The sequence below is a fragment of the Falco biarmicus genome, chromosome 12 (genome assembly GCF_023638135.1).
Source record: "Falco biarmicus isolate bFalBia1 chromosome 12, bFalBia1.pri, whole genome shotgun sequence".
Classification (NCBI taxonomy): domain Eukaryota; kingdom Metazoa; phylum Chordata; class Aves; order Falconiformes; family Falconidae; genus Falco; species Falco biarmicus.
Genome location: NC_079299.1, coordinates 27,565,235 through 27,687,130, shown reverse-complemented (window position 1 = coordinate 27,687,130; position 121,896 = coordinate 27,565,235). Strand labels below are relative to the sequence as shown.

Below are 121,896 nucleotides of genomic sequence, written 5' to 3'. Positions count from 1 at the left end.
GCTGCCTGGTTTTGCCACACTCCCATAGCTCATCATAGGTGTTTATGCAGTGATTGTGCTGTCAACCAGGAGAAAATACTATTGACACTGAGACGCTCTTTTTTTGAGGTCTTATTCCTACTTTTGTAATTTGGGAAATGACAGCTGGACAGCTCTATCTTCCAGTATCTTAAACTAATAAATACAATCAAAAAGTACAGAACAACCTGCTTTTTCCTGCCCATACAGGCATGACACCTGAAATCAGCTTCCCATGGCTGGTGGGCTGGCACAGGTTTTATTTTTGATCCAGTGGCTTTCCTAACCCCAAGCCCTCAGGGGGCTGGTGCTCATCCCCTGCGACCTCCGCTGGGGCTGGGCTTTCCCAGCCGCTCCCCACCCAGAGTCAGGGCACGGCTGTGATGAGCAGGAAGGAACCAGGGCTGAGCCGCTGCCTTTCAACGCAGACATGGCCACTGACTTTTAAATCAATATATATATGTGTGTATATATATATATATGTTTTTGTATGTGTGTTTATAGCGCACATTCTAGACAAAGACCCTTTTTTTCTTTTTATTTGCTTGGTCCAATACTGTACGACTCAATCAAATAGAAAATAAAAGCAAGGCATGGGGGAAAAAAACACACTGAGAATTAAAGAGTTTATTAATTAATTTATTTAACTTGCATGTGCATTTGTCTCACCAGTAGTTGGTGTTCACAAAAAAACCCTTTGAAATTGACAAAACTTTCAGTAAACTTGATGAATACAGTTTAAAGTATCTAATGATAAGAAAGTTGCAGAAAATTCTTCACTTGTACAGCCTAAAATGTGCTGAATCTTGAAGAAAAAACCCCACCAACCCCAACCCCTTTTTTATTCAAAGATGGTTAAAAAAGTTTCCTTTATTTAGTGGCTAGTATTACAGCTTTGCCTGTGTGTCATTGCCTTTACTGGTGCAGCCTGTTTTCCTGAGTTGTCAAGACTACAAAATAGAAACACCTTAGGACACGGTGGGTGCTGCCAGGTTTCAGCGGGTGGGTACCGGGAGAGTGTTCGTGGTGGGGCGGCAGGAGCAAACGTATTTGCTTTAGTGTCTTCTCAGTATGTGCAAACAGAGTTAAGAAGAGAAAGCAGTGGGGAGTAAGACACACAGATGTAAGAACATTTATTCTATTCTGAGTTTGTATTTATCTCCTCTTTCCTTTCTGTGAGTTTCCCTCCCTTCAAATATTCTTTAACTTTTTTTAAGGGCAGTACTAAAGGAGCTTCTTTCCTATTGGCAACTCTTTTTGTCCTGGAGGAAGATCTACAAGAAACAGCTCCTGCCAGATTTAGATGTTTGTTTATAATTTACTACAATAAATAAAAATTAATTTATTCACTATGAAATTCCATAGTAAGAAAGAAACTGTGTTTTCACAAAATTGGCTTTGCATTTCTTAATAATATTGTAAAATGAGGTCAGTAAGAAAAAAACCAAACCCTTGAAAAACATGGCTTTTGTATTATACATAATTAAAAAGAACTAATCATTAATAAATAATAGCCATTTATAATTGAAATAATTATGAAGCACTTCTAAAAATTTTAAAGGCAAATCTATTTAGGCCTACAGTTAACATGCAGAGTCATCCAACAAAGAACACAAAATTGCACCGTAGTAGTCAACTGTTGCATCAACATTCAAAAAGGTCTAGACAGCAGCACGACTTCTTCTCTATGGCAAACATCTCGTAACGCGTCACAACGGTCTGTCTGAGCCCTGGAGGAACCCGCCGGGCGGGCGGGCGGGCAGACGGACTCCTGCCCTTCCTTTCCACTTCCAGAGCGTGACAGAAATAACGGAGGTTTCTGTGATAACAAACGGGCCTGGTGGTGTCATAAAGCGATGGGACCACCATGGCACGAGAGGGTGACCCTTGCGCAAAGGTACGCCAGGTGCGTTAGCTCCCACCGCTGGAGAGACGGGCAGGGAGACCCTGATGACCGCCACCATTCAGCAGCAGCTCTGATTGCCACCGCGCCACCGGTAGCGGCGAGAGGGCGAGTGCCCACGGCCAGAGGGCCCGTGCTCCCACAGACAGGCAGCGATGGCTCCTCGGGCTGCTGTGACGGTGGGATGAGTGCTCTCCTCACCCCCGATGGAAAATCTGCAACACCTTCTAACTCACTCAAGGTGTGTTGGTTTTTTTTTTCTCTTTTCAAAAGGGTTAAAAAAGTAGGAAAATTTAGCTTCTCAAATTCTTGCTAAGTTACACTTATTACTTCAACTAACACAACAGTTACATGACAAAGTACTGCAAATTATCAAAATGTACTGTACAGAAAATTACAAATTTGTTGCAAAATACATTGCGCTGCTATGACTGAGATAAAAAGTGCTTTTTTTTTGTCAGAAAAGTGTTCTGAAACAGAAGTGCTGTAGCCTGCAATAAAATTCTGGTGTTTCACTCTGGTTGTGCTATCCTCTACTAATTATCTTTCCAACCTTGTTTGCATTTGGCGCCTTCTGCCTAGATGGCTGAGAAGACAACAGCACTGGGGAGCGACGGCCCACGGCGGAGCATGGCCACCGAGCTGTGGCCAGGATCGCTCCCCGGTCCCTCGCAGCCCCCGAGGGCACCTCCGTGGGTTTTTATACACCGCATTATTTCCGCAGGGCTGGGTTTCCTCTGCAACTCTGCCTGCGGTTCCCACGCAGCTGCTGGGATTCCTGCGTGGCCGTTATCCAGACTCTGCACTGACATCCTCCGAGAAGTCACCGGCTTCAGCGATGCCTGTGCTGCCTCATGAGGGGCACGATGCAAGAAGGGGGCCCAGCCAGTTTAAGAAACGGGTGTCTCAACAGTTCTGGTGCTGTGGCTCTTTGTGAGGGCTCCCGCACCAGCATCGAGTCCAAGAAGCCCCGGAGGACCGAGGAGACCTGCAACATCGCACTGGCATTAGGGGCGGACAAAGACACCCTTTTCCAGCCTACGCTGGGTCTGTGCACGCTGCTTTTCTTGGGAAGACAAGGGACACACCGAGCTTTCCTACGGCAACGGAGGTACTGAGCTGAAGGGCTGCGTGTCTTCTATGTGCCATTTGGGCATCGGCGGGGTGCAGAACAGCACACGCTCCCCAGCTCTGCATGCGGCGGGTGAGAAAAGCACTATCAGATGCTGAGGGCTCGGGTCCGGCGTGCAGAGGCTCACCCAAAACGGGGGTCACCCAAACACTCTGGCACTGGGCGTGGGTGAACCAGCCCACTGGCAGCAGGGCCCGTGTGCCAGTTTGCTCGGGCCCTCGGGCAGGGTGGGAAGCGGAGGGAGCACGAGGCTCTGCCCAGCTCCCTTCAGGAGCAAAGCCAGGGCTGGGCACAAAAAGGCTGCGGCTCGCTGGTGGCTTTGGCCTTGGATCCTCCCCACACCTATGTGGGACCCACAGGTGGTACCTTAAAAATGCATTTATCTGTGGGGCATGGATGCGTGTGGCTATGGGGTTGTTACTAAACATTTGCACGTGCAAGACCCTCATCAACTATGGAAAGTCTGACCTTGTGCATGTCCTTCACGCGGGGTGGCAAGTTGTCCCGGATTCGGCGCATGGCCTGCAGCGGCGGCTCGTTGAAGTAGGGAGGCTCCCCGTCTATCATCTCTATCACCATGATGCCCAGGGACCAGATATCCACCTGCAAAACACAGCCTGTGCAGAAACACCACCGGCAGCGCCGCGAGGGGCAAACGGGCTCAACACTGGGCTTCAGGCAAACCGCTGAGCTGGCTCACGCTGTTGTACCTGCTGTCTGCGGCCAGTCTAAGCCAACGGTCTGGTGAGACATCTCTGTAAATCTTCCTTTTTTTAACCAGCCAACAACAATTATTTCCTTCTGAGCAGTAAGTGCACTGACGAAATAAACTAGCAACAACTTACAAACGCAGGTCTGCAACTGGTTTAGGTGATGCCCATGGAAGCACTGCTAAGGCATGCTCCTTTGAGAGGCTGGCTGCACCCTCCTGTGCTGCACTGATTTGCACCCACTGGCTATTTACCCCAGGATGGCTCTGCGATGCTGCAGAAAGGTGCAGCTCACGGGAGAGGAGAGTATGATGCAGCTGCTGTGCCAACCTTAAAGACTGCAGGAACTCCTTTTGAGACCCCAAGGCAAACACACAAGCACTTACTACACCCAGGCCCATTTCCAGGGAGCACAGGTAACACCTCAATGTAATTCCTTTGGAAAGTGATTCAGCTACAACTGAAAAAAAAAAAACCCACACCTTTTCCCCCCCCCCCCCCTCAGTCCCGGCCTGCTGCAGAGCTGCTCCAGAATCCCCAGCCTCTGACAACTGTAATTCCTGTCATTTGCCAGCCCAAATACAGCCAAGGCCTGTTCAGGCGGCTTTTGCTCTTTTGCCAACGCTATCCTTCAGCTTAAAGCTCTTTTTTTCTTCTTTCCCTTCTGGTAGGGAAGCCTAAATTAGTCGTTAAGTTCAGCTACTTTATAATCCCTTCAGTGTAATTAATGGGCTAATAATAGCTGATGTTATTATCCCTGAACAGCCTTGTACAATGCCACATGTCCCGGGTGAGCATCAGTGCCTGCAGGGTGCTCTCACCCTCGGGCCCACGCTCCCCTGCTTGCACCAGATCGGTCCCTGCAGCGCCGTCTGAAGACTCAGCATCTCCCATCTCATTCCCCCTTCTCTGCGTGTGTGGTATATATATGTATGTGTGCATATATATATCTCTCTATGTATATCTGCATGTAAATATATATCTATATATATTTGTCTTGGAGGTTCGCGCTCTGCAGCTGTTACTACAGGCACTACCAAGCAGCAGCTGAGTCCCCTCACCACGCAGTGGAGAAAATGCAGCCGTGTCTCTGGCAGGGGAGGCATGAGTCACTGTCACAGCTGAGCGCGGGAGAGGGGATCGCTCTTCCCAGGCTGGCAGCGGTGAAGTGCCGTGACTCAGGGCTTCCTAACGGACGGGGTACGGCACGGCAGAGTAGCCAGGTCCCCTCCTTGCTGGTCTCATCTGAAGGGTTCCAATAAAAACATGCAAATTGCTTTTTTCAGACCATTTGGCAGTGCTTAAAATAGTTCTCGCAGACAGGCTTCCCCCCCCCCCTGTGTCTCAACTAATGAGAGCAATGACTGCAAGGAATGAGCTGATGTGGAGACAAACGCTACAACAGAGGGTGGCAACCCAACCCACCCAGCCAGCTCCTGTGTTTGGGACCCTTGTGCCTTTGCTGGCAGCCTCTGGAGGAAGGGGATGGAAGCAGAGCGGATCTCTGCCTGCAGGTCTGTGCAAATACCAGCGGGACCTGGCTGTGCCGTACGGGCACGCGACTGAGCTGCTGGTTTGGCATATGCAGGTGTAGGCACCTGTAACTGTGGCTCCAGCTTGCAGGTTTGATATTAAAGATCATCAAATGGTCTTTCACGATGTGAAATGATGCCGTTTCCTTTCATACAGGCACCCTAAACTAAAATATGTAAAGACATTACATTTAGTGCGCTATTATTTAATGACTTCATCTCGGAGAAATGCTTTAAAACAAGGCAGATGTGGCACTCTGGGGCAAACACGACCGCTGCTATTCAGCGTATCTGCGTAAATGCGTTTGAACTGCACGGGTCTGACAGGGCTTAGTGGGGCCAACCAAGGCAGCACACGGAGGGAAAACAGCCGCTCGGGGCCCACACGGACGTGCGGAGCTGCGCCGGACTCACCTCGGTGCCGTAGGGCAGGCGGGATATCACCTCTGGTGCCATCCAGTACGGCGTCCCAACGAGCGACTTCCTCCTGGGGACCTCCTTGGACACTTGGGCACAGAATCCAAAGTCGGACAATTTTATCTGGGGGGGGGAAATAAAAAGTAAAAAAAAAAAAAAAAAAAAGAAAAAAGAGAAAGCCCCTCTTGACTAACAAAGCAAACTCCTCTGGGACACCGGTCTGCAGCTGCAGCGGGGGGGGACAGGGCTGAGTGGCAGCGTTGGCCTGGGACGGGACAGCAGCACAGCTCTGGAAGCGCGGCTGGAGACAGCACCGCAGCCTGGGGAAGGTGCAGCTCGCTGAAATGAAGGCGAGGGAAAGGAGCAGGGAAGAGCAGCAGCGGTGCTCGTTATTAAGATCTCCTGTCATAGCTCATTGCCTCTCCAGCAGCAGAAGATGCAGAGGTGATAAATAGCTTATAATATTTAAAAAAATAGAAGGAAAGCAAAACATTCTGAAGTAACAGCGTTTTATAATGAATCTATTATTGCATATATATATATATACACACCCCACATTTACAGTCTATGTATGTACAGTGATATCCAGTAATATACGTACTTCAAGTGATACACCACTCCTATTATTTCTATCAGGTACATGATCTGTGAGTTCGCCAGAAAACAGATAAACCAAGTTGCATTCATGTCGTTTTCTTTTACCACAGCGAGCGTGATCTAACACTCATAGAAAGCGAGCCCCCTGCCAATGGTTTCTCAAGACTAGGACCTCACACTGCTGACAGTCACTAAAGGAACTGCCGTCTTTATGTAGCAGGGGAGCTAATTTGGGGAAGGCAGGCAAGGGTACTTCCAAAGGCTCTTCCAAAATGGCTGTAAGAGATAAGGAGACCTGCTCCCTTTGCTTGGGAACTCGGGAATTAAAGTGGTACTGTCCTTGAGTAGCTGTGGCAGTGACCTGAAATAGAAATAATGGGATACACAAGCACTCCAGAGAGCAGCTCTTGCTGCATCATGTGCCTGCTCATACTTCTATGCCAGGGGTTTTTTTACAACGAAAATTATGGAAAATTATCACCTCCCCCTCCCCGTTGCTGTACAATGCCAAGGTGAAAACTCCGCGAACTCCCAATCAAAACAGGCTGGGCTGAGTGCTGGTGGCATCACCCCCTTCCACAAACAGTTTGTTCCTTAAACCTAAAGTCTGTTTTTTCTCCCTCCCCCAAGTATTTATTTGGAGGCCGAGAAGCTATTATAAGGGTTTTCCAGGACATCAGCCTAACCCCCATCACCCCCAGCTATACACCACACGGTGCAGCCATGACCCATGGCCAAGGTCCATGTGCCACGTATCCACTGACGTACTCGGCCCCTGGGGATAGGAAGGGAGCCCAAACAGTCCCAGGACAACCGAAGCGGGAAACTGCATAAACCCCCGGGTTGTGCAGACCACCATTTAATTATCGACACTGATTTTTCTTTTGGATTCAGTACAGACATCACTTTTTTTAAAACTAATGGTATTATTTTTAACAGAATTACAAAGTGATTGTTGGTATTTCTAAAACAAAGCCAATAATAGCCCAGTTCTCCATGATAAATCTATTTTTCAGTTTACAGGATGAAGAATCAAAGAAATAATACGTATTTTGGAAGCAGAGCCCAATTTTCTTTTGTAGGAGCACAAGAGGTTTTGCATATCTATTGCTCATTCAAGTACATAAAAGAAGACAATTTTTCTCAAAAAAAGATAATTGCACAACACAGCCATGAAGAAATCTGCAATGCAGATAATAAGTACTGGAGTAATGAGCATAATGAGGCACTGTATGCAGATCCCGGGAGCAGATCAGATGCTATTTCAGCAACATGGATTGAAATCGCAACTGAAAAACTCCTACACGTGTGGTATTTTCTCCCCCCAGCAGGACTAACAGGAGCAGCCTGTGACTGCTGCAGGAAGAAAATCCCTCTCCCTTGCTGAAGCGGGAATCAAGTCATGAAGGCGAGCCTTTGATTAGGGAATCGGACCGGGCCTGGGAAGCCAAGAGTTTTACCTGCTGAAGATCCGGGTTTGGTTCCAGACCGACTGGGTGCTCCTGGCTCTGTCTAGCCTGCTAAGTCGTGCTTTAGACAGGTGTGTAACACTGGTGGAGCAATCCTTATCGCCCTGCTTACGGGACTCACTGGCCAGAAGCACATTAGTTACTGTTAAACTGTCCCAAGGGGGCCACAAGGTGAGATGCAACGTAGTGCCTAATTCAAGCAGAAGTTAGGATCTTCTATTTAAGAATGATTTGCCTCCCTCCACCTAAGCCCTTGGGTGCCCAGGTTTTAGGTGCCTCAAGTTGTACAGCTCTGTATGCCCAAACCACTTTTCTCCTTGTAAGGAAGTAATTTCTTAGGGACCAAACACTGCTGAAGTAGTATTTTTTTGCGTGCAGACTTTAAGCACGTCATCTGCAGCATTTTGTCTCCTTCTCTTCCCACTCACTAACAACACAAAACGAGACCAACTCATTGACAGCAGCATCCCATCCAAGTAAATGGAAGTGCGGGGCAGGCATTATCAAGCATCTTGTAAGTGTGCCTATGGTAAAAGCTACTCTCACCATCAAGGAAGTGTTTCAGCAGTAATGCTGAGTATTCCTGTTCACATAGATTGATGTTAGCCTCCTAACTAGCTTGAGAAAACAGAGCAAGTGTATAGAAGCTTGCTAACTTGCTAACTAAAGGATGTATTAAATATAGAAAAAAGAAAGTTTTTTTCTGAGGCGCATGGGAGCAGGAGTGGCGCAGCGTAAAGGAAGGTCTCCTGTCACCTAAACATCACCCGCGTGGCACAGTTTCTCCTGCCACTGCCTTCTGATGGCTCCGATCCCCCCCAGGGACTCTGCATGCAGCGCAGATGTCAATTACCAGGCAGGCCAGGCCTGTGTTTTTCTGATTCAGCTCTCTAACAAGTTATTCACAGGTCACAGCCCTTGGTTTCACATGCCTGGCTTATTTTTTTTAAGTTAGTATCACTATGAATGTGTACAACTATTTTCATGCCACCCCAAGAGACAACAGGCAAAACAGTGGGTGCTCACCCTCCCGTCGCTCGTGAGAAGGATGGAGTCGCTTTTGATGTCGCGGTGGATGACGCCTTGGTTGTGCAGGTAGGACAGGGCTCTCAGGACGGACAGGCAGACGGTCGCTATCTGCTCCTCGTTCATCCTGAAACAACAAGGTGGAAAAACAGTTGAGCATTAACAAAGACTGTGGAAAAGGGGAGCTGGAGCGAAGAGGCACCAGTCCCCCTTCACACCAGTATACAGCCAGGCAGGAACTCTGTGGGGCAACTCTGGTCCTATTTCTGTCAAAAAAGGGGAAATGAGGGATAAGGAACAACTCTGCAACGAGGTCTGGGTAAGTGTCCCTGCAGCACTGAAAAAGCAGAGTGCACTACGTGATGTACAGAGACTGCTTCCCTCTGGGAAATAACAGAAATGCCTTATTTACAGTAAACTCACTGCCTGCCAAGGAGGGCAAATCACTACTGGGATGGAAACAAGCATGGAATAAATATGAGAAAACACACCCTTAACTGTGCAGACAAAACATCAGGCCCTGGGTGTAGCTCTTCCAGAGTGTTTATCTGCTTTTATGCCTTCTATAAAAATATTCAGGGTACTTCAGTAGAAAAAAAAAACAACAAAACCAAAAAACCAAACCAGCAGGAGTCCTCATTTCTGCGCACACTTGCAAAACCCCTCTGGAAGAAGCCACCAGCCACAGCACAACAGCGACGGCCGGGATGGGTTGTGCACCCTGGTACTGCTGCCCCATCACTGGGTGTCTCCAGCGTCTCTACTACATGGCCAGAAAAAGACCCGTGAAGATTTCTGCTTTAACTTTGTGTACCATTTGCAGTATTCTAGCAAAATCTTTGAGAGAAGGTCATGCAATATAAAAAAAACCCAAACCAAAACCCACAAAAACTCAGAAGATTAAGGAAAGACTATTTTGAGTTAAAAAATAGATGACAGCTCTCAAGAAGTGGTGTACTGGGAACATCTGTTTGCCATTAAACTCCTGTCAGAAATATCTAAGATAGAGCTCTTAATGTTTTGGGGAGCAGTAGTTAATAAATGACTTGCAATACAGTGATTTATTTCAGCACATCAGCTAAGGCAACACTAAAAAATAAAATACCTGTGTTACAACTCTGCTTTTGATAGGAGCTAAGAGCATCGTTAAACCATGAGAGAAGACAAATTTTCTAACTGATTATTCCTTGCTTTTCTTATTGCTCACCTAAATACTCTCCCACTGGTTTGGTGTGGAAATTTTGATTTTTTTTTTCAAAGGGAAAAAATGAAATAAAGGATCCCTCTTTCCTATCTCATTTTATCGTGCCTTTATGAGGAAAAGGTGAGTGAAAGGCAGATGTAAAGAGGGCTGTAAAACCTAATGTGTCCACTCAGACAAGGATGACCAGTTCTATACACTACAGCTTTTGTGCTGGCAAATTGCCTTCTTTAAAGGTACAACGTTACCCGAAATATGCGAACAAGCTCTACCGTAAGCACAAATATTCTGATAGAAAAATGCTTTCCCATTATGTTTTAGGCTTGGTTTGCAGTTAACGCTTCCGACAGTGTGGTTACATGGGTTATGAGTATGGAGAGAAATCACCCTCAGAACTGATGTAATTATGACAGCAAAACCAATACAGATCATCAAATAGGGAAAAGATATTTTTTTTTGCCGTGCTAGGAAGTAATGCATAAAAGTCGTGTGGCTGCTAAATTACCTCCTAAAGTGCTAGCAAATCCCCATCTACCAGCAAGCTGTTTCAGATCCTTCTTTCCTGTCCATTTAAAAAATATTGGTACCAACAGGAATTCATCTGCATGAGCCACTTATTTATGCTGGTAAAGTGAGCGTGCTACAGTATGTGTGTAAATAGATATACATACACACACAGAGGCATATATAGCTATGCACACACAAGTATTTATGTGTATATATATTTTTCCATGTATGTATGTACCTTTATGTTTGTATATATGTATTGTGTATGTATATACAAATAATATTTGTATTATGCAATAAATATACAGATACACACTCACATACAGAGCCAGGCGGTACCCAGCTTCCCTCAGCAGGGGGTGAGGTGCGGAGGCACCCACAAAGGACAGCCGCGGCACCTCCCTCCCGCTGAGGGCTTCACGCAGCTGGTGGCCAGCGCGGCACAGCCAACCCACCTTGTGTGAGTCACGATATCTGTCAAAGCGCCGCCCTCCAGAAACTCCATCACAACCCACAGCTCGTCACCAACAAGGTAACTGTTGTACATGTCAACCACGTTTTCATGATGGTAATCTCTCATGATTACAACCTGTGAGGAAGAAAAAGATGATACGTGAATTGCTACAAGCATTATCTGACACTTGTTCTGACCTTCTTTTTCATTGTACATTTCTCTTTGTGCTTAGTAAAGGTTCTGCTATGAATCACATCCTCCCTAATCCTTACGCCAACACATAAACAAAATCAATATATTTACATAAAAATAACAGTCATTGTAAATACATTAGGAAGAAGGAAGAATCTTCAGTTGCTGAAGTGTAAGTGGTAGATAATTGGGTTCTTTTCAGACTGCAGGAACAGGACCGTTTATTTCATTGCTTTTTATTGCCAGTTGCTTTCAGTGCAACAGAGATTTTTTTTTCTTTTGACCTGATCCATCGCTCAACCCATCAAAGTCATCTTCATCACATACCAAACAGTACTTTGCACAGAATTTCAAGTGAATGCTGGTAATACAGGGGTTATTCGTGACAACTCAAATCCCACATCTAAAAGAGACTGTGCAGAATTGGGACCGCAGTAACAGCAGCCCAGCCAAGGCTACATGACAGCATGGTACTGGGGGGTGTCAGAAAGGCAATCAGGAGAGAAAGCACCAGCCAGTGAAGGCGGCACTACGGACAGAGGAACTTCAGCATTGCTGAAAACAAATTTTCAGACACGAGTGACCGGAGCGTGTCAGGGAAGCAGCTTGGTTCTGCACAGCACGCAGGACCTGCTTCAAGATGCTACCACTCAAGAGATGCCCAGTTAGAGCCACCACAATCCAATCCAGTGCAGTAATCCGGCACGGGCAAAACAAAGCCAAAATACCCAATACAGTACAGACCGTGCAAAGGAGAATTGTGTGCCAAGTTTGTTAGAAGCTAATATTTAAACTAAAAAATGCAAAGTTTTTAAAGGTTCTAAAGAAACTAGTCTGTCATGTGCTGAGGAAAGATCCTCTTATAGTTAAAACACAGGAAGCAAATGACAGAATCAAAAGGTTAGTTCTCCCAAAAGGTTTCGCTCGGAACCTGCAGTGGTTTTGGTGCTGGTTAGCATATTCACAAGTGGTCCCAAACACGTACCACTAACTTATTTAAGCGAGTAAGGAGTAAAAAAGGTGAAACTCTTTGAGTTGCAGAAGGAAGTCTCAGCACCAAACTGGGTGAAAAACCGGCAAATGAAAACCAGTCTTCTTAAATTTAAAATAATATACATGAGGAAAACAATCTACCATAAGCAGCTGGCTGCTGCCACTCAGGAAGGGAGATGCGGGAATTAACACAGATGGTTCCATGAAAAAGGGACTGTCAGCTCCTTGATTAGTGACCATCAAGACAAGAAAGCAAAGGGACTGCTCATGTTTAGGAGAGGAAGAAGGGAGGAACAGAAAGCATGTATGGACATATATACACGTGTATATATGTATATACATTTATAGACATATATATACAAGCATATATATAGAATATGATGATTCATGTAGTTTCATATTCAAGTTTCTTGAATAGTCTGGTTATTTTTGACCCTTCATCTCAGAAGAAAGAACTATACCAGCAAATGGTCAGATAAAGGCAGCTGGGCTTTACAACCTGACAGCCGCAGGGACCAGCTGATACGATTTCTTAGCTGCTTATTGTGACTTCCCAGTGCCTTACGGGTTTGAAGCCGGGAGACGTACCTCATTCGAAACTGCTCTTGTTACGTAATACCTACGCAGCGTAGATGTGTGTGGGACTCACCGCCTCTTTTAGAAAAATATTAATTTGGCTCTTTAGGTTGCCATTTGGCCCACGTCTCCTGCTGAAGCTACCACCCAAAACAACGTACCTCATTAAAAAGCAGCTCCCTTCTCTGCTGTTTCCTGAGATCCATCTTCTTCACGGCGACTTGCTTCCCTGTGTGCTTCTCGGTGGCGATGCAGACAATCCCCGTAGAGCCCTCCCCGATCTTGATGAAGTTGTCCAAGTACTCCCGGGGGTCACCAGGGCTGACCACAAGCTGCAGGGCAGCTCTGAACTGTTCATGGGACACCCTGGAGGGCTGCTGGTCCGAGGAGGATCCCCAGCTGGGTGGAGGATAAGCACTTGACGTGATACTTGGAGAGCTGGGGTAGGAGGCGGTGGAAATGTAGGGAGAGCTGGGCTGGAGAGACGGCTGGTGATAGTGGGACGCTTTGTGGTAGACCAGAGGGTACTGGTAGCTGCTGCTTGAATAGCTGACTTTGCTCTGACTTTGAGGTAGCTTCACAGGGCCCCTGGGGTAGGTGTCTGATCCAGAGAGCGGTGGGCTGACAACCAGCTGTGCTCGATCATAATCCACCTGCAACCCAAAAAACAGACGAGTGAACAGGGGTGCACAGACAGCTTTCTCGCTGCCCATCCACCCGGTTTGTTTTCAGCACCCTCGGAGGTCCCTGGGCCTGCACGTACCCATTCTTCTGAACATGGCGCTGCTGCCCTGTATCTGAAAAGAGATTTTTTTGAGCATTTGGTTGCTGTGGCCTGATCAACACTAAAATGAGGCCAGGAAAGACCGTGACGTCTTTTGCACATCTCAGGTCCATTTCTCTGTACAGGTACCTGTTTGTAGATACAATAATCGCTGTTTAATGAAAGCGTATGCTCCAAAATGTGTTATTTGCAGTGCCCTGCAGGCTCTCTGGGCCACTTCCTCCAAGAATTCATCCCTTTTACAACCAGCAGCCCTTTGGAAAAATCCAATTTGAGTCTTTCTTTTCAAATCCCAGTTCCTGGGTTTTGACTCTCAGCCCTTACTCTTTTCTTATGCTTTTCTCCAGCAGTTCAGGGATGACCCAGCATCTTCATGGTGGTGGTACCCTGAAATCCCAGTCATCTCCTGCCTTGCCCTGCTACCAGCTGCTGTTTGAGTGACTGCATACTTGAGTATGACGAGGAGCCTAATTCAATTTACCAATTCTTAAATCATTTTCCAGAATGACACACTACTTAACTGCAGTGTCACAAAACTGCTAATTTTCATCTGAAATCAGAGACAATCGCAGAGGAAATTATCCCAATGGGAAGCCTTGTTCATTTGCAGGTTCCTTTCTTTATTTTCCAAGCTGTTCTAAGCTTCTTACACTGAAAGCAAATGAATATTTCACATTTGCAAACATAACAGTTTGCTTCTATTATAAAAAATAATAAATACGTAAGACACAAAACCCACCCAAAACAAAAATACTTTTTTCCCCTGGAAAGGAGCATCTCCACATTTATGATTACAACATACGTGACTCCTGCCGACGTGTGGAGCTTCTCAGGGCAGGGGGGTGGTTCAACACAGGCTCATGATGTAGCACAATTACAAATAATTATGGCAACGAGTTCATTTAATCAATCAATTTCTGTGGCAGTGCACAGGGGTGGACAGAGCAGCAAACTCTACACAGCTCAGAGTTGCTACTATTACTGCTGGCTGCCAGCCAGGAGTCCCTGATCCATGTTAGTTAAATGCACATTAATCTGAATTTGGCAGTGTAATCAAGGACCCAACTGAACTGTGAAATTGAATTCTGCGGTGGAACATCATTTGACCATTTTATGCTGACTGCAAAAAAAAAAAAAAAAAAAAAAATCTGCCGCAGCATCAATTTATCACTGTAGGCTGCTGCACAGCGAGGAGGAGTTTCTAGCTGGAGTCGCCTCGGTGTGGGGAGAAAAGCCTGCGAGTGCAATACTGTATCAGCGCTTTCCTACCTCATGTGTGAGCTGGGCATGCCTGTGTTTTTATTCCGCGTGAGGTTTAGCAGGGAAGAGGGAATGCCCCTCCAGAGGGGCTGCTCAGATTTCCTTCAGAAACGTGAAGCTGGAGTCTGCTGCCGTCTGAGACTCTCACGCTGACAGCTACCAGCCACATGGAGCATCCAGCGAGCATGTACCGGTGTTGTACAGCCACCTCCTAGGATGCTGGTTTTGTTTAAGCAAAACATCCGCATGACTACAGCCATGATTTCATTTACTCTATCAGACAGCGCTAGCCATAAAATAGAAGAGGGTCAGAGATATCATGAACTTCATAAAGGACATGACATCTGCCAAAATAATTAACATGGAAAACTGCTCAGATGGTTTGGTGGAGGGAAAACTCAGTCTAGCCTTGTCCTATGTATGCAGGGACAGATAAATTATCGCTTTGGCCGCAAATCCACCGTTTTCTTTTAAGTATTGAGATGGGGAAAGCCTTGTCTACAAATTCAAGCTGGACAAATCCACACTAACGCGTTATTTGAGCCTTCACCCATGCCTGGCATTTCTGAGCATGTCCTAAGCTTAACACATTGGCAAAAGTAAATTCCGCAGAGAAATTTTAAAATGAAAGCTCAGGGATTCAGTGTGCTTGCTAAGAATGTTTGAAACCTCTTTGAGGTTAGCATTGCAGTACAACGTAAACCCATTCACATCCTGAACCCCACGAAACCTTGCAAAGAATCGGGAGCTACAGTGAGTAAATCAGCTAAGCCTCTTCTCCAAGGCTGTGTCCTGACGCAGTGCTTCACATCACGGTAAAATCGAACACGCTTTATTCCGCCAGTAATTCTGTTTCTGCTACTGAACGCAGTTACCTACTGAAAGGAAATTCTTTAACTACTACAAAGGGAAGAAGAAACCAGCCCTGCGCTCATTCAAGATCAGGTCAAAGGAGCAGCTGAAGCTCTGACACGACATCCATCACAGCGCTGCAGTGCAAGGCGATACCCTGCTGCGGCTGGCTGGGCTGCTTCACCCGTTCACGGCATTACTAGCATCCACACGCGGCCACATCGACAGCCGGGTCTTTTGGTTGTTAAAAGGTGGATGTAGCACTGTTTAAACTCATTTCAGTTTCCTCTGTGACGACAGCAATGCCAGTCGTGTAGCGCACGCGGAGGAAACGCCTGCCTGTTTGTAAGGGGTGCACTCCCCGCAGGGCAGGCTGCTTGGCCAGCCTTGCAGCCGAGCGGGTGGCCCCACACACAGCGCAGCGGGACTGCGGCAGAGGTGGCAGCCACAGCCTGCAGCCGGAGCCCATACCCTCCCAGAGGAGCCGCAGGCCCTTGGTGAGACGGCGTCACCTTTCAGGAAACATGAAATGGACTTCTGTTCAATTGGGTTTCCGTTTGCTGAAGTCAAAGGTGTGGAAGGGATGGTCCGTACATCACAGAGACTGCAAGGGGAAAGGTCACCCTCCGGTGCTTTGCTGTGGAAATCTCCGAGACTCCCTGATCCACGCGCAGAGTTGACAGGCAGCGCTCGCAGAAAGCTACTGGCACGTGAATGAGAAAACAGGGGAAAAAGGAGAAGGTTTGTGACAGTAAAGGCTTGGGGGTCTGTCTTCACTGGGCTGGAAAAGTCCTCCTGGCGCAGAATGTCTGCAAAACTGGCAGCAGGAAAATGGTGGTGCTGAGCAGCGGCCCGATTAGAGAGAGACCTCTGCTACGTTACAGCAGTACAGGGCAGCAAAGCAGAGAGCAGCAATCACGGACCCTTGGAGGAGGGACAGGAGTGGGTCACGGAGAGCTGCTACCAATAGATGACAGGAAAAGGAGCTTTGAAATAACAGGATCTGGTGCAAAAAGCTGAGAGGGCTGCCTGCCACGAAGAGGAGGGCAAAACCAAAACATGCAGTACAGAGTGTCCAAAGATAAGCTGACCTGGCAGGACGAGTCTGATGTTGTGTGACAGCACTGAGAAGACCCCACTGAACAAAGCGGGACATAATCTCTGTGTCATGAGGGTAACACGGCAGACGTGTGACCCCATGCAAGCGTTACTGGAGTTAGTCTGCAGGAGTAGGAGACCAGGTGGGTAACGTGGGGGTGGGACTGGAGCGAACCAGATCTGAGCCTCTGGCTCCCTACACCTCCACGGTCCCACCGCGTGCAGTGCCCAAGCCCAGCACCGTGGAAGTCTTCTGATGTAATGCCTCTGAAATCACTGATGACGGAACAGGGCAGGCATTTGATTTACCTGGCATCTATCACCTGCAAATAACACTGAAGTCTGCTCTTCACATTTACAAGCCAAAATGAACATCTTTGTTAAGCGCATTTTGAAGCTACGCATTTGTGCCTGCAGACTTTCTCACTGCTTGCTTTCCCCCCCTTTTAACTATACTTTAAAGCCAATCTCATTTGTAAAATATCTGATTTGAGACCTGATTCTCATTTAGTAAGCCCATTTGATGAACCATTATCTTACTAATGCCTCCTTGAAAAGAAGACTCTTCAGCAATCATCCAAGACAAGAAGCTGCTATTCACTTCTAGAAGCTGTGGACCAGTTTGGGAATTGAAACTGCTGCACTTAACAGTGAATCATCAAGTTTCAATACACCAAGGCTGTAGGAGTGTTTTGATGCACTCAGGAGATGAACAGTTCACAATGAGTCTTGCATGGAAACAGATATTTTTTTTTAATAAAAGTTGTTACTGCATTTTAATGGGATATTTTTCAAAGTGTCTGGAGTGCGTCAAGTCCTGTAAACCTCTGTCTTCTACCCTATTGAATGCTGTACAACTGGCAAGACCAGGCACAAGAGGTCTATTAATTACTGGATTTGTCCTTCTCCTTTCTAAACTCTGTGATTGTTTTCAATGAAGGAAATGGCAGATAGCCCATCCCACACTTTCCTCAAAACTTCCAGAATCCCTATTTAATGCCACACTCTGGCACAGAGTTGACTACCCCAACACATCCCTCCCGCCACACCCTGAGCTCAGGAAAGGCACACAAAGAGACCTGGTAACTTTTCTATCCCCCCTGCAGCTTATCCTCAACTTCCAAAGCCCAGCTCCGTGCTTTATCGCAATATGGAATAAAAATGCATTGCTCTGCCTTTACCGCAGGACACTGATTATTCATTCTGCACCCCAGGACCAGCAAAGCAGCCACAACCTGAGCAAGCAAGACAGAGGTGTGCCTCCGGCATAGGGATATCACGGATTTGCAGAGAGCTGGACTTCTGGGTCTGCAACTGGACAGGACCATGTTCTTAGTGCACAGAGTCAGTGAAGAAAACGCACCGTTCAGATCATCATTAAACAGCAGAGTGGATCTCACCACCTAACAAGCTACCTACCTCAGCAGATTTGGTAAGTCACAGCAACCCAAGACTGCTTCAGCCCTGGAAAAATGAGCTACCAGCCTGGTGCCCGTTGCTAGGGGAGCTCAGTAATGTTCAATGCAAGCTACACCAAAGAAAAAACCATCTCTTGCAGAATATTAGCTGTTTAAGCAGATCATCATTATAGCTATGTGCCTAGACACGTGAGAAAAGCACTGTTCTCTTAACTGAACAAACAGTTACAGCAAACTACTGCAAGAAAGGACAGCTTATATGGACAGTATTCCTCATGTGACTTAGAAAAGGCAGAGCAGGACACAAATTTGTGCAGAGGAGATGCCTGTAGATGACATGTTTGAAATGCTTTTTTGCACCATAACTTTTTTTTAAAAAAAACCTACATTTAAAATTTCTTGGGTGAGATAAGCTGCTTTGATTTAACTTCATTGCTTAAAAACAGAGTGGGGTAAACCCTTACTCTCATTAGCAGCAAAGGGTTAATGAATCTCCTAATATAAATAAATACAACATAAATACTAAAACACAGAGGTTTCAGCCTTGCACGGTAACAGCTCAAATATGAAAGCATCTGATATACAAACCAGACCAGCATCCCACCTCCTGCTGAGATCTGCACAGGCGTATGAACTCCTAATGCTACAAAAGCTGCCAAAGGTCTTAAGGTTACTGGGAAGCCCAAGCAAAACTCCTGGACGCTGGGCATCTCCAAACCTGTCTTTCAATAAATATCTTAAACCCACTGATCCCTGACATCCATTTTCAGATACCCAGGTTAAAGCAGGTGAGTTTTCACGCCCTCCAACAGCAGCCGTGCAGCTCCTGGGGTCATTACTAGCCACGTTCGGCACTGCATACCCAAGCATGGCTCCTTGCCCTTAATTTTTTGCACATGCTTAATATTTTGCAACCCCCTTCTGGAGAGGTCACTGTCACCAGGGATGTCACGTTACCTTGGGGATGCCTGCTGCAGTTTCAGACAGGCGGGGGTAGGTGTAAGAGCTGTAGGAATGTCCTTGCTGGTGTGCTTTAAACGCGCTTGCTCCGTAGGGCATGGCCGGCTCCTGCAGACCGGAGCCTGACCTGGACCTCTGCCTCATCGCTGGCTGAGGGCTCGCTGGGTCCACGTAGGATGACTTCGGCCGCTTGTCGTAGTCATCCCTGCCCAGGCCGTGTCCCCAGTCGCTGTACTCCAGCCTCTCCTTGGGGCATTCGCTCTGCACCGATGCTCGGGACGGGGTGTAAGGAAAGGGATCTCTATAGTCCAGGGAGGATCCGCTGGGGATCCGCTGATACTCCAGCTTTAGGCCACCATATTCCAGCGGTTTGGGCTTTGTTTCCAGGTGTGCGTGATAATCTGGGAGGAACCTGGAAAGGTCTGACTGCAGGGGCGTCACTTCAGAATAATACACATCCCGCGAAGCCACCTTCATCATGTGCCCGTTCTGCTTGGCAGCGTAACTCCCTTTGTAGTACCTGTCCAGCTCTTCCCCGTAAAGAGTCTTGTCTCGGTATTTTTCCACGACATAGTCCGTTGTAGTGTCTGACTCGCTGGAGTACTGGGAATACGTGATATAACCATTTTCCTCCTGGTGTCTCGGCACATGGTTTGCGTTTCCTTGGTGGTGGGTGGGAGGACTTTCCTTCCGCAGGGAATTGGATCGTGTCACTGAGATATTGTCAAACTCTTCCAGCAGGCCATTGATCGAAGTATCCTTTCGAGGCTTATTTCCTCTAACAATAGTCTAGGAATAAAAAATTGTTTTGATTAAATACTGGTTTTCATTTAATATCTGACAAAGAAACCCCACTGAAACGAAATACCGATTCACCCAGAAATACCTGTGGCGATATGTTATGTTCTTCAGTCATTTACCTCAGAATAATCCATTGCTAAAAAAAAAATACCTCCGTAACTACTTACAATAGGACATGCAGAAATGAATGAAGAAAGAGGGGTTAAATTTGGTGTACATCGTAAGCTGACGTGTGGCATGTAAAGACACTGTTAAAAAGCTCGGTTTAAGAGGTGGGTGTTCAGAAGCCAAAGGCAGAGATGTTTAAAGCCACTACTTAGTTTTTATTTGATACTATTCAGCTGCCCACACCAAGCAAAACTTGTGGGCTGAATCTGATTTGCAGGGTATGGATAAGCCAAACGAAAATCATTCAGTGGTCACGTCTACATGTTATTTTAACAAACTGTTGGAATGGAAAGTCATGTATAGGTCAATATGCGCCGGGTTCTGGTTTTTCTACAAAGCTGTATGTTCCTGGGAAGCAAAATTACCACCAGGGATTGCCTCTTGGTTAACTTAGGATAAGAGACACTTGGGGAAGAGGGAAAAATACTTAACTACACCTTTTTCTCACAACACATGGCATCCAGCAAACCCCTGTGCACAACCATGGCTTTGGGACACCCGCATCGTGGATGCCATGTGGTGGTAGCAGTGGTGGCCCTGTCTGTGTCCTAATATTGCAAAGTCCTCTACAGATCCCCCAGCCATGGAGGGTAAGTGTGCAGGAGCACCACAGCCATGAACTTACTCCCAGACTGCCCACAACCCCCTGCCCACTCCTACTCCTTTCTGTGGTGCTCCTGGTAGCTTGGGAGGTGAACTGCGCTTGGTTACAGCTCTCCTTCAAGAAAGATTCGATTATTTTTAGCTAGTACCATCTGAAGACTGTAACACACGGTCACATCCATTTGTCAGCAGTTGGCTCCCGTTGAGCGCCGCTTCACGTTTATAAACACCCCGCAAGAATAAGATGCAAAGATTAAGGGCCAGGGCCATAAATCAGCGCAGCTCTACTCAAAAAACATTTGCTTTGCTGATTCACTTTGGCTGAGTATCTACGGCTGTATCTTATTTGACTTGATGAATTTTTAAACAGAGTCCCCGTGGTCACCTCAAGGAGACGTCCCTCTGCTGACAGAGGGGGCTCTGCTCCACGCCTGGTGAGGCTGCTCAACCCCTGCTTGAAAGCACGCCACAGCTCAAACTTTGCCAAAACATGCATTTCATCACTAATAAAATAACTTTTTTTTTTTTTTTTTCACATTAACAGCAACATACTTCTCTGATATTCAACAAAAGGCAGCTGAGAAAAGCTGGGTTATAAGCAAAGCAGTCCTGACCTCACGCTGATCCCTGCTCTGATTTATGTCTGTAATTACTTGCCTAGTTTGCTATTTTGAAGCTGGTGATACTGAAACAATAGGACAGCAAAAATAAGGCACAGCAAATGGATCACTCCTTCCGCCTCCGAAGCCATTCAGCAAGATGAGAGAAATTGGTTTCACTCAGCTACAGCCTCTTTGGCAGGATGACTGCATGATCATTCATATTTAATTATCACATAATAAACCAGCAACACTCGACAATGAAATGTTTGTAATTGAAAACAAGATTGAAATACCCAACTGGCACCTCACTTCCCCTGTGCAAATGCGCGCCGAGGAGTAAAACGCCAACGTGACGCTCTGCACGGGACTGGCCTTCACCAAGGAGAGGTTTCCTGGAGCAACCTGCGTTGTGTCTCTGCAAAAGCACCTCGAAGCCAGAGGGAGCTCCTGGGAGCCGAGCAGCCTCTTCAGCTACAGAGAGTTTCCCTTCTGCTCCTCCAAGCAGATGCTCTCTGGAAGCAGGATTTTTAGATAGCTTCAGAAAACAGACTTAGAAGAATGCTGCTGAGGCTTTGTGCGCTAGGGAATTCACTGGTGACAAAACCCTGCAGAATGTAGGGATTTTCTGCAGACAGGTGCATGCTCGGGAGCCACCTTTTCCATTGTGAGGATTTAAAAAGAAGCACTAATAGTAAAATGATCTTGTAGGAAACCGATTTTCCAAAAAAAAACATTTGCCACCAAAGCCCCAGTCTGATGAAGCAGCCTTGTTTAGCTCTGGGACCTCAGTCTTGTCTCATCCCGACTGATGAAGTTCAGGGGATTAAGAACTAAAACCCTTTTCTCCCAGCACTTTGAGGACAACCACTGGCAAACACTGACTTGCAGGACTGATGGCAGAAATTCCTATTCGCTTCAGGCTCCACTCTGTGAGTAAATTAAAAGGGCCAGCGCAAAGGAAGGATAAAACTTAGCTATTCCAGAGGCACGTTTTCTACAGAATAGTCAGTGCTTTATCAATTCATCAAATTATCAATTATGATAATTATTACTAACAACAACAACAACATTTCTATTTCCTTTGACTTGTTTTTAAATTTAGCACTTCCCTTACGTGAAAGGACATACATCTTGGTGAGATGCCCCTTTGGCTAAATCAGACAGCCTATACAAGCTTGATTTTTTCCAGGGAAACATCTAGTATCATTTCTAGTAAAAGAACAGCAGTGTCCCTAGAAGGGATAATTTAGGAAGTGTTTCACTGAGACCCTGTGAAATATGCTATATTGCCAAGTGTTTTGCTATTTGGATAGAACTTAAGATGTTTATACGCAAATCTGAAACACAATGGGTGCCTCTGTAGTGGGCAAAACAATTTACTAGGCTTAAAAAACAAATTAATATCCCAAACCAGGTATCATTCCACAAGAGTATCAAAAATTAAAAAACAAAAATCAAAGATGATGCTATAAAGAATAAAACATATGTTGTGCCATGTTAACCTGCCCTGAAATCATACTACAGAGAAAGCGTGTGCTGGGGGCTCACCAGCACCTGCAGCTTTCCCGCGAAGTTTTTGCAGAAAGTAGCCAGAGATTGAGAAATGCCATAACCGTCACCCAAATTCCCAAACCTGAAAGCCTAATGTTAGTGCCACAGCCAGAATTACCCAGGTTCAACGGTACGACTTCAGTGGAAAGACCGAACTGCTGATGTTGGGGTCTCAGTTTGGAAATGCAAACTCCGGTTACTGCATTCACCAGGCTGTGTGCTGCATCTGCGAGCAGAGGGAAGACCTCCTGGGACTGAAATACAATGGCAGGAATCACAAAAGATGGGAAATTCTAGCTCTAACTTCAAAAGCAAAAAAAAAAACCTTGAAAGAAAATCTAACAGAAAAAGGCAATATCAAAAGTGATATAAACACGGTTATCCTGGTAATTAGTTTCATAGGAACTAGACTGTTTTTTGTATTTTAAAGCCTTTATAAACTTAAAAAAAAAATAAAAAAAATAATTATGTTTCCATATAATGAGAGAATTCTATTTTTATGCATATTCTCTCTACATATTTTTTTTCACAGTATTTTTTCAACCACTTACTGGTCTCTGAATTTTTAAGCTTAAGGAATTTTCAAAGTTACTGCAGGTAGATAGCTAAAAACAAAGCGTTATTCGCAAAGGTTGGTGGGCGAAGATTTATGAGGGCTTGGTTTCTGATCGTTGCGATCAGGTAATGGAAACCTGTACAACACCCTGGCATGCATGAAAAACAGAGATCAAGCCCCATGGCGGGTGCAGCTTTCACTGGGTTCACCACAGAAAGCTGCCATTTGCTGTAGTTGATACCCCACGTTTATTAAAGGACGCTTTTCAGCACACTGTGCAGTTTAGGAGGGATCAATGTTACAATTGATGAAGGAGTGCCGGTGAATTTTATGCTACCATTACCGTCATACATTAAAATCAATGGGGCGCAATCTCCGTGAATTAAAGCACAGCACTTTGAAGCTGTAGCTCTCATTTCATTTCCATTGCTCTCTGGACAGGTTTGGCGTTTGCTCTGGAGCCTGGTGACAGTAGACATCCTTCATGGTGTTTCTGTAGCAGTCTGTCCTCCGGTGATAAGCTATAATGGATCTGTCTGTGAGAAGTGCTGTCTTGCCTTGTTTCCAAAAGGAGATGAAAAACAGCTTCCGCGCTCAAATACTGTATTAACCTTGACAATAATGAAGTGGGTAATTAACTGTTTTGCCCTAATACGACCTTGCATTTATTGTCTTTAAAACTGCTATACTCTACACACTCGTTAAGAATATATCATCCTTTGTCCTCCCGGAGTTGTGTTTTCAGAAGTTGATGAGGATTTAAAATCTCTGTGATGTGCAGGGTGAAATAAAAGAAAAGGTCTTTTAAGGAAATGTCACCTTTATAAACAGCCTATCTAAACTCTGATTTTGCCTCTAGCTAGCTTCTCCCCTCATTTGCATTATACTTAAACTAAAAGCACAGCCTATGCATATCTAAAAATCAATTTTTTTCTTAAGAAAAAGTGCATGAAGCACAGCTGGTCAAAGTAATCTAAATGTAAGTGATGGACACGTCAGTAATGTATCTGCTGTTGCAAGACACTCGAAGTATGTGAAGCTTGTGCTCACGACACCACATTTTACTCCTCAGCATAAGCAAATGTGAACAGCACTACCTTGAGGAGAAAAAATGATCCTTGTCATCATGTCAGAAGGAAAACTCTGGCCTTCCCCATAAGTAACAGAGTTCTGTAGCTGCAGCCAAGGGTGTAAGGCAAGTCAGATGTCTGCATTTTATATGCATTCTCACCAGGAGAAGACTCTGTAAGATCTCAGACCAAGCACAGTCCTTGGAAGACCTCAAAATAGCTGGAGACACTCAAAACTTCTGGAGATGGGTTCAAGCATGCAGCAAATCCAGCAGCCCAGGGCCAGCATGAGGTGGACTCCCTTCCCTTGCTTTTGAGGCTAAATTTTAAGTCTGAGTTACCATCTTGAGGGCTGACACAAGGACCAGGCTCAAAGGGGAAAACGGGAGATGACAGAGAAAGACCCATCTGTGGTCTCCAATGGCAGACTTTACTCGGACAAGTAAATATGCTGCCAGGGAGAAAAAGCAAGTGGCTGAAAGCCCAGTGACTGGGGAGCTCAGCTGGGATCCTGGGCAGCTGTTTTCAAGTAAGTGGGCCCATTGTTTTGTTTAAGGGTTTTCTCCATTGAATATTCACTTGAAGACAGCTTCTGACCTCTGAGTTGCCTTTCCAAAGGACGGTGTCAGAGCCATCATCGCAACCCCACTGCGCTCCGCTGAGGGCTTAATTACACCTGAACAGTGAAGCTTCATAAGGAAAGACTGAAAAACATCTCTCTACCTCCATCCTCTCTTTCTCCTACCTGATGACGGCATCATGGCAGGGTGGCTTCCCACGCTCATGGCAGAAGTGCCCAAGCAATGCTGCATTGCCATCTGCAGGAGACAAGCTTGTGCATCAGCCTTGGACATTAAAGATCATATTTAAAAGAAAGCACATGAGTCCCGTCCATTTTTTGGACACGAGGAGTGTGGAGACAGAATTAAGGGCTGGGTCTGTGCTGAAGTCCCATCTCTCTCTGCATTTCTTCCCACCTAATGTGGGTGCAAGTGTCTTGGGGAACTCGTTCATAGATTGCACTTCCCAGAAGTCCCAGGGTTAGGAAGCTGGTGACTTGTCCCCTAGGTTTTGGCACAGTGGCCTTAGTGTTGGGTGACCTCTCCATGCAGGCAGCAGACCTGCTCCTCACCAGCAGCCACCCCAGGGCTCTCTCCTTTTCGATGCCATCTGCTCCCACCACTGGTGCATGGTCCTCTTCATAACCACATCTACGCTACGCCTGTACGGTTGTGCCGCAAGAGAGGTAATGGGTATATTTGCAGCTTTCTGGCTGTGGGACCACATCCTCAGGCAGAACTGGAGATGATACAGATTGTGCAAGTTAGAAGTGCTGCATCTGGGCAGCTGTCTCCTGACCTCGGCAGGGAACGAGCAGATACAGACAGATGGGCCAGCACCAGCGGCCTGCACCTACCAAACACCTCATTTCTCCGTGGTAATACAAAACATCAACCTAAGTGGGAAGTTCACGGTGCTCAGGCCATACAACATTACCCTGGAAACGTGCCTTTTGCAACAGGAACTCAGCAGATACACAGAGAGAAATAGTGCTGGGTGAGAAGAGACGTCATTTATCACTCTGCACCCTCCAGTAGTGTCCTACGGGATCTGCTCCAGTTTTGATCTACAGCCTGTCTACAAAATGGCTATTACTCAGAGTTAGTCACAAGGAATACACAACAGACAGGAAAGTATGTCAGAACATTTCTTCCTGAAGCCTGTAATTTAGAGCTTGGTTTACACCTGAAAGCCGCAGAGTTTATATAATTTCTGTTATTAATTCCTTCCCAATGCTATATATTCTCATACTCCCCATAAAAATAGTAATAAAAAAATATTAATTGCTTCTAGTATCCCACACTTCCCTCCTAGGGGAAGAAATTCTGCATATTTCTGCAATAATATCAGATGCCTCAGCTGGGTGAGGAGGTATGGGTCTCTGCTTCCTGGACCAACGACTTTTTTTGGTTTTGTATGTTTGGTTTTGTATGTTTGGGACCAAACCAATACACTTCACACCACAGAGTCACCCGGCAAAACCAGACGCACAAGATCGTGTCAGCTGCCCCTTGTGTGAAGTGTCTAAGCACATGAGACATGATTCCATCTCATTAATTTTTCTAATCCCTTTCAGAAATTCCCGTTTGGGATAGTTCTTAAGACAGAACCTTTCCCATGCACAGGAGAAATTAAATACAAATTAAAACCTCCAAAGTAAAACGCAGCCAGGTCCACATCTCTGGGGCTTTACTAGTTGGGAGGGCAGGAGCCCCAGCCATGAGCCCAGGGCTGTTGCAGGATGTACCATGTCTGGGATGCGCTCATCACCAGAGCTGACTCAACATCACTAGATACGAAAGCCAAGTTTTACTCTGTCCACCCACAATCATTTGACAAGTGTTTCATCTCCTGACAGATGCCAACAGCAGCAGGGCGTACAGTCACTTTTTCGTGTTATGACAGAAGAGGCAACTGATACCTGTACCAACACCTCACCGCAGGTAACACCGCACTTTCCAAGAGGAGAAGGTCACTGTGGGTAACATCAGGTCGGAAACACTTTCCTCAGAGGCCGATTTACCTCTTCTGTATGAAGTCCCCCCCACCATTCTGGTTTCCTTAACATCAGACTAGAGATGCTGAGCTTGGGCAAGCATAATGCTGGGCTATCCAACAGCTGTGTTACCCCAGGACTGCACCCTTGTCTCTCTCCTGAATTCAAAGGAGTAAAAAACCAAATTATTCTCACAATTTCTCTTTTGGAGGAGGGACGGGTCCCAGAGACTCCTTCCCAGCATTCACCTGTACAAAAAAATATCTCCTGCTTGCTTCTGCAAACACTACCTGAGAGAACGCTGTGGCTGCCCTGGGCTGAGCTCTGCAGCGTCTTTTGGTGGGGCTTGTCCACAGGGGCTGGGCTGAACAGGCCAGATGAGCTGTACTCAGCAGGTTCCTGCTGCTGCAAAACAGCTAGGCAGAAACCCGTGAAATACAGCTGTCTATGCTGCAGCCACGTTTCTGAGCACACACTGGCATCGCTGAATTTTTTTTTTGCTGCCACACAGCAAAGCCACTACAGAGCAGAGAGTTGAGCTTGGTAATATGCAGCCTTCAGGTGCACACATCCAATGCTATCACATTAATTAACCTGATACTGGCAACAGCACAGGGTAAGAGAGAAGCTGGGAAAACACTGGCATACACACATTAATTATTGAAAGATGTAGGTGATGATGGTGATGATCTAGAAATGAAATTTACTCAGCCTGAAAAATACATATTACTCAATAGATCGAAATAAAGGTATAGCTAAAGGTTTGAGAGAAGTGCTTAACAACAACACTGATGCCAGCTGTTTAAAATTCTTCAGAAGTAAAAATGACGGAAAACTATAAAAAAAGGCTAACCAAAATGGTACTGTGTAATTTGTCACCCTTCACAGCAGTTTTAAAAGTTAGTTGCCATAACAACAAGAGCAACATTTCATTATGATCATATTCACTAATTCTTTTGACATTTTGAAATATAGTAACTTTAGCAAAACATTTAGTTTTAAAATTCCACTGAAATATCTACATTCTGGTAATTTTTTTTTTTTTTTTTTTTAAATACATAAACATGGTTGTTATATATCATTTGAAACACTGTTAGACAATATTAAATGTCAAAAGTAATTATTCTGGCTCTACTTAAAATGCATCAGGTATGTGCAATTTTATATGTAATATGTATACACAGTTCTCTCAGACACACAACAAATGAATGACTTCAAAGTTTTAGTTTCAGTGAGCAAGTTAGTGTACTTATTACTGACGAGTTATACAAGCACTTCACAGGGAGAGGAATGGAGAAATCTCAAACCCACAGAATTTCTATTTCATAGGACTTAAGACACTTCAAAATTTTCTTTTATCCCAAGACGGAGTGTAAAAGCAAAATGTTCCACAAGATGAAATCCCTCAAAAACATAACTGCAGGAATTTTAACTGCCCTCTTAATAGTCGCTACATTTTCCTAAGGTTGATGGCAGTCGTTTCAGCACAACTGTGCGCAGAGTGGGCCTGCTAAACCAAAAAGCTCTATCAAGCCACACCAAAGACTGTAGGTTTTTTGGCCACATTCTGGATAAAATCTGTCCGTCAGACTTTCCTACTTTGTCAAATCTGTGGAGAAAGAAAAAGATCACTGCCTCAGAAAGACTGCAGCCAGCCCTGCTGATGAATACCAGCAGGACCAGGTATCTTATCCTCCCCCTTTCAAAGCCACATCACCTGCCAGTGCCCCTGTGGTAGTGGAGTTTTCTTTTATTCCCTCAAGGAAGTTGCAAAGCAAATTCAGGAAGTTTTACTGAGGTGTAGCTGTGGCCCAGCGACAGCTGGTGTGGCTTCTACACCATGCAACGCCCCATGGCCATTACAGGGGAACCCTGCAGCAGCAGCACCCCAGAGCTTTCCAGCTGGGCCGACTTCAGAGGCAGCTGAGAAACACCAAGTGAAGTTAGGGCCACGTGGGCTAGGTGACAGAAATCTTTCCCTCCAAGAAACACAACTCCGTTTTTCAGTCTTGTAACCCCAGGACAGGAGCAGACTGGAAACGTGTGACATGTCACAGCTCCAGTACCAAGCTTGCCATAGGCAGGGCTGCATGTGACTTGAACAGGTTTATGTCCAAATATAAATGACATAATTAAGGGCAGTTAATACAAAGCAATGAAGCTCCAGAGTCTCTAACCGGTACCTCAGAAATCTGGGCTTGGGAACTGATATGTGCCTGGATTACCGCTGTGCTATGGGAGAGGCTTAGGAACGACTCCTTCTGCACTACAGATCTCCATCCTCAGCCACAAGGTAGGTGCAGGGAACAGGAGATGAAACAAGGGGTGGTGACAATCCTGCTGCCTCTTTCAGTTCTGGCATCATCACTTTCCAAGCAAAATGCATTGCAAAAATGCTTCCTAAACAGGCGTGAACTGACCCTGCCAGGGACGTGAGATAACCAGAGAACCCTACAGCAGCTCGGGGCTAGCCCAAATGGCTGTAGATTTTCTGAAGCCCTCTCTGCATCACAAGACAATCATCACCAACTTCAACGTTGTATCAGCCAGTTGTCCTTACATCTGATATTTGCAGCCTAGACTGTTATTTTTTCTGGGGTTTTGTGTGGGGGAGGTGTGAGGAAAACAAAAACCCACTTTTCTCAACAAAGGCACAAGAAATGGCAACAATTAAATGCTCAGCCACCACCTCCCTGAATACTTCAGCTTTCATAACCTACTGCTACACTTCACGGGAGCTGAGGGTCTCCCACGTGGTGCTGACACCAAGGCACCCAACAACACTGCTTCTGTGGCACAGAGTCAGTATTTTACAGCTACGCATGATCAGCGCTGGGAACTGGTGGGGCACAACACCACGCGAGTCTTCCCAGGGCTGACATGCATTAAAAAAAAAAAAAAAAAAAAAAAATGTCCTTCTACAACCACGGCGCATGACAACGTCACAGGTTTTATTCTAGGGGCCAGAAAGGAATCGGTGTCGGATTTTCATGGGGAGAGGAGCCCTGCAGCTGGGTGGGTGATGTAAAAGACAGTGCCCTGTCGTTTCAGTCGCGCTCACCACCCTGTACGTCTTTGTACTCCGATGACACTTCCCACAATGAGGTTTCCTTCGTGCCCTAAACATGCCCATTAACAAATGCAAGGTTGACGGTGCATTAACCCAATTAATGATCCCTGCACTTTTCTCTCAGTGCAAGATTTCTGGCTGTGGTTTGATTGAGCCTTCTGAAATACTTAAGTCAATTCCAGTGCGATAAAATTTTACACTAGGGAAATAATTGCCTTCATCTGACAGCTCTGGCAGTGGGGCACTTGCTTAGGAGGGCAGAGGCTCTTGGGTCACTCCACAGTGGTCACAGTCATCTCCCTGCTTTTAATTAAAATGAGGATTTTGACAGTGACAATTCAGAAGGAACAATTTAAACTATTATTTTTTGCTGTGATTTACCAGAGCAAATATGGCAGATGCTTGAAGACAAAGTCAACATTTCTGTTTCAGCGTGTATGGAGGCCAGCTTCAGAAGCTCCTTCAGCTCTGCAAGCCATGGCACAGGGTTGTGAATTACCTTCCCACTTCACAAATCACCAGGCAAAGGCAGCGAGCAGAAGATGCTGATGAGTGCCTCAGTCCCAAGCGGCACGCAGCTGGTGTTTTGCAGATCGATGGGCTTCGCCTCCCACGAGTCCAGCAAAGCGCTGCTCAGGGTGGAGGCAGTTACTGCAATCACAGCCCTGCGTATTTGGGATTAGCACACCAGGAAAGGGCAGGGTGATGTGGATGATGTGTGCAGCGAGCTGGCCGTGCTGGCAGGGAAGGGACTGGCAAGGCACAGCAAACGAAACCACCCTGCAGCCAGCACCATGCTGAAAAATGTCTCAGTCCCATGGCCTTGAAAACAGTGAGGAAGTGTCAAGGTACTTCACTAAAACTGTGTGCTCCTGACCACCCACACACATGTAAGGTGTGCTTTTTTAATATGATTTACGTCTAAGTACTATGGGCTCCACCTTCTTGTGAAAACTCCTTCTTTGATTTCAGGGAATTCAGGAATTTGTATTAGCAAATTCAAAAAAACAAAATAATTTCACGCGTATGGGAAGTGCGGCAATAGGAATGCCCTCAGTGGTGCTAACTCCCGCTGAGCGATTTTCACCTGCAAACACGGACACAGAGCAGTGTCCCTGTGCAGACATCTAATGGTTAGGTCAAATTTACAGAAAGACATGAGGAGCTGCCTGAGCTGATGCTTTAATTACTCTCATAAATGAGAAGTGCAAGTCAAACACCTTCTTGACAGCAACAAACCGAGGCAAAAGATTTCAGAGGATGCTCCACAACAGAGTAACTTGCAGGGGGCAGTGCCCAGCACAGCACCGCAGTATGTCATTTACAAGAAACTGCTGAAACATTTCTAGGGTAATCTCGATTTGATTCGATTTGCTGGGCTACGTCGCCACCAAGCGCACTCTGTCCCCAGCAGCAGATTGGCCCTGACAAATTTAATAAATTAATCTGCCTGACAAAGTGCTGCTCCCTCCCCTTCCTCCAACCCTCCCCTGACAACACAGAAAATCAGGAAGAAGGGTAAGGGCCATGGAGCTGCTGCTGCTAAGAGAGAAACGGGGCTGCTCCCTCCCACGGAGTGTGAGATCCGAGTCAGACCCAGTCTCCTGCCCCACCGCATTTTCCCAGGGCTGTTCATAAAAGCCAGTGTGCTGAAACCAGTTTTCTATACCTATATATCCCAACACTCCCAGAAAGTGCTACTTCACACATGGAAGCGTAAGCCTTAGCAGTAAGGATCTTCACTTGTGCTGTGCTCAGTGTGGATTATTAAATGCAAACTAGGACACAGATAGTAAATACTGTTTTGTTTAGACTACAAAAATGTGAAATTCAGTAAAACTCACAATCTCTTGCTATTTTTTTAACTGTGTGATCCTTATAGCTAAAGCCTGTTGGATCTGATCTTGGCAATTAAAAAGCAGAAATGCTCATCCTAAATGCTTCTCTTTTGTTCACTTTTCTCTCTCCAAAGACCTATATCAGAAACGCCCTTTTTTTCCCCAGCCCTCACAGTTCATCCCACAGACAACAGAAAAGGCATTCAAAAGTCCCTGTGGGCAAGTCAGTGTTGTTGCCCTGTAATACACAGCACTTGGCTAGTGTAATTGGATCCTGTGCGAAGGAGAAGACAAGAAAGAAAGATCAGCAGAGCACTTCCAAATTCCTAGAGAGCCACCAAAGCCCAAATATAATCATGTCAAAGCAGGAGACAGAAAAAAAACCCCCACATTTACACCTGGAGCTTTTGCCTCTACAGGTAAGCACGCTGCTTGACAACACTATTTCCCCCCCGATACTATTACTCTTTTTGAGCTAAACTCTGCTAGGGTTGAATAAACTTGGCTGTTTGGTAATAACATGCAATATAATTTAATGGTACTATAACCAGTACGGTTTCTGTTCTGGACTACAATGGACCAAAAGAAATTCATTAGTAGACCTAGAACAAATATATCATGGTAACATGCAGAACGTGTAGTTACTGAATGATTATTGGCATTGCAGGGTTAACTGGAAATGGAAGTAGCAAACACCGCCCCAGCACCAACATGGAGTGCAAGTGCTGCGTGACAGATTTTATATGGAAATCCCCTCCACCGACCTGTTATGAAGCAGGCTGAAACGCCTACCTCGAACAAATGCCATCAGGATGCCCAAGCAGATTTCTCATTACTTCTGCTGTCTGGGTCGGCTTTTGACGTGCAGGGAGATGAGCTTCCAGAGATTTCTTGCTGCCACCTAGTGCTTCCCACTGCAGGCCACTGACAAAATGAGCAGTTTTTCTAACATCAACACAGCTTCATACCTGAGTCACTTCTGCAGCACTATTGGAAGTTCAGCCAGTCCGTGGAAGCAAGAAATCTGCCGGCATGTTTTACTCCATCAGCTTTCTCAGCTGAGCCAACAAGAGCTCACTGAACTATTTGACTGAAGCTAGGTAAAACACATTCAGCCTTTCCACATGTTCACTGGGGAAAGCATTTCCAGCTTACACTTCACCATTTATTTTCCAGGCTTTACCCTGGAGGATCACTACCATGGTACAGAAACCAGAAGGACCCCTACGGCTGCAGCAGCTGCCTCAAGGCATCCCCTCCACCTGCCTACTCCTTTACAGCCCGATCTGGCCCCAGAAATCTTATAGGTCGGTGCAGGGAAAGTTTTGGAGGCAAAAAGCCTGGTTAAATGAATGAAAAGGAAACAACAGCCATGTTAGCAGTGATGGAGCCAGAGCCCTCCACCTCCAGGCACAAGCTGGGAGCATGGCTCATCTATCAGGGCAGACAAGCCAGCCAGAGGAGCTACTGAACAGTTTCCTATAGATTTGTCTTCAGGGACTAACTTCCATGTTAAAAAAAAGATCCTGATTACAAGTGTCCTTGGTCAGGTTGTTTCATACAAAGCTACCTGGAGAGTATTCCCAGTCTGGTATTCCCAGAGGAGACCAGATCCAATTTCTGAAACGCTAACACCCAAGAGTTTGCCCCTTTTATGTGTAGACCTCCAGGTTAACGTGGTTCTGACCTCTAAAGCAGGCTAGTCTGCCTCAGCAGATGCAGACTGTGAACTCTAAATTTACTTTCCATCTTTACTTAGCATAGTATTTACTTTACTTAATATTGTGACGTTCTACTCACCCACATAAGCGCTCATTAACAGAACTAAATCTTGCCCTTGCAAGATGCCTCCAGTGCTAATATTACTTAAATTCACAATGCTGATGCAAACAGCATCTAAAAACATGTTAAAAAACATCTAAAAATTACTGTTACCCCAGAAGCCTGTGACCTATATTATTGTCTATTGCTGCAGGCCCAGGTAAACTAACTCCTTTCTCATGTGAGCAGACCAATTCACATCTATGCCAACTACTGCGCGAACACAGCTTACCCAGATGACGAAGGATTTCTGCAACAGCCTCCTTAGATCTCCACCCTGCAGACAGCAAACCCGTTATCACCCCTCCAAAAGAGAGGGGTAAAATTATGCACTTAAAGCCTTAGCGCAATGCTGAACTTGTCTACATGGTCCAATGTGGACCAAAGCATCATTCCCTGCCCAGCGCTATCTGTGTTAGCTAGGACCACCTCTGAAAACCACATTTCTGCAGGCACCACTCCTGGGTCATCTGAGCACATTTGAAGGATAAGAGTAAGGCAGAATGTGAAAAACTTGTTTTGTCACTTACAGTATTTATTCTGTGTGCTAGCAGAGGTTTTTTTTACTGGCAACCTTAGCGTTTCTCTAGGATGGCCAGGTCATGCTCGTAAACCCTGATGCTGGTGTTCACAGTTCAGCTGCAGTCAGACCCTTTAAACATACCTGGCTGAACCTGAGAGCTTTGTTATGAAGGACAAGTATCTTGGTCAGAAGAATTATGTGAATAATTGATTTTTCTGGTTCATTAGTTGAATTGAAAAACTGAGGAATGTTTTGTGTTTTCAGGCAATCTGAAATTATAATAGCGCTGTTTTTTCTTCTCAAAATAAGGCTCTAGAAAAACAATTTCAAGTCAGGCTGGATGAAATGCTTCAATATTGTGAAAGGCAATGGTATGAAAATGAAAGAACTGCTGCTAAAAAGCTGATCAGGAACTTTGCTGTTCAGAAAGCCAGAAACTCAAAATTATAAAGAACTGAGAATGCATCAGTTAAAAGCACCATGGGAAGAAGTGCTTCCTTAAAATAGAACAGGCTATTTCAGTTGGAAGGGACTTGCACCGATCATCTAGTCCAACTGCCTGAAGAATTCAGGGCTGACCAAGTTAAAGCATGTTAATTAAGGGCATTGTCCAAATGCCTCTTAAACTCTGACAGGCTTGGCTTCATTTCATGATGACTCCAGGTTGCAAGTGACACTGTAGTAAAAAAATCCACACGCACCAGTTAACATATTTTTGACAGACATGAAAATGTATTAATGTCACTGAATATGTGTGGATATGGGTATGGAGAAGACCCAAGGAGGGTGCAAGGAAAGGAGAAACTAGTATTGCTGGAGCAATAGCATTCCTCTCCCTTACCTCTTGTCCTCAGGCAGTTTTCACCTGACCTCCCTGCCCAGGGTCCATGGATGGAGAGGGACAGGCAGCTCCTGCTACGGTAATGCCAGAAGACAAATTGCTCTAACAGCCCTGCTCTGGGCTGCTTCCTGGAGTACCTCACATCCAAGTCTGCTTTGATCTTTAAAAGCAAAATATTTAAATATTTTGACAGAAAAGCCTGAAACAAACAATTTCTAATCTCCAAAATGTATCCCCTTCCAGCTGACAGTCTTTACAGTGAAACTGCATTTTCCATAAAATGAACTACTCGTCTGAAAAAATTCTGCCTATTCCTTTATTTAGGCATTTTCTCTTTTGTCGAACTCGACTTCACAGGCAGCAGCAATATTCTTCTAAAGGACTTATGTAAAAACCTATAATTTCCTGAAATCAGACGATCAGAAATAAAACCAAACCCCTCCTCTGTACAATGTAGTACATATAAGAATGTATTAGCCTAGTGATGTAAATTATAAAAAAAAATTATAAAAAATCTGAGCTGTGTACTTCCTGCATTTATTCATACTGTGGCTGATTTTTCATTTGTACAGTGATAGGTTTCCAGTGAGATTACACGAAATTGGCAACTTGGCTCTTCTCACACCAAGTAAATGTGACGGTAACGGACACTAGGTGGCACGTTCGTATTACAGCTGCACAGCAGGCTCTGGGGGTGAACTGCAGTAGTACCACGCTTAAAAACGTGGCAAACCACATAGCCCTCAAGAGTGAAGCATTAACCCCTTTGAAAAAAAGGCTTGGACTTAAGATATGTTGCCATAGTTTCTTCTGGCACCACGTAGCATCAAACACGTTCCTGTTTAGTGATCAAAATAAACTGAAAGCAGGGCTGTATTACAGGACAACTGCAAATCTGACTGTAATCACTTGTAGATGAAGATAATCACAGAAGAACTTAGGGAAGGGACCTCTGCAGGTCACCCAGTCCAACCTCCCGCTCAGAGCAGGGCTAACATCAAAGCCCAGTCAGGCTGCTAAGGGCACTGGCCATCACATTTTGCCCTCTCCAAAGGCTGAGATTCCACAGGCCCCCCAGGCTGCTGTCCCACTGCCTAACCACACGTGCTGGCAAAATATTTTCCTTCCACCAAAATTTCCTATGCTGCAAGGTGTCGGCTCTTGCCCTTTTTGGGGACACCCCATCCACCTTCTCCTGGCTGAGCATGCATCATGCCCAATGTGCGACTGCAACGTGTGTAATTAGGGGACGTGGGTTATTAGGCATGAATTTTCATGATGTGGTTACAAGGAAGGCCCACGAGATGTCAGCAGCCTTCCAGGTCCTGTCCTGGCAAGAGCAGTGCCGTGGGTCCACAGCACCCTGGTGGGATGGGAGCAAACCTCCTTCAAGCAAGAACTTCAGCCTGTCCCATCTGCAGAGGTACCATGGGAGAAATAAGCAAAAAGAAGGAGCTATCGACAAGGAGGGAGAGGTAAAAATTCAGGAGGGCAAGGAAGAGAGGTCAGGACAACCACCGCTTTATCCATCTGCCCCCAAGCAGTGGGCAAAGCCTTTGAACAGCTCTTATTTCTAAGTCCCCCTTTACCTGGCCAGGCATTTCCCCTGGGCAACTCCACACGGGAGGAGAGGGCTGGGGTTACCTACTGAGCGCTGGACACTTCTGACTGCTCAAGCCCAGACAAGGACCCTTGCTCATCTCCTCTCTTTGAGGTCTCTGGCCACAGCACCGCTGTGCACAGCTCTGTGCAAATGCTCGGTGTTCTTCATCTAAGCGAGGAGAGCATGTAAATGTAGGGAAAAAATGACACCTTAAACGAGGCTTCAATTGTTGGAAATACTTCAAGAGGCCATATACGATGGGGAATAGAAATGTCTTCTTTTCCTTCTGTCAACATGCACAGTAAACAGAAGCTTTGATTTTCATGTCAGAGCTATTAAAAGGGCCACTACCAATACCTCGTTTTCTGATTATTTTTACCCTGTGTGGTACAGAGGCTGAATTATAGCAGTAGAAGCTTAGAGAAGTTTTAAAAATTACAGTTAACTTGCCAGGATCAGGGTCAAGGTTTGAGAGGTAGAAGTTAGAAAAACTAAAACTAGTAAGACAAAACATTGGCCATTGAAAAATTAGCATGAAAGAGAGAAAAGCCAGTGACCCTGTGGTCTGTCCCCTACAGAAATTCTCTGCCCTGCGACACACACTAGGTAAATGAACTGCCACAGGTTAATGGCACAACTGATGTGCACCTCAAATTAACGTGCATCTCAGCCCAGTTGTGGGGCATTCGAGGGCGTTTTGGTGAAGCGACGGAAAGGATGATGTTTCATCTACTTTGAAGGCAGCTCAACCCACACGGCACAGAAAAGGCTCCTCCCATTTTGCTGACAATACAGCATCAATGTCAAGCTGAGGATCTCACTCTCCTTTGCTGGCTGAACACTGACCCCTCTGCATCGCCAAGCTGTACTAACGCTCATCTCAGTGTATGCCAGATACCACAGGGCAGTGAAAGCCCTTGTCCCCTTACACCTTGTGTTTTCAAAGGAAGAAAATGGGGGAGAAAGTTCAGGAAACATGAAAATTCCAACACATGAGCACAGTTAGATTTACTGCAACGTGCTCAGGGGAGAAGGACATGCAGAGGTCCCAGCAGGAAGGATGCAGTCCTCTTGATGCCTCTTATCTATTTGGCCACTCAAATACTCACAGCCACCTCCCTCCTTACTCAAGGACAATCCTACCACCATGGCATCCTCGGGTTGGGCACCTTAATCTTGTTGATGATGTGGATGGGTGAGACTACCCAAAGCATCAACAAAACCAAAGCCATGGAGGCTTCATGTATGTACCTGCACAAACAACTGAAGAATAACCCCAGAATGGTGTTTTTCAGAAACAAACGGCATTTTTTCCTCCAACAACTTGACAGAAGTGAGAACACTCAGCTGTTCACTGCATTGGGAAGGGATTTTAACAAGGCTTCAGTGCTGTCCCACTCCCACTGACAGCATCAGACATTCAAGCATCTTAACGGAGCATCTTTATAAAGCCAACGCTAACCTCTTCTGGCAAAAATTCCCCAAATATGGGTTCTGGTGTTTGTTTACCTAATATTTTGAGCAGAGTGCAGAAACCATGAAGAATGAGTTTTGCTATCTGAAGACAACGCATTTACTTAGTTACCAATTCTGAGGCTTTCCAAAAATCAAAGGGTGGCAACAAACGGAAGCTCCTGTGCAGCATAACAGTGATGGCAAACCAGGCATACTGTGTGCTGAGGGCAAATATGCAAACCATGAGGCTCCAGGTACACGTGGGAAAACCACAAAGTACTGAACCAAGAGGTCTGAGAGGCCTGGCATCAGGATCTCAGACTTCACGAAGCCTATTTTAAATAAAAGAAGACACAGACTGTTCACACTCCTCACACAGAGATGTTTTCAGTGAAAACTCAGCCTTTTTTCAAAAGCCTTGCCTCCACACACCAAACCTATCAAGATCACTACCGCTTTCTACTTTTCATGAAATTTTCTACCTCGTTTTAGCATCTGAAATACACAATACTCTGCTGGTATCTGGGTCATCCACACCACAAAGGGGAATCCCATTATTGTCCCTCCTTGTGCTTGAAATGAATGAATTTGTACAGTCAGCTCAGGCTTGGATTCTAACACTGATATTACCACGACAAGCCACCACCACCCGTATGCAAAAGCATTACAAGCCTTTCATCCCAGCCAACGCAGAGGCAAGGCAATGACATCCCCCAGGATATTTGGGAGCCCAGGGCGCTGCCTCTTCATCGCTGCTGCTGCAGCCTTTGAGTACAGATGGAGCAGTGAGAATATTTAACATTTATTTTTTTTTTTTTTTTTTTACCCAAAGGAATACACTATGTACCATCAGACCCTATCTACTTTGCAGACTGAGAAACAAGCAAGCACTGCTAACCAGGGAAGCTGCAAAACCTACCGAAGTCCCTTCCTCTGCTTCAGTTCTGGGTGAAGTCCAAAAGAAGCAGATACCAGTTGTGTCTCAAAAACAAGAAATTGTGCCCCCAAAGTCTACCTCTACAAGCTCTGCTACTCTTCAGTCACAAAGGAACACTTCTGCCTCACACCATACAGGTAGTCAATACTGAAGTAATTAAGCAGAGAATAAATCCAGGACTGCAGAACAGCGGAGTTACAGAGCTGCAGTGTGACCTGAAACCACAGCACGAACCAACTCTGGCCAAATGCCTCGGTCTGACTTAATACCGTGACTCAGGGCACAACTGAGAATCTTCTGCTACACCTCAGTGCGCTCACAAGTGCGTTAATTAAACTATCAACTGCTGGATGGAAAAGAGAAAAGTTGAATCTAAATTAAATTATTATGCTGAACTACTTTAGCAACATTAAATATTCTTAGTTTTAATGTGGCCACAACTCAGTTTCTCTCTGTAAGTTGAGTTACATTGAAACAAGGCATGTTAATTCTTAATAAATACACAGTAAAACGGTATCTTGCAATAGAGGTAAAAGCAAATTCTCAGATGACCATCAAAGCCTCTCAGTTGCTGTTAAAACTAACCTGTTTTTGCTAGCACTGTTATGGAGACCCACTTCAACAGGCTGTAACTGAGTCCTGAATCCGGAAAGCAAGTGGAGGATGAAGGCACAATTTCCTGAATCCTTCAGTCTTAACCCCATTTCCTCATTTAACTGTACCTTCGGAGCAGTGACATGGAATTAACTGCAACGTGGGTAATCTGCTTCCAAATTCACATCTTCCGTCTATGCAGAAACCCCTTCCTGCTGGTGCCTCCACAGATGGGCTTGTTTGTGCTCAGCCCCACGGCTGCTGCTGAGATGGGTACCAGGTTGCAGGCATCCTGTCCCCAAGACACGCATCCTGGAAAGATGTCACGGGATGCATGGCTGCACTGAGGACCACCATGGCCCCAAGGCTACACTGAGCTTGGCTTGGGAGCTGCATTTTGGCTCCTGGTCCCAGCCCTTTCCTGGCACAGCAGGGTTTAGGTCAGAAGCACATCCCTGGTATACACAGATATACAGACCTCTGATATGCAGACACGTGTAGACCTTTGATATACAGACAGAAAAGCAATCGACAACTGACAGTGATTTTCTCCACTTCAAAATGCAGCAATTACTCACGTAAGGCTTGACCCTTGAACCAAGCTACGAATATGTCCATTTGCAGGCAACAATCACAGTTGTATTGCCTATATGGTGCTGAGAAAGGTAGTATGTTTTAAAACTTTTTAAGTTTACGGATTTAAGGCTCTGAAACTGCAGAAAAGAGATGGTACTGCTGCAAGATAGTAAAGTGATTTTTTTTTCCTTTTTAAAACATCTTTATGCATTCATGTCAAAACACCCAGGGATATTTTTGGTGTTAAGAAAGGCTGCAGAACGAAGTTGCTCTCCTCCCCTTGCAGGAAAAGGTTTGCTTACTTTTTTCTCCTCATTATTCTGGGCCTCTATTATACAGTAAGATATTTTATTACAGCAAAAAATCAAGACTTTGGTTTTATCCTCCTTGTCCTGTAGCAACACCCAGCAGTCCTGATCGGCAAGTGATGAGTGCCCTTCAGGAGCAGGCAGTAAATATAAATTTAGCAAAGAGCACTTATCAAATATAAATGCAGGGCCTGTGTTCCTGGGATTATCTGATTTTTCCCTTGCTGCAGAAAAATTCACATGAAAATGAAATCTTGAATTTATTTTGCAGCTGCGTGACGGCAAGAAGTACACAGCTGGTGGGGTATAGGCTATCACCAGCACACAGGTATGATTTACTGGGACATTGGGATGTGCAATCCCAGAAACGCTGCTAAATCACGGCAAATCTGTCTACCAGAATCCTGAGCCCCTGAGAATGGGGATCCCAGAGCTACACTGGTGCCCTGTCCAGCGCTGCTCTACCCTCCAAGCCAAGTTTTCTCCCCAACTGTTCAGCCTGAACCTCCCAAGCCACAACCTGGGGCTGTTTCCCCTCATTTTACCACCCGGCGAGAAGCTCAGCTCCTTTACCTGTGTTATCCCCTCCAGGCAGTAGCAGGTGGCAATGAGATCCCTCCCTGAGCTCCTTGCCTGGCTGAACAAGCAATTTAATTTTTTTCCTTTGGTGTACTTTTCCCTCTCTCCCTTGCTCCAAAGTAACTGCCTTTGCCTAAAGCACTGTTCTTAAATTAATTATCAAGGAGCTTTATGCTGCAGAAGAGCATCGTTTTGGGCCTCCACCGGGACTTGTGGCTTTTTCTCCTGCAGCCCAAGAATGTGAAGGCACAGCCCCTGCAAGACTCATGACTCACACTCTTCTGGGACATTCGTACAAGTTTTAAACATGTAACTCCTTTTCCTTGCAGCTCTACTATTAAATATTTGGATTTCCAACACTCTCTCTGTAGTCGCACACTCCCCAGCTGTGCCTGCCTCCCACGACAGCCACTACTGGTATTCCTTCATTGAGGTTACATGCAATTAAAGGTAGGTTAGGAAATTCAAAAGTGACTTTGCACGATACCTTCATAGGCGCGAGCTGGATAGGAGTGATGCATGAGGGATCCACCATAGGCTTCGGCCTGTTGGCCGTGTCCGCCAGCAAGCTATGCCACTGCTGAGGCAGTCCCGTGAACTTCTGCTCCCGGTGGTCAAAGCCAGTGTGAACTCGATGCTCAAAGTTAGAGGGCCCAGAAATTTCAAGCCTTTTCTTCTTCTTTCCGAACATGGTGGAAAAATCTGGAGACATCGTAGGGAAACAGGAAAGAAAAACAATAATTTAAAAAACATCTTTATGCTTTGTTGCAAGCTGCAGCCATTCCCTCTGCTGCATAGATCATTTTAGTAGATGTTATTAGCCAAATAGCTATAAGAACTTCACTCCACACATACTGCCTTTGAGATCTTTGCAAGGAAAGCACTTATCTGACCTCCTCTCACAGGGACTGAAATTTGAAAAAATGAACCCAGTCTCAAATCTATAGATGCTCATAACACCCTATGGAAGAAGGAAATGCTTCTACTCCCAGGAGACAAAGCCCCAGGCCCTACTTCCTGCTCCTCGCTCTGCTATCTGCTCATGCTCCAAGCTGTGTCCTGTGAAAGCTCACAGCCCTGAGGAACACCAGCCAGCAGAGCATGGCTTTGCTCCGAGGACAGCACGCAGTGGAAGTGGCAAGCCATAGCCCGACACACCATGAGAAAAAATGCACACACAGCTCTGCATCTTAAATCTATATGCCAGATCTCTGAGAAAAGACAGTCCACCCCAGATGAGTGCCTGGCCCCATTACATTCATATCTACATCTCACCTAGTAGCAGACAACGGGGGTTTTACTCCTACGCCATTTCAACAACGCAAATAAGACAGTGAGCGCAGATCTACTTCCAACCTGATCTAAGGGCCTTCATCTGCATTCGTAAAGGGTCCTGCTCAAAACCAGTATCATATTAGCTGCTGCAGTCATCACATTTACATGGCATGACTTCCCCTTCAGGAGAGAAATGAGTTGCTGTGAGAGCCACATGCCTGAAGCACCTGGGTTTACGCTTGGGGGGGGGGTGTGCACCTCGCTCAGCAGACTTGCTGGTATTCATTACAGCAAGGGTCCTACTCCTTTTAAGGTCCAGAAGAAAGGATTAGTTCCTTCGGTCTTTGTGCAGGTGGTGGGGAGAAGAGACGAGTCCCTCCAACACCGTGCAAGAAAGGACCTGGAGGCTGCTGGAGGAACTGTGACCTTCCCAGCTGGTGCATTGCTAGAGAGACCTGGGTTGATCCGGCTGCCAGATAAAGCTAATTGTTACAGCACTTACTCTACAACAAGTATTTTTTGTCAACTATTCAGTTTTGTTATTTCCTGACAAGAGAGTGTTGGTTTGACACCCTCCTCTCTGTTTGGCCCCTCCTAAGAAGCCTGGGGAAGGCTGCGGGAGGATCTGCAGGGCGCACAGGGAGCACGGGCAGGCAGCTGGGACAATGGAGGTTTCAGAGGCAAAGCGGAAGGAGGCGTGAACTGCAAACTGAAAGGGATAAAGATATTTGCTCTACTCATTGGCACCAGAAATAGCCAATATACTCACACCTGGATTAACCCTTGTGTTTGGCGGCTCACACCTTACATCAAAGTGGACCTAATGGTTATACTGACGCAAGTTCAGAACTGGCTTTCTGAAGGACTCCAGAAACCTGCCGTGTAAGGCAAGGACAAATTCCTGGTCCCAGGGAAACAGACAGAGGTCCTGTTGTTTTTCCACGAAATACTGTCCTGTCCTAGAAAAGTCCTCTGTCTGCTTTCTGCTGTCTCAAAATAGTCCTCCACCTTGATCTCACGACCATTTCAAGCACGGCTTGGTAAGCCCTTGAGCAGCATCTGTCTAAAACAGCAGCTGGGCAAGGAGGCTGCCAGCTCTATAAAACCTCTTGTATCACAGCAGCTGTAAAGGTGCTGCCCTGACTTCATGATTGAGGACGTGGAGAGGAGAAGCTCAGGGAAAAAAAAAATAAAATACAGTTGTGTTGCTGCTGTTGCAAAAAAGATGGGATGATAAATCAGGTATTTATTCCACCCTCATTCCCTTTTACGAGTTTACTTAAAGATCAGGTCCATTATTTGAAAATTGATTGCTGGCTGCCTTGTAAGTCCCTCCCGTGTATTTGCAGGTGATTGTCTCCTTTGTGCATATTTTCTTTAAATTGAGTGGATTTACCCCTGTTGGCCTTTCTTCACAGGTCTCATCTTCCAGCCCCCATCTGGCTTTCTCCCCTTCTCTGAACTCCCTCCAGATCTCCTGCCCTTTTGACAGTCTCCCTCCATCTCTGTTAATGTGGGTATTTTCCCCACCTTCCTCTCCTGAAACCTCTTATGATCACCATAGTATCTGGCCCTTTTCCCACCTCCAGCATCACAATCTTTTTATTTTTTCCAGCCTAACCCAAAGCCATCATGGTTGGTCTGTCTTCACAGACTGTTTTCAAGGCTCAAACAGAAGCAGCTGGCAGTTCAAGTAGTAGCAGCTTGTATTCACTGCTCATCCGTGGGGCTCACAAATCAGAGCCGGCTGCAGATCAATGGCACTGGATTGATTTCATTCACCCTCTAGGGTGTGAATCTATGAGACCTATTGGAGTCACATTTTAAACCATCAGCTCTAGACATGTACTTCTTCATCTGATCAATGCCAGTACTTGCACAGTTTCCCACTGGACTTGCATCCTAAAGCAGCTGTCAGATGCTTGAAGTCCTCCAGAGCTCCAAACAACATCAGATAAATAAAAGCACATCAGCTGGCATACTGCATATTGCCTTTTTAAAGTATACAGCAGTCATTCAACAAGACGCCACTCTTCTTGTTTTTAAAATTGCTCTTTGATACATTGCTCTCTCTTGTTTCAGTACCATTGCAGCTAGAAGCAAATGTGAAATTGGAGCAGCAGGACCTTTACTTTCTCAAGAGAATATTTTAGTCTAAAAACTGATGCCAGGGCCACATTTTTGCACAGGGATGGCGTCTTGAGGTCTGTGCATCAGACTTAGCCCCGTTTTGTCTGCAGCTCAGGCTTAGATCAGATGAAATTGACCATGAAGCTCTAACAGGAGAGACAAGGATACTGGCACCTCGCACAACAAGGGATGGATTCAGTCACGCAGGCAAACGCAGAAATGCTATGCATCTCGGTGGCCAGAGAACATCTCCCATGGGGCTGTGCCTGTGAAAGGTCACCAGGAAACCTGGCAGACAGCAGCCCCGTCCCTGTGGGAGCAGGGCAGGAGCCCTCCTGGGCCACGTTGCCTCTCCACCAGCTCTGCTAACAGCTGCCTGGTGCTACGAAAAGGAGTGGAGCATCAACCAGCTCTGAAGGGTATCAATAATAAACGCAGTGCGCTGTTGCTTTGCTTCATCAGCCAGCAAGGTTTGTCCATCCTGCTGCAAAGCAAAGTCAACCTCTACTGCGGTCCCTCTAAGTAAGTAACATGCACAGTAGTCACAAAGAAATTTTGTTGCCCCGAGTTCTCCCAAAGAGTAAGAATGATGCTACTTGTTTTCCTTGGCTCTCTGAGGATGTCAGTTTGGGGCAGCCAAGCCTGAGACCTCTTGTTCCTGGCCTGTAAAAGCCCTAATTCAGTCCCCACTAATGTGCTTGGTGATCAGGCCTCAGAAAGGAAAGCTTATTTAATTTTTGCCATAGCTTTATTGCTATGACACAAGAAATAAAGCATTTACTCATTTAATCAGGTGTGGAAGCAGAAAACATCCTGGACAAGTGAATAAATGAGAAAGCTCTCCAAGGTTTATTGAATTAGGAGTAAGAGGTGGACCTTTCGAGGATGCTGGATAACGTGTGTACAACACAAATGTTACAGAATTTCTAACGAGCACAAAACATAGGAAGTCAAGGTTCATTCAGGCACCTATCCATTCTCTGGCGTGCAAAACAGCAATCCTCTCTGTTGTTAAGAAACCCTATTTTCCTAACGGGATTAGTTTGGAAAACCCACAGACAACAGGACCATCACCTGCATTTAGGGAGCAAAGTGGCTGCAAGGCAGCTCTGCAGAGCTGCCTGTGTGGCACCCTCACCCAATCCTCCCCATGCCGGAGCACTCATCCTGAACTTAATTCCTCCTGACAGCCTCCAACGTACTCCTGGTTGTGCCAGGTCTCTCAGCAAATGCCACCTTCTCTGTCCAGCTCCTCCTGCGCTTACCCCCACAGAACAAGAGGAAATGAGAGGTATCATACTAATATTTGTTGCTATTTTTGTGGGGATGAGCACAGCCAGGATGTCTGTCCTCTACTTGTATGTGCTTTGCCAAAGAGTAGTCTGGCTGACTTCAACATCACATACGTGCTGCAAGGTGGTACGACACAAGGGGGCTGGGGAGCCTGTCCTAACAGCAGCTACTATTGATGGTAGTGGGCTTGAGCTATCTTCAGGGGGGGGTGTGTGGGGGGGTGTGGGTGTGTGTGTGTAAGAAAAAACAGGACTCATCATTACATGGCTTTGATGGAGTATTTCGACACATTTACCCTTATGCTGAAACAATGCAGTATATTAATTCCGTGTTTGTAAATGGGAGGTTTGAAGGAGGCAGTCTTTCAGTTACAGCTAACAAAATTTATAAGCATGACACCAAACGTAAGTCTGTTCTTAAGCAGGGCAGCCAGGAGGTAAGTCTGCATTCAGCTCAGAGCTGAGATGCTCCAACCCATGCTCCAACTGTGGCACAAGGATAAAAACAAGGGACTTCCCTTTACCAAAAGCCATGATGGAAAAAACCTATGGACAGGGCACTTACTGGAGGAAAACACAATACTGGTGGGGAAAATCAGCCTATTGCACCACCTCTCCTGCTGACAATGGCCAAGTAACCCACAGCAGCGCTGGTCCCAGCTGCACCACTGGGGAATGGGGAAGGAGTAAGGGATCGCAGGAGAGATGTGTGAGCTGTGCTCTGTAGACACAGCTATCCAAACCCATTTCTAATGGCAGTATTTGTTACCCAGGCTTCTGCCCAGGATAGGAGTACTGCCAGCTCTGCTGGTGCCTGCTGAACAGTCGTAACACAGCTCCATCCAAGTGCTGCAGGAACCGAGGTAATGCTGAAGGGGTGCTATCAGGAGCAATCACTGCATTCTGCACTTAATGCTGTTTACTGTAGTGCCTAACAAATCGAATTACACGCTAATCAGCACACCCTGCCTGTTAAATCTATGCCAGACTTGGCTTCTTTTCACTTCACTCCTTTCTATGCTCAGAAATAATTCACTGAGCATCACAGTGCCATGGACTCCTGGACTGATCCGAACTTCACGCGTGACCTTCAGTGACAGATCAGGTCTCCGCGTGCGGAGAAAATTCCCCATGTCTGAGACACTGCCTGTGCAAGGTCCGCCACATGGACCAGTAAAGCAAATCACTCTGTCAGCTACTGCACCGTCATCGTGCTGCCTTCCAGCCACAAATGAAGGTATTTTTCCATCAAGAAGTATCCTATAGCCCTACCCTGGAGAAAGAGGGTGGCAGCATTTTGGATGCCAGGGGAGTCCATTCAGGTCCTCATATGAAGATGTCTGTGCTTAGGGCAGGATTTCCAGCACTAGCCTTCTCACAAAAAGTTAAAAAAAGAAGTGAGCCTTGCCCAGCTCACACCCCTGAGGTCATGTTCAGAGGTGGCAGGTTGCTCCGTTGGTTCAGTCTCATACACTTGGCCCATTCTGGGGTTTTGGTGGGTTGTGCCTCTCCTGTTTACAAACTGAGAAGCTGCAAGTCCAGATTTATGTAAACAGCCACAATAACAACTTTTTGCATTTAACAGCATGTGAAACCTGAGGCAGTTGGAAGTAAAAGGAGAAAATCCTAAGGTTATATTCTGGATCTTTTATCATATCCTAAGTAAGAGGAATCCAGTCATCCCACCAACTGAGAAGTCTCCTCAACTCTGCCTCACTTAAAATACCAGACTCTGTTCCCAATGTCAGAGCTACTTTCTTCTTCCCCTCTCAGTAGCTATTCTTTTAGATTAAGTCTTCCCAACTTCCCTGATTTTTATTGCCTTGTATCTTGAGAACTACCAGAGTCCCCAGTGCATTCACTCCGCACTGACAACGGCACTTGCCATCCCCGATGACCCCACAGACTGAGACAGAGCAAAGGTTTGCAATTCTGCCATACATAAAAATATAAAATAACCTTATAAAGTTAGTAACTAGAGTAACAAAGTGAGATGGATATTTTTACATTAAAATCTCAATTTTTAAGATTGTGCACAATAGCTACATAACCCCCTTTTTTTTTTTTTTTTTTTTTTTTAATTACAGTATTTCAGCAGCCAGGTGCTGTGTCCCACTAACTCAAGGAAATCATCTGTGTCCAGCAGCAGAATAACCTGAGCCACCCTGGGAATCACACAAGGATTTCTTATGCCCACCTTGCTGCTGCTCAAGCACATGACAGTGCTGTATATACTGCCTCAGGAGGGGCTCTGTGTTTACTGTCTGCTTCAGCCCAGCAACACATTTGCTTTTTAAACAACCAGCAATTAGTTCATTTTCAATTAGGCAGTGCACACCATGTTAAGACAGTCAGCCTGTATTTTTTCTGCAGGGAATCCCTGTGGTTCCTCTGCTGAGCAAGCAGCTGCAGAGCCCTTTTCCCTCAGGGATGAGCATGCTATTAACATCTGAAAATTGCCTTCATGCACACCGAGTAGTATCATCTGAAAGCCCAGAGTGGGGGGCAGCAGTGAGGGCTCAAACCCCACAATGCCCCATGAAAAGGCATATTTTCCCCCAACACAGCCACACAGCCAAAAAAAACTGACTAAAGCCAGGAAAGTTAATCAAATGCTTCATTTTTAAGAACTTAACACTTAAGAAAACTGTTAGAAACAGCTTGGGAAACGGGAGATGGGTGTGGTCCTCTTTCCTTTGATAATTTTTACTTACTAATAATAGTTTTCTGTAGCACAAGGACCTCAATTATTCCCCTCCAGAGCAACCAAAATACAGTAATACATCATTAGTTTTGCCAGCTTCTGTTCTGGCACTCTGATTAATTGTAACCTTTCCCAATATTTGATCGTAAATGAAAGAGTATGAATTGAGAAGCACAAATTAAATTAATGTGTCAAGCCAGCTTGCATAGCCAGTACTCCAGATAAATGTGAGCTGGGCTGATACTCAATCTCAAGGAGAAAGCAGATGTCTGGTACAGACTGATGGCAGCATAAATCGCTAAGAAATACTCCATAAGTGAGAAGTAAAAATTATGTTGGTTCTACTTCAGCTCACACTGGTGCAATTCCCTGCCACTGAGGTGAACAGAAGGAGACCAACACATATCTGTGTATCTATACAGCTAAAAATGAGGAAAATCCTTATTTTTTTAAAATAAGGAATAGCAATGAATAGTTTTGCATTTCCTTTTTGTTTGCTTTAAGGATAGTACTAACCTTCTCGGTGGGGACCTTCTGCTGCTGGCTGCAATCAGAGCATAAGTTTCCTTGGGGGGGGGGGGGGGGGGGGGGGGGGGCGTGGAAGGAAAAAAGAAAAAGTGTGAAAAGTGTGCCTTGATTGCAGGCATACTTTATTTCTTTAGAAGATTTTTACCTCTTTTTTTTTTAATTTTTAACCGAATACAGTGAATGCTACCCTGTTTTTCAGAAGATGAAACAAGAGGCAATACCTGGAAAGGCAAAGTGGACTGAATGAGAAACCAGTAAAGTTAACGGAAAGGCTCTTAAAAAACCACACTGGTTTCAGGTCAGGCCTGACACACCACTGTGACTCTGGGACAGAGGAGAAACCCTATTTGACTGCCCAGATAAGATACTCCTAAATGCTTCCCTAACTCCCAGAGGATCTTTCTGGATGTACAGGACTGAGATGAATAGGGGGCACCTAGAAGCCAGCAGGCAACTGCCTGCAACACACGCTCAAACCACAGGTAGGTGGGTTCTCGATTTCTTCATTTACTTACTGGTCTTACCTAGCGGCAGATCTCATTACCAGTTTAGATACAAGGTAGTTTCAGACCTTGTGAACAGATACTGTTTTGTCACGTTGGATGGACAACACCCCATGCAGGATAATACCAGGTCGGTTTATCTGTCTAATTAAAGACCCTGTTTCCTGAGGTCCCTTCTTAACCTCCTGCTCACCTCAATTATGATTTGAGCATTTCAATTTGGGAACAATAAAATAAACTCTCGGAAAATGTTCTGAGATCCCTACTAATGAATCAAGATGATGACTGTAAACACTGATTCTCTGGCAGCCACAAAAAGGATCTAGAAATCCCAAATGAGCTAAATCAGCCCACACAGCCCAAATTTTGAGAGTCTTTTACCTCTACCATCCTGCTAAGCTCTTCCGCATGTAAATTGTGTCACTGCTGAAAAATTAATCACCTGTGACCACAGTGTTTTTCCAGACCAACTCTCTCTTTTTAATTCAAAGAAAGTACAGAAATACCATTTCCCATGCATGCCCACAAGAGTTTTAGGAACAAAAAAGCTTGACTGTCAATAGGACTTAACTTATTAGGTAGATTTTCAAGGTGCCTTGTATTTTTTGAGATGGGACTCATAAGTCATTTCAACACTATTAAAATACATGCTTTAATCATGGAAAAATATATACTGATGGAGTAGACCACATGGGACAAGTACAAAAATGCCATCTTTCCCAAGGCCCCTCATTTACCCTATGGCATTCTACCCATTTCAACTTTAGGTCAAATCAGCCAATTTTTCAGAGTTCCTGTGTCACTGCACAATATAATAAAAATACATTTAAACAATTACAAGCTGTCCAGGACTTGTCATTGTCCACATTTCTTTTCAATCCCACAATACCTTGTTTATGGTTGAAAACGCCTTCATTCGTCACAGCGCAGCAGGGTGTCTCTTGATAGCTGGCCCATGAGACATGTCTAATAGAAATGCACAATGGAACAAAAGACAGGAAAAAAAAATAATAACAAAAGGCAATGCATGCTTCCAGAGAAATAGTAAAAGCTGGTACAGAGTGGCCAAACTAGGATTGATGTACTCCAGGGAACAATACTCTTTCTTCTTATTGAAAGACACTCTTGTGGGCTCATTTCCACACACTGACTGACATGTGCTTGCCTAATTTAGAAGTCTTGTGATTCCCAGTGGATTTTAATGCTTAGTAATTTTCAGTTGAGTGTTTTAAACGCATGTATTGTAGCCAGTCACTCTCCATTATCTTACACACATGCACACATATATAGCTATGTACAGACAGAGGTTTCTACAGTGAATTAGTCTGCAACCGCTCTGGGCAGATTAAAGAGGGGGGGAAAAAAACCCAAACCCCACCAACCCTGGAGGTGACTCTAATAATTTCTATCCCTAGCAAATGAAAACATTCCAGATTAGCAGAAGCAAATAGTCCTCTGGGTGCTCAGCTTGAGATAATTAATGATATTAACCTTGTAGGAAATGCTGGACACCTAGAGGGAGGGGGTACTAAATAAAGTATGTATTAAATGAGACACCCCAGATCTCAAGCTATTTCTGAAACTTCAAAGCAGCTGTAATATTTTTTCTGAATTGATATCATTAGTAGTATTTTTAAATAGAGTTCTATCATAAAGGAAGTAGGTACTCTATGACTGAAACAGCTACTCTATGTTTTGAATTAGGAAAAACAATCAGTAAAAGGAAATACTATCAAGATGAAACTGATGCTATATCAGTAGAAAAGACAAGAGTGAGCAGAGATCAGGAGAGCCTGCAGGAAGTATCAAAACTAGAGTTGTGAAACAATATTACTTAATTATTAATATTAGTAATAGTAAATATCAATGTTCTTACAGGTTGGGGTGACTGTAGGACAAGAACTGCAAGGATATGAAATCCTACATCTGTCAAGAGAAAGGACTGAGCTAAGTGCTTGAAACGCACCTAGAAAATTGCTCTGATCAATCCTGTGGACCAAGTTACACCTTTGCATTTTGGGCCACACTCTCAGTGCTGGCAAAGTCTCTGCAAAATAAACAGATTGGCACCGACTTGTAGCACAACAAAGGGGACATTAAAATGCCTTGGTTTTGTTTTGCATGTAAAGCATTAGTTTTAACCCTTTCAAAACCAGAGCTTCCTCCTCAACACTTGATGGTAGTTGCAAAGCTGGCATTACGAACATACCAATGACCAAACTGCGGTAGGCAGTGGTACAGCTTTTTTACAGTTCCCAGGAAAGAACAATCACAAGACCATGCTGTTCCTCATAAGTGCCCCATATTTGTTATTGATACATCCTGATAATTTGTAGAAAAAAAAACCCAAACAACCAGCTTTAACAAAAAGGATGCAAAATGCTTTCTAGGTCTCAAAACAATACATCTTGTGCTGGTGTCATCCACGAACATACCAAAACTGCATCAAGGATGGGCTTTAGGGGGATGCCTGCCCCAGCACAGGTTATTTTACAGCACCCAGTGAATGCCACAGGGCAAGCAGTGACAAGCACAAGCAGGACCAGAGGGGGCCACATGCCTGCAACAGCATCATGTGCCACTGAGACACATTCACAAGAACAGGGCTTTGGAGCCAGTCTCCTGCCATAAATCCTCACTGGTATGTTTGCATTCCACATGCTGATTTTTTTCTAAAGTAATATTAATTCATTTCTTATTTGACTTCTAAAACTGTACAGGCTGTGCTAGCTCTCAGGAATTGCTGTGTTACCATAACATTTGTAATAAAGATTGCTTTCCAACGAATGATCAACAGAAACAAATGCTTCCTAATGCATTATTAATGCCAAGCCTCTGATAAGAATGGATGAAACGCATCTTCTGACCTGTAAGTGTTTACCAAGAAAAAAAAAATCATATTTGATATGTCAAAATATCTTTAAAATGCAAAGTAACATGTCTATAGATTAACATATCTACAGCACGTGCCTGGAAGATGAAAACCACACCTACTGTTATCGCTATCCATATCCTACCTTTGCATCAAGTTTTGCTCTGTATCACTCTTACATAACTGAAGGAAAAATATTTCTGTATTCTGCAATAAATTGCAAATGTATAGATTCTACTTTAAATTATTATTCCTTACACATTTTCTTGTCCTTTTCTCACTCTGCCTTGTGCTGCTGAAAAACTAGTTTGAAAGTCAATTCTTATCCTATTATCTATTGAGTTGCCGTCATGCAATGCTGTTTCCATATTAAAAACAGGAACTGGTCCCTTGAAGGCTTTGCTAGAGCTTACTATTTATTGCCTCCTTCAGAAAGTTTACCATAAGCTCTTTATAAAGAACATTGAATGTTTATCAAGGGGCACCTGCTCAGTCCTGCTTTCTTTTGATTGTTGGAGATGATCCAAGTAACTGCAACTAAGTAATTCCTCAACACTGATTTTTCTCAGAGCTAAGTGACCTTGCCCTGCAGACTTTGTATTTTGCCATCTCCAGACATCAGTTTGGAAGCGATGGTCTTACCTGTTCGCTGTTTAACTGGAAGAGAAAGGTTGTATGGAGAAACAGAGACCCTTTATGCTGTATCTCTGAAACAGATGTGAAAGTTTTGAGACCAGCCAGAGAAAATCCATAATATAATGTAAACTGAATGAAAAACCCACACATTTTTATCTCCAGGCAATGAGTGCAAATCCAGAAAGATGAACACTACTGTGAATTTTTCATTGTTTTCCATCTTAAATGACAAAGATAGAAATGGTTTTGGACCATTTTGGTTTGGAAACGCCAAGAGAAACTGCGTATATCCTGGTTCAGATTCCAAACTTTCAGACAGTTACATCAAAATGCCACCCCTCCCCCAGAAGAAATGTTCCTGCTTAAACAACGCAGCATCGTCCCTCTGCAGCCCAGACAGACCGATTCTACACGCAGCTCCGAAGGAGGCCGCTTCTTGTTGAGAAAATGCCATTGTAACAAGGAGTCTGTGAGAGAAAGCAAGACCTTCTCCAAGTGTTTTCTGAGAAATGTTATTTACCAGAGGGGGATGCTGAGCCTACACAGAGGTGAAGAACTTGGCCATCACCTCTCAGGAATCAACTGCTCATGGCTCCCATCCTGCTCAGTGAAATGGTGCCAGCAGCCCACCAGGTCCTGAACCCTCTGTTTATATCCCAGGAAAACAGAAATATAGCGTATTTGCATCTGGGATTGCAGGTCCTTCTCAGAGTCTCAGCAGCAGAAATACATCATCAATTAGAAAACAATAATTAAAAAAAGAGGACTGACATCTCTGCACACTGACTGTGATTGCATTCACCGCTGTTTCCAGAGGCAGGGAGATTCATTAATTCAGTCATTCCTCACTTCGTTACGGAACGACTCCAACAAAGCTGCTGATACAACTGGGAAATCAAAGGATGAGCTGGGAAAGTGACTGCAAAAAAAAGCATTAAGGAAACATGTGCAGCTATGGCGGGTGGCGGAGGCCAGAGGCAAAGTTTCCTGGCTGAGACAGAATTAAGTGTGCAGGAGTTCACACACTAAGGGAAATACTATTTTTTATCTGAACAAAATTACTGTTTCTGGACAAATTACATATGTTGTCCTAGAATACCTTGCATTTCATTTCCACCATTTTACTTTTATTCTTAAATACAGAATCACATAAAACTCAAAAGCTATTTAAGATAAAATTAACACTCCCAGATGTAAACTTTGGGTTTTCCTCCATTTTTTGACATATGATGCAATAGATTCCTTGGTATTTTTTTGTTTCAGCTGATCTGAAAAGCATCTGTGCTCTGAGTGGGCATCAGAGATTACTTACTGTGTGCTTCGTGGGGCAATACAAAGGTTTTGGAAACATGATTTCATGACAGCCATGATACTCAAATTATTTGAAACATCACAAATGAATGATGATAACATCTTTACAATATAGCCCCATAAGTCAGTCTGCACACCTTATGCACACCACTGACTCAGCCTTTGGCTGCACCCTGTGCACCCACCCTAGCGTGTGTAATCGTGTGCAGTGCCCAGCCTTGAGTTCAGCTGTATGGACAACCTTGGTTTTCTAAATTAGTTTCAGCTTATTCAGGATAAAGGCAGGAAGATGTCCTGAACAGGTTTTAAAATTATTATGCAAAGCAGTGGGCTGTGTTATACCTTTTCCAGTAAAATTCCCTTTTAGTACTCTGATGGTAATCAACCATGTTATTATAACTATCCTTTCTTATTACATACAGGCTGAGTGTTTTAAATGGAAATAACATCATCCTGTCCTCCCGTGTTTCTTACTTGTGGCGTGTCCTTGAAAGTAACCAATGCTCAGGACGCCACAAGCTGAAGGCTCAGATCGCCCACATACGAGCTGTGATATGAATAAATCAGCGCAAAGTCCATGTGAGCTGCTCCTCTCCTGCTAGTGGGGGCTCAGGCTAGAAAAGCTGTATCCTGCAGTGGAGCTGCCATGCAGCCTTTAACTACCCATGGTGCCATTTAAAAACCGCAGTTCATTCAGCATACAGATCCCTTTTTTTAAATGCAAATATGCAGCTGGGTATTTCTGGAGAAAGGAAAAAAAAAATGTATATTTACTAGGGTGGCATGACTGTTTCTTTTACAGAGTTGACTTATGGGTGAGGAGCTTCAAAACTCAAAGGAAACTCCAAAATTCAAAGAGCTTCAGACTTCATCCGAAGCATCACTATCAGACTCATCAGGGCAAATTTTGTTCCTGCGTACCTGCTGAGAGCAGAGTTAGGTATCTGCAGCTGTGTGTTTTGTACCTCCCTGAAAGTCATCTTCAAATGCCATTTATCTTTTCCCTGGTGTACAGCTGTGTCATCACAGTCGGGCTTTCTAGAGCATCATTTGGGCCCATATTCAAGGTTGTTGGCTTCAGTGGGAGGACTCTGGCCCTAGAAATAGTCACTCTCTTCTCTATTTCCCTCTATCGATAGCAGGATGGGAAAAATAACCCTATATGGTGAGAGTACAAGCAAAAGCAGGGGAGAGGGGGAGCATGGCTGACTTATTTGAGAAAGCATATTTCCTATTCCCTTTCTTTGTAACACAGGCTAGAGGAGACATTGCTTCCCTCCCTTTTGCTGCCACTATCTCCCAGGTCTCAGTGGAAACCAAAGCCTCAGAAACATAAACCATGCCCCTTTATCAGTGTTTTCTGAGCCAATGTTTTGTAAAGCTGGACAAAGGCTGACCTGCACATTATCTGCTCTGAACCCAGCAAAATTTTATGTTCATCAGAAAAAGAGACAGAAATGCCCAACTTGGAAAATCTCTGATCCATTATTTTAAATAAAATCTATTTTAATTACTAATATATGTATTTTTCAGCTGTCCACCCCGAAAGAGTACAACCTCACTGGGATGAAGCAATCACACTATTTAACATGCAAAATCACTGCTTGCCTACCAGCTTGTAAGTAGTTTTCTAATTCAGAGGAAAAGACGAGTTACAGGCAAAGCAGAAGAGCGATAATGCAAACGTGCTCCAGGAAACATAAGAAGAGCTTTTTCTCTTTCCCCCACTTCCGATGACAGCTTTCCAGTGCCGCTGGCATTCATCACATGTGCAGGGGCAAATGCTTCCACACTTGGTAATAATCAGAGCAAGGAAATTACAGATCGGGGGGAGGAGGAACTACGGGTTGGTTTTTTTTCTCTTGGCTAAAGCCATACTTAAATCTGAAGAGTGCATGAAGAGAACTCAGTAGTACCTTCTTCCTCCATTTCCACTTTCCAAGCAGAGCCAGGACTCCCTGTAGCTCCTCCACATCACCCGTTTTTCCTGGACTCCCAGTTTTACCATGCTCCTGCTCCCCATGCTGAGCCACAGCTGCCTCCCGAAGGACTACCTCTATTAGCTCCTACCTTTCCCCACACCACTCCTATATTACCTACTTATGCAAAATAATCTTCCAATCTCTCTAAACTTCATCACAAACAACTTCATCACCAGCTGTTAGTCTATCCCTACCCTCACTGTCATCTTGGGTTATCAGGAGCAAAGTTACTCCCCTCTCGCTTTTTGACTCCCGATGTTTGCTGCAAAATAACAGCAAACCTGAAGAACTGCCCTCAGCAGAACAGGTAGCAGATCAAGGGTTCTCACTGTAACAGAGAAAGGAGATTTTCCTGATCACCACCACACACTGAAACTAATAAATACATAATAGGGCAATACAGGAGTAAACTCAGGCACTGCAGGAACTAGGTAGGAAATATATACAAGTTATGGTTACAAGGACACAGAGTAAAAAATAGACACTACCAGATGCCTAAAATCAGGACAGAATATTAATAAGTTATTAACATGGAAGGTTTCAGGACAGGTGTTATACATTCTGTATCTACAAAATCAGCTTTCAAAAGTCTAAGATATTAAGGCTTAATGAATCAGAGTACATTGTTTTACAGACGAGATACCACCAGCCAGTTAAAATTGCAAGAATAAAAATGGGGGGTTAATTCACACTTCTCTAAGAAAGAGATTTGTTTGACAGAGGTCAATTAAGCCTTCCACTCAAGTTAATCTCTTCTGTTTGTTTAAAAATATCTGGAATGAAGAAAAAATTATGATAGGCCAGCAAAGCAAAATTTTCCTATGGATACACCAAAGCAAAAACCTGCAGGTCAGCTTGCTTTCAGCTGGGAGGTACAGAGGCAGAAATCGCAATCAGCCTGCAATTCATATGGATGAATCATGTGGAGATGATTCAGACCAAATTATTCTCCAAATTAGCCTAATGAAACACTCTCCTCCGAGGAAGGTAGCAGTACTTGGATCCGTTTCGGCACAAGTGTTTAACTCACAAGTCTGGTTTGGAAAGAGTCTCTGTGGTCCATGAAGAAAAGAACAGACCCTCAAAGAAACTATTTCCATTAGTTTGCATTTTCCTCCAGAAGTCGGCAGCTGCCCATCTCCACCTTCACAGCCCCTCTTCCCTGCACACCTTCGTGCTGGTAATGGCACCATTACTGTTCCCACATATTGCCCTTAAGCCTGAGTCACCAACGGACATTTAGGTGAATATATTTGTTTCTTCTGCTCTTCTGAATATTTATTGTTTTCGGTGTTTTTTCCTCTTTCTTTAGTCCCACTGTAACTCATTTCTGAGCTGCCTACAGCCAAGCAGCAAATGTCAGGCAAACCACATACTGTGCTGCCCATCTGCTTCCCGCTAGTGCCTTCCTCTTCGCCCCGTGTTGCATCCACTTGGCAGCGTACGTGACCTCTGTGGCAAGGTTTTCTTTATGTTAAAGGCTACCTACCCTGCTGAATCAGAAAACAGGAGGAATAGCATTATCCCTTACCAGAGCCATCAGTTTTCTTCAGTGCTAACCGGCACCAAGCTCTTTTCCCCCAACACAAAACACTGGAAAAAACTGCAGATTTTCAGCATGCAACTGTTCACTGGGCTCCCCACCACTGCATAGTTTATATTTATTTGCCATGACATCAACTGCATTGAAGGATGCTCCCAGCACTTAAGTAAAAACCCTGGTGCATGAACGCAAGGGACAGACAATCCCTATAGGAAGGCTGTACTGGTCAACTGGATGGCAAGGAAGAGAAGGGCCTGCAATGGGAAATGCAGAAGCAATGAGGGCAGGGTGGTAGGCATGAATGTAGAAATGACACTGGGTTTCTCCAGGAAGGCGGGAGCTGCGCAGAGGTATCGACACAAGCGGCTGGTAAAGAAGGGGGAGGCTGAGCCAGAGGGCACAGATGCAATAGAAAACTGAGTAAGGGAGGATATGCCAGGCAAGGAGCTGCATCAATGAAGTAGCTTTGACTTGATCCAGTACTGAAGGGGAAAGCCAGCCGAGTGGCTTTTAAAAGGCAGGGAGGAAGATCTGATCGGCTGTGCTTTACATGGGGCGAAATGACAGCAGCACAACTTGCTTGGTGCCACGTGGCAGCTGCTGCAGGTCCCCTCTGCTGGGTCCACCCTGCTTATTTCTCCCAGCACCCTGATCACCCACAACCAAGTTAATTAGACACAAACCCGGCCTCAGCAGTTCCCTTCCCCCAACAGGAGAGCTTCACAAATCCATAAAAATTCTTTGGGCTCAACTCTTCACCCTGGAAGCAGGACTTTCTGAGATCAGTGACACCCCATCTCCAGATACCAACACCCCAGGAAAGTCAGAAGCCACCCAGCACACGTGAGTAATCCTTGGCTTTCTACAAAAACGTGCTTGCAATTGGTTTCTAGGAAATTCATTTATGTTTGTGTGACTAAAGGGGACTCGCTTTCTGCATAGATTTATCAGTACCAGTGCATTTCTGCCAGAGTTTGTTAAAGAACTTCCACCCATTTGGAGTACATGTGTTCTGTCCCATGCTCTGCCTTTCTTTAAAAGGAAAAATCTGCTTTCACAGCTGCCTCCATGGAAACAGCAACTCTGCGGTGCTGGCGATGCTCCAGGCTTAATGGGCTCCGTTCAAACATGGAAATCTGCATTTCTTGATTGCAGGGTGCTGAAACCTCAAGCCGGGATCCCAGAGCCCGGCCAGGTCTCCTCTGGCTTGTTCAGCACCACCAGTGAGGTTCCTGTGGGTCACATCTCACACTTGGCAACATCTGTACAAGCCTACTGCTGAGGAATGGGCCAAGTCAGGCCTCAGTGACGCTTGAGAAAGCGGAGGGACTGCACAAAGCTTTTAACTCACACACTTCATTAACTCTGGCAGCGCTAATGCAGTTCCTGGACTACCAAAGTAGCTAATGGAGATGAAGGTAAGTGTTCAGTTTTCCTCCTGTAATGAGCTTTGAGACCAAACATCCAGTAAACTTAAATGAAATTTTAAAAAACTTCCGCCAATTTTCATTTTGAAAAGCTTTCTTCCTCTTGTGCTTTGCTCGATTTGGACCGTTATATCCTGCTGCATCCCCCTGCAAGGTCACGGCTGGTGGCAAACCGCAGCAACACCTACTCTGCTCCTGGGCCCAACTTCCAAAGTAGGATGAATGACTCCTTTGGCCCCCTGAGTCCCCTAATCTGCACGTTTCAGACTATCAAAGAGGATGAAGAGCAGCTGCACAACCAGAGCACAGGTATAGAAGAGGGGATCTACCCTCTGGCTTGGGAAAATTAGTCCAAGTGTAATAAAGCACACAGTTCTTCCGTAATCATTTGTTCAGCTCCATAAATTCCTGGGCATACATCAGGCTGTCAGGGAAAGCAGCTGTGTAGGAATCTCTGCAGAAGGAGAAGAAAATGCTGTGACCACCTACAGCATGACGGCACACCGTTGGGGAGCCGTGCTGGGTGCCAGTCCCAGTGCTCCTCTGGTTTCACATTGATTTACTGCCACTGACTTCAAAGGAGCCACTCACTTGTAGTACTACAATTACCAGCAAAGCGGGGCTCCGTGGCAGCTTGCAGTGAACACGAGGGAAATGTAAAATTCCACAACCCCTAGCTGTCCTCCATTCAACAGTACACCTGTTTAAATTACTGTTATTATGGCAAAGATATCGAAATTGCTAACAAACACAACCAAGGATTGCAGATGCTACAGCTTTCTACCAGCAAATCTTTTACTTTGCTGCTGAATATTTTCCCTTCCAATAGAGGAATGCCACCTATGGCAGTAGATACCCAGCAATCAGGAGCTGCTCTGGGATTTGCAGGAGGGTGAGGGTGCCCTGCAAGCAAGGACTGAGCTGGCGAAGGAAGAGAAACACATGGCAAATACCCCAGACAGCTCACGAAGGCAAGGCTGAGTGTAGACACACCTCAGGGCTGAGCGGACTCCGAGGTCTCATCCCACGGTACTAGGACTTGCTGGACCCACGTGTGCCCAGGGCTCATGGCTACTGCAGGCTAAAGAAACATCTCCTACAAGGGCAAGTGCTCAACACAGCTGGGAAGGGAAAGCACTCATCCTGTTAGTAACGATTAAAAATAGTTACAGAAAAGATGTCAAGAGAGATCAATAGAAACACCAGCCATGTGTCAGACAAACTAAAATAGGTCTTTTTTTTTAAAAAAAAAAAACACAACTGATGTGGCTTATTTGTAAAAAATACTGCTTTGGAGGATCTGAAGTTACTTACGGACTACGGCTTTCTTCCTCAGAAATGCAGCACTGCTCATGAAACAGCAGTGGAGGAGGAAAAAGTGACAACACTGCTCCTATGCCAAAAGACTATGCAGTAACACAGCTCAGCTGGGGTGGGAGAAGCAGTTCGAGATCTCTTCAAGGTCTTATTCAAAGCAGGGATTTAACAGAGGATCTTCAGGAGGAGTCTCCTCACCATCATCTCTAAATGCTCTAGTGTATTGATGTCTCAGTGCCTCCTCAAAACTCTCAGGTGTGCACACAGACTGAAGTGGGACCGGGTTAGCCACCCACCAGCAGTACAACTTCCTTCTCTGCCAAGGAAGCTGTCCATCCTTCCCAGATTTACTGCTCAGGATCCCAGACGCAGGACTAGCGAAGCATGCTTCACCACTGCCAAAGCCAGACAGACAGGAGAGGTACCTGGCAGGATCAAACCCAACAAGCCCTACACTGCTGGCCAACACAACATCCACGGCCCATACACGTCAGCACCTGCCGCCACTGCGCTGGGTTACCAGAAGCCCTCTGCACCCTCCAGGATAAGGGTGCAGATTGCACCTTAGCATCCCACTTTGGAGAGTTACAGAGATGACTCAGCCCCTGAAAAGCAACAATAAATTCCATGAGCAATGGTATTTCCACACACAGGGAAAAACTCTGAATGCTTGGTAAAAACACCGCCTGTGCAGACAGGGAAAAGATCTTGAGTTGACATGAGGCTCTGCACATCACTGACACTCAAGTAACGGCAAAATCTGGCTCAGAATACCTTTTTACTTCATTACGTGCTTGCATCGCAGGGGAATTGTTAAAAATACATTTCTAAAGCAGACATCTTAGCACCAACGTCCCCGGTTCTGCCAACAAATTATGCTGATTTAACTCTTCTGAGGGGCTTTGTCTGAACTTCGCTTAATTGATGTCAAAGAGCCAAACTCATCTCTATAAAGACCGCAGGTACCACCTACCAGACAAGAGCCACATCTGCTGCACATATGATGCAGTCCCTACCCCGGAGGGCTTGCTGCCTACACGGAAAAGGCAGAGCAAAGAAAAAACAAGTGGGACAAGCCCCATTCAACTGCACTGTGAAGTGATTTGTCTGCATTACCCCAGAAGCCTGTGTTTGATTTCAGACCTTTGAGTCTACCTCTTACCATGTGAGTGTTTCCCTGGGAAATCACAAGCTCGAGGCACAGATCGTGTCTGATGCTGAGGGGGGTTTAAGCCCTTATCTTACCCACACATAGGCGTAACTTTATTCCTGCTGTTTGGTCTTATAAGGGTTAACGAGAATATTCCTGTGCTCAAAGCGAAACAAGTACCAAAGCTCACAGGACCAAGGTCTGATTTTCTTCTGAGGCAAGTAGCAGCTTAATTTGCCATTGGTTTTCTCAAGAAGGTAACAGTCTTTGGAGCTGCTTATTGCCATGGGTTCCAACTATTTTGAATCTTTTCAAAATTCTACTGCTAGAGCCACTTTAAAAAGCACCAATAAAATTAATATTAAAAATGACTTGGCGCATAATTCATGGCCTCTGGAAACCATTTCTTATTCGACTGGCAAACCAACTGGTCATGCATTTAAATTGCTTTCTCATTTTCTTAGAAGTGATGTGCTACTTTAGGAACAATGTATCTGTGCTGCACATGTTAAGTCAGAAAACACACAGCCTTCCCCCTATGCTCGCATAAATCCAGGGTGATCACCTGGGATGGGACACAGCTGTTTGCTATCTCACAGAGGAGGGAAATCGAGAGTTACAACGGATTTACAATCGGGCTGAATCAGATCAGGGGAGAATCTCTGTAATATCTGTCTGGGTACAAAATGCTTTACTTAATCTTTGTATTTGTTTCCTTCGGATACATTAACCTGAGAATTTATGGCAGCAATGTTTGAAAAGCAGTGAATTTTACACAAGTACTAGGGAAAACACTTGGGAAACATCAGCACAATAGGCACAAGAACTGGTACTAGAAACATAACTGAGAAAGCTCATGCTATACACAGCTATGGATAAATCTGCGTCAACGCACCCTGGAAATTCAGTCACGTGGTGCCCAGCTCTTTCTCCAGATAAGCCGTATTTTGCAGGGCTGCAGGTGGGAGGGTGGCTGACCTCACCGGCTGGGGCTGGCAGCACAAGAACCCCCACCAGTGCAACAGAAAGCTTTCCCAGATCAGGTCCGGGGGCTGTGGATGTGTGGTGGTTTGAATACACTTTCTTCTTTGAAACAGCACCAGAAGGGCGGTGTTATGCCCACCAGAAAGACTTGGGGCACACCTAGTTAGTGCAGGCACTCACCATTGCAATTTTCTTTCAGAACCACAGATTTGCAAGCACCGCGCAAAACTGGGCCCGCACCACAATGACCTTCAAAGCTTTTTTTCTGCTAAGAGCAAACCCACAGCCCTCCTGAACCAAAGGGCCCCAACTACCCACATCATGTAGTTTTATTCATAGTTTAATTCTTTCATCAAGGTAATTATATAGCTGCGCGCCCCACCCAATACAAATGGACCTTTCACTTAAAGTAATTAAGTCATAGCTCTAGAGTTGAAGTATGTCGTAAGAACTGCCTACAATACGCCACATAGGACGGTACATAAACTAAATACAGAACAGATAAAAATCTAAGTATGATAACTATTCAATCCTTTCAAAATAAATCCAGGACACCATTATATTTTATACTTAATTAAGTATGTCCGAGTCAATATTTATTAGCAGTCAGCTCTGAAGCCCCTGGTTAAAATAAGACTGACTATAATTTTAAAATATCGGTTGAGGCAGCTCATACTACCTAACCTGTGATTTATATCACGCTTGTGGAAAAGGTCTCATGCACTTGTGAGATTATTTGAACACAATATATGCAGACTCCTGAATTCCTAGCTGGGAAGGCTATTCTTAAAAAAAAAAAAAAAAAAAAAAAACACAAAAAAAACCACAGAAGAAAAAGAAAGGAAATAAATAAATCCCATTTACAAGCTTTTATTATGGGAAAGCACTGCCCAGTGTTTAAGATGGGGCATGTCTCTCATCAGAGATGATGAACATCAGTCCTTAACAACATTCACCTCAAGAAAGCAACGAGCTTTACTTAGTTTAAAAAAGTTCAGCTGATGCTCCTAATGTAGGTTATAGCGGAAGGGGAATACTGTAATTCTTTCTCAAGAGATCTAAAGAATGGAGACCCGGAATAGTTTAATTAATGTTAAATAATCAAGCTCAACTGCATATAATTCAATTTAACCAGCTATTAACCAGAGTGAATAGGCCAAAAATAATAAACCACATGAGAAAAATGAGAAAGCCAGTCCAAAAGGTCCTAGAGTCAATAACACAATTATTAAAGTACCAAAGACTGGCATATGTGCTGGTAGGGAAAAAGAGAACATTTGAAGACCCACATCCATTCAAGCAAAAGGCTACCAGGAAACCAGCAGGAAAATCAAGGCACCAGAAATTCTAGCTTCAAACATTTTCCACGCAGAAAGCTCTGGAAAAAAAAAATTAACTTTGGAAATTTTTATTTTTTAATTAGTTTCATGAAGATTGAAGAGCAAAAGCTGAAAATGAGATTCATGCAGCAAGGAAGAAAAGACTTAGGAAGCCAAGAGCACAATATGATGTGCACATAACACAAGGCAAAAAAAAAAAAAAAAAATTATAAAGTCATTGGTGACAAACCTTTTCTGCAGCCTTCCTCCTAAATGGCATTCTGACTAGTCAAGAAACATACCCCTGGATGACTATTGCAATGAGAAGTTATCATAAAGAGGTTGTCAAAAGTGTCCTAGCAATTAGGAACAAAAAGTATTAGCCCTACTTAAAGGTTAATCAGCATTTTCTTGTTACTACCTTTACAATTATACACTAACACCAGACAATCTTTGTCATGTCAAACACTGATTTGAAACAGAGCTTATTCCTTTTAAAACCTAAGACACAAGTATAAATTTAAGATTAAAACTTAAAAGAAAAGAGCTATTTGAGATTAGCAGATCATCCTTTTCAATTCCACCTTCCAGTTTCAAATACAATGAGTTTCTGAGTAGAAATGGATTTAGCATCCTCAGCAGCCTGCAGCGCAACCACCTCCTCCTCATCTAAGTAATTGTGTATGCCTCAAACCTCTGTGCAGGAGGGCTGGATGGGGCCCCAAGACCGAGCAAAGCAGCTGCAGCAGGGTATACCTCCCTGTACCTGTAGAGTTATAGAGGACTGTATGAAAAACTTATTTGTAAAAAAGTTGTAATGTTTGTTAAAAACTTAAAAAAAAAAAAAAAAGGAGAGTGAGCGCTGGATGAGGCGAGACAAGGAGAAGGCAGCAGAGGGACTGGCATGAAGAGTATGCTGGTATGAGGTGGTAAGAGACCTTGTTGCAGCCGGCTAGTTTGGAGAGTGCTGCAACACATACCTGCACGTGCGCCAGCAGTGACAGAGCTGCTGGCACAGCCGTTCCCAATTCCCTTCTTGCCGTCACAGATGTAATCCCCCACCCATCTGGTCCCCCATCTCTCCCCACAGGGCTAGAGCAGCAGAGCTGCTTTCCACCCTCCCTGTGGGCAGCTGACAGATGCACAGCGGAGGGAAACTGAGCCTCTTCGCATGATTATCTTTTGCTCCCCGAAAAGGATTTAATTCATTGATGCTGCTGAGAGACTTCAGTTTACACAAGCTTTCAGTTCATGAGATATAACCCAGTGGGTGTGTTTGTTTTACTCTGGTCAGGTGAGACCACGGGGAACCACTCATGTATCTGCAGGAAAAAGATGCAAAGCGTGAACAAGCTCACAGGTTTTGGATCCCAGCAAGGTCTAGTTTAGCTGTTAAGAGTATCTTAAATGTACCTGCCTGCCCCCCAGGATAAGACTCCACAGGAGTTTTCTCCTATCACTTATTCTCAAATTTGAGATTAAAAACAATTAATCTCACTCTGCCATTAGAATGGCTTGAAATACAAAGTACTGCAAAACATGTGCCTATAACACGTACATGCATGTAAATGCACACGTATGTAAGTATACATACATACACATGCATGACTAGATGCAGCTTTAATCAGTTTCCCTGTGCCTGAACCTGTGGGCTTGGCTTCATTCAACATTTTTTCTGGTGTCAGATGTGCAGGCAAGTCATTGTGAAAGGCCAAAATCTGAGATTCTCCATCACTCTGTTTAAGGACAGAGCTTTGAAAAAAACCCCCAAAAACAGACAACCAAAACCAACCCACATCACTACTGTGACCCTCATGATCTCCCTGTACGCTTCCAAAGCAAAAAATCAGAACGCAAGTTTTGCTCTGTTTCTTCCAAAGCTTGCCAATTTTTGTAACATTGCAGAAAACGTGTTTGCCATTGGGATGTCTCCTCCACTACTTGCAGCTTGCTGTTTACAGCCAAATGGCCTCTCACATGGCCAAGCTCCACTAAAGCAGGAACAGGGGAGTCCTGCGAGCCCCAGTGCTGCCAAGGCACGGCACCTGCCTTGGGGCTGGCCTTGCTGGGGCTCTGCAAAAAAAGCAGCTCCCACGGCTGGTGTGTGGTTGGGTGTCTGTAAGCCTCTCTTGCAGACTTCACGTCTGATCAGCAGCTGTGAGCTGACACAGAAGCACTCTTCTTCAGTGTCACTGCTTTATCTAGCTCCAAAAAAAACCCTGCAGCCTTACTACCTTCAACACCTTCAGCTGATAAATTTGGCTGATCTGGGCCCACGAGTTCAAAAGTTCTCGAAGGGAGGGATAAAGATATAAACAGAGCATGAGCACATTAAGTCTCCTTAGGAAGTCAGGCTAAAAAGAGATTTGAGTTTCTAAAGCGCCATGATACAGTATATTAAGATGATTTCAAGACACGGGTGCAGAGCGGTGAGGGGATCACTGCCTCCATTTGCGCAGCAGCAAATAAGCCCTTAGTACTATATACCTTGCAGATAGCTTTCACGGGAACACAAATATTCTACATTTTAAGCTGCGGGAAAGAGGTCAGGCTAGGCTGGAGGGTTCTCACTAACTCACCTGCATCAAATCAAGCTGATGGTGGAAAGTGTCTTTTTAAAAAAAATTCGGAAGGTGACTCCATAGCCAAGAAGGTCCTATGGATTGAGAGAAAGCTCAAACACCCTGAACGTGAAGATGCTAGCTGAGACCCCATATTTCTGTCTGAAAGAAAAAGGTCCTCTGTTACCCTGCCAGCATTATGTATCCTTGCAGCATTGTAGACGTATCAATTTAGTAGCACCAGAGATATTTTAAAACAGAGTAATACACACAAGCTCTGGGAAACCAATGCACTGATGTGCATCATCTACCCCAGTCCACGTGCACAGAGTAGAGAGATGGGTGGCAGAGTCCCTTCCATCAGGCTCAGTATCTAACGTACTATGAGGGTTCACTCTCCCCCCCATGGGTCTGGGTCTTCTTGGTTTCAGCAGGGGACTGGGAGAAGGCTCTCCACTCTCCTACCCAGCACGGAGGGAAGGAAATGACCGCAATGAAATTAAATGAAGGTAAAAAAGAGGATCTCGCTAGGCAGGAAGACTGCTCCTGCTAGGGACCAAAGCTGCAACCTGGGAGATGTATCCCAGAGGCAGTGCCCAATGAACTGTGGTGGGTCTTGCTCAAAGCCTCCAATGATTTCCCAACCACTTTAAACAGGCAATAAACCTTGTATTTCCACTGGAGGATGGGGACTGCTGCAGTAAGCTTGGCAATGCCAACACCCAGACCCCATCCCTGTGCTCAATATAAACTGTAACACCCATCCATGCCAGCCTTGGGATGCAGCAGCACTGGCATCCCATCTCCATCTCCCTTCTGCTCTCATTTTTTCTATAAAAACATATTTGCACTCTCTGGTGCTTTATTTTGTACTGTGTTATGACTCCTTCCCACATGGTTATTCACATAATTACAGCCACCCCAAGATTACATTAATGGTTGTAAATACCATCTTTAAATACAGAGATAACAAACTCACACTGGAAGCTGAGCACTGAGTGTTGTCTGGTTTCCCCAAATTAGAGAACAATTCTCTACAATTACAATGTCCCTATCCCTGCTGTAGTTAACGCAGTGAAAACCAATTAATAGGAATGGTGTTAAAAAGGTCTGCTTTGTCTAAATAGGACAGTCTATTAGTGTACAAATTATATCTTGCCCCTAGGAAACAAGACTATACAACTCCGCGTAATAGAGAAAGTCTATATAAAAACATTTACTGAAGACTTCAGTCATTACCAGCCCCAGTACCAGCTCCCACACAGAGACTGGGTATGGGTCTATACACCCACAAATAATGTACTCCAGCTCACTCTTAAGTTTTGGGTTCTACCCATCTCTCTTGCACTGCCACAGAAAGAGAAACTTTTTCTTGTGAAATATTGACAGAACCAATACAAAGTCTGCAAAAAGTTTCTGTTTTGGAGTTTTCCTCTTGGGGGAAAAAAAAAACACCCACAAAAACCAAAAACCAAAAAAGAAAACTAAAACCAAACCAAAGATGTTCAGTCGGGAAAAAGTCTGGTAGGTGCCAGGGAAGAGGCTGCTGACCATGAGCACTGTGTATCCACAGGCTGCCAAGGAAAAGATGGCTTAGGAAAATAGCATTTTTCAAAAGTTTACAGTTTTGGGGAAAGCTGGACTCCAAGATAGCCCCTTTTCCTTGCAGATGCATAGTTAAAACGGGGGTAATGCTTCCAGCACCTCCCATTAAGAAAAGCGTAAGATCATCTCAATGGAATTGATTTTTTATTAGTCAAGACAGTAGAGCTGTAATTGTTATAGCCCTCCTGGGCTGTTAGCTACCAGCCATTTATAGGGCTGCAGGGAGATAAATACAGCATTTACACGTACATATAATCATTTTATTTCTGTATTAAATATTCATTTCCAAAGGGTTTCCCAGCACACAGAGGATTTACAGAATCACTGTGCAGCAACCACTGCCCCGCAACCACTTTGCCACTGGCTCGGGTGTTCCCGATTGCTGTGATGTCTGCAGAGCAGGCTGCTTGCAAACATTTGGCTTCACCCAGCACTTCATACTCCATCTGCTGCTGTCTTGTTTAGCTTCAAAAAATAATTATTATTATTATCCAATTTTTCTTCATCTACCTGCACAGTATAACCATTGGTGTCACTATTGTGCATTTATCTATCTTAAATATCAAAAAGTTTTAGAGTTATTCTGGCTGTTTCTCAGCTTGTCCTTCTCTCATGCCCATGTATTTTGGCTGTTGCCTTTCCAAGACCTCTTAGGACCAATGACAGATGCCTAAAGGACTATTACTACTCACTTAAATGACCACGTTGTGCTTTTATGGGGAATCCAGGGTATGGCATCACATCCACACCAGTGGGGAACATTCTTTAATTCCTGGAATGCCAGTGGATGCCACCAGGTGTCCTATATTGAGATGTTATCTTAGAAGTCATGTTTTACCCAAAAACTGCTCTGATCCTTTTTTTTATCTTCTTCAGAGGAACAAATACAAACTTGCAGCTGGACCTTACACATTTTGGCCTAAATAAACCAGAAGAGAATTATATACAAGTTCAAGAACAACTATCAATTTGCTAAGCCAAACAGAGGGGCATTATTATAACAACTTATCCAAAGCACAGGAGACCACGCAACCCTCGCCCCAGCATTTTGCAGCAGCTGGTTTTTCAAGGATAAATACGGCCTCGTGGGTAGTTCCATCTGCTGGCCCACCAGAAATGGCAGCATTGAAAAATACCCACGAAAATTCCCCAAATTATATTTTACTCCAGTGATGACACATTCATCCTCCCAGCTGGCTTGTAAGTCACTCAGCCTCCCAGATTTATGTGAAATGGTACCTAAAAATGCCTCTTACCATTAGCTGGAGGGGGAAAGGGGACAAGACAGCAAGAGATGAAAAGAGCATCTGCTCTGAGACTACCAAAAAGATCAGACTTTACTGCAAAGGGCTGTGAGGAAGCCTAACCAGGTTATATAGCAGAAAATCATGACAGCCTGAGAACAGTATTTTATGCAAAAAGTCTCCTCCTGTGAAGCCAGGTACAGGATGTGCAGCAGATCATCACAAATGCCAGAGTCCCTGCTTAGGAAGTGGCTACAGTTGAATTCAAGCAACATTTTTTACTTGGTTTCACACCAATGACTGACAAAGCCCATGACGACACCTGTCTTGTACTTTCTACAGGATCCATGAGACTAAAGCATCCCAGTCTTTAAGTATTGTGCATTTGTACATCAGAGGACCTAAGTAGCCTATTTTTCCCCTTCCCACAGACAGGAAAATAACCACAAATGAGATCTGGAAGGCAAGAAGTATTGTTTCTGGGATGTAGTGAAATTAACACCAACAAAAACAACCCCAGAAACCCCACGTACATGTTTGGGTTCCTTGGAAATGTCACTTTTGCTTTCAATTGCTTTGTGGCAAGGTACAGTCTGTGCAAACTAAAGTTTCTGCAACCTGCCTAAAAGCAAGTTTCCAGCACTGCTCAAGTGGATGTTGCTGAGCTCTGTCCTCTGGGGTTGCAGCTTGGCTGCAAAGCACGAAAACATGCATGTGTAACTCCTCATATGTTAAGATAAGCAAATACCTACTTGTAGTTACTGCCAAAACCTCTGAAGATGAGCCTGTGATGAAAGCATGAAATCCCTCATCAGGTCCTGGAACAGCTCAGGTTGTTGGGTTTCCTACAGCTGCTGCCCTTTTCCAATGAAAGAATAATCTCTACCTTAATTGAATTTGACAATTGAAGAGAGATTTAAAATAACAAACAGTTCCCCAGCTTTCCCTGCAGCAAGGTTAGAGACACTTAACTGAACTTTAGTTTAGCTGCCAAACCAGAAAACCAGCAAATAAGAAAGCATTGGGAATACCTGCGTTTATTAAATTAGTAACTCATCCTTCTCCAGAAACAGCTCTGCACTGTAAAACTCTTAATACCAATGAAAAGAGAAAACTATTGGGCACCACAAGGACCGCAGAGGTACCTACAGAACTGGCTGCAGCAGCTGGTAACAAAATGCCTCTGTAAAAATTTTCAGGAGACCAGAGAATACCTTCCCCACGTCACGGGATATTCCAATTAACCCATAGCCATGTAAAATGGAAATGCAACGCATGCAAGCTGGGAGGCAATTTCACACCATACATTGCAGTTGATGAAACTGATCCTGGAACAGCTTTGGGGTCAACCTTGGCAAGATGATGTTGAAAAACTGGAAAGGATACAGGAGACAGCCGTAAAAATTACTGGATGTGAGAAAAATGTCTTGTAATGAGAAACGTGGAGCTCAATCTGTTCAGCTTGTCTAAAGAAGACTGAGAGGTAACTTGATTATAGCATAAAACCCCCTTCACAAAAGAAAACACAGTGCAAAAAAAGGGCTTTGTTATCTCTGCAATAAGGAGTAAAAGTAATCACTAGCTGGAAGCTCAAGGCAAGGAAGAGCCAACTAGGGAAGTATTTTTATACTATGACTCATTAAACTCTTGAACAGGCTATCAAATAGAGCAGCAACCATTTAATTTCTTGGAGATGCCACGTGAAGCCTGGACATCTTCCTGCACAGGGAAGTGAAGTCAGACGCAGCGTGCTCCGTGCTGAGATGAGCCGGTGAAAGCTTAGCAGCTCACAAAACGCTGGACCAAGGACAAAGATGATTCAACAGTCCCTTCTGGACTGACTTTCTGAATCTACGTGAAGTGACGAACGCAGCATCTCACACGAATAGGGAGCAGCATGATACGTACTGTGACCTGCTCAGACAAATAAAAATGGAATGTCTTCCTTTCAAAAGTCAGTTTCTAAGAAATTTGGATGATTTGCAAATTGTTATGTTGAATAGCATTGTTAGGTTCTGATTCCGAGGGTTTCAACATAGTTGAAACTGTAATAGACGAAGAAGTATGTGCCCTTAATTGTCCTAACACAGTGCTAACCACCACCGCTGTCCAGGGCATTCCTTCAGTGTCCCCAGACTCCCGGCAGCCTTCGACATACCTTTGGGCAGACACGAGGCAGACCCAGGTGCAACCTTGCAGACTTTTCTTTGCTGCTGTTGGGAATCAGCTCACGTTTTGTTGGCTCAGTTGGGCTTTTGTCAAGGCAATGTTATGGGCAGTTGATTGCAGCAATTTCCCTTCTTTGCTTTCCCACTCACAAAGTTATTATTGAGGGATATCAAAACACACGAGGTAAAAAACATTTGCGCTACCTTTTTTCTTCTCCAAGAATCAGTCAATGTTTTCCCCACACAGCATCAAAAAGAGCATCTCTTACACTACTTATTAATGTTTAAACATGTTTATTTCAAGTGATAGCAGTGATCTTTGATATGTAACGATCCAGGTAAAATAAAAATAGCTAACAAAGGAAAACAAGACTGTTTGGCTGCTCTTCTGTCTAGCCGTTCTCAGAAGTCCAACAATTAAAGGGAACAGTATCCATACTGGAAAAGCTCAGTGACACACCAGAAACAACAGTTAAGAAAACCTTGGAACTACATCCTCCCCCGACCTTGGTACACGTTGCTTGGTAATTTGGCCAGCAGGTTTGCCACCAACACCTGGCCGTGATTGACCACCGAGCCGGTGAGCCTTTCTTGAGAACAGCAGGGCTAGACCTTGCACACTACTTCAGCAGTGCGGCACCCAGATCTGTGTTTAGAGATTAATTTTAAGAGCTCATTTTGCAAAACACTTGCTCGTTATCACTAACTAAGCAGTGATTAAATTATCACATACTTTAATCTCAGATACTAGACAGCTTCCTTTGCCTGGTCTCTGCAATAAAGGGAGAAATTTGCCCACATTGGGCAGGAGCTTTGCAAGGACCAAGAAATCACATCAGTCTTCTGGCGAGCTCTCACAATGCAGTGAAATGCATTTCCATCTCTCCCCAGTAAATCTCAACTTTAAAAGGTAGGTGGCTATCAGGTAACACTAAAACAGTTTACCCAGTGTAGTTCATCCAAATTTTATGACAGAGATACAGAGCACTTTGCGTAGGTGGCTTGAAGCTATGGATGCTGGTACTGAACTCCTGCTGTGTTTGCAATGATCCAAAATGATTTAATGACACATCTGGTTTGGGTTTATATTTTTCTGAGCAGTGGGATGTTGGAGAAGCAAGTATATCAACTTCCTCTTCTACTGAGCCCCTCCTCTACTTCACAATGTCTATGCCAAGGGCACACTCTACCCTACAGAGGAATGGCAGGGATGGATAGATGCTCTCCAACCCACTCAACTGTGCTCAGCGCCAACAGGTTTTGTGGGAACTCTAAGCAACACAAACAAAACATACTGCTGATGACAACCAACAAGGAGGCAAAAAAACCCTCACAACTTAATATATTGTAGAAGGGGTTTCCAGAAAGCCCTACAGGAACCAGATCAACTTAAACTGAATTTCAGTACAAAACTGAAAGACCCAACCTAAATATCCTCCCGTCTCTGCCAGCACCATGTCAGTTCCCTTGGAGCTGTGAAACAGGGACCTGATCCTTCTCCCAGCAAAGGCAGGGATTCCAGCAGTAGGGCTGCAGAAATAGCATCACACAAAGATTTTGTCTGCAGCTACTAACTCCAGTACCAAGTGATGCAGGAAGGTTTTGTGGAGCACCTTGTCTTCTCCCCTGGCTATAACAGGAACCCACGTCCTAATACAGCCCCTCTGACATATGTTCAAACCCTGTGCACAAAGTAGGCAGTGTTAGTCCCACCTAACTATTGCAGAGGTCTGTGCTTTGCCTAAGGCTCGTTTAAGCCCCACTAAAGCCCCCAAACAAGGCCTGAAATACCATTGCTGCAGTGCATAGGATTAATGCTGGTCCTTCTGCAGAGGGGTGAATGTCATTTGCAGAACTGTGCTAATTCCTGATTTGAATTTAGATGATGTTTTTGAATAAGAAACAAGCTCAGAATATCCGCTGGGAATCTATGACTTGGATAAACCTTAATAAGTCACAAAATACAAGCTACTATTGGAAAAGCGCTCAAACTGCAGTGCTGGCTGTATGAAAATAATAATAGTTAAAAAAAGGAAGATAACTTCTAGAGAATAGAGGATGGCTTCAGACTGCCTATTATGGGCACAGCTGATGTATTCAGAATGGTACGACAGCATTAATGAGCTCAAGATCAGCAAGCTCAATCTGCAAAATATGCTCTCATGAGGAAAGAGGACTAGGAAAGGAGGAGGTTCTACCAAGGGCTTTCCTCAAAAAGACATTTTCCTCAAAGAAGAGCAGCAAGAACTGTGAGAGGGAAATCCCTGGGGCAGATCGGATCAGGACAACAGGGGCGATGAGACAGCAAAATCCTGCAGCTATTCCATCTAAACTCTCCCAGTGCTGATACTTGGTGTTGCACGCCCTGGGCAATTCCTCCTGTGGTCAATGCATGGTTAACAAAACTCAGGAAATGCCAGACTCCCCAGAATTTGGCCATACTTAACTCAGCAGCACCTTCAGATTAATCTCTTTTGCAGGATGATTTTCCGGCCCCAAGTAAGTGGTAGCTAAAGCAGTAACTCCAACAAATACCCATCCGTGACAAGCAGCTAACAAGAGCATCTTGCCACGGCTCCTGGCTGCCATGTCCCCCCCCCCCCCGCCCCCCGGATGCTCCAGCAGCACCATCAGTGCCCATAAGCCTCTTCCACAGGTCCTAGTTTGTTTCGGGGTTTCTGTTTGTTGGTGGGGTTTTTTTTGTTGTTTGTTTGTTTTAAATGTAGGCACTACTAGATATTTATAAGAGAGGAGAAAAAGAAACCAGCCAATTCCATGCATTCTTACATTGATATATCTTAAAATAATATGAAATCTTCACATTCATACTTTTCACTGCACAAGTAATTCTGAGATTATGAATCGCCAACAGATCTCCCTAAACCAGTGGTGTGTTAGAAGACAGCCCTACATTTATCTAGAAGTTGGTGGCGGGAAAACCTCCCATGAGCAGAAAGGAAGTTTGGCATCTTAAACTGGATTAGCACCCAGCCCACATCTTTACATCACTCAAAGCATGAGAAAGGCTTTCCAGAGACAGAAAGCAACAGCTGCACTGAAGAATTAAATTTAAAATACATTTACTTTCAAAGTGGGTGAAAAACGTCTCTTAACTCCTAATCTTTCATACTGTGGACTTGAGTAAAACGGATGTTCTTTTCTTTTACGAAGTCATGCAATTTAATGCAATGCTACCCAGCAGGCTGCATCTGTTTAAAATGTTTACATTACAAAATGTGTAACCACTCCCTCCTCCCCCTTAATTTTATCTAGAATTATGAATTTCCTTTAACATATCCTGAACAGATGAGGCTCAGAAAACCACCACCTTAAACTAGGACAATCTTCTGCATCCTTCAGGATACATCACACTCGGGAAATGCTGCATTTGTCGCTGCAGTCCACCCAGGTATCAACAGCATAAGGAGGGAGAGGAGCCTGCAGGCAGAATTTAGGGCTGATGTGTGATTTGGGCTGTTTTCTGTGTTTCTGGCTGAAGCACCACAGTAAAATCCTCTGAAATGCTCAAAACATGGATAAGCAAAGAGTTCTGGAAGTGATTCAGAGCAAAGAGGACCCGAGCACACTCCTGGAGCAGGTCAAGACTTGCTGAGGCAAGGCAGCATCCCTGAAGCAAACCAGAGCCAAGCTTCTGGTTCGGAAAATTCAAATGATCACAGGGAAGTGTTAAGAGCAGGAACGAAGGAACACTGAAAAGCACATTTCAGGGTAATGTTTCCTCTAGGAGCGAATGCCATAAAATTTTCTTATTTCAGAAGAGGTCTGAATTTGGTAATGTTTGTAAAGAGAGATAAACAGTCCCTTACAAATCCCACTGAAGGGGCATATAAAAACAGTAAAGCAGACAAAGGTCAAATAGAGGCATATTTTTAGACAAATGGTAAATCACCCAAAATCCAAATTATGATCAGGAATTTTGAAAAGCAGCTTACTGCTACAACAGGCTACAGATAAACAGGTACTGCACAACTTTCTAGGGAAAAGTTTAACGATACGGTGCTGATTATAAAGGAATGACAGAGCAGGGACAGTGCTGGATGTCAAAGAAATCTCAAAGCTACAGAGGAAAGTGAGCTAATGGTATCAGCACAACCCCAGTGAGTTCAACGCCATGCCCAATTCCAGGCAGCATGGCAGAGATGTCAGCACGGCTGCCTGAGCAGTGGCTGTGATCTGATCCTTTGGCTCTTCTGCTGTTCCTTCACAGGCAGAAAGAATGGAAAATCCCAATTAGTTCCATGTTGATTGGGCAATCACCTTGATGGCTTGTGGCTGTAGAGACTGAACCTTCTGACATCAGAAGTGACTGATTCTCGGAGAAAAATACTTTTAAGATGTCAGTGTAAATTCAACGCTGGGAAACACAAAGCAACTGACAGGGCAGAGACAGCAACCTTCACTTCGCAGGCACAGCGACAGTCTCTCCATTAACTTGAACATCAGGAAAAAATATCTTAAAAGCCTTTTTCATAAGTTCCCTATAAACATCAACCTAATTTTCTGCAATAATTAAGATGAAAATATGAAGTCATAAACTGTTACGGGACAGAGAGGGGGAACAAAACCAACAAATAACCTGATGAGTTGGTACGCGTTGAAGCACCAACTCTGCTGAGGGCCAGGCTCTGGCTGCACCTGCCTGGGGCTTTGCTGCAGCTTGTTTAGCTGAACCAGCAATTTTTCTATCGACCAGGAGGCTTATCTTTGTACACAACTGTAATGCTTGTACAGAGAGTTAGTAACAGACAGGTATTCTGCAGAGAATGAAATATTGATGATCCCCGTGCGATCAGGTGGTGCAGAGGAATAGTGACATGGTGTGATACAGCAGCAGACTTCCAAGCAGGGGCACGGGAATGGGAAGCTAGGAGAGGGGGCACAGGATGGTACTGGACACCCCACAGGGAACACCGCATAAACCCCATAAATATCTCACTAACAGCCAAATAAATGCAGACCTCAATAAAATTAGTTTTAATGGTAGCAGGGAGAATAAGGAACAAGTACCTAATATGCTTAAGATGCTCTACACACAGTAAGTATGGATACAGAATGCCAAGAATGCCAAATCTAAGAAAAAGCATGTAGAAAGCATGCTAGAAAACAGAAATAGATTTATTATCCCAAGTCGGTCCTAGAGCCCAGTGGAAGAAACCACCAACCTCCACCTCCTGCTTCCCCCAGCAAGAAAGAATAAATGCCACCAGCAGCACCGTGCTCCTCCTGAAGGCAGCACAGGACACTAATGATTCACTGCTTTCTTGTTGTTGTTGTTTTTAATATTAAGAGCAGTCAGAAGTAGAAGCAGAAATATTTTCTCAGAGAAGAGGTATTTGGAATTTACAGAAGGGTTGGTATGGCTAAATGGAGCTAAAAGCCCCTACAAGACAGCAATTTCCACCTGCAAAATTGGTCTGTTTGGTTGAATTTGAATTGAACCTCTGCTTCTTCTGGTCACATCTCAATTTCTGGGCAGACTTTGATGTACAGTACAGAAAGCCAGTCGCCACCTGCAGGGAAGCCAAGAATGAAGAAGAAAAGAAAGCCAAAAAAATTTACCCCTGTACCACCCCACTTTTTCCCAGGGAGCAGGCGAAGGTGAGCAGAGAAAGGCGCACACAGGTTAGGGAATACGTGTTTAGCACCATTTAACTTACTGATGAAACTTCTTCTGTAGTGGGATTTTTCTGTAATAAGTAGAGCTGGACTAATAATAACCATTTAATTAGAGTTAAGATTTCAATTATACTAACCATACACTCTTAGCTTGGCAAATAAGATGCATTTCCTTTTGCTCGTAAGATTTCAAGTGTAACGCTGTACTAGTTAGTGACTTGCAAAACAATGAAAATTTAAACTGAGAATTGGTGTTGTTGTCATGCTTGGGGTTTTTTTTTCAGAGGTTTTGTTTGTTTTTGCTTCGAGTTTTGGCTTTGTTTGTTTATTTTTTTAAGAAACTTCCTATATTTTAGCAAATTCCCTCATCTCCTTTCTCAGTTTTGGGACCAGGATACATTAAGCACCTCCATGCCAACAAACCAAGATACCTGCAAATGGACTCACACACACACACACCACCACCCCACCCCCCGCCTCTGGCAACAGAGCCCATAAACATTCCGATTCCTCCAGAACCTCAGACTTGATGGTGTCAAGGATGATGGTCAGAGCAGCAAGTCCAGAAATTTCCTTATTTTTCCAAACAGGACACAAACCCCAGTTCCCTGAGTCTTGCTTTCACTGGTCACAGAAGAAGAAGATAGAAACAGCAGTGAGTGCAAAAAAAGCTAAGAGATAAAAGTCAAAATAATTTCTTAACCCCAAAACCATTAGTGCAAAAACAGAGCACGCAATCAGGGATGAGAAGCAGGCTGCCAGTATACCGAGAATGAAGTTGTCTTTCAGGATGATATTTGGAATAGCATTCAAGGACTGAAGCTGAGAGATTAGGTAGCTATTTTATATAAGAAAGATTGCTAGATTGCTTGAATAATCAGTTTTTCTGATGTTGCCATGTCTTTTCATTTGTTAGTGTGGAGCATAATTGCTTCTTGTAAAGCTGAATGACTTTAAATTGATGGAAAGACAGTCATTGCAAAGATAATCTTGAACATTCCCAAAGTTGTAAGTTTAAAAATACAAGTTGAAATACCATGGAATAATTAATCTGGCAGCAGTCAATTAATTCGTCCCCCTTCTTTTGTTTCTTCCTTGCTACATGTTTTTAAGCTACACCAGTATGAACATCCACAGGAAACGAAAAACAGAAAAAATAAATACATTTACCAAGATCAACCCCCTTGCTGGACCTGGAAACCTTCAGCAGAGTCAACACCAGTGATTAAGCCCAGATTACATTAAAACAAATTTGCCATGTCACTCCTAATAGTTCTATTTGGCCTTGTCCCAAATTTTTTTGTTTGTTTTTACCCTCTCTCCAGACACCAACCAATGCCACAGACCTACCCTGGCTGGAGGGCCCCCCATCACGCCTGCCATCTGCAGCAGATTGCTTGGGGCTTTGTCCGGCCACAGCCTGAAAACCTCCAAGGGGAAAAATGGAATCAGGTGAATCCCCACCTGCAAACTTCTACACGGAACTGCTATTCATAATACTCCTGAAAATCATGATTTTGCTACTGTGGCAATCAAAATGACTATTTCTCACCAGCTGACTGGGCCAGGCTTTGTCACTGTGCATTCTTCCTCTCCGTTTTACCTCTCTTTCCAAAATTCCTTGCTCTTCTATTTCTTTTCTCTCTAGCAAAGGGCTTCCCATATTCCTGAAGGCACCTACCACCCTCACAGCAAGAATTTTGCAGTTGGTATTTATAGACCAGGGTACTCGGTGATGCCTTTTATCTGAAAATGCAAAGCCACTCTCATTTCAACACAGAGCCCCTGCAGAGCCCGTGGGGTGAGCCCTGCCAGCTGGGAGTGGGGAGAGCGCCCTGCCAGATAAAGGATGGAGGAAGGAAAGAGCAGAAGATACACCCGCGTGCCGCCTTTGATCAACAAACAACTTCCAGCCACTAAAACTTAAGGGGGATTCAGGGTCGTTTCTTCTTCCTCGAGCGTGCTCTGCTCTGCTTTCAGCCTGCGGATGATGAGCGCGCTGCTGACAAAGATGACGCATCGGGGAAAGGAGATTTTAGTAACTGGAGCGGAGGAGAAGAGGCAGCAAGTGGTGAGAGGGGGAGGAAAAGGAGCCTATATAAAGCAGCAAAATTCAGAAACAGTCAATGCTTTCTCAGAAAAGAGAAATGTAAGGAGGAGAGAGCAAAGTTGGGGGAATTTGGAACTGCCAGTTACATTATAAAAGCAAACTCAGACCCAGCCACACCCTGCAACAACACTCATCCCATAGATCAAACTCAAAACCAAGGTACACCCATCCCACCACCTTTCCCAAAAGTACAAGGGAGTTTTTAGGCCCCAATCCCACATCAGCACAAAACGTGGGAGTCCAGTGGCCTCCTGAGCTTTGAAATAGAAGAAAGGCATTTGCAGAATTACTGCACCAAGACTGAAGCTTTACTGGGCAGAGGCACCGGGATCAATAAAGCAAGGTAATGCACCAGGCATCCCCAGAAAAGCAACAAGCCCCACTACAGCTTCTGCTTTTCACACTGCACCAAATCAACTAAAGCATCACCAGATCTTCCAGCACAGCCTCCAGAAATGCGGAATTAGGGAAAGACTGAACTGTGGGAGCTGACAGACCCAGGAGCCCACCTGGCTGTACGTCTCATGCTGTAAGAAGCCACGCTGCTCTGTGGGTCTCAAGACTCCTGTATCACTCAGTCAAGGAGCTGGAAGTTCCCACCAGTGGGTACTGAGAGATAATAAATGAAAAAACAACTGCTGCACCGTGCTCAACCTTGTGTATGAAACAGCATACATAATTAGAGCTGTCTGTATATGCAAAGGCTCAAAATTAAAAGTCAGCAACTTCTACTGTTACTTCTTGATTTTGGCAGGTCTCACTTTTCCCACTTGGCATCCTTACGATGTCTTTGGTAAAGACCAAGATAATAGCCTTTATCATTGAGCAATTGTGGTTTTTGTAAACAAGCATGTCTGTACATCAGATAAATAATCTCGTGCCTGCTGTGCTTTTGATCTCTCTGTGACTGTGCAAAGAATCTACCGAAATCCTGTACGTCCCTCAACCCCTGCACTTTGACCTGCATCCCACCCACCCACAGAGCCTGCTACGCTTTGGCGCATCGTTCCCGCCAGTGGCTTCTTTTCTCATCCATTCACACAGTGTGCTTCCAAGGCTGGGTTTCATTGGCACAGATCCCCAATGTGCCTTCCCGAGCACATACAGTACTACTAGGGAAGCCATCATGACAGATAATAGCACCCTTCTGCCAAGTACAGATCATCTTTAACTTACTTTTTCTTGAACTCCAAGTTTTTTTCTGCAATTTTTGAAATATAACTGACCACAGGTTCTCAAGGTCTGCCTTTAAGGGGTGCAGAAGTAGGAGGAATCTCTCCTTGATCGAGGTGCTGATATACATACCTCTGTTTAAGTGCAGAAGTCCAATTTAATCCAATTTGACTATTTATGCTAAACTCAAGGAACTGATGACCTGGTTAGTCCCTGGACTGAAATCCAGGACCACACAATTGGAAAACCTGCATATTCCCCTGTTGACCAAGCCACAGAACTCTCTTGGCCAGTGTTAGCCATGGGCAGCACCAATCACTACTGGCTGTCCAGGTCAGGGGAGAGCTTTGCCCTGTCCTGCCATGGCATGACGACCAACTCACAGCAGCAGGGGCCCCGGCAGCCGTCAAACATATAAGGACTGCTCGACAGGCTCCTCCATTCATAGTCTACTTTTTTACCTGCCCCAAAGTCAACTCTGCATTAGCTTTCTGTTTTCATCATCAGCATTTCACAGTAAGTACTCCCAGAAGCTATGCTACCCATCCCAAACGTCAGTGCCACTCAGATTTCCCCAGTCTAGGCACAACTGACTTTGCACGTAAATTCCTGAGAATCCCTTTCGCTGGAGCAGTTCAGTACAAATAGTAATCAGCACTCTACAACTTTTTTTAAAAAAAAGCTACTTTAAACAGTTAATTAACTGAAAAGACTCACAGTCCAAATCCCCTCCTCCCAGGCTCCCCATCCACCCGCCCCCCGCACACACCACAGACGTGCTGCTCACTCGCAAATTCCGAGCCATCAACTTCTACAGGAATGTGACTTGAACCAAAGTGTTGCCTGCGTAAGAAATGCAGAGCATTAAAAAATATGTGATTGCAAATGCCAGTAATCAGCTAATTCCCATTTCACACAGAATAACTGGGAAAAAGAGGCATGGCCTTTACATGGCCCCGCTGTGGATGGCAGCAAAGATTTACTAGCAAAGATTTACTAGTGAAGTCTCCTACTTCTAAAATTTTATTACTATTACATAATACGCTATCATGCATTTACTAGCACACTGTGAAGTGCTGCCATAAATATTTAAACTGCAGTGACAAAGTGAGTGAGTTGTCAGTTGCTTCTGTGTTTCTGGGTTTTGCTACTTGCTCTCTTGGGCCCATGGTGAAGAAAGTATTGCTGTGCAAAAAATAAAAGCACTATGCGTGAACCAGACTGGACACACATACCTGACTTCTAGTAAAGCAAAAGGGACTTAACTTTGTTATTAAAAGGTCTTTCTAAACTGGGGCCTCTTACAGTCATTCTCAGCAAGCTCAGCTTCATCAAGACAACTCCCTCCCCAAACACTTGCCTGACCGCATTAGTTATTACATTTGATAGCTTTATAGTATTATTTGAAGCATGCTATTTACCCAGTTACACAAGACCCGGCAGCTTAGAGCCCGCTCTCTGCCTGGGCTGCAAATCTCTGCAACTACCTCCAAAATAGCCCAGATTTTGTGACCCATTAAGCTTAATCATAAACCCTTGGATTTATGTTCCGGGCTAGCGAGCAATGGCAGATCAAGGGCTAAGCGTTGATTTATCTGTGGGCCAAGGGAGATTGTTATTACTACAGTCTTACTTTTCTCATCATTTGCTGTGATGATTGCAATGCTTTGCTGTGTCATCATGGCAATTTTTAGTGTTATTTACATCAAAATCAATACTACACTTGGTCCCTTCACAGTGCTGGCACTGGTATTTCCTCTCCCAGCAGGATGGGAACACTGCCGGAGTGGTTTTCCATCCTGTGCCCAGCCTGAGCAGCAGATCCTGCTACAGACATGCTAACTCCAGATCTTCTTGACAGTATGGAAGGCAATGGTTTTCAACCTGCAAATACAGTTGGAGGTGGGGGAATGGCCTGGGAAGGAACCCTGCTCTGCTTTGCACCAGTTTTGTGCAATTGTGGTGCTTTACATGCAATGCCCACAGCACCTGGACTGGAGTTAAATCCTGTTTCATGGTTCTTTAAATCCAGAACTATGAAAAAAGCAGCCGGTACTGCGGAGAGACACTACTCAGCATGGCCCAGTACCTGTTTTTATTATAAATCTCACTGTTTTAACAGTTCTGAAAATCCTGTGCATCTGGAATCAGGGGATTGTAAGAAATGCTCCAATTCACTCTCCAAACTTACTTTAAAAGGAAATAAAGAGAAAATTAAGTGACCTGTATTATAGGCAAAAGTCTTGAGAAATGGCCCATAAGGACCACAAATGTTCACGTAACTCAGTTTCACACTTGCCTGGCTTTAACACACTCATCATAAAGCCAGACTCTGCACATTTTAGAGCCTGACCTAAGGCTGGTTACGGGCTTCAGCAAGGGCAGGCAGGAACACCACGGAGCGGCAGAGCGAGAGACTGGGAAAGTGTTAAACACTACCATGATATTACAGCTAATCGCACCTTAAAGTTACCTTCTTCAAAGATTATTACATCTCTTTGACTATGCTGTACAGGTGTAACAATACTACTTAAGTAATACAGAAAAAGGATGGCAAAAGTAAACATTAAAGGGCAAATTTTCAGTAGCTCAAATTTACAGAGTGAAGCAGGTATCTAATATAATAGAGGGAACTTGTCAGGAGAATGGTGCATTATCCAACCTTTGTCTTGACTGACAGCTTGACAGTCTTTCACCCATTTAAAAAAAAAGCCCTTAAAAAGCATTACTTAGCAATTATCATCAATTTTCCCATTAAGTCCATAAAAAAAAAGCTGCAGTTTAATTACTAGCTAAATCAGGACAGTTGACTATTTTTCTTTCTTACACAAGAGGTGGAAACCAAAAAGAAATAGCAAGATGCTGTTACATCAGTGAAAGACACCAAAGAGCAAAGTAAACAGGAAGAGACACTGTCTTGGAATCAAAATGGCAAAAGCAATGGAATGAGAACACCCAGAAGCCCTTTAACCCTCAGTTAAAGGTTCCTCACAAGTAGCAACATCAGGCTGTTGCACAAAAAAAATGCAGCAACAAAATACTGTGGGGACCAAGCCCTACCAGATGCTGAGGCAAAAGTCAAAACACTTGTTTAAGCAGAAGTTTTATTATAAGTGTGAGCAACAGAGGGACTGGGTTTCTCATGTTAGACAGTCCCAGGCGTCTGTTGCACTGGTCATGTCCAAATTCAGACAGGATTGCCCAAGCAGCAGCCCTGGCTTTAACTTGAGCTCATTATAGCAAACCTTTCTCTCAGAAGGAAGCAGCCCTGCTGGCTGGTGGCATAGTCCATCCTCCTCTCCCCCAAAAGAGGGGAAAAATCCATTTATCTTTAGTCTGTTAAGCGATTGTAAGTCACCGTTCAGCTGGCAAAGCTCTGAATCAGTGTTTAAATTATTTACCTCAAGCCTTGTATTTCTCAAATACTTGAAAAAGTCCTACTTCCCCTCCCCGTGAATCCTGACAGAGCCAAGAGCTGGTCCTCAAAGAGGCTGTGTAGAGAAAGCACAGATGTGGGATAGATGTGGCATTTTTGGTAATTTTGGTATTTTATCTCCAATACAATGAAAAAGGAGGGACACTCCTGTGTCCACAATAAAAGCCTTGCCTCCGTAAAGCATTTCTCTTGCTTCCCAGGACAAGGACTTGACTCTCACCTTATTCAAGTGAAGGTTTCTTCTGTCTCACCCATAGGAATAAATTCTCCATGGCATACCAGACACGTGGTCTTGCACGTGTTTCCCCTGAGCAGTCTTTAGGGTACATATTATGCCATCTGCTTTAAGCTGAGCCCTGTCATCAATACCCAATTTTGGCACGAGAGCTACTGGCAATAACTACTTTTATTCATTGCCAAGCCCTCCCTGACTTGCAGTGGGACTGGGCTCTTTCCACTGAGCCACACAAGTGTGGTTACAGACATCCACACACAGAATTTTTCTAATTTGTTTGCTTTTCTACTTCTCATCCTTCATTTACTGTCCTAAAAATGTCAGAACAGACAGCAAGAACTTAAAAGGCAATCACCACCTGCAACCATCATAGCAACATTAAACTATTTTGGCAGCCAGGCCTCTCTCAACACATGCTTATGGGGCCTATATCTTTCATGCTGGGAAGATGGAATATATTCCCTGGCTTTAGACTGCATCACTTCAAGCTCCTGCATAAAACATGGGAACACCCAGAGATTTCCTAGAGCAGGTGATGGCTTCGATTGCAGCCATCACCTTGCCACTGGACCACTTTCCAGTAACACACTAAACTTTATGTTCCCAGCATAAAATCCCCGCAACATTGCTTCCCCAAACCTTGCTGGCACACCCTATGGTGCAGATGATGCCTCCCTACCAGCCACCCCACTAACAGCACCACGCTCCACAAGCAACTCTTCCGTTAACACTTCAGTCTCAGCTGCAGCTCACCCTTTGATTATTCTTTCCCTGTGACACAAAGCAAATACAAAGAAGTTTTACTATTTGGAAAAGGAGTTCAGCACAAGCAACAGAGACACAACGTAATGTAGATTATTCTTTCCTGCATGCTTCAAAATCTGGGATAGAGGCACAGCTCAGGGCACATCTACTTTGTGCTCATATTGCTCTCAGAAAAACCTTACCTCTTCAGCCTAGAAAATCACCCCTTTCTACAAAATACAAAACCAAATATCCTCCAAAGCCTAGGAGAAATGCAGCAAATGCGTTGCCTTTGGTGTCTTCACGTTCAAGGCAGAGACAAGTTTAAGAGATTTAAACCCAGGTTTCTGTTGCAAAGGCACAATTTGCTTAAACATTTTTTTTCCCCAACTATTCTGACATCTTTCTTACATTTCATGAAGAGTTCAGTAGGAATCCTTTTGAACCGTACCTCATTTCTACGTCCTTCAGTTGTATCTTAAGAGTTCTTCTGTGATTAGTGTGTAGAAGATTAATGAAAAATCTTCTAAATGTATTTATTTATGTGGCCCAAACAGCCCAATGAGGCATTAAACGTTGTTTTCATAATCCTGTAAAGCACCAAAAGCCTCCTGGGACACATCAAGCCTCTTCAGCTCAGGACCAGATAGTTCTGTACCTTCAGGGAGAAAAAATAAAACACCTGAAAGTGCTTTTCAGAAGCAATTATCATAATCCCTCCTGTTACCCAGAGGGAAGCAGTGGCACACAGCGGTTAAATAACTTCTTGGAGATGGCTCAGTGAGCAGCAGAGCCCGGATTAGAGCCACTGTGCCGCCTGATTTCCAGCCCCATGTTCAGACCAGTGCCTTAAATAGCTGCAGTGCAAGTAACGAGCTGTGCCCTCTATGCATGTGTCTAACTTGGGAAATGGGAAAGCTGGAGTTTAACTTAACGATACAAAAGTTTCTACTGAGAAACCCAGAAAAGAAATCTTACATTTTAACAATTATCACCTAAAGAACCTTTCTGAAGGCAGAGGGGAAAGCTGCTGTGCAGACGTTAACTGCCACCAGTTCGGGAAGAGTGAATTATTCACACACAGCAGAGCACGTTGCAATAAAAGGTTTAGAGGGGCTATCACCAGGATCCTCCTTGTGGCATTTATTCGTTCCGGTTTTTGTGTGCTGGCATTTCTTTGGTTCTCTCCTTTGTCACCAGGGCTCTCTCCATGCTTCCCTTTCTGGAGTACCGTAACTGCTAGGAAAACGACTAAACTTTTGCTAAGGGAGGGACTTAAGTGATATTGCACATTTTTATTTATATTGTTATTTTGAATTACTATGTATTTCTATGGTCAGATCTGACACATGTGGGTTTCCTCCACCAGAGGTGACTGTATGTCTACTTCCACTATTCCCTTACCTACAGCTGCAGCATCTCTCCACTTTCTCAGCTGCCTCCAGCAGGGACCAAAAATATAAAACACAGAAAAAAATAAAATCTCTATTGCTATTTTTTGCATCCAAGTTCTTTGCCTTAAACCTATTTTTGGAATAGCATCTTTGTTTAGCAAAATCAAAACTCCCACCCCTGAGACACTGGAGCAGCATGTCCTGCTGCAGGCAGAGCTGTTCGCTAGCGGCAAACTCTTAACTGCAGAACTAGCACACAGAGCAAAGCCAGGATAGCCCAGAAGAAAAATGATGGGAGCTGGGATTTCACTTTTGCTCTCCATCACGGCGTGCCCCAGAGCAAGTCAAGCCACTCCTCTCCCACACACTTTAGCCAGCTTCGCACTGGCACACGGCATATGCACAAACAGGATGGATGCACCTTTCGCCATAAGCTCCCTAAGGTGAAAACACATCTTACTACATGTCCTTACAGCCTCCAGCCCTACTAGAACCCAAATTTTGGTGGTTTGTAAGATAAAAGTATTAATTGGTATATACAGCTCATGTTTTAATAACAGCTGTGCTTAGGGGATAAGAAAGGTCAGAAATAGGAAACAGCAGCCCAGCCTGTAAAAGAAGAAACGCTAAACTTGATGTACACATTTTTGTTTTGCTGGTTTGGTTTTAAAAGATACTCAAGCTGTCTGCTCTGAAATGTAATTATATCTTTGTACTTCCACCAGATGCACCTTCCAAAAGTGATAGCACTCATACACAGCCCAGAAAAAAAAAAAAGTTGGAAAAGATGCAAAATAGCTGACTTCATATGTCGTGGCTGGCTCTGCACGACACAACAGCAGCACGCACTTCTCATGTCACTGCACTCACAGGCACTACTCGGAAAGGGATAATCCTAGAACCTTTAAGGCACAAAACTTGGCTCAAAGCCGACATTTTGTGCCAGGACTGAAAGACGGCTGCTTCTAAGAGGCATGGCTAAACCACACAAAAGCCAACTGCTGCGACAGGTCTTAGCCAGAAAGCCCCAGCCAGAGCCCTGCCTTGGAGTTGTTTCTCTCCAGGGTAGGAGGGGGAAAAAAAAGAAGAAAGGAGGGGGGAAAAAAAAGAAGAAAGGAGGGGGGAAAAAAAAGAAGAAAGGAGGGGGGAAAAAAAAGAAGAAAGGAGGGGGGAAAAAAAAGAAGAAAGGAGGGGGGAAAAAAAAGAAGAAAGGAGGGGGGAAAAAAAAGAAGAAAGGAGGGGGGAAAAAAAAGAAGAAAGGAGGGGGGAAAAAAAAGAAGAAAGGAGGGGGGAAAAAAAAGAAGAAAGGAGGGGGGAAAAAAAAGAAGAAAGGAGGGGGGAAAAAAAAGAAGAAAGGAGGGGGGAAAAAAAAGAAGAAAGGAGGGGGGAAAAAAAAGAAGAAAGGAGGGGGGAAAAAAAAGAAGAAAGGAGGAAAAAAAAGAAGAAAGGAGGAAAAAAAAGAAGAAAGGAGGAAAAAAAAGAAGAAAGGAGGAAAAAAAAGAAGAAAGGAGGAAAAAAAAGAAGAAAGGAGGAAAAAAAAGAAGAAAGGAGGAAAAAAAAGAAGAAAGGAGGAAAAAAAAGAAGAAAGGAGGAAAAAAAAGAAGAAAGGAGGAAAAAAAAGAAGAAAGGAGGAAAAAAAAGAAGAAAGGAGGAAAAAAAAGAAGAAAGGAGGAAAAAAAAGAAGAAAGGAGGAAAAAAAAGAAGAAAGGAGGAAAAAAAAGAAGAAAGGAGGAAAAAAAAGAAGAAAGGAGGAAAAAAAAGAAGAAAGGAGGAAAAAAAAGAAGAAAGGAGGAAAAAAAAGAAGAAAGGAGGAAAAAAAAGAAGAAAGGAGGAAAAAAAAGAAGAAAGGAGGAAAAAAAAGAAGAAAGGAGGAAAAAAAAGAAGAAAGGAGGAAAAAAAAGAAGAAAGGAGGAAAAAAAAGAAGAAAGGAGGAAAAAAAAGAAGAAAGGAGGAAAAAAAAGAAGAAAGGAGGAAAAAAAAGAAGAAAGGAGGAAAAAAAAGAAGAAAGGAGGAAAAAAAAGAAGAAAGGAGGAAAAAAAAGAAGAAAGGAGGAAAAAAAAGAAGAAAGGAGGAAAAAAAAGAAGAAAGGAGGAAAAAAAAGAAGAAAGGAGGAAAAAAAAGAAGAAAGGAGGAAAAAAAAGAAGAAAGGAGGAAAAAAAAGAAGAAAGGAGGAAAAAAAAGAAGAAAGGAGGAAAAAAGAAAAAAGGCTAAACATTTATTTTGATAGAAAATATTTTGTTTTCTTGGTTGTGGGGACAGCCCTCCAAAGGCAATACCGAGCCCTGCTGGGCTTGGTGACAGACAGGCTGGAACACCAGCACTTAGAGCAAGTCCCCAGTGAGTCCCTGTGGCCTAAGTGATTAAAGGCTTAATTAGAGTTACCTGAACATTAAATATCATTAGAGTGCAGTGAAGTTTGCTCTAAGGGGGGTTGGTTACCTTTTAAATGGCCTCATAACTAACTGGGTTTTGTGCACAGTCATTAATATTTTTGAAACATTCCAGTTTTCAGCTTTCTTCCTTTGATAATGAAGCCAACGCAGTTGTGCTGCGCATCAGGCAGCACTCTGACACACCTCATCGCCAGCCAAAGCTGAATTTAATGGGGGGAAGTCTTAAAAATATCAAGCTTTGTGTCTAGAAAGAAGGAAGATACCCTATGAAGTTCCTACTGAGAGAGAGACAAACCCTTGTCAGACACCCGAGAAGCTACAAAGGAGGACACCGTAAGAACTGAGGCTCTATTGGTTGTGTCACCCATTTTCTGAGCAAATAGTTGTATAAAACACCATTCATGCTTCAAATTGCTATTGGGAGCAGTAAGATCATATGGAAATGTTTAATAGGTTAGAATTAACGGGGAAAAATAGTTGAAAGATGGTCTGAAGCATTTGCCCTCCAGGTGTGAGGGACATCAACCACATGAAGTTTCTGCCATGGTGTTTCTGGTTTTACCTGCCTGCAGTCACCGACCATCCCACCTTCATGGCAGAGGGTTCACCAAAACCTGAGGAAGCCTGGCCAAACCCGGCAGCAGACCCCACAGACCAACTCCACTCACTTCAGCGAGAAGCAAAGCAGAGACAGACCCAGAAACACCTCCAGGATGGCCAAACAGCATCACAATTCAGAGACGCGAACACCAGGAACAGGATAACCCCAAGAGGTATTTAAGCAAGAGTTTGTGGGGGGGGTTCAGCTTTATGCATATTTCAGAAACTCTTCAACTGCTGGTACCCACAAACACCTGTTAGCAGTTTCAACACATGCCAAGTGGCAGGCTTCTGTTTGTAGCTTTTGTAAAGTAAACCGGTAAAACCGGAGTGAATTTATGTATTTGAACAAGTAGATGCCAAACACTTTAGATTCTTAATTGGAGCAGCTTCAAAGGAGTAATTGGATTTAAGTGTCAAATGTGTGATCCGAAAGGAAGAGCAGAGATGCAGGCACTCTTCAGCTCTGGTTTTCTTCTTCTTTTTTCTACACCTTCCTGAAACAGCATAGTACCCCTGACAGGTCTGTGCCAGTGCCACTTCTTGGGCTTCAGCCACGTGAGCTGGCATCCTCCTTGAACTCAGCTTTAAACCCCAATTATGTGCCCCAACTGATGTCAAACAGAACAGTTTGCCTCCTGTATTTCAGTAGCAAATCTGGGGTCACAGGTGATGCCAATGAGGTAAGGCAAAACTCCTAACTGTTGTTAACTAGCACCATGGGGCATTTGTTCTGATTGACAGCAGGTGTTGACACTAACAAGCAAATTTCTTGCAAAGCATTTTACTTTCAAAATATTAGTTTTTGAGGTAGTAGTTGCCAAAATAAATTCCTTTGGCAAATAATAATTGGGACATAAAATGTTTAGCAAGAACTTTGCTTGCTACACATTTCCATTTCAGAATCAGCCACCGGGATGCTGAGATTTCACTGAAATCCACACATTCACCTACTGTGAGTATTCATGATTGATGAAGATGTCTGGGGGGGGAGGGAAATAAAAGCCACAGGGAAGCAAATACGGGTGCCAAAGTAACAAGGGAATCGAATGAGCAATGGGATTTATTAGGTCTAGGTCTGCAGGGGGTTGCCAAGGGGATTTGCTGATGGCTTACAACAGGCTTCTCCGCAACAGGACTGCCACAGTCTCCTATACATGCCATCGCTTCTCTGCGCAGACAGGACTCCTCTGAAGCCCTCTGCTAAGTACGGTTTAACAGTCACTACAGCTGAATGACACACATGCACGCAGTGACCAGTAAAGACTCACTTTCTCAGAATAAGGCTAAAAAGCTTCTGCACAAAGGGGAGGCAGGACTATGGCAGATGGGTCTAAAAATCTTCTGATGAAAATTAATCTCTACTAGAAAGTGCAGTTTCACCTGGATCAAAACCATCTGGAGAAGTGTTTTAAGTAGGAGAAAGAAGGAAGTTTAGCTTCAATACTCCCAACATAACAGCGAGTCTTCATCTCAGTTCAAATCATTGTTTTATTCAGTTTATCTCCAACTAATACATTTGATGGCACAGAAGAAAAAAATCCACACTGAACAAAGACCTTCCATCAACGTGAAACAAGCTGTAACTGAAAAACCATAATTAAATGACAGAAACAGCCAGGAAAGCAAACTGCAATGAGTAACTCCCAAGGCTTTACCCAGCCCAGCAGCAGCTCCAAAACCAGTGCCCTGCCCCACACTGCCCAGGTCCCTCATCCACACCTGCAAACAGGGAGAGCAGCTGCTCATCATGAGGTGATCAATTCGTTAGCAACTGCCAGGCAGCACAAACAGCAACACTTCGGCACGAAGAAAGGAGCTACGCAAAGGGCCATTTTGCAAACCTCAAACTGGAACAGAAAAGCTTCTAGAGCTTCTGCTTAGCCTCGCTCCCGGTGGGGGGGCAGATGGCCAAGGAGCCCCACAAGCAGCACTAAACCCACCTTCAGCATCAGAAACACCATCCTGAGCAGACAGCCAGAGCAATTCCCCAACACTTCCAGATGCATCCTCCACGCAACAAGAGGTCCATCCCCACCAGCAGCAGTGATGCTCACAGCCATCAACAGCGGCTTTTGCACAAGGCAAGGGAGCGCGGCTCCCTACTTTAGCTCTAAGCAGCGTTATTTAAAGTTTCACGGTACAATAAAAGCAATAAATTAGGAGCGATGATCCCCTAAATGCTGTCTAGGCAGCACGAACCACAGCGATCTCTCTAAACACAGGTACCAACTCTCTACATTCATTTTGCAAATGCTAAAGCATCTAAAAAAAATTGTAAAATGAAGGGAAAGGCTACCAGCAGGGTGGTCTCAGGGCTGGCCCTTCTGGAGTTTGTGGGAATTCTATTCTAAATGGCAACGACAACCTATTTGGTCTAACATGGAACGTTTGGGAAGAAAAAATATTTCCATTGTTTCTTTACATTAACAGAGGGTTGGCGTGTAACAAAGAGGAAGAAAGGCTGCCTGCACGCTGCTGGCGGGCTGGTAAGAAATCTGAGGGTCTGATCGATACCAAGAAGAAGAAAACCCCCAGCTCTGCTGTGAGGCTCGAGTGCTACCCGAGCGCGGCAGTCACTGCGCAGCTCCTTTTCTTTAGCCACGAAGATCGGAGGCTAATGAACGCCAAAAGAAGGGAGTCGACCGCAGGCATTTCTGACCCTTGAGATGTTAAAAAAAAAAAAAAAAAAAAAAAAAAAGGCAGCACGAGCAGAGGTGTATAGGCACATGCATGAGCGTTGCCAGCAGCGGCTGTACAACCCGCTGGGCACCTGCTTGCTGGGCGAAGCCCTCAGAGCACACGATATTCCCTGAAAGTTGGGAGCAACTTCTCGTGGAAAAAAACCCGACAAAACATCAAAATGCCTTTAAAAAAAAAATAAAAGCCATTGTTGTAGGCACCCCCAGCAAGGTATTTAAAGGAAAGCAGCCCACGCCGCCCCCTCGGAAGACCTGCCGGCGAGGAGCCCGGGAACCGCCGGCTCCCCCGGCGCCAGCCTCCCGCAGCGGCTCTGCCCGCCCGGCACAGGTGGCGGGGGGATGCCCGGCCCCCGCCTTTGTCTCCCGGCCGCTGCCGTCCAGCTCCGGCCCCGCCGCGCCGGGCACCGGCCGCCAGCACGGGCGGGCGGCACCTGGGTCCCCGGGAGCGCCGCGCCCGCCCGCGGCCCCGCAAGGTCGAGCCTCCGCGCCGCTGCCGCGCCCCCCGCGCCCCGCTCCGCCGCCCCTACCTCGGCCGCCGCCGTCACGCCGCCCCCAGCGCCATGTTCCCGCGCCGGCTACATCCGGGCCGCGGCCCCGCTCCCCTCCGCGCCGGCCGCCCCGCACGGCCCCTCACGGCGCGGCCCGCAGGTGCCGCCGCCCGCGCGCCGAGCCAGGGCGGGGCACGGCTCCGCCCCCGCGCGGGCTGGGCCGCCAGCAGCGCCCGCCCCGCCCCGCCCCGCCCGGCGCGTGCGTGCCGCGGTAGCGCGGGCTGCGCGGGCCCGCTCCGGCGCGAGGAGCAGCAGCTGCGCCCCGGCCCTCAACGGCCGCCCCGGCGCCGCGCGCCCGCCAGCCCGCGCCGAGCCTGCACCCGCCCGCCCGCTCCTGCAGCAGCCGGTGCACCGACGCGCCAACTTGTGCGCCCGGCCGTGCGTGCGCCACCCCGCACACCCGCCCACGCGTGCACTCGCCCGTCCAGCCATGCCACAATGCGCCCCTGCGCCCACCCGCCCATGCGTGCACCAGCCCACCAACCCACCCGGCCATTCGACCACCGATGCAACTGCCTGTGCAGGCACCGACCCACACACCCATGCATGCACCCACCCACCCATGCATGCCCCAACTTGCGCACCCACCCATGCATACACCAACCCATGCTCCCAGTCACCCACCCACGCACTTCCTCCTGCACTTGGACCTCACTCATTTGCACACATATACAGACACATATATATATGTTTTATACAAACTGTGCCAACAGGCTTTGTTACCTACAAGCCCTCTCCGAGCGGTGCCCAGGCACTGGGAACAACCCGGCTAAGGCGAGCAGTGGAAGGAAGCAACCAGGGGAGTACAACAGCTGAACCCCCTATATCCCGTGTAATTCAGGTGTCTGACCGCCCGCAGTTTGTGCCTGCCTCCAAAAGCTGCTCTGAGCCTGCATTTTTACAGAACGTTCCATCAGAAAGATTAAGACTGCCTTTAATAAATGTCCGTATTGCTCCTCCCACGTGCGAAATCAGGAGGGAGACGATGGTGTGTGCTCGTGGGTGACCATAAACCATCCCCACCAGGGAACACCGAGCACCAGCACAAAGTGCTTCTCGGAGGCACCTGCTGCAGAAGATCCCCGAGAAGAAAAAACCTAAAGGTACTTTCTAGTCTCTTTGATGCACGTTTGCATTAAAACGTGCCCCCTATGGCGGGAGCAGAGAGGATACCACGGGGGTGGCTTGAAGATAAGGGTCTGCACTGGAGCTGCGTGGGGCAGCCGTGCTGGCATGGGCAGAGGGTGGTGCAAAGGCTGCAGCTCTCCCGGTGCCCACCTGCTCACCTGAGCTCTCAGGCTTCTGCATGGACGACAACCCCTACATCAACGACAACAAAAAAAGTCCATCAGAAATGTGCCCTTCCATTGCCCAGAATGTTTGCTTCTACCTTCTTTTCTTTACTCTCCACTCAGCCACTGCTCTTCCTGCTGCTGCGAGACGGAACGATGAGTGGAGCTCCCTTTGGCCCCAGCAGCACGCGGTGCTGGGTGTTTGCCAGGACAGCAAAGCGCCTGCTCCGGCCTCAAAACCCGCACACGGTGGCAGTGGGCAGCACTGCCACGGGAAGGGGCACTCTCCTTGCTAGGAAGGAGACCGGGCACGACCAAATGCAGTCAAAAATACAGCATAAAGCTCTTCAGAAGCCCTGGAGCATAATTTTGATCCCCTAAATGTGAAATTCAGAGGCAGGCTGGTGCGGGCCACCCTGAGTGGGTGCTGCTGTTGAACCTGGTTTCCATTGGTTTGCGGTGGGTTTTGTGGCCGGAAGCATCATTTGAAATCAGCAGCCGCTGAAGGACTTTCAGCCCCCTCAAAACCAAACCCCCTAAGCCAGGCAAAAACTTTAACTTCAAGAAAAAAAACCCACAACTTGGGCTTAGACCTCACAGCAAGCTGAAGCCTTTCCCTGGTGCATCAGGCTAGAAATACCGTGGGACGAGGCGGTGGAGGTTCCCCCGCTCTGTGTCAGCATGAGTGACATGTGTCTGTAACACAAGGTGTTGCATGTCACATCTTGGCATGGTGCATATGGCTTCCGGCAGGGGAAAGAAAAGCAATCAAGCCTTTGCCGTTTTGTCTTTAGGCTCAGACGTGACTTGGAGGAAATTGCCTTGGTGAATTGGCAGAAGGGGCTGACAAGCGCCGAGCTGCAGCGTTGGGAGAGAGGCACCGCACCCCTGCAAGGGCGTCGAGGGGGAGAGGTAGCGATAATCCCCCCGCATCCCGCGGGGTGCTGGGAGAAGGGGTGGCAGAGGGGTTCAGTAACATGAATCAGCTGAGCCTCGTGCTGAAGGGCACATCCATCAGCGTTGGAAAACCCCATCCTGGGAAAACCCATCTCATCCCAGAGAGCTCCAGACTCTGTCGTGATGGTTGAAGCCAACAAGAAACCAGGTATCTGACTGGGATGTTGTTCTCCAGTAAGGTCAACGGAACTACCTGAAGGAGGAACTTGACTATTTAATCCCTTCAAGATGAAAAATAGATGTATATATGCAGATGTATAGCCCAAAGGTTTTCCAAAAAGGTTTGTTTTGCTTTTGGCTTATTCTTACACACAATGCTATGAATCAGAATCATGGCCCCTCCGCTCATCATAGCGCTGGGCTGGACTTGATGCAAATGAAAGGAGGATGAAGATGCAGAATGTCCTTTTCCCAGAAAACCAAGCATAGGGTTATTTTTTTTTATTTATTTACCTACATTATTTGTTTAAAATTCAATAATTTTAAGTGTAAACTGAATCAATGGCACTGAACATTATGGCTTACATTGTAATATTATAATAAATAGAAATAAACCCCTACAAATTTTAGATGAAGTCAAGCCACTGCAGTGACTGAACTATTTGCTGCACCAGCTGGATCAGGAGGTTCTTGAGACTCTAAGTCCATTATATACAATCCTGTTTCTCCTTGGGATGCACAGAAAGATGTTCTTCCCAAAAGCTCAAATCTGAGAAAACTATCAGGGACTGAAACCAACGCGAGAATGGGCAATTGCACTTTCCCCCGTGTGAGTCTTTATAATGATTTGGTGATTAGAAATAGCCCTGCTTGCTGTCATGAGGTAGTATTTCCCATGTTCAAAACGTCCATTTCATATGCAACACAAGTTTTGGTAACTGTATTCTTCCCCTTACCCCATCTATCCATCATATTTAAGGATTATCATGTGATTTAGATTAGAGCACAGTAACTAATGTATGTTCCTCACTCTGCTCTGCAGAGCACCTTGACAGAAATTAACATTAAAATTAGTAATGTAGTAGAGGCACCCATCGGCAGTTCGGCGCATAAAATGAAAAATGTTAACTAAGTTAGACTTAACATACAGATTCTTAAATAAATATGTTAATAGCGTACCCTGATCATAAGTGCAAAAAGCACACTAGGCTTCAACGAGGAAGAATCGGTTGTTCGTTAGGAAAGTAATTAAAAAGTACAAATGAAGAACAAGGTTAATTTAAATAATAAATTCTGTGTTTCCTGCTAGCTCATTTAAATCATGATGAAAATTGTTGATTAAAGTCCCTCATTTAAATCAGTGCCCCTTAATGAGAGTGTAAGCCTATGAACAAAAGCCCGTAATAGTAATAAAAGACTCTTCAGAGAAGAAATAGCTTTCACAAGAATGCTGCCAGGCCTGGAAGAACATCATCCTTCCTCTGCAGAAAGAAATACACCTCGCCAAGCTAAGCAATTTTTCTCCCCTAAGCTCTTAACCCCATAAAAATAGCAGGAATAGGGCCATAAGTCATCAGATATTCACAGCCACGTTACGTAAGTACGACTGAACTTGTGATCCTTTTCGCTAACTGTTGGAGCGGAAGATGAAGTATTGCTGGAATAATTTAAAAGACAGGTCTGAATTCCCGAAATATTGCAGACAAACATCCTGGCCAGCTATTCATCTCGGCGGCCAGCAGCCTTTCGGGGGCTGCGAGCGGTTGCACAGGGAGGAGGGCTGAAGGGTGCTGCGTGGAGCAGGACCGTGCCACCCCAAGCACCACGCTGCTCCCATGTAGCCCCTGGACGTTTTCCAAAATGCTGTTTAAGGGCCACATCTCTGGTACCAGAGCAGTTACTCTTGTAACTACACCTCAGATCTCCTCTAAACTTAAGATGTCTTTGTTTTCCTTATCCATCAAAACCTGAGCACGAAAGCATTTGTAATGAATTTATAGCAAATGTAGAAAACCGCATTTCACTGAGGGCTGTACACATTTCAGCAGCCTGTACAGGTATTTAGACGTCTGCTGGCCACTGGAGCGGGCTCTTCCCTCTGCTCCTATAATCCACATCACTTCCTAGTCCTCTTGACTCCAAGGAATTCGGGATCGCTCCCTGCAGAGCGCATCAGTACACCCCCACGGTCCCTCTCTCCATTTGCCATACACCCCACAGCACCCACTCTCCGTCCCCACGTGCGAGTGCTCCTGCCGCGCTCCCAGCTCCCCGGCTCAAGCTGGGGGTCTCCCAGACAGAGAGTTCTGCCCTTCCTGGAAGTGTACCGTGGGATGAAAGCTTGAAGGCACAACCTTCACTGCACCAGGATCAGTCACCAGGAGACAAAGAAAACAGATACCCAACCTCATCAAGGTAGTTTTAACATTGTTGTGTATTTCTGAGGTGTGATTTCTGGAACGCCTGGTATTGCTGCTGCCAGTATATTGTTCAATGAACAAAAGACACACAAAGATCTATAACTGGGGATATTTCCTGTTGATTTGCTCAGACCTGTCCTCACACACCTGATTCTTTCCCTTCAACTCCTAATTCCGAAGGCAGCGATGGGCCGAATCCTGCAACGCAGAGCACGAGATGCCCTGCGGCTTGCATCCTCCCAGGATGCTGGTTGCAGGACATCACTGCCCCAACTCCAGGGATAACCATGGGACTTGCAGGGGCTTCAGTTCTGCAGTGTGCCCTGAGCATGGTCCTGTCTTGACCGAAATGACGACAGTGTCGAGGCTGTATCAGGCTCTGATCCCTGTTGCCACCTGCCAGGGCACAGAGCCCGCAGGTCCCAGCATCTGACACAGGAGCCCTGCCGTGTCTTACCAGTGGGTGCTGAGCAGATACCGTTTCAGGGACTTCTTGGCCTCTATGATAAAGCTACAGGGATCCAAGGACACATTTATTTGCTCCTTCCCCTCAGCATTTTGCAAAAGCCGTATTACACCTTTGTGTCACGCTGCCCTGTAAATTTGCTTCCAAAAGGCTGCCTTGTTTCTTCAAAGAGCGTTTCCAGTGCTTAGCAAGATCTCTCACAGCCCTTGACTTTGCAGCTGGCAAAGTTTACAACATGTTTACAATACTCTGCATAATTTGGCTATGAGATAATGTATAGTATAGTCCTTCAGTGGTGCACAGTGGGAGAAGAGCAAGTGAAAAAAAAAAAAAAAGGTGATGCAAAGCCAAGAAAAACAGATGGTAGCAAGCTCTCCATGGGGCAAGAATGAGTAAATAACTGCAGTTTATTTTTTTTCTGAGGAAAAATATATTGTCAAATCAATAACACAGTTTTTAGGAAATGCAAACTAGATCGAATGTGCATTTTTTCAGTATTAAACAATGGCACTTCATCAGGACCGATGGTCTGTACTGCACGTGTTTGCCTAAATGAAACAGAGAGAAGTAAAAATAACATTGCTCTGAAAAGTTCTCGTTTGACCTCAAGGTTAAATTTCACACTTCCTGGGAAGTTCTGCTACAGATAATGATCTAAATCATTCAGGCATAAATCAGAACGCTCCAGCAGTTACCATGCTGTTTAGCAGTGTTGTATCTTTGACAATCTAAGTCAGGGCTGCGAATCTTAGAGAGCAGAACTTCTAGATTTTTATGGAAACTTTCCTGGGCCTGCTATTAGGGCCACAGGAAACTATATTTACTTAATACATCTGTGCACACTTCTCAAATGATGAATTGATCCCCTTTTTGGAACACATCAGGTCAAGCTAGAGAGGGAAAAGGGGACGCTTGAAAATAGCCAAAATTACAAATACTGTCTTCCAGCAAAAGTTTTGAGCGCTTTTTACATTACCCAGAGGAAGCCAAGCAACATATGGGATGCATGAAAGTTGCTCTCTGCAAATCTGTCAATCCATTTTAGTGACGCCATGCATCAACCCCAGCTCTGCTATTAAGGCAGGCCTCCCCGCGTCGGGGCTGCCAACTGGCCCGCACTCAGCTATTCACCGTGAGACAGACCCTCTCCTGCTACACCAACCTACGGGCCCGAAGAGCAAAAAGCTGCAAGGCGTCAAATCTCACGTGCTCTTGCTCTGTAGCCATGGTACAAAAACAATCTCTGTAGCATCGCTGATGCTTATTTGGTCGCCCACTGACAGTGGTGGGTGAGAGAGCAGAAGGCATCACAGGCTGGAAGAAACTGCAGGCTCTGATAGAGGGCGATCACCTCTGGATGCAGTGGCTGTGGAAGAGGGCTGTGTGCTCAAGCCTTCCAAGTTGGGTCCTCTGGGCTGTGCCTGGGGATGGTGGGTTTGGCACTAACACAGAACGGACCCTGTTTCTGTGGAGATCTCATGGTGAAGCTCCCCAAGGAGTTACATCTGCTCCAGCACTTTGGGTAGAGGCAGCCACAACCCCAAAGCGGAGAATGACCAACCATCAGATCTGAAGTCCCGGAGCACCATCACTCAACAGCACTTTGAAAATATTGGTCCTTCCTCAGACGCATGAGATGGGGAGGCCCCTTTTCATTTCTGTTTCAGAAGATCTGTACTCATGGAGTTGGCTGACTGTAAAACTTTTCCCATGCCTTTTCCCAGCATGTCAATAAATCAAAGTGCTTGAGGTATTTCTTGGAAGCCAGAAGCCAGCAGAGGCGATGAGAAGGAATAGTCACCTCTTCATCCTACTGCTTTTCCAGAGGCAGTGAATGCTCAGTTATCATGCCCACACACTGATGATAATGTTTTCATCCAAGCTCCATTTTCTATTCTGCCCATATGAATTTGAAGAGCAAAGTCACTGCTGTCGTCTTAGTTTTTCTCTCTTTCTGCTGACAGCAGAACCTGAGCTCCTTCTCCAAACCACACACTCCTAAGTTCTGGCACCGATCGCTTTTGCTGTGTAAAGGGAACCCTCTCTCTAAAAACCAAAGTCTTGCTTACAAACTGATGAGCCCACAGATGAGCCTCCCAGCTGCCAGAAGCCCTTCCTCCCCACCCAGCAGGTACCAAGTGCTCCTCCCTCTAACAGCAACTCCAAAAGAAAAGCAGGCCCCAGGGATGTCCAGGGAGCCATCCAGAATTCCAGCAGTGCCCTCGGGCTCACACACCTGTGCGAGCTGCCGTGAAGTCAGCAGGGTCAGCGGTGGCTCCGTTCGAAACTGGTCATGTTTCAAAGAGACGTGAGCTGTCAGAAGAGGCAATCACTGGGAACGCCTCCAGCTCCAGCCCCAAGCTGCAAACTAAATTACTTGCTTTTGTTAGAGCATATGGCCAAATCCTGAGTCCCACATGTGTTTTAATGCCAAGAGTGACTATTAGTTTGGCATCCTATGTGGCAAAGAAGCCAGCAGGAGTTTTGCCCAATGGAGAAGAGGGGTGGAAGCACTGCCATTTCAGTTTGTTCTACGTTTCCTGGCCACCGCCGTGTCCCTGGATTAGTCCAGCTCTTGCCGTGCTCTGCTGTCACCAGTCCCTTCATCTGAGAGAATGTGTTTCTGCACCTGACCCTTATATTGCAGGCTGCGAAAGACGGCATTAAAAGTACTTTGTAACCCAAAGCATTTTTTGAATTACAAACAGGGTTTTTTGCAGCAAATTCCAGGTAGGCTGATACTGTAATGTATTGCAATCACCTGGCAGAATATTTTTCTATAGCTCCTTTACAAGTATCAGTACCCGACCTATATTCTCTCTCTCATACTTAAGCCTCCAAAATTATACTGATCAAAGCAACCTGCATTTATATACTGATGTGCTCCTGCATTCAAGAGATTTGCCAAGTGCTAAGTATAAGGTTTCTCACTGTAGTCAAAATCAAATTCAAATTCCAGCTGCCTCTCTGCTAATATGCAGCAAAGGTTTAGCAGTACAAAGCCGTGTTTGCAGAATCAGACACCGAAGATGATTAAATTAAACTGAAAAGGGAATTTGTACAAACCCGAAATTAGTTTGCTGAAGATACCAGCATTTATTTCCTTCTTCTGACAGACGGGGCCACCTCGTGACCTTTAGTGATCAGAGCAAACAGGACAGCGGCTTTGCCAAGACTGCCCTCCCCTCCTTCCCCAACAGCATGCTGACTTAAAAATCAGCTTCAGCCTGTGCTGAAGCCCTGTGCAGGGCGGGGGGGTTGCAGCGTGCTCAAACCAGTGCGGCAGGGTCGCAGAGACCCCACACGCAGGCTGTGATCCATCTCCTCCCTCTCAGTGGGATGCTCTCCAGCAGACCTGAAGCATTGGGACCTGAAGAACAACTCTTGGGCTTGGTGGTCTGTTTTCAAAGCAAAGGATTGTCCACTCTCTGGGAAAAGACACTGATTTGATCAAGATGGAAAACCCAGGAAGGTACCTGCAGTTGGCAGGATGCGTTGATGAGATCCTGAGTGCAGGCAGGAGCAGGAAGACATCGCAGGGACAGGCAGGTGGCTATTTCCTTGGCATTGCTAATCTGGCTTTTTTAAAGCAGCACTGAAATTCCCAATGTATAAAAATTCCTCACTATGACTATAGCAAGATAGATGGAGAGATTTAAAGCATATGGCAGCAATAGAAAGTTGTTTATCTTCTCTCTCCCACTCTTCCCCATTAGCTGTTATTCTTGGGCATTATCTCCTCTGAGCGCTCTGTACAATTATGTTGATGGCCACATGCAAGAGATGGAAAACAACCTGCTGCAAACAGAGATTTGTCTTAGCTATTACGTACACACACACAGAGGTTTGCCAAGACACCTTGTCCTCTCCCTGCAGCCCTTCTGCTGATACCACTCCGGGTCTCCTCTGAGCACAGATGGAGAATAGCACCAGGTTGTTGCCGTTCTTGCCTCGCTAACGTCAGTCGACCTGATTTAGAAACCAGACTGAGACCACTACTCATGTTTGGTGTATGTTACAAACCGGTGCTGGTCCTCAGAGACTTACACACAGTCAATTTTCAACAACAGAAAGGATTTTTCAGCCTTTAAGAGGCTTGGATTAACATGGCTTCTTGGCAACATTCAAATTGAAAGGATAAATTTTAGGAGCAGGCATTCCAGAGCAGTGGCACAGTCTCTAGCAAAATAGCCACTATCCAAATCCAATGCAATATGACACAGCACAGGAGGGAGGGGGAAAAAGGCCAGTAACCCCACAGTTGTGCAGGTTTGCCAGTGAGGAGCTTGTGGTACCTCGGCCCAGCAGCATCCAAGCACGGGAATGGGTGTCCTGCTGATGGAGCATCCTCTGCCAGAAAGTACCTGGGGTGTTCCTCTGCCATGCTCCATGGGTGGATGTGCCCATACAGTTTCAGCAGAGCAGAGTCCCCTGAGACTGGGCATTGACGGCATGCTAACAGAAATCACCCTCTGCATTGGCTTGGCTGAGCAGGTGCAAAGGAGGGAGAGGAGGAAACACAAACTCTCAGTTCAGCAAGGAATGGCAAAGGGAGAATTCAGGGATCAGATCTTTTGAGTTATTTATTTAATACCTTAAAGAGGATCTGAGCTGAAACAGTTTGTCCAGTGTGAAGTCACACAGCAATTTATTAGAAAATCAGGATAACTCCCTACCCTTCTGCAGTCTGTTCTGCTGACTTAAGCAACAGGGCATCAGGCTCTTGGTAGCTCTGGCATTACACTTTCCACTGCCCTAGTACTTCATCAGTCCCGTCTCTCTCAAAAGATGGATTCATACAGAAGTAGGAGAGGGCTTTAAACTGACCTTTCCCCAGCCAGGAGAGCACCAGGGGGATGACAAAGACGTGCAAGAAGAGGATCCAGAGGGTCTGAAAACTGAGAGCAAAGGCCTATACAAAGGGGACTGATTTGACTGTAGGAGATGATCACATCAGACTTGAAAGCCCAGGTGACTGATGAGCCACACTTGCATGGCTGGGGTAGTGCAGCACCAGCCCCATCACAGGGCAGTATGCAAAGAAGTGATTCAATATTGCCCAAAGGGAACTTTTAAAGAATGCAACCAAGAAGGCAATGTGCAGCAGGGCCCAAAGCTCCAGTTCCCAAACCCGCCTGCCCGTCTCTGCTGACCTCACCACCCAGCTCGGCTGGGCCTGGCCGTCACCATGGGGCGCAGGGCATGCTCTGGCATGCATCGGGCATGCCACCATCCTTTCTTTTGACTATGGAAGATGTGCAAAAGGTGCAAGGTTTGCTGCCAGAAAATCCTGTCTGAATAAATAATGCACTTTTAAATTTGAAATGGTGAACCTGTCGGGGAGCTGATCCTCACTTGGTTTGAGGCAACTGTCTCCCACCGGATAAACGCACACATCACTGAGTCCACGTGCCACAGCAGCAATACCTGAGGGCAGTTGGAAAAGCCAACATGGTCCATTTCTCCTGCAGGATCTCCCATGGGGAATATGCCTTGGCAAGGATAAATGCTTCACTTGTACTATATCTGTGCAGAAATCCCATGGTTTAGGGATTGGGTTTCAAATAACCAAGAAAGTAGTCACACCTTGCTGAAAAGGCTGGGTTTGGCATACTCAGGGAAAAGCAAAGCATGGTCCTGCTCCCTGGCAGCATGAGCCACTGTAAGTGAAAAATGAGGGCTACACTGCCACAAACTCTGGTTTCAAGGTGGTGTGGTTTAATTCCAGCTGGCTACTAAGCCCCACGGAGCTGTTCACTCACTCCCCCCAAGCAGGAATGGGGAAAGACTCAGAAGAGTAAAAGAAAGAAAACTTGTGGGCTGAGATAAAGACCATTTAATGGGACAGAAAAGGAAGCAAATAATAATAATGATAATGATAATAATGATGATAATAATAATAATAGAACTATAACATACAAAACAAGTGATGCACAATGCAATTGCCATGACTCACTGACCAATGTCCAGCCAATTACCAAGCAGCAGCCCCTGGCCAGCTTTCCCCTCCCGTTTATATGCTGAGCATGATGTCACGTGGTATGGAATATCCCTTTGGCCAGTTTGGGTCCGCTCTCCTGGCTATGTGCCCTCCAGCTTCTTGTGCCTCTCCAGCCTTCTCACCGGCAGGGCGTGAGAAGAAGAAAAGTCCTTGACTGAGTATAAACATTACTTAGAAACAACTGAAAATATCAGCCCGTTATCAACATTCTCATATTAAACCCAAAACACTGCATTGTACTAGCTACTAGGAAGAAAATTAACTCTATCCCAGCCAAAGCCAGGGCACAAGGCTTCCTTGCATGGCTGAAGGCCAACATGCCTCTGGTCAGCATGGGGATGGCCCGGCACCAGCTGGTTTCTGTTGACTGAGGAACATCTCCTTTTCTTCTTCTGGCTAAAGGATGACTCCGTTCATTAAGGCAGGAGCCTTGCAAGACCAATATTGAAGGCACTTGTAAAGAACCAAAAAAACCCCTCATCATTTCTCACCTGCCCCAGCTGTGTTTTACATGTTTCTCACTTGTGAGAAACCACCCATAACTTGAGTAAGGAAATGCTCTTTTTGTCTTCCTTTCTGTGGATTTTGTGTTTTCAAGTCTGAGACACAGGTCTGGGAAAAGTTTCTGCAAACAAGGGTGAGGACCAGCCTTGGGGTCGGCAGTGCCACACTGCCCTCTCCTGCTGGGCTCCCCAGTAGGTGCTAATCCATCTGGCTGTGATTACTCTCTCCAGGACCTTTAAATCCAGGCTTTGGGGATTAAAGAGTCCCCCCTTCCCAAAGGAAGGAATCCTTCCTTAATCCATGCCTTCTGGCACAACACCAGGGAAAAAACAACGCTTTCTGGGGAGTGTGGTCCTGGCCCTTTGTATTTCAAGGCCTTTTGGGAACACCATGTCCAACTGTCTGTGGCTTGAGAGTCGTCCGGCATCACATCAGACTCTGGTTACAGATCACACCTTTCAGCCAAAACCCATTTTATCCTCCACTCAGCGCTGTCACGGCATTATTTTGGGTGTCCCACCTCAGGTACAGGCACTGTAAAGCCTTCCCAGCCTCACCGCCCCGGGTGCTCTGGGGACATCCCCTCCACAAGGGATGGAGCCTTTTGGGTTTATCATCACCACTCAGCGCCCAATGGCTGAAGCAAATAGAAATGAGAACTGAGGAAAAGTGCCAAAACACACTTAATCTTTAACCAGGACAAGAAAGATACAGTCTTACTTGTCTTCTGTATTCACCTTTTGGAGGTTTGCACCAGTTTAAACCCACATTTCAATGGCTGCTAAACCCCTCACAAAGCAAGGATGTTTGTTTCAGTATTTGTAAGCTCCCCCGCCGCCAAGTCCTCCGGTGCCCTGCTGCTTTTCCACCCCAGCTTGCAAGAACCCCCTTCTTTCTGTGGATGCTTTTGCCGGGTGACCAGCCACACTCTGAGCATCACCCACAGCAAGGAGCATGTCCCAGTCCCCACCCTGGCTCACCCTCCGGCCCTCGCTCACTCATCCCAACTTTTCACTGTATTTTTGGGTTGACAGGGCTAGTTGAAAGGGCTTTCCCACTGTGCTTGTGCCATGGGACAGGTGATGGGGGAAAGGATAATCGACAGTGTAAAGCTATGTCACTCTCAGCTTGGGAATTGACTCCCCAGCTCCCAGGGTCATGTAGCTCCAATAAAGTCAGATTCTGTATGTAAAAAGTTAAAAAAAGAAAAAATAATCAAGTCCTACGAAAGACTTTATAACCTACATAAGATTGACTTACACGGGAAACCCCCCTAACTCTTTGTAGTTCTAAACTCTAAAAAGAAACAACCTGACTTCCAGCATCAGCTATTAAAAGCATCCTGGAATATAACCCACTTTCACGGTTTCGGGGTCTGACTTGTGAGGGCTGGACCACGATGCCACGCTTTTGCTGTCTCAGGAGCTCCCTCCAGCGTGGCGAGAGGCAGCTCCGGCTTGTTCCACGCTCCTGGACTCACACCGCCGTAGCAGATTTGGCTGCTGCCCTTCTCAGCCCACTGGTGTCACAGATGCAGAAGGCAGAATAGGGCTCGGTGGATACCCCAGGTCTCCCTGACCATATTGATTTAAGCCCCTCGTTAGCAGTGGTGAGCACCGGCCCAGGGGCAGAGCACCCTCCATCTCACTGATTTATACCCTCTTCATCTGCTGCCGCAAGGATGATTTTTCTTTTTAATCCGTTTTTGCTCTGGCGTGCTCCAGCTTAGCTTGAGCTTTGCTGGGGGAAGGGAGGCTTGATTTGATTTGTGCCAGAGCTGGGAACAAAGAGGCAGAAAGCAATTGCTCTCCCCACTGCTCAAAGCCCAAGCGGGGAAGGGACTGCAGAACCAGCCGGCTTTCCCCCCCTGCCCCTCTATTTTTCCCAAGGCTTTGCCCAGCTCTGTTTGCACGTGGCACTAATAAGCATTGGGAGGCAACAGCATTGCTTTAAGCTTTGAATTGCTGTTCACAAAAAGAAATGTTCATCCCGACAGGCTCATTGCCATGGCAACGAGAGATCCCCCTTTTATAAGGGTACCACTGCTGGAGAGGCAATGCGCGATGTGGCTTGTCCCAGGGGATTTAGCCCCACAGAGGGCAGCTATGCTGGCAGCCTGCAGTGGGAGGCAGATGGAGGCAACAGGAAAGGCACATTCCCCAGGGAGCATCTCTAGGGCAAGACGTCTCCAGACCCAAAGGAAAGATGAGGATGGCTGAAGTTTTGCTAGCTCTGACATGGGTACATAGCAAAAGGGGGATGGATGACAGCAGTAACACCTTTGGATAACCCTAGGTAATATCTTCTGACTTTAAAGAGTTACTTGGATTGATAATATTTTTCTCTGAATTACATTTTCATCCAGCCCACACCACCCAGGCACAGAGACAGTGCATCACTTGCACACTCTGGCATAGGGTAAACTCTGTGCTAGGGCATTTTCGCAGCACCATAAAATTAACACATTTTCTCTTCCAGTGAACAGTGGAGAACCAAGGCAGGGCTGGTTTGGTTATTTAGCTTGCACAGAAATTCTCTGGAGCCTTGTAGAGGTTGCAGGCTGCAAAGGTACAATTTTACAAAGTTATCATTTCAGAGGACTCAAACATTACTGATTACTAAGACTAAGGGGCTATTTGCTAGGATTTTTTCCCCCAAACATGATTATCACCTTCTACAGCAAGTGCTTCTCCCCTCTGGCACACACTGACGCGTTCATCAGAGCAACCTGGACCTCACTACTCATGAGGTGGGAGTGTGAAAAGCATTTACACAAGAGTTTGAGCACTGCGGCTCCCACCACAAATGCCACCCGCTGCCCCAGGCAACGCTTAAAAGAACCCTGAAGTGCATCTTTTAAGGATACAGGTGGTATTACTTACTAGTGCTTCAGTACCTGGAGGACTTGTGTCTCCAGAGCACAGAGTGACAAGAGTACAGTTTTGCTGATTTGTAGTGGCATGTAGGTGTCCTTGAGAAGCTCACGCAAAGGAAAGCCATCATACAGAGAATGCAGAGGCAGCAATCCTTGCTCTTGGGAGCTTCCAGCTCAAAATCTGGGTCATTTTCATGAGGAAGCTAGACAAGGACCTAGAAGCAAGTCGGGAGCAAATGCTACGGCAATATTCTGCCTGGAAAACACTGTTAATACTGGAAAACACACAAATACCTCTGGCAATACCAAACGTTAAAGGGAATCAATCACAATTTAGTCTACAAATAAGCCCCATGGAGAACATAAAAGCAAGAGGCGTCTACTTCCCCCATTTAGTATTCTTGGCAATGACAGTCAATTTTTCCTGGGCACTGGCTCTCAGCTGGATCAGGATCCTGTATTCCCAGCGTTGCTCAAGCCCAGCAGTCAGCAGGTAAGAACCAAGGTGACAAATCCTCGATGAATTAGAGAAGAGCCGTCATTTGCCATAGGTGCTGCATTGATTTGGGATGGCAGAAGCTCAGCTGACCTAATATACACCCAAGGAGTCCTTTTCTTCTGGAAAAAGCACAATTAACATGTCCTTTTCCTTAGTGGATTGTCTGCTCTTTATTGTGGAGGTTCTTGCAGTGCCACTTCTATGCCAATAGTGGGAAAGGAAGAGCCACATATTCTGTTCTTGGCTTTTTTTCTATCAAAACATGTATCATCAAACAAGTGCTGAAATGCTGCCTACTTCACACAGAATTATTGCCTGTAGTAAGATTTCAGTAACTGCAAATGAGAGAGGCATTTGGCCCACACAGTAGAAGTAATAGATGGTCCCTACAATTAAAAATTAAGTGCACATCCATTGGTTTACCCACAACACTACAAAATAATTAGTCTGGCACAAGATGTCCTAGTCTCTATGAATTTAATATCCCAGAAATAATTTCAAGTCGTTCTAGTTTTACCTGCTTTGTGAAATGCTGTATTTGTCCTGTGATTCAGTGCTAATGCAATGGCAATTCAGTAAAATCCAGTGAGGTATGCATTGCATGCTGACGTACAATTCTTTTTTTCTGTTTCCCAGGTGAACGGTTTTGTTTTAGACCAGGTTTTTTTTTTCCATATGGCTCCTCAGATTCACTTCACTTAAGAATTTTTATTCATCCTTTGAAAAGTCATTAAGATGCCATAAGCAAGGGGGAAAGCTTTCAGGAAGACCAAAGAGAAAGTTTTCAAGAACACTTAAAGCATCACAGAAAGTCAACATTAATTTCCTGGGTCTCCATTCCAAGGCTATTAAATACAGTGTCACCATGAATGGTTAACCTTTGCTGAATGCATCTGATTTCTGCCTTTGTAAAGCCAGCCTTTATGAACCCTGCCTCAAGGAGGAAAAAATAAAGGGGCGTCTGATAAGCCTCTAGCACCGGAGCTTGCTGAAGTACAAGGAACTTGCAGCAGATATAGCGTCGTCTTAATTTGCTGGTTTAGCTTTGAATGAACAAGTAAATCTGGAGTTGGAAAAACAGGACATTTATTTCTAGTAAATAAAATGAGAGACAAGGCAGAGAGCTGCTGTTTATAAAATCAGAAGAATGTGGAGATGATAAAACAGTTCATTTTGCTGGCTTCAGGTAACATTTCCTTTACTTGATAAACCACCACTGAATGCAAAACATGCTCTGATAAGCCTGGTTTTTGCTTATGTATCCAACACACTTAGTATTATTTAATTCAACTCAAGTCCACTTCTTTGCATGTTTAATTGCATCCTTGTTTCTACCCAAGAGCTATTTGACTCAAGTTGCCAGGAAAACAAAATAAAAACAAAACACCCAATCCAAGTAAATCTTAGAGTTAGAGCATCAGAAAATGAAAAGTCAACTTGAATAAATACATACTCATCTCTAATTGCTTACATATATGTGGTATGTCTTAATATTTAGTGGAGGGACTATATTTAATTAGATGGACACGTTTGCAAGGTTAGCAAACCAGCTTTTTCATTAGATGAATAGCAAATTCAGCCAAAGAATCTTGGTTTCATTTCACCCACAACTTCGTAACCCCCACCACGAAGTCCACTCGCTTACAAATCCATCGATGAAACCGAGCCTCTTGCATCTACATCATTTTGCGAAACGCGCTAAGGCTGCTGGAGAGCGGTGCTCAAAAAAGAACAGATTCTTACACAGTGGAACACATCCACTGGTTACAGCCTGGAAGAGGCTGGAGAATGCAGTGTAGTGATTTTGCCTGGTTTTCCGGCTTAAGCTGTATCAAGAAACTTTGGATCCTACCAAAACAATCTTTAGGGAACATGAGAAGTACTAGAAGAAGGGCCAAGAGAGCCTTGTCACTTCCTTGGCTCTGCTCACACTTCGTACACATTACCAAGACCGGCCTTAACAAGTGTGGGCTTACGTAAAGGTTCCTCTGCGAGCGACTGTAATTACCTACTTTTGCTGATGTACTAGCTAGATTTACCTCAGTACTAGCTGAGGTAAATAGGAAAGGCCCAAGTTAACAGCGCAGTGCCGATTAAAACAAGGGCTTCGAGGTGCGCCTCCAGAAAAGCAACCAATAATTAACAGGGGACAGCCTCTGAATTCAGATTGCCTTTCCACACCAAGGCCAGGCAGGACTGAGATACACTGACTCACGGAGAAGCCTACATTGCTGTCACCTCCGCAGTGTTACAAAGCACGGACACAGCCTGGTCTGGGCCACAACACCTTGCTAAAGCAGAGCCTGGCTGCCAAGGGGGGTAAATAGGAAGATGGGGGAAGGACCCAGGTTTTCCTGGCTCCAACATGCCGACAGCTCTGGCTCTCTTGATGCCCTCATGCCCATCCCTGCCCCGACACAACTGCTGCAGTTTCTGCTACCATAACCCCAAGCTTCCTCCTGAAATTGCTGCAACTAACCATCCCATTGCGGGCTGCCGGTGGAGGCTGTATGGGCTGCAGCACTTTGGGACCCTCTGCACTAGAGGTTGCCTGCTCCCAGCCCAGCTCTACTAGTCCTCTCAGTGTTTCCATAGCACTAAGCCACTGGGGTTACCTCGAACACCCTTTGCTGGGGGCATGAAGTGGCTGGTGTTTTTTCTGAAATCTTTGATGTAAGCCAGGTGCAATACCTTTTTCTATCAATAGCAGCCTACCTGCTGACTTCTGTATTCTTCAAATTAAGCGCCAAGTATACAGATTTTCAGGTTAGGGCAACTAAGGGCTTGGGTATTCTGTGCTCGTTAACACGGATGGGATTTGGGCATCCAGGTAGTCTGGGTAGCTTTGGAAATGTCAGCCATAAAGCTTAATATACTCATGTACAGCATACATGTCCTTTTCTTTGCTGGGATGTAGCCGGAGCTATTTCTGATTATAAAACACAGTTATCGGTGAAAACAGCCCGCACCCCAAAGCAATCATGAGACAGACAGTGGAATTTATTCTATCACATAGACCTGTTGATTAAAACCATCATTCATATCACTGAAAAATGAACTGCCATAGAGACAAACTACCCTGGAGCTTGCACTTTCATTCCATAGTAATCATTTCACACAACACAATTATCTTGAAAAGTTGCTGATGACAAGGCTAAAATACAAAAATATTCAAGAGTATCTCCACGCACAGTTTATTGATGTGCTTGCTAAATTTTCAGTTCATACAGAGGTTGGGAGAGGTCTTTGTCTGCTTGTCTATATTAACATTTGCATTTGCTGTTCATAAGAAAATATGGGCTTGATCATGTTAATTGCAGCTCTTTCATCTTTCTGCTTCAAGCTGTATTATAACTGACCTAGCTTAAATATGCAGCACTAAAGGGATCCAGAAACAGGGATACACATGCCATAATCCTGTCTACTATTTCATGTGATGTCGCACAAGGTGCCCTCCAATTTGGGCTGCAAGGCAGCTAAGACACCAGGGCCCAAGCTCTCCTATCTAAAGGTAGCGCTGGGTTAGCTCTGGTAATCTGGGAAGAAAAATGGACACAAGGACATATTTTGGTATCATTCTCCTGTGAATGGCACACTTTCACATGAAAAGCAAAGCTTGTGATAGATTCTGGGGGCACTGAAAATGCCCACAGAGATTGCACCACAGCTGTGCGTTCGCAGCAGTTAACACCTGAGTCCTGAAGCACAGCGACAGCTACCGTGGTTTACAGCTAATGGCAGACGATTGTGGCATCACATCGTGCTCCATGTGAACAGGCAGGGAAGGTTTGCTTTGAAGGGAAGTCAGGTAACAGAAGTTGAGCTCCTCATTTTTGCTGCAGTGTAATGAACGACATTCTGGGAACCACCCAAGTCAGTCTCCCTTGGGCATAAGGTGCCGAAGTCCAAACCTGATGCACTGCGACTCAAAGTACGGCAGAGCCTTGCAGCCCAGATGGAAGGAGTCTTCCATCCCTGTCTCCCCTTTGAAGAGAAGAGAACAGAATGTTTGCTGTTCCTACTGCTACCAAGACTTTTATTTCTTGAAAATGCTATCAGCCTTCGCACACTGTGCACTAGAGAGGTTAATCAAGTGAAGCAGTGCGGGTGATAAGGAGCAGCGGCAGAGCTGGGTGGATTTGCTCGGGGTGCTGCAGAGCTGGAGGAGCAGCAGCCCAACGGCCCCAGCCTGCAGCCAACGATGGCATTAGGCGGAGGCAGCAGCTGAGCGAAGCCCGCTGCCCGTTACGCTTTGGGGAGCAGATTGGCCTCCGGGAGCGTGCTGAACGCTGCGCCTTCCCAGGCAGTAATGTGAACTCTGAAAACACTTTGAGAGGAGGAATGAAGCAGATAAAATGCTGACGAGAGCTGCATCCTTATAAAAACATGAAGGACAGCTCGAGACGGCTTCAGCAGCGCTTTGCCTGGGAGCAGCCCCACAGAGGAGCGAAGGATGGCAGCGTCAGTGTGATTAAAGGCTTCTCAGTGTGTTCTGCTTTGTACTTCACCCCTTCTCTCAAATGGATACCAGCAACAGAGGAAGGCAGATAAAGAGGCCTTATTTCTGACAACGGCTCCTGAAAGCCTGGCTTTGCGGCAGCTCAGGAGATGCATGCCAGGCAGAAGCGGGATTTGTGCTCCCTGCAAGAAGGGGGCAATGGAGCAATATGTTTTCAGACAGAAAGTATAAAAACAAAATGAAAATACAGAATCATTTGTAACTTATCTGAGGCTACAAGCTGTATCTTGCAGACTCAGGAAGGCAGCTTGGCTGAGTCCCTCTGGAGGCACCAAACCCTGGCTGGGACATGGGCCAGAAAACTCAGCACTCAGGAAGCTGGAAGATCACAACTCATCCATACAGGAGCAATTAGGATTTTCCAAGTGAAATAATTAAGTCCAGGCAAGTATATATGGAAAACACACAGCGCTCCAATGCTTTTGGGGGGAGGAAGAGGACACTGACAGGCTGGAATGATGCCAGCCGAGGGCCACCAGCATGGCTGGGGACACTGACCTGCTACACTGGGGCAGCAGCCCACAGAGATGGGGGAATCTCTATCCTTGGGATATGAAGGAAGAGGATATAAACCACAGCCAAGTCCCTGCAAGCACCATCTTCACCAAACCCTGACCTGGTGCTTCCAGACTGGTCACCAAAAACGACACCTTTGGTAACTTGCCTGGAATGCTTTGGGAGTAGAGACAAGAAATTAATTCGGGTAAAACATTGGATCATCGCAAGTGAAAAGGACACCTAACACACACACACGCTTGGCTGTTATTATTAAAAAGGGATTTTGTATGGAAGAATCCCCTGCAACAGCTGATCCACAGCAGAGCGTTTATTTCACCTGCCCAGTTCACTGCAGGGTACGTCCTTTGCTCTCCTGCACAGACAAGCCTCTGTAACAGAGACCACTCAATATTTCTGATATATACTGGTACATACAACTAGAAAATGTGTTGACAGGTAGAAGCAATTTAATTTCAGTCAGGTTTCACTTTTAAATCCTCAGCTTCTGACCTTTGAGAAAAGCTTGGCTATGGTGAGCGCAGAAAGCACATCTGTCACTGTGCTGGGGAAAAAAAAATGGGAAGCCAAAACCCAGAGCATGTCCATTTTGAAAATAAGCTGTTCGTATTTCTTGCTCTGCATTTAATAAGCTTCTGATTAAAAAAGATTTTCAGGGTTTCCCAAATACAGTTTCTTTTCCATCTTAAGTCGACTTGGTATCTGAACAGTCAAGAAAAGCCCATGTGTTTAAGTCCGAAAATCTGCATTAATATTAATGTTGAACAGGAAAGGAATTTGGGAGTTGGACTATTTGGCAGTTTTAAGAAATGTATTTAAAGGTGGGCTTAACCCAAGAGATAACCCATTACTGTCATCATCCAGCAGTTTCAAAGGACAAAAAGAAGTGATGCTACTGGCTTTTTCCAGTGTAGGAAGGAAGCAGCAAATCTTGGGAACTGCCTGATTATCCCGGGGCTCCTCCACCCTAATTGTCGCTCCGACACAGAGTTCCCTGGTGGCCTCCATCAAGCCACTTCTGTCTGACCTAATTTTCTCAGCTGCAGAAGTGGGATAATACTGACTCATATAGGATTTATGATGAAAGAAGGATTTATTTTATCTCCTAAAACATGACTTAGAGATGCCGGTTGTAGCGAAGGGCCCGGTGTGCGCAGCAGCACAGACAGGGTCTCTCGCGTTTGGAGCCTGCTGTTTGATCAGCTGGGGCTGCCCAAGTGAGGGAAAGCAGTGCTTGCATTTCTGAATGGTGAATACTGGTTCTGATGAATTATTCTGCACTTTGTCTATTTATACTTTATCTATATGATTAATTTTATTTTTCCATTCATCCAACTTAAACCCCGTTGAATAATTTGTAAATCTGTTAAATAAACAATTCATATGAAGAATTCTGTCCCTTTTTTCCTTATAAACCTACCCATTTTGTTCCACTCTGTAAACTGGCAATTTCTGACAGGGTTACATAAAACTTTGAACGTGTTTATAACAGGGACTTACACTCCTGCTCAGCTTACCCAAACAAGACAGATATTCCAACTATGTAAGGTCACCTTAAAACTCTGGAAAACTTTTGCCTGTGGTGTTCCAGCTGCTTTCAAGACCTGTGCTGAGTCTTCTGGTTTTCTACAGAAAGTCATCAACGTTTCCATGTCAAGTGAAACTTGATAAATCTCCACTGGGGGTCTCTGTTCTTCAGAGTTTTCAGTTTTTAATGCCAACTCAATGCCTTGAGACAGACTGGAGGTCCCTTAACAGGAAGGAGCCCCGATAGCCTCCATGAAGTGCAGAAGGGTTGTAGATAAAACCTGTGCAGACTACCCAAAGGGAGGTCCTGACCAACCATCCAAGTCAGGTGGTTTACAGAGAGCACTGGAAAGCATATTTTCCAGCACTATTTAATTTCCCCAAATAATCCCCCGTTGGATTATTTCCAGCAGCCAAAAAGGAGCTCTTTCACTCACATGCAGAGAATACTTGATAGCCATGAACATGATCCTTAAAAGAACCATAGAATGGCTGTGGGTGGAAAGAATGTCTTGAGATTATCTGGTCCAACCTGCCTGGCCAAGCACAGTCAGCAAAAGTAGGTTGCGCAGGTCTGTGTCAAGTTGGGTTTGAATGTCTCTACAGATGGAGGGCTTCTGGGGCCCATAGCACTGCCACTGTAGTAAGTTCACTGCAGAACTCCAGATAATTGGACAAGCTCTGAGCAGGAGATTGTACTCAATGTCCACCAAAGGTTCCTTTCAACTCAAATTATTTCACAAGACCAAGACAGATGGGATCATAATTCTGGCAAGACATCTTCTGTTTTAGAAGAGCTTTCACAGCTATAAGGAAACACTTGAAACACTGGCTCCTTGGCCCATGGATCAACCGAGAGCTGGAGTTTGGAGAAAGGGAAAAATGCAGATCTGCAAGTCCTTAGAGGGCTCCAGAGGAAGTTAGGCGTGGATGCCAGAGCATCTGAAGCATATTGAGTCTCTGGATGGAATTCCCTGGAGTATGGATCAGCCTATGGCTCTGTCCCAGGGAGTTCTTCACCTACAGAGAGCCTTGAAGGCCAGTGCAAACCTAGGCTGGGCATTCATCTCAGGGAATGGCTCAGGGCTGGGATGGTAAGGAAGGCCAGAGCTACAGCCCAGTTGTGAGAATGTCAGGAATCAGAGACTGTTTCTGCGAGCAGCAGTGCTTCAGGAGTAGCTGACCTTTGAATGTGTTGGAGATCCAGTTCAGAGAAGTATTTAAGGGAAGACACCAATGCGCAAGATCTACCATTAAAACTTCACTACAAGTCCTCAGTGGTTAGGAAACCCACTGTCAAAATCTGAGAGAATTCAGAAGTTTTCTATTGCTGGTAATCTATTAGTTGTGTGTTAATTAACACAGGACTTTGTTTTAACTTAAGGACCCCAAACTGGCAGATAAAGTTTGTGAAGGTTTCAAAAATTTCTGTAGATTGTACTTTTAAACTTAGGAAATCCTATGCATTTAAGACATAAAAGAGTATTCTAATAGAAAAGGTCGATGCTTACAAGTTAACAAATGAATAATTTAATGTTGTCTGTGGAGTATGTTTGACCCCGTGGTATGCATACCCTGTAATTATGTGCTCACACACTGGTTTTCAGACTTTGAGGGCTACGTGTCCTTAAACTTCTCTTAGTGCAGCTGTGTGACACAGACATGCTGCCCATACGTTATAGTTTGCTATTGCACCACTCATTATTAGTTGCCTTTTTCATTTTTTCCTCCCTGCTCCCACCCAATTCAATTAGCAGGCTATGACTGAACAATATCTAACAGGGAGCAAGAAGCCTCAAGTAAAAGACAGGAAATTTGCCTTTAGAAAAGAAAAATGGTGAGAGTACCAGAGCATCTAATGAGATATATAAATAAATAGGTCAGTATTTTATTGAATCGCAATGGTACATCTAGGAAATTAGTATCTGCCGAAGCTGATAGTTTTCTTCTTTAGATTCATGACCAGAATAGCAAAGTGGTGTCAAACATGACGGGACATTTGGATGTCTCCATTAATAAGCAACCGGGACCTTTTTCAGGACTCGGGTAAGACTGAGCTGCCAAGTAAGAAATGGAGAAATTACTTCATTACCATCAACTATTGCTACCAGTAGCAAACTGGAAAAGAAAATGCATTAGCTAGTCACCATTTTCACTTCACTTTAGGAAGTCTGAAGGGTGGGGTAAAAACCACATCAGAACACCACAGAAGATACAAGTATTTGCACAGAGGTTCATTACTTAACATACAAGTTCTCCAGACTAACTGCACTGGGACCAAAACAGCATCTTGACTTTTCAAGCAATAAAAATTTTCAAGAAAGGGACAGAACGAAACAGCAACTTTTGTTCTCCCCCCTCTGCTCAGTCTTTCCATCATTTTTCTTTTTTTAAGTCTGATTTTTCTTTTTGTTATGTTGCCATGAAAAAGAGACAAAAGGAAAAGCAAACTCGAAAGGAATAAAACAAAAATTAAACTCTATTCCTGCACTTGAGAACAACCCAATGCTTTGTGGTTTTGAACAACAATTTTCATTCAGTACAGAACTGAATTCACTTTTAATCTGGTGAAAACTGAGTTGCCTGGTTATCTTTCAAGCAGTGAATGCTTTGCAGTAAGGATTTCAGTCAAACAGGAGAAAAAAAAATAGAAACATCTTCAATAAGAGTTGTTTCTCGATAGCTCCCAGAGGCCACTGGAGTGCCTGCAAAAAGCTGCTGACCACCACAGTGCCCCAGACGGCTCTCCAAAGTGCCCCTGACGGCTCTCCGTGCACTTGCATTTAGCTCTCACATCTCCGAAACTTGCCCACGCACAGTCCAAATTATAAAACCTAAATTTGTGCTTCCGCCACCTCAGCGGAATAGACCCCAAATGTAGGGAAAACATTGTAAAGCTAACATAAAATCTAACATTGTTGGAATTATTTAATTAATAAAATTAAAATGTATACTTTCTACCTGGGGATTCCCTTTGCAAAGAGAGAATAGGCCAAGCCCTGTGGGTGCCCCCGTAAAGCTTCCAAGCCTCCTAGAGATCCAACTTAAGAACGCAGTTTTTAGGAAAAACATCACCTTTCATTGCTCGGTTAGCACCATCAGGAATGCAACGGTGGCATTGATCAAAAGATAAGCAGAGATTTAGGATCTGCTTAAAAGAAGTTTAAGATAAGTATTTCTAATTTTACAGATTTTAACTGCGCTTTCAAGGTTTTTTAAAAAGTATATAGCTCCCTATAACAGACATTTTTAACCGCATGGTCAAATCAAGCCGTTGACAGACACTGAACCTCCACAAAGGTGTTGTCCCCTTTTTTGGTGCTAACAACTTTGGCAAGCCCCAACTAAAGGCTAATCTAACCTTTCTGAAACATTACTGTTTATATTCTTAAGAAAGCATCAAGCCCAGCAGCAAAAGCAGATGCCTGTTCACCCACAACAACAGTTTCCAATCATCCTGCAATAATGACGAGCAGAAGTTGAATTTTGTCTGGAAACCTTTCGCAAAGCGAAAAGCCTACCTTGAATCAGAGCCTGTCTCTCCCTGCAGCTCTCCCAGTGCCACAGCTGCCCCGACACTGGCAGGAACCCCTTGTCCAGCACCAGCAGAAAGGCCAAGCTTGTGGCACGGTGGAGTGTTACAGCACTGATGGTGGCCAAAATCACTGCTCCTCTGCATGGGTCTCCCCTTCCCTCTCAAGCAGCTGCTAGAGCCCAAGACAGCCTGTTTGGTTGACTTACTTTCTGCCTCTTCTAACACACCACTTTGCAATGGAAGCTGTAATCAGCTGGACCCAAGCCCACCATAAGATCTCCAGCACACAACCTGCTCTGCCCCAGTGAAAATCCCAAAGCGTGCTGCTGAAAACAACCAGACGCCTTCTCCAAGAGGCACAGCAAACCTGAGGGAATGACTCAATAGCTTAGCTCACATTGCAGATGTATTAATTTAATCCTCTTGCTTAAACGACAGAAAACCCATGCAGAAGTACAGCATTAAACAGTAATTTCTTAAACAGTCCTGAAAACAACAATCTGCTGAGTAAAATGATGTAGCATCCCATGGGTTAATGCCATTTAGGAAAGGATGAGGTGGAAACCCTTGAAGGGGTTAGCTTAATAATTACAGTGCAAAACACCAGTTGGGTGACAGCCAGCGGTGGAGCTAGCAGACATGTCACTGCTGCCCCACGGGTCACCTGCTGGCAAAATATCTTCATGCTTATAAATACAGTCAGATAAAACCCAGGGCAGGCCTGAGGTCTTGACTGTTCCCAGACACTACAGTAGTGGGGGCAAAAAAAAATATTTTTTTTTAAATCACTACTTTTGAAGTGTTTTCTTGACCCACGCTAGAGCCTCTCATTTTAATGTTTATTCATTGACTGCTGTTTATTCAAGAACCACTGAGCAGAGAAATCATTCCTTGGGAAAAAAAAAGAAGAGAGAGAAGGGGAAAAGAGAAGAGAGAGAAGGGGAAAAGAGAAGAGAGAGAAGGGGAAAAGAGAAGAGAGAGAAGGGGAAAAGAGAAGAGAGAGAAGGGGAAAAGAGAAGAGAGAGAAGGGGAAAAGAGAAGAGAGAGAAGGGGAAAAGAGAAGAGAGAGAAGGGGAAAAGAGAAGAGAGAGAAGGGGAAAAGAGAAGAGAGAGAAGGGGAAAAGAGAAGAGAGAGAAGGGGAAAAGAGAAGAGAGAGAAGGGGAAAAGAGAAGAGAGAGAAGGGGAAAAGAGAAGAGAGAGAAGGGGAAAAGAGAAGAGAGAGAAGGGGAAAAGAGGAGAGAGAGAAGGGGAAAAGAGGAGAGAGAGAAGGGGAAAAGAGGAGAGAGAGAAGGGGAAAAGAGGAGAGAGAGAAGGGGAAAAGAGGAGAGAGAGAAGGGGAAAAGAGGAGAGAGAGAAGGGGAAAAGAGGAGAGAGAGAAGGGGAAAAGAGGAGAGAGAGAAGGGGAAAAGAGGAGAGAGAGAAGGGGAAAAGAGGAGAGAGAGAAGGGGAAAAGAGGAGAGAGAGAAGGGGAAAAGAGGAGAGAGAGAAGGGGAAAAGAGGAGAGAGAGAAGGGGAAAAGAGGAGAGAGAGAAGGGGAAAAGAGGAGAGAGAGAAGGGGAAAAGAGGAGAGAGAGAAGGGGAAAAGAGGAGAGAGAGAAGGGGAAAAGAGGAGAGAGAGAAGGGGAAAAGAGGAGAGAGAGAAGGGGAAAAGAGGAGAGAGAGAAGGGGAAAAGAGGAGAGAGAGAAGGGGAAAAGAGGAGAGAGAGAAGGGGAAAAGAGAAGAGAGAGAAGGGGAAAAGAGAAGAGAGAGAAGGGGAAAAGAGAAGAGAGAGAAGGGGAAAAGAGAAGAGAGAGAAGGGGAAAAGAGAAGAGAGAGAAGGGGAAAAGAGAAGAGAGAGAAGGGGAAAAGAGAAGAGAGAGAAGGGGAAAAGAGAAGAGAGAGAAGGGGGAAAGAGAATAGAGAGAAGGGGGAAAGAGAAGAGAGAGAAGGGGGAAAGAGAAGAGAGAGAAGGGGGAAAGAGAAGAGAGAGAAGGGGGAAAAGAGAAAAAGGAAAAAATAATAATGATAAAAACAAAAGGGAAAAAAAGAAATAAAGAAAAATGAAAAGAAAATTTTTTTGCAGTGGTTCTGGGTGGCTGGTGGTTTGCCTCATCTGAGCCCAGGGACCGAGCCTGGGGAGGATGCGGAGGGTCAGCCCCGAAGATGGAGCCGCTGCCGGTCCCATCTGAAGGGGTGCGGCCCCGGCCGGGCTGTGGGAGCAGCCACCCAGCTACCGCCGTGCCGCGGCCCCGGCTGGCTCCCGGAGGCTCCCGGCTGGCTCCCGGCCGGCTCCCGCGGGGCCACCCGGTGCTGCGGGCCGCGGCTCCCACCGCTCCGTCTCCGCCGCGCGGCCGACAGGTGGCGCCGTTGTGTCGCTGGCTCGGCCCTCCGCGGCGGCCGGGGCTGCCGGCTCCGCCTGGGCCCGTCCCGCCGGCCGCCCTCCGCGGGCAGCGCCCCCCGCAGCACCGGGCTCCCCGGCCCTGCCCTCCAGGCTGACCTTAAGGTTCCCATATTTACAGGATTGCGGAGGCTTTTCACGCCCAGTCACTACACCCAGCAAGGAGGGGGCTCAAACCCATCTCTTGCAGAGGCAGTGTTTCGGGGTTTTCTCTTTTTTTCAGCAGCCAAAAAGGACCATAAACCTTTCCTGGCCAAGAACGCCAGGATCTGGAGGCTCAGGCTGCCAACCTGGCAGGTATTGCCCCACCGAGTTGCAGACAGCAGCTTGCCCTGCTCGCACCTCGAGCTGGTGACACCTGCTAGCCTGGCCAGGGCCACCCACTCCTGCTGGCCCACTGGTCCCACGGACGGCGAGTGCAGGTGCCCACACTGGCACGGCACCCAGGCTGCGGTGCCCACACGTGCCCACTGTGCTCCAAGCCCACAGCAGGGCCAGGGCTGCGCTGTCCCACCGATGGGTGGCACCTCCTGTGCTGTCCCAGCTCAGCGCATGTCTCCTACCCAGTCAGCACCAAGCACAGACATTTGCAGTCACGGCCTCTGCGCCAGGAATAGCGGTGGCACCTTCTTTCTGCTACACAAGCTGTGCAGGTAGTCCTCTTCCCCCGCAGCCTGTTTGCTGGCCATGTCCTGGCCCGGTCTTCTGGTATGAAGGGCTTGAATATTTTTAAAAGCATTTTGTGAGTAAGATGAGCCCCTCAATACACACAGCCCTGCTGCCTCTCACTGCTTATGAACCGCTTCAGTGCAAACCGGACGCTTGCGTCCCTTTGTCCAGTTAAAATAAAGCTCTGCGTGTTTGTACACATGACGGGTGGGGTGCGCAGGGTGGTTTTGGGGATCAGCTACAGCAACTCCATCCCAAAAGCGCCCGGAGCTGGATTGCTGTGATAGCACAGTGCTATCGATCCATGAGATGGGACCTGCATGTTCACACAGAGGATGAACAAGAAGGACCAGTAAAACGTGTGTGGGTCATGCTGACAGCCTGTCCCACGCTCCCAGTACCTTTCCAGTTAAGAGTGGGGAATAAACACAACACACCCAGCAGCACACACCCTCTCAGGGGGGACCCTTTACATTGAGCCACGTTAAAAATAAAAACAAAACAAAACAAAAAAGGACGATACTATTTAAAAAGCAGGTTCTGACATTGAGGTTTTAGTGGTGATCAGCAGCACCTCCAGCCTGACCAAGAAGGGAAAGGTCTTGCTTTCAACCTCGGTGGCTGCTTCAGAGAAAGCAGCAAAAGAGCTGGCAGCTAGGAAGGTGCAAGCTTCCATGGGCGCTTCCCTCCTGGCCCACGGCTGAGGTTAGCTGAGCCTTGATGCTGCAGCATTTACCTTTGCCAGTCTCATTCCTAAGTCTACTCATCTCTTCCCAACTCTGCAGAGTGCACAGCTGCAGCATGGAGCCCTGCTGCGCTCCGCCTGCGAAGAGCATTGCTGTGGCCAGGGATAAATACGCCCCTTGCTGTGGCACTTCGCCTGCCACTCTGCTGGCCTGAGGAATAGCAGGACCCTCCCTAAAAATCTCTGTCCTCAGTCTCTTGCCGGCACCCAGCTCATTTCTTTTGCCTCTGACATGACTGAACTCCCAGACTGATGCAGTCCCCACGGCCAGGCAGCCCCGATGCTCCCGGCACGCGTGTTTTACAGCGGAACAAGAGCTGGCCACCTGGGCCAGGGTTCCCAGCCCAGTGCCCACTTGGGTCCTTTCCCAGACGTAC

The 121,896-nt window shown here is 45.4% G+C and overlaps 1 protein-coding gene across 3 annotated transcripts; it reads right to left on the bottom strand.

The window, feature by feature from the left end:
- Nucleotides 1–643: 643 nt before the first annotated feature.
- On the bottom strand, nt 644–92,796 carry PAK5 (p21 (RAC1) activated kinase 5). 3 transcript variants are annotated; one of them, XM_056357616.1, is made up of 11 exons: nt 92,655–92,796; nt 50,474–50,550; nt 49,070–49,119; nt 41,640–41,854; nt 19,097–19,888; nt 12,889–13,380; nt 10,968–11,101; nt 8,805–8,931; nt 5,710–5,835; nt 3,522–3,656; nt 644–2,909 (listed from the first exon to the last, which is right to left on the bottom strand). In XM_056357616.1, exons 4-11 carry the CDS (start codon nt 41,841–41,843, stop codon nt 2,754–2,756), a joined length of 2,166 nt encoding a protein of 721 aa, XP_056213591.1. In that variant the 5' UTR covers nt 41,844–41,854; nt 49,070–49,119; nt 50,474–50,550; nt 92,655–92,796; the 3' UTR covers nt 644–2,753. The 3 variants fall into 3 exon arrangements, with proteins under 3 accessions (XP_056213591.1, XP_056213592.1, XP_056213594.1); XM_056357617.1 differs by lacking the exon at nt 49,070–49,119; XM_056357619.1 differs by lacking the exons at nt 49,070–49,119; nt 50,474–50,550.
- Between the last annotated feature and the right edge of the window lie 29,100 nt (nt 92,797–121,896).

Excerpts from the sequence above, each read along its gene's own strand:
- PAK5 (XM_056357616.1), bottom strand. The coding sequence starts at position 41,843 with ATGTTCGGAAAGAAGAAGAAAAGGCTTGAAATTTCTGGGCCCTCTAAC. Across the intron at positions 11,102-12,888 it reads GGGAGCTGCTTTTTAATGAG|GTTGTAATCATGAGAGATTA; the intron begins GTACGTTGTTTT and ends TCTTCCTCACAG. Across the intron at positions 2,910-3,521 it reads GCGTGAAGGACATGCACAAG|GTCTCCTCGGTCCTCCGGGG; the intron begins GTCAGACTTTCC and ends GCGATGTTGCAG.